This window comes from Miscanthus floridulus, chromosome 9 (assembly GCF_019320115.1).
Source record: "Miscanthus floridulus cultivar M001 chromosome 9, ASM1932011v1, whole genome shotgun sequence".
NCBI lineage: Eukaryota > Viridiplantae > Streptophyta > Magnoliopsida > Poales > Poaceae > Miscanthus > Miscanthus floridulus.
This window is the reverse complement of record NC_089588.1, coordinates 27,098,899-27,243,077: the sequence shown is the minus strand read 5'-3', so window position 1 is coordinate 27,243,077 and position 144,179 is coordinate 27,098,899. Positions and strand designations below refer to the sequence as shown.

General features: G+C 45.2%; 2 protein-coding genes and 4 pseudogenes across 2 annotated transcripts; 4 read left to right on the top strand and 2 right to left on the bottom strand.

The window, feature by feature from the left end:
- The window catches only part of LOC136484380 (uncharacterized), a 7,834-nt pseudogene extending 1,141 nt beyond the window's left edge, over positions 1 to 6,693 (top strand).
- Positions 6,694 to 34,763: 28,070 nt separating this feature from the next.
- On the top strand, positions 34,764 to 39,979 carry LOC136483572 (coatomer subunit beta-1-like; annotated as a pseudogene).
- A 137-nt stretch (positions 39,980 to 40,116) lies between these two features.
- LOC136483571 (putative receptor-like protein kinase At3g47110) lies at positions 40,117 to 43,773 on the bottom strand. Its single transcript, XM_066480686.1, has 2 exons — positions 40,754 to 43,773; positions 40,117 to 40,643 (listed from the first exon to the last, which is right to left on the bottom strand). The coding sequence occupies exons 1-2, from the start codon at positions 43,554 to 43,556 to the stop codon at positions 40,276 to 40,278; spliced, it is 3,171 nt and encodes a 1,056-aa protein (XP_066336783.1). The 5' UTR covers positions 43,557 to 43,773; the 3' UTR covers positions 40,117 to 40,275.
- Positions 43,774 to 74,634: 30,861 nt separating this feature from the next.
- On the top strand, positions 74,635 to 75,367 carry LOC136479539 (putative receptor-like protein kinase At3g47110; annotated as a pseudogene).
- An 8,797-nt stretch (positions 75,368 to 84,164) lies between these two features.
- Positions 84,165 to 88,521, bottom strand: LOC136481611 (receptor kinase-like protein Xa21; annotated as a pseudogene).
- Positions 88,522 to 90,073: 1,552 nt separating this feature from the next.
- On the top strand, positions 90,074 to 102,564 carry LOC136479538 (uncharacterized). The gene is made up of 7 exons (XM_066477376.1): positions 90,074 to 90,159; positions 98,606 to 99,870; positions 100,086 to 100,328; positions 100,700 to 100,751; positions 101,261 to 101,373; positions 101,506 to 101,602; positions 102,159 to 102,564. The coding sequence occupies exons 1-7, from the start codon at positions 90,074 to 90,076 to the stop codon at positions 102,562 to 102,564; spliced, it is 2,262 nt and encodes a 753-aa protein (XP_066333473.1).
- Positions 102,565 to 144,179: the final 41,615 nt, after the last annotated feature.

Here is a 144,179-nt window from a genome sequence, read left to right as displayed (position 1 = left end):
TACTTTACTTTGGGCCTTCTTTTGTCCAGAAATTATAGGCTTTCCCTTAAACCCATGCCGACTACATGTTCTCTGAACACGTTGGGTGGTAAGCCTTTTGTTAGCGGATCCGTGAGCATCTTTTCGATACTTATATGCTCAAGACTTATGACATGATCCTGGACTTTATCTTTCACAACATAATACTTTATGTCAATGTGTTTGGCAGCACCACTTGACTTATTGTTGTGAGCATATTGTACTGCCGGATTATTATCGCAGTATAACTTAAGTGGTCTATAGATGTCGTCAACCACCTTCAAACCGGGTATGAACTTCTTTAGCCAGTTCGCCTGCCATGTTGCCTCATAACACGCCACAAACTCGGCATACATTGTGGATGATGTAGTGATGGTTTGCTTTGAGCTTTTCCATAAAATAGCTCCCCCTGCGAGAGTGAATACATATCCAGACGTGGATTTTCTATCATCTCCCGCATAATCAGAATCTGAATATCCCACTATATGGAGTGAATCAGATCTTCTATACGTCATCATGAGGCATTTCGTTCCTTGCAAATAACGCAAGACTTTCTTTACTAATTTCCAGTGTTCTGTTCCAGGATTGCTCTGGAATCTGCCAAGTAACCCGATAACAAATGCCAAGTCAGGGCGCGTACATACTTGAGCATATTGCAAGCTTTCGATAGCTAAAGCATATGGAACCGCTTTCATTTGATCGATCTCATATTGATTCATGGGGCATTGAAAATCCCCATATATGTCGCCCTTGACTATAGGAGCAGGTAAGAGACTACATTTGTGCATACTGAATTTCTTTAAGATTCTTTCTATGTATGCCTTTTATGACAGTCCTAATACCCCTTCACTTCTATCTCGGTGAATCTCGATCCCTAGAACGAACGAGGCTTCACCAAGATCTTTCATATCAAATTTTTAGGACAAAAACTTCTTTGTCTCCAGTAGTAGACTGACATCACAACTAGCAAGTAAGATATCATCCACATACAGGACAAGGAAGATAAACTTCCCATTCTTAAACTTTGCATAGATACAATTGTCCTCTATATTTTCTTTAAACCCAAAATTCCTTATTGTCTAATCAAACTTCAAGTACCACTGTCTTGAAGCTTGTTTTAATCTATAAATGGATTTCTTTAGGCGGCATCACATCCGTTCTTTTCCTTCCATGACAAACCTTTTGGTTGTGCCATGTAAACATTTCCCTCCAAGTCTCCGTTGAGAAATGCCATCTTTACATCCATCTGATGTAATTCTAAATCATAATGTGCCACTAATGCCATTATGATTCTGAAGGAATCCTTACATGAGACTGGAGAAAAGGTCTCATTGTAATCAATCCCTTCTCTTTGCGTAAAGCCTTTTGCCACAAGTCGCGCTTTGTATCTCTCTATATTCCCTTGAGAGTCAAGTTTTGTTTTGTAGACCCATTTACAACCTACTGTTTTAGCTCCTTTAGGAATTATTTTCAAGTCCCAAACTTTATTGGCATTCATTGATTTTATTTCATCTTCCATGGCCTCAAACCACTTTGATGAATGATCACTTCTCATGGCTTCTTCAAATGAGGTGGGATCATCCTCCATTTGAAATTCCTCAGTGTTGTAAACTTCATAGTCAGCAGGAATAGCTGATTTTCTAACTCTTTGAGACCTTCTAGGGGCCTCGACATTTGGCACATCTTCTGTTTGAGACTGTTGTTGCTCCCCCTCATGTGTGGCAATAGATTCTACAGGATCCTGAAGAACAGGTTCCTCATCGTCATTCATTGTTGCCACAGGCGGAATAACAACAGGTACTGGCACTATAGTATCTTGCACTGTCGATGCAGCGATAGCAGGTAGTGAGAAAAATGGCTCATGAATTATCGGAGTGGGCGCATACACCCGCTTCTCTTCAACGTCAATTTCTCGAGCTACCATGCTCCCCCTCATCATTTCATCTTCTAGGAAGACAGCGTGTCTCATTTCCACAAACTTTGTATGTCTGTCTGGATAGTAGAAACGAAAACCTTTTGACTTTTTCTGGGTAGCCAATGAAATGGCAACTTTCTATTTTTGGATCTAGTTTCCCAATGTTTGGGTTAAATACTTTAGCCTCAGCAGGACTCCCCCACACACGTAAGTGGTTTAGTGAGGGTACTCTTCCTGTCCACAACTCATACGGTGTTTTGGGCACCGACTTACTTGGTACTCTATTGAGAATATGAATGGCGGTTTTTAACGCCTCCATCCACAGGTTCAACGGTAAGGTGGAGTAACTTATCATACTACGCACCATATCCATCAGGGTACGATTGCGTCTTTCAGCTACTCCATTCTGCTGAGGTTCGCCTGGTGTAGAATACTAGGCTACTATGCCATTCTCCTATAAGAACCTTACAAAAGGTCCAGAAACTTGGCCATATGAGGTATGCCGACCGTAGTACTCCCCCCCACGGTCGGACCTGACTATCTTAATCTTTAAATTGTGTTGGTTTTCAACTTCTGCCTTAAATATCTTAAATTTATCTAATGCTTCTGTTCTTTCTTTGATTGGATAAATATAGCCATAACGGGAGTAATCATCTATGAATGTTATGAACGAATCATAACCATCCACTCTTTATAGGAAACAGACCACAAATATTTGTGTGAATAATCTATAAAATTCCTACGCTTCGTTTGGCATCTTTCTTAATTTTCTTCACATACTTTCCTTTTATGCATTCTCTGCATTGTTCTAAATCTGAGAACTCTAGTGGAGGAAAAATATTATTCTTAACTAGTCTTTCTATTCCCCCCATCGAAATATGGCCTAAACGATAGTGCCATAATTTCGACAACGCATCATGAGCTCTCTTTCGTTTTCTGTTTACATCCGCAGACAAGGATACATTCTCATTATCGCACGCAATGTTCCCATCATCGCATACAACATTCACATCATCACGTAGTGATAACAAATAAAGCTCATTTTGCAAGATAGCAAGACCAACATATGCATTATTAAATGTTATCTTACATTTGCCATTTCTAAAATGGCAATCATATCCATCATTGTCCAAGCATGTAACACTAATCAAGTCCTCATCGAACGGAATCCCTGTAAGGAATTAGCAACATGAACAGTTGCACCTGAGTCAATCTACCAAGTAGATTTTGAATACTGTACATACAGGGATTCATTTATGAACGTAATAATATTCTCACCTTTCTTTGCCATGATCATCTTTAAGTAATCGGGACAATCTTTCTTATAATGTCCCGTCTTCTTACAATAGAGACACTGATCTTTCTCTACTGTGAACTTGTTCTGCTGAGGCTGATGCAGCATGGGACCCTTTCCCTTTAACTTTGAGAAGTTAGCATTAGTATTCTTTTTCTTATTGTCTTTCAAATAATTGATAGAGCCACCATTGGCAGCTTTCATTCTCTCCTCCTCTTGCACACACATGGCCATGAGCCTCTCCATGTCCCACTTCTCGGGCTGTATGTTGTAGTTGACAACAAAAGTGTCAAACTCTTTTGGCAAGGAAGCAAAAATCAGATGGATAAGGAACTCTTCCTTGAGAGCCAGATCCATTGGTTTTAGCTTGGATGCCAGATTGCTCATCCTTAGTATGTGCTCTCTTATTCTACCATTAGCTGAGTACCTCTCTGTCACCAGCTGCTTTATCAGCTGGGTAGCATATGTCTTTAAAGAGCCAGTGAATTGACTCTTTATTCTTTTGAGGTACTCGGTGACGGTGTCACACTCTGGGATTGAGCCCACAATTGCAGGCTCAATCGTGTTCTTTATCACAGCCAAACACTTCTTGTTGGCAGTGACCCACTTCCTATGCTCAAGGTCATAGGACATCTTTTGGGATGCAAAATCCCTCTCTTTGGTTGCCCAAGCGGCATCAGCCTCGTTTGTCTCCCTCATCGGTGCCACAGGCTCTGTGGGACATGGTGAGGTGACTACCCAGTCCACCTCAGCCAAGATGAAGGCCAGGTCAATCTTTTTCTTCCACTCCGTGTAGTTATCACCTTTGAGAGTGGGGATCTCTTTGATACAACCCATCAAGTTGTATCCGCCTGAAAACACAATTCATATAGAGTGAGAACAAATTTAATAATAACAATTGCATGCCTTAGTTCCAACGTTGGTCAAAATTAAAACATATAATTGTCCTCTACACTAATTCTATATCACCATTGAGCAGAAATAGAATTAATGCATGACAAAACTCATCATAATATTGTCATTAATCAATGTTGGTCAGAATAATAACAGTATTATAATAAGCTAAAAACATATCCTTTTTTTCAAAATTAAATTCTCTCATTGGTTCAAATTTAATAATGAAAATAACAACTTTAAATACGTAGCGGAAAAATAATCTCAATTTAGTGAATTTTACCCACAGAAAAATTCTCTTTTCTATTTTCTTTAAGCCATTTATCCATTTTCCAGGAAATAAAAATTTTACTGGAAAAAGAAAAACAAAAAATGACTCAAATCTTTACTGTTCCTTCAGCCCGAGCAAGAATTCGGCCCGGCCTGCCTCCCTTGCTCGCGTGCTGCCTGCACCCAGGCCGCAACCTAGGCCTGGGCCGGCAAAGTCACGCGGCCGCGTGCGCCCACCTGGGCCGGCCGGTGGTCCAGTCAATCTTGGCCGCTCGTCTGCATCGGACGGCTGCGTGCGCGCGTCGGTCGAACAAAAACACGACGACAGCGGCCCCCTGAAAACCCTAACCCCATTCTCTTCCTTCCTCTCTCTCTCTTCGCCGCACACTTGTCTCTCCTCAGCACAGCAGCACCGAGCAGCAGAGCAAAGAGCAAACGACAATGAGAGTGAGCAGAGAGCCCCGGTGCCATCGCCAGCCCCCTCGCCGGCGTGCGCTTCTTTGGCCAGAGCCCGGCGAGGAGCGCCCCCAGCTCAGCCTTCTTCTCCCCGCGCGCCGGCGAGGCAACAGCGCTGCACAGCAGCGAGGTAGACCTCCCTTTCCCCAACGTCGCCCTCATATTTGCTTCTCTATTTCTGTTCTCGGATTCAACCGATTGGGGATAGGGATCGAAAATTAGGGTTAGGGTTTTGGGATGGGCACTATTCTTCTTCCCCAGAGGGACTCTTTGGATTTTAGGGTTCGGCATCGCGTGCCGAGCCCTCCTTGTCTTCTTTCTTTCACCCAATTAGGGTTAGGATTACACCGAACCCTCTGTTCTTCTTAGATCCGAAGGGATCTAATTCGATTCTTTTCTTTTCTAGTCTGATTCTAGACCCTGCCGTGATCTACACCTAGCAAAATGACTCTGATACCATTGTTGAACTTATAGGATCTCTAGGAGCGTAGATCTAGCCATGTACTTCATGTAAATGGGTAGCATGTCCTAGTACATGTTCTAGACAGAGATTATAGGGAGGAGTGGAGGGATGTGTCGAACCTGACACCATAGAGGAGGATCCGCTCGTGTCCGCCATGGAGTCAGTGTCTGCGCTAGGGCAGCGACGGTTGGGGAAGAGGACGGTGATGAGCAGTGGCGATCGGCGGTGAAGACTGGTGGCGGCGTAGTGTAGTCCGACATCGTGGGAGCCCTTTGGTGTAGATGTAGAGGCGGCGCGGCTGGTGGTTTCCCGTCACTGGTTGTGCCCCTCTAGATCGGAGTAGGGTTTAGGGATTTTGGTGGGGAGCTCGGCTCAGACGAACCTCGTGACTTGAGCCGCCGGCCCCCACCTCTATTTATTGCGCAGTGTGACAGGGGGCCTCCAGCCATAATGGGCTAGGCGCCCCCAATCAGGGCGTGGATCAAAGGCCCAACTGGGCCATTGGGCCCAGTTTGGAATTGAGATCAATCTAACACCACCCACGTTTGATCATTTCGTGTACAGGGCAGGCACCGGCACGAGGCCGCTGTTGCTGACTCTAGTCCTACGACGAGGACACTGGCATCTTGCGACAAGGAGAGGACGACCTCCTAGTGGCTCAGCTTGACACCAGGCACCATGACGACCATCCGGACATGGCCAACCTCTGTGTTCTTCGTTTTGGGAGGAGCGAGTGGGAGCTCAAGCGTGCAGTGCCCATCCTTCATGAAGAAGGCGATGAGCAGATGGGGTCCCGACATGACCATCCCTGTGGGTGACAGGTTCCTATGCTGGGTTAGCTTTTATAAAGGCCTCATCCTGTGTAACATGGCAGAAGAGGCGAGACCCAAGCTACGACACGCACGTCTCCCTGTTTACTATGATCCAAGCTACTACACCAATGACCTGCCTCCCCTTAGTGATACGAAGGGCATGGGCGCTACTGGCCCGGGCTCTGTGAGGTTCGTCGCCATCGAGCCCCGCTGCCGCAGCGGATGCCTTGGGAGGAGCTCGTGCATGCGCTCCCGCTTTGCCTTCACAGTGACCATGTGGACACTGACCCTGACCATGGACGAGCCGATGGCTTGGGTGAAGGATGGTGTGTTCGATTGTGAGGAGCTCTGGGCGATGCTGGGGTACGAGGGCCTCCCTCGCGGGCACCTACAATCCCCCGTCGTGAGCTTGGACAACCCCAACGTTGTGTGCTTTAAAGTAACCAAGGCCCACGGGGACCACGACATATGGATGATCCAGGTCGACATGAGGAGGAAGGCGTTGCTGGTAGCCGTGCAGTGGACCTCCAACACATGGAGATCACACCTTCATTTACCAGCAAAACTTTAGTGCTTACTAGTACATCAAAAAGGAACCAGCAACAAGACATGTTTCAGTATAGGCACTGCTTACATTTTCTTTTGGAACTTATTAAGCTTACTATCACCGGTGGTTTAGGGCCTGTTTGAATCCGATAGTCTAAAATATAGTTGGCTAAAGTTTAAGTCCTTAACTTTAGCCAAATAAACTTTAGACCATGGGGCTGTTTGTTTATGGGCTAAACAATAAATCTAATCCAAATAAATTTTGAAGACCAAGGTCAGGATCAAACTTGTGAGCAATGCAAGTATAGCCTATAGTTTCCTTGTTACCCAACAACTTTAATCACTTTTATTCATATGCATGTGTCTAAATTTGGTATACCATAAGGACATGCCTAGATATACTTGATCTATATATCCTTGTTACCCATGTGGGTTTTTGCATAATAGAAGGATAGTTTTGCTACACTCAACAAATGCTTAATTGCAAAATTGACTAATGGATATATGAAACAATGAATAAAAGATGTTTTTAGCAAGGGGCTAGAGCATGGGGTCTTTTATGCTCCAATTACTCTCTGTAAGGACCGTCACTTAAAGCGGCAACCTAGGATACCCGTACAACCTTGAGGATAATATAGGCTCCGGTCTTAGTCGTGTAACTAGTTGTCTCTAACTTGTTTGTGTTTACCGAAAGGCGCAAGAGGGGGTGCCATGTTGGATATGGCTCTTGTCCTACCCAAGTGAGTATAGGGTTGTGGTCATGTGTGCCACTTGGGAGGAGAGCATCCATATACACTTGCTATTGAAACCTCGCGGCTACTAACTTGTTAGGGTAATTAGCTAGTGAAAGGCTATGTACTGAAACCCTGTCGCACTTCCTTGGAAGAGGTGATGTGGGCCTTGCAAACCCTGGCATTTGGGAATCACGACTCGGGGGTAATGTTGTCCAAACTCTATAGAGTTCTCTAATCTGTTATAACAGCCATGCTCACGGACATGAGCGACGTGGATCCTTTTTGTATAGCCAAATATGTGGATCGATGGGAAATATCTTTAATACTGATGTTATAATTACTTGTCACATGGGAACGGGTTTTCTCACTAAGTTAGCAACTTAGGTATAAAATAAAATATGATCAACTAAAATGATGACCGAAGTAACCCATGTCAAGCCTCTAAGCCTTGCATCCCCATAGTTATACTTGCTGAGTATGTGCTCACACTTGTCGTTGTTCAACAAAATCTCGGATGGGTGTCCGATAGTGGAGCATATGAGGAGTTTCCAAAGATCTAGGTTGAGGGTGCCACCAGTCAAAGTCCTAGTGGAGTGGAGCCCAGAGATAGAGACGCTTCCGCTATGTTAAGGTTTTGAGCTACAATAATGTAATGTAATAAAGCTGTAAACGTTGCACTTGTGTTGATATTAATACAATTTGTAAGTATATGTGGTTTTGAGACTTCCTGGGCCCGCATATACTCATTCCTTGGTTTTATTTATAAAACTTGGTGTTACATTGTGGCTAATTTTTAGCCATTTGGGATCTAGTGGAGGGACTAAAACTGTAGCTAATTTTTAGCTAGCAGCGGGACTAATTGTTTTAGATCGTTAGTCAATGGGGGAGGAGGATCTATAAAAGGGGCTAACACATGTTGAAGTTGAAGACCAACCCGCCCTCCACTTTATTCTCTCTCCTACCCCTTTGACCTCATACACGGCACCATACTCGCTCAGGACTTCAAACCGGCTGCCGCGCGCTGCCTTCGATCTAGCTGCCCCGACATTATGGCCATACCCTAGCCCGTTGAGGAGCCTAGCGCCACTAATGAAAGCAACTCGAAGCCAGTGACCTAGGCACCGGAGGCACAAGAGCCGTCGAAGATGGTGTGAATGTGAGCACCTTCATCGTGTGCACGCTCTAAGGGGTGTTTGGATCAGGAACATAATAATTAGTCCATGTTTTTTATATACCAATTAAAAATCCTAAATATGGGCTAATTCTGGGCTGATAAGAGTTGATGAGGGCTAATTGGTGGTTAGAGCCCATTAGCCTTTATTAGCCTATAATTAGCTCATGCTTAATCCATTTTCATAAGTTGGGCTAATTTTAGACCTAGGATCAAAACAGGCCCTAAACCATGCAAGCCATCATTGGCTTAGTCTACACCATCCATGAATGCCAGGTCATCGCCTCCACCCCTAGTGTTGTGCTCCTTTGGGGCGAGAGAGCGCTTGCTGCCATAGTGTCGGGGACCAATAATAGGGTACCCAAAGAGGAGGAGCTAATGACTGTCAACTTTGATTCATCCGCACGGCTAGGAGCGCGATTACACTATTTGTTAGGCCACTTCTCGTCCGGTCACCAAGACTGTGGGCCCTGCCTCATCCAAACCCTTGAGGGTTGGCTCTGCCTCGCCCGACGTATTAGGGAAGACTCCGTCTTGCCCAACCACGAGAGCCGGCTCCGCCTCGCCCGACGTTCGAGGGCAGACTCCGTCTCGCTCGACCCCTGAGAGTCGGCTCCGCCTCGCCCGCTGTCCGGAGGCTGGCTCCGCCTCGCCCGACGTCTCAGGGCAGACTCCATCTCGCCAGACCCCCAAAAGCTGGCTCCACCTTGCCCGATGTCCGAGGGCAAACTCCGCCTCGCCCGACGTACGGGGGCTGGCTTCGCCTCGCTCGACGTTCGAGGGCAGACTCCACCTCGTCCGATGTCTTGGGATTGGCTCCATCTCGGACGATGTCTGGGGGCTGGCTCTGCCTCGCCCAATGTCCGAGGGCTGGCTCCACCTCGCCCAACGTCCAGGGACTGACTCCACCTCACCCAACCCCCGAGAGCTGGCTCTGCCTCGCCCAATGTCTGAGGGCAGACCTCACCTTGCCCGACATCCGGGGGCTGGCTCCATCTCGCTCGACATCCGAGGGTAGACTCCGCCTCGCCCGATGTTCGGGGGCTAGCTCCGCCTCGCTCGATGTTCGAGGGCAGACTCTGCCTCGCCCGACGTCTTGGGATTGGCTCCACCTCGCCCAACGTCCGGGGGCTGGCTTCGCCTCACCCGATGTCCGGGGGCTAGCTCCGCCTCACCCAATGTCTACACACTGCTCCTTCATACTAATGCACGCAGATAAGACAGGACACTCAAGTCAACCGCAGTACCGAAGACCATACCCTGCACGCCTGCAGGAAAGTACCGTCAGGATATGATAGGGCGGACGCTTTAAGCCCTTCTAGGCATGTTAGAGTCCAAACAGTGTTGTAGGCGCCGACATTTGTCTTACAGTGTTGTGGGCGCTGCCATCAGCCCTCGGGCGTGGATCCTGACATAAGCATATGACAACTACAATGATCCAGGAGGAAACTCACATCATCTACAGTAACGGACGTACGGTCACTACCCCGTCTGCTCCCCATAGGGTCATGGATCAACACCCTAGTCCGTCGCGCCGCCTGCCGGGGCAGGATGGGATGTGACCACTTGCTGAGAAAGCCAGAACAGGGCATCATCAGCAGATAGGCACCTAGCATGGGGCTCTCCCTAGCACCATTTGTCGTGTCAGGGAGGCTCACTCAGAGGAAAAGGAAGACCCAGCATCTATGACGGACCTCCTTAGCCTCTGGTTTTTCTTCTTTCTCCCATCTGTAATCCCTGCTCCCCCTTGGTCTATAAAAGGGAAGGCAGGGTACCCAACTAAAGGGACCGATCGATTCAACACTCCACACATCACATCACACATAGCAGAGCAGCAACCAAGCATTCTGCATCCATTTGACCTTTCCATCAGAGACTTGCGTCCCTACCCTCTCTCGCTAGTTTGTACTTGAACCAGTATCAACCTTGTGTCTTTTTAGCACACCATCCGGGCCAAACATGTAATAATACAAATTTACTCGTTGGTGTTTACTCGAAACACCGACAGTTGGCGTGCTAGATAGGGGACCTTTGCACGTTTTGACATTAACACTAGGCCATAGATGGCTAGCCACGGTATCAGCTGGGTCCCGGGCACACACGTTCGCTTCGGGGACCTGGACTTCATCATCACGGAGGGAGGAGAGTTGGCATTGGCACATGCCACCATCCAACCTCTCCTCAACATCGGCCTTGACTATGAGAGGCTTGGGCGTCGGCTCGGCATCTCCCTAGGCCCCCAGACATCTAGGGAGGGTCCGCACCACATCACCTTCTCTGACGCCAACGACATGGCATGGCTCGCAGGAGGGGAACCCCTCTCTCTAGAACATCCCATGCGGAGCGCCCCGATAGCGCTTCCGTTCGGTCTCCGCAACACCGCGACGACCATTGGCCACCTTGTGGCCCAGTGCATGATCCCATCCCCCATGAATAACGAGTTCGTGGGGGTGATCGAACATGTCATGGAATCTCTCCACAACCTCCTCGTAGAGGAGCCGGGGTCGCCCTCTGGCTCTGACTCCAGTAGGGGGAGCCATCACCCCTCTCGGGAATGCTTCATGACAGGTACCCCCGAGGGACACGTCAAAAGCGTCTCCAAGGAGGAGGCAACCCCGGCGAACAACCTCGGCAATAAGGCTGAGGGGGAGACAGCAGCCCCACCTCGCATGGGGGTGGAGCAGCTGAAAGCCCGACACCGGGAGATCGAGGAAGTGCAACTCTAGCTTGAGCACGAATGCGCAGAGCTCGATCGGGAGATCGAACACCATGGAGACGGTGGGCGCGCACGCGCCATGGCCCACGACATAAATCGGAGGATCATCACCGATGATGAAGCCCTCCCTCACTTTGCCCGGGCAAGCTGGAACATCGCCGCTGCAGTGCCCTGCTCCATGGCCTTCTAGAGGTTGTGATGCCCGAGGATCATTGGGCCCACCATGAGATTCGCATGCTGCTCGAGCGTGCGGCAGCGCAGTAGGCTGAGAGCTCATTGTCTCGACAACGTGAGTTCGATGCCAGCCATCGTACACCCTCAGAGCGCCTCGGTAGGGACGCATCGGTCCACCAGGTGCTGCAAGATGGTAGGCAGCTCACCGCGGTCCTAGTGCACCAGCGTCTCGGCCGCAACCGAGACACACTCGGCACCATCGACGCCCACAGACGTACCTACAGTCACCCGAGAGAGGCAGTCAGCCATGGCTATCATCCTCGTCACAGCAGACGCTATGACAGTGGCGAGGACCGAAGCCCGAGCCCCGGCTTGCCGGGCTCTCAGGCCTACGGCCAACACATCCTCAACGCTACCTTCTCACCAAGGTACCGGCCACCAACCAACATCCTGAAGTACTCTGGGGAGACAAACCCCGGACTATGGCTCGAAGATTACTGACTTGCCTGCCAAGCCGGTGGTGCAGATAATGACGACTTTATTATCCACAACCTTCCACTCTTCTTAGCCGATTCGGCACGGACGTGGTTGGAACACCAGCCGTCCAACAGGATCTAGAGTTGGGCGGACCTGAAGGAGATCTTCATGAGAAATTTCTAGGGCACATACAAGCGCCCTAGAAACCCGTGGGACCTCAAAAACTACCGGCAGAAGGCCGGAGAAACCCTCCGTGGGTACATCTGACGCTTCTCCCGACAATGCAATGAGCTACCTAATGTTGCCGACACCGACGTCATAGGAGCTTTCCTATCCGGGACCACCTGTGACTCCCTGGTTCACAAGCTTGGACACAAGGGCCCGCATACCACGAAGGAACTCCTTGACATCGCCACTAGCCACGCCTCGGGCAAAGAAGCAGTCAGAGTGATCTTTGATCGTCTCGGTGGCAAGGCGAGGTGGGACGAGGACACGGGCGAAGGTGCCTCCAATCGTCTCGCCAAAAAGAAGAACAAAAAGCAATGACGTGAGGGCCCGCTCATGGCCGCCGCTGACCGGAAGGGTGGTCGGAAGCCCACAGAGGGCACTCTGAACCATTTCGAGAAACTACTCAAGGGGCCATGCCCAAACCATGCTTTCTTGGTCAAGCATCTGTACATGGACTGCAGCCTCATGCGGCAGTTCTTGTCTGGAGGCTCCAATAAAGGGGAGCACGGAAAGGACCCTGCCCCCACCATTGATGACGCCGAGGAGAAGGACGACGACTTTCCAACACAGGATGGCTGCCTCATGATCTTTGGAGGATCAGAGGCCTATGACTCCAAGCGCCACCAGAAGATCACCCGTCGTGAGGTCTATGCGACCGAACCGGCCACACCCGCCTTCCTCTGGTGGTCAGAATCCGCCATAACCTTCGATCAGACCGACCACCCAGATAGCGTCCTATAATCGGGGAGATATCCGCTCATGGTCGACTCGATCATTGGTACAAAGTGCCTCACCAAGGTACTGATGGATGGGGATAGCGGCCTCAACATCCTGTACACTGAGATGCTCGATACCATGGGCATCAACCGAGCTCGTGTCCAGCCAACCGGAGCACCTTTTCATGGCATTGTGCCTCAAAAGCAGGTCATGCCATTCGGACAGATTGATCTTCCCATCACCTTTGGGGTCCATCCAACTATAGGACCGAGGTCCTCACCTTCGAAGTGGTTGGGTTCCACGGAACTTACCACGCCATCTTGGGGGCGACCATGTTACGTGAAGTTCATTGCTGTCCCCAACTACACCTACCTTAAACTAAAGATACCGGGCCCAGGTGGGGTCATCACCATTGGCACCTCCTTTCAGCGCATCTACAAGTGCGAAGTTGAGTGCTACGATCACGCTGCAGTGATCGTAGCCTACGGAGAGCTCGTGAACATCAGAAAAGAGGTCACCGAAGAAGCGTCTGGCCCCAAGAGGTCAACTGGGTCCTTTGAGCTAGTGGAAGGCTCTAAGTCCTCATAGACCCCGGACCACCGAGGGAAAAACGGTGCACATTGGTACCATGCTTTCCTTCGAATAGGAAAGCGCGCTCGTCGACTTCCTCCATGACAACAAAGACATCTTTGCATAGAAACCCTCGGATATGCCAGGCATTCCACGGGAGGTCGCCGAGCATACCTTGAAGATCCACCTAGGCTCCAAGCCAGTGAAACAACACCTACATCACTTCGACGAGGGGAAAGGCAGGACCATCAACGAAGAGATAGCAAAACTTTTGGCGGCCGGATTCATCAAGGAAGTATACCACCTAGAGTGGTTAGCCAATCCTGTTCTTGTATGAAAGAAGAGTGGGAAATGGAGGATGTGTGTTGACTATATGGGTCTCAACAAGGTGTGCCCTAAGGATCCATTTCCTTTGCCATGCATAGACCAAATAGTTGACTCTACCTCAGGGTGCAAAACCCTCTGCTTCCTTGATGCATACTCTGGGTACCATCAAATTGTGATGAAAGAGTCTGACCAGCTCATGACCTCTTTCATCACCCCCTTCAGATCGTTCTGCTACGTCTCAATGCCATTCGATCTAAAGAATGCTAGGGCTACATACCAGCGTTGTATGCTCAAGTGTTTTGGGGACCTCATTGGGCAGACTATTGAGACCTACGTTGATGACATCGTGGTCAAGTCCAAATGGGCTGACCACCTCGTTGCCGATCTTGAGTAGACCTTTGCAAAACTCCGAGCAAATGGCATCAAGCTCAATCCCGAGAAGTGTGTTTTCGGGGTCCCGAGGGGCATGCTGCTTGGTTTCATCATCTCCGAGCATGGCATCGAAGCCAACCTGGAGAAGATCTTAGCCATCACAAGGATGGGCCCGATTCAAAACATAAAGGGGGTACAACAGGTTGTAGGGTGCCTCACTGCACTCAGCCGCTTCATCTCACGCCTCGGCGAATGAGGTCTCCCCCTTTATCGACTTCTGAAGAAGGCTGACCACTTCGAATGGACATCCGAGGCCCAGGAGGCACTTAACATGGTCAAATAGCTTCTGAAGAAGGTCCCGATCCTGGTTCCTCCTACCGATGGAGAATCCCTCTAGCTCTACATCGCGGCCACCACGCAAGTGGACAGCGCCGCCCTGGTAGTAGAGCGAGAGGAAGAGGGGCATGCCCTCAAAGTACAATGCCCCATATACTTCATAAGTGAGGTCCTATCCGACTCTAAGACTCGCTACCCCCAAATCCAAAAGCTCCTGTACGCCGTCCTCATCACCAAGAGAAAGCTACGCCACTACTTTGAGTCACATCCGGTGATAGTCGTGACGTCCTTTCCCCTCGGCCAGATCATCCAAAGCCAGGACGCTACGGGAAGAACGGCGAAGTGGGCACTCGAGCTAATGGGTCAGGGCATTGTGTATGCCTCCCGGATAGCCATCAAGTCCTAGGTGCTGGCTGATTTCATCACGGAATGGACCGAGGTCCAAATGCCACCAGCGGTCGTCAATCAAGAGTATTGGACGATGTACTTTGACGGATCGCTGATGAAGAAGGGCACCGGCACGGGGCTAGTCTTCGTGTCACCCCTTAGGGTATGCATGAGGTATATGGTCCATCTCCATTTCCCCTCCTCCAACAATGTGGCCGAATATGAGGCGCTCATCAATGGCCTATGCATCGCCATCGAGTTGGACGTCCGACCTCTTGATGTCCGAGGAGTTTCCCAGCTAGTCATCAACCAAGTCATGAAGGAGTCAAGCTGCCATGATGCCAAGATGGCTGCATACTGCCGAGAAGTCCACCGATTGGAGGACAAGTTTAACAACCTCAAGCTTAATCATATCCCTAGGCGCCTCAACGAGGCAGTCGACGCACTTGCGAAGGCGGCATCCTGCTGAGAGCCAGTGCCAACAGGTGTCTTCACCAACGACCAACACAAACCCTCAGTTCGCTATGAGGGGTCAGAACAGGCCAATGACGGTCCGCCCGATCCAAGCTCGGGAACTGACCAACCGTCAGCTCCGTCCAGCCCCGAGGTCATGGAGCTTGAAGAAAACCCAACGATAGAGCCCGACCCTTTGGTCGACTGGAGAATGCTCTACCTCAACTACCTACTCCATGGTGTGCTGCCGACGGACAAGGTGGAGGCTCGACGGCTCGCACGCCATGCTAAGACCTTTGTCCTTGTGGAGGGCGAACTCTACAAGCAAAGCCACACCGGGATCCTACAACACTGTATCCCCATCAAACAGGGGAAGTGTTTGCTGAGCGATATCCATAGTGGGGTCTGCGGTCACCAAGCCGCACCTAGAACCTTGGTCAAAAATGCGTTCTGATAGGGCTTCTACTAGCCCACTGTAGTAGCCGACACCAAGCGGATCATACGCACCTACGAAGGGTGTTAGTACTATGCCCGGCAAACTCACCTCCCGGCCCAAGCGCTCTAGATGATCCCCATCATGTGGTCGTTCATGGTCTGGGGGCTCGATCTGGTTGGACCTCTCAAGAAGGTGCCTGAAGGTTAGATCCACTTGCTCATCACCATAGATAAGTTCATGAAGTGGATTGAAGCTCGGCCAATCTCCGCGATTAAGTCCGAGCAAGCCGTGCTGTTCTTCTATGACATCATCCATCGCTTTGGAGTCCTAAACTCCATCATCACAGACAACAGCACGCAATTCAGCGAAAAGAAGTTCCTCTAATTCTACGATGAACACCACATCTAGGTTGATTGGGCCTCCGTCGCGCACCCCTGAATGAGCGGGCAGGTCGAGCGCGCAAATGGCATGGTCCTACAAGGCCTTGAGCCTAGGATCTTCAACCGGCTAAACAAGTTTGGTGCGCGATGGGTCGCCGAGCTCCCCATGGTACTCTGGAGCCTGAGGACAACCCCTAGTCAAGCCACTAGCTACACGCCCTTATTCATGGTCTATGGTGCCGAGGCTGTCCTCCCAACCAATCTTGACGATGGAGCGCTAAGAATCAGGGCATACAACGAACAGGGAGCCAAGGCGACCCTCAAAGATGCCATGGACAAGCTAGACAAAGCGCGCGACATTGCCCTCCTCCGCTCGGCCAAGTACCAGCAGGCGTTGTGATGGTACCACAGCCGACAAGCTCTCCCCGCCATGGGAGGGACCATACGTAGTTGCGGAGGTGCTCCATCCAGGTGCCTACAAGCTCAAAACCATCAACGGCGAAATCTTCACCAATGCTTGAAACATTGAGCAACTACGTCGCTTTTACCCCTAAATAAACGAATACTTTCTCTTATCAGTTCTGTTATCGAAATCCTCGATCTTTTATGACATCCGACCCCTACAACAGGGAGGGGTCAGGTCTCACCCAGGGGCTGATATGAGTATATTTACCCAGCAAACATTCTCTGTGCCTGCCCTTTTTTCTCACGGTAAATCCTAAGAGCTAGGATTTCAGGAACAAGCTCTGAGAAAAACTAGGGGAACTGTGAGGCACCTATGCCCCAGCGGCTATAGCGTCTTTGCTCACCAGCGTGATCAGAGCTAGCTCACCCGCACTCCAAGCTTTTATGACCTTAACTATGGGAAGGGTCGGAATGCACTAAACCTCTTTTGCAAAAAGAGGGAGAAGAGTTAAAAGGTTGTTTGCTATAACAAAGAGCTCGTCCATTTTGCACAAATTCGACCCTTGGCTTATCTGCTTAACCAAATTCTTGTGCGGGATACTCTCGTCCTCTATTTTCACAAGAAAATCTTGTCTCAACAGGAAACACAAGTCTACCGGACGGCTTGGCCACTGTCGAGAAACGGGTTGATCAAACGGCTCAAAGCCGCCGCCGAGAGATAAGCACCCTTACTTACTTTACATATTAAATTCGCTACCAAGCCTTCGACCCCAGCAATGGCAGGGGATTGGACATCGCTCGAGGGCTGGCAAAAATGTCTACCCGCTAGACATTCTCTTTGCCCAACCCCTCCTTATGTTTAAAAACTAGAGGCACGATGTGTAGGCATAAACTTTGAGTAAAATTGGTCGAACCGCTAGGACACTACGCCCTAGTAGCTACAACATTTTTGTTCACCAGCGTGATTGAAGTCTTTGTCCCCGTACTCTGCGCTTTAGCATCCACCTTCTCAAGAAGGGTTTGGAGGGGCCTACCTGTGGAATCTCCATCAAGGAGAAGCTGTCAGGTCACCCGAGTCGATCGAATGGCTCAGATCACTGCCGAGAGATAGAAATGGAAAACTGGGATGCTCATGTAGGTTACACCAGCCCCGTCGCAAACGTCGGACCCAAAAACCCCGCACAGACATATCTGATAAAAAGCTCCCAGAACCCATCACTCGTACCATCAAGGTAACGTCACCAACCCCCATTTTTTCTTAACTATGATCATTCATGTACTCGTTCATTCAATCATCCCATACATTCAAGCATTGCACGTGCGATTGCCGCATCACAACGCTTCGCGTCGTGTCATGAAGTGGTAGTCGTCTCATTCGATATGAATGGCGATCGACCGAGGTTCGAAGGCCGGACCACGACGGGCTCGAGGCCGCCTCACGTCAAATAGAGCCAGGGGAGAAAAAACCAAGATGAGCCCCAGCAGCCTTGCCCGATCCCGCTTAGAAGCAGACAGGGACATCTTGACCATTCTTGTTTGATTCTAACCTCGAGCCAAGCCCACAGAATCTCCATCAAGGAGAGGCCAACGGGCCACTCGAGCCTATCGAATGGCTCGGGCATTTGCCGGGAGGCGGGTTAAGAAGTAGTGGAATGCCACATGAGGGCTCTACCGACCCTGTCAGCGGATGATGGACCCAGATTCCACTCGAATGCGCCCATTAGCGAGCTCACCGAGCATGACACTCGAGCCATCGAGCCAAGTGTCGTTAGCTCAGCCCCTCTAGTTGCAGAAACCGAGGATGGGGTGACGCATGAAACACGGCCGACCCCTACCGAACCCTATGAGGCTCAGGGGCTTGAGCTGCTTGATCCTAGATCGAGAGACCGAGGTTCGAAGGCCGGCCCGTGGATGTCCCAAGGCCGCCTCGTGTTGAACAAGAGTCAGGGGAGAAAACGCAGATGAGCCTCAGTAGCCTTCGCCCAACCTACATAGAGGCGGATAGGGTCATCTCAACCTTCTCATTTGATCCAGCCTCTAGCCGAGCCCATAGAATCCACATTGAGGGGGAATCTGTTGGAAGGCGGGTCAAAGAGTAACGGAATGCCACCCGAGGGCTTTGCCGATGCCATTCGAACACACCCGTTAGCAAGCTCACCAAGTGCATCACTCGAGCCATCGAGGCAAGTGACATCGCCTCAACCCCTCTGGTTGTAAAAACCATGGACGGGGCAACAGTCACAAAAGCGAGCCGACCCTTGACCGAATCCCCACCACCTACGGGGGCTCGAGGAAGGATGGACTTACAAGGAGACCTAACGCACGGTCATAGAATGATAGCTAAGATCCTAGGGGGAGGGTATGTGCGAATACAAGAGATACATTCCCCTAAGTCTCCACTATTCTCCCCTCGATTTTCAGTAACATCCGACCCCAGCGATGGCAAGGGGTCAGATCTCACTCGAGGGCTGATAAAGGTATAAGTACACCTTTTCTAAAATAGTCACTACGTTGAACCTCTTCTTCATGCTAAGCCTAGTGGCAAGGTTTGTGGAAACGAATAATTGATCATGTCTGGTTGGACTACAAAACACCTACGCCTCGGCGGCTATGGTGTCTTTGCTCACCAGTGCGATCAAAGTTCTCCCCTTATACCTCGGGCCCTATGGTCTTAACGAATGGAAGGGTTGGAATACATGAGCCTTCTCTTTTCATACAAAAAGGGAAGGAAACAAACTCAAGCAAACAAAACAAAATAACGAAGTTACGAATTCGTTCTTGTGATACATAAGGATCGGCAATTGCCCACGAAGTACAATGACGTTCATCCGAATTCACCCAACCTATTTGACTAACTACCCCCTCCGGGGGAGAACTATGTCTTCAACTTTGCTCGCCAAGGTTTCCGCAAGAGGAGCCACCGTCGCTTCTATTTCATCCAGCTCAAAGGCTTCGTAGCCAGGCGCAAAACTGAGGCTCATCACCTCCAAGTCTATGCTTTCATCATAATGCGAGCGGGCGATGGCGAAGGCTTGGGTGATCCCTGAGCGAAGAGCTTCCTTCTCCAACTGGCGCACCCATGCCGTGATATCTACGGCATAGGCCGCGAGCGAGCTGGTCCCCTCTGCCTGCACCACCTGCAGGTCGTCGTAGACTATGCCAAGGGCAACCTTCAGGACATCAAGCTTGTCGCTCTCCGCCTGAAGAAGACTCCTCACCTCGGCAAGATCCATGGCTAGTCTGGCAGCGGCACCCTCGACCTCCAGCTTCTGGGCTTTTGTGGTTCCAAGCTTGGCCTGGAGGGAGCTGATCCTTTGTTGCGCCTCGTCGCGCTCTTAGATGGCCTGGTCGTGCTCCCCGTGGGCCGCACCACACTCCGAACGGAGCCTCTCTGCAATCTGGCATAGCTCGTCTCACTCCTTGCGCAGCCAGGCAACCGCCTCGGTGTCTAGTTTCGCCCTTTGCTCTAGGGCCGTGGACCTCTCCTCGGCTCCTAGCCTGAGCTCCCGCTCCTTCTTGGCCTCGGCTAGGAGGTCAAAGATCCGCTGGCGAGTCTCGGCATTCCACTAGAGCAGCTCGTCCTGCTCCTTCCGTACTCTGGTGGCCTCCTCCTCATCCCGCCATGCCCTCTCCAATAGTTCCTCAAAAGACTTCTCGGTGTCCTCCATGTCCTAGCGGGCCTCGGCCTCCCACCGTCAAAGATTGTCCGCCTCCACAGCAAGGGGAGTAAACTCAGCCACCCTTTGTTGGAGCTGGACGGTCATATCCCTATGCAGCCATGCCTCATCGATGAGGCAGTCCTAGTCCTTCTTATGTTCGCGAAGGAACCGGGATTTCTCCCGGCTGCGAGCAATAAGAGACTGAAAAAAGACGGTGGTCAGAACACAAAAATAGATGAAGAAAGAAGAGGGCGAGAGGCAAGATTAAGTGAATACCTAGCTGGTGGGAATGATGATGTCTTGTAGGGCACCCCTGGCCAGGTTCAGAGCTTCCAGCACAACCATGATCCCCTCGTTGAGACTCTCCCACTCCATGCCCTCAGCGGCATCGTCGAGGGTGAAGAGTTTCGACGATAGGTCCTGCAGACTCACCCACCGGAGCAGGGGCTCATCCCACGTGGGTGGGTGGCTCCCCCTCCGATGTCAAGACCAGGGACAACTCCCTGCCAGTCTCCTCGGCAACCACCATGGTGTCCGGGGGTCCCTTGGTCACGACCCCCTCTGTCCTGCCCATGACGGGCGTCGTCTCTTGGGCCATCGGTAGCACAGGACGCGCCACTGCCTCAGGCGCCACCACTGCAGCTTCTGGCTATGACCCATCCGTCATAGCCACCATCACTTACACCTCCATCGGTGGGACCTCGTCCGACTGCACCACACCCACCATGGTCGACGCAATGAGTGCGGTCGACAGCTCTTCCTGCTCCGACATCGGCAGCGGAATCGCTTCCGTCGCCGGTTGCTCGGCAACCCCCAAGGATGCCCCCTCAGCCTCACCGACCGCTTGACCTGCCGAGGTCACAGGGACCACCGAGGGCAGCACCTGACCGCCCGATGAGGCTATGACACTGGCTCCGCTCTCGCCCAAAACGGGAGCAACGTCAGGCGACAGCCCCCACCTTGCCTAAATGGCGACGCTCTTCTTGGGGCCAAGCGCTAAAGAGGTGCCCCATCTAACCTCTCTCGTGATGCTATAGAAGAAACAAAAGGCGTGAGTCACGATGAAAACAGGAGAAAACAGAGAAGCTGGTGACTTACGTTGGCACTGTTGTGCGGTGGAGACATTTAGGGGACAAATCCCTGGGCCCCTGCTCTGCCTCGTTGGGGCGGGACCATTTTGAGACCGCTCCCTACTCCTAGGCAGAGGGGCCCACCTCCCTTGCATCCGGGGGTGCGGCAGCGGAGCTGCCCCCTCCACCGACACCTCGGGAGCGACGATAGATCCACCCGCCCCTGATAGCTCTTGAGGTGCGACGGCAGGGCCAACCCCCTACGCCGGCACCTCAGGCGCAGCGGTAGACCCACCCACTCCTGCTATCTCCTAGGGTAGGCCGATGGTTCGGCCCGTCTCCGCCGGCCCCACAGACATGCTTTCCCCTGCATGGAACGGGAAAGGCCCCTGCATGGACGAGTGTATACCTATTAGCGTATCCTCGCTCGCCAGGTCATCCCACTCAGTGTTGGCAACTACCTCGTCATCCTCCTCCTCCTCATCGTCATCATCATCATCACTGTCTATCTCCTCTCTTCACTCCTATGCCCGCAACTTCTGTTGCTTCTTCCTCCTCTCGTCCTCCTTGGCCTTCTTCTGCCACTCGGCCACGGTGCGATTCGCTGTTGCCACTAATGGGTCCTTCGGCAGCGGAGCCGGGTGGTCTTGGAAGACGAGTTTCTTCAGCTGGTCCCCCTATTTCAATATCAACATCAAAGGGTCAGGAGTTCAATTAAAAAGAAGGCACGAGGAAAGAAAACTTATGAAGTCAATGTACCCTGGTTCCGGCTACATTGGGGGGTGCCCCAGCATCGGATACACAAACTCGAGGATGGCATCAGCGTCATCCCGCGGAGGCTCCATCGCCTCCTTGATGCGCTGCACCACTTCGGAGGGGGAGAATGCTCCCTCAGCGAGCGTTGTCCCATTGAGGGACACCCTCGGCGCCATCATGTGCAGGGGAAGCAAGCACCTCATCAGCGGCGCCACTCTCCACATGTGGTAGGCGCCGATGATCCCAAACCCCTTCACGCCCCTCTCCTTCAGGATCCAAATGGTGGTGAGATGGTCCTAGATTCTCTTCTTGTCCTTCTCCGAGACTCCCCACTTCCTCCAAGATTCTAGGACATCCTCGATGAGGCGCCCAGTGAACTCTGGCAAAGGGGCGGCTGCATCGTTCCTAATGTAGAACCAGTGCGAATGCCGCCCCTTGTTAGAGGTTGATAGACGCATCGGTGGGTACTCATTGACCCGGTTGTTGCAGAGCTGGATGCCAGCGCATCCCATCGGCACATTCAGCTCTTGCCTCTTCTCCCGCTTCTTCAAGAGGGTGACGGTGAAGAAATACCACCACAAGTCAAAGTGGGGACTAATCCCTAGGAACCCCTTACACAGGGCGACAAACACCACAATGTGTTGGATCCCATTGGGATTAAGGTGCTACAACTCCACCTTGTAGTAATGCAGCAACCCCCGAAGGAACTTGTGGGTGGGGGTGGTGAATCCCCGCTCATGGAAGTAAGCGAAGGACACGACATAGCCATCGGGCAGCGATGGAGCATCCTCATTGCCGGGTAGCCACCACTCCTCAGTGGCGGTCTACGCGTAAAGAAGACTACAGTGGATGAGGCCCTCCAGGCGCTGGAGGGTGATATCAGATCTGCCCCACGGCTCCATTGAATGATTTGGGTGGGTGGATGCGAACTTGACGACGGCTAGGATGCGAAAGCAGAAGAACTAGGTGATTGGTGGCGGATGTTGTAGATGCAAAGGCAAGGAGGCAAAGTACAAAACCCTGGGGGCGAACCCTTTGGTTTTATAGGGGAGAGGATGCGAGGAAAGCAATCGTTCGCCTGGATCTCTGCGCCCGCCATGATCCACCACCACGTCACGTCGCGGGATATGCACCTGCAATCCCTATCCTTTCCCTCCATGGATGCACCGGACGTTTCGCCTCCCCAGGCAGACCAGGACTCTTTACCAGCGAAGGTATATGGGACAAAAAGGATTTCTCTAGCCCACTTGGGCCTAGGAGTTCGAGGGCTGGCCTATCAACGGTTTCGACGACCATCCCTAGGGCACCCCTATGACAAAGGGTGGGTCCCACAAACGGCCAGCACCCAGGCACATGAGTGCCACAAGTATCTTGGCCCACGATTGAGTCTCAGCTAGGCTGACCCTTGCTAGATCCCCACGAACGAGATACCGGGACTCCAATCGAGCTATCTAGTTAGCAAACCATCAAATCTCACAGCCATACCCGCTGGCAAGATGAATCACCCCTAGGAGATTCTGTCCGAATCACCTAGGGGCTCGGGGGCTACACCCGATGGGTGTGCTCGTGCGCACCCTCTGGCAAGACGAATCACCCCCAGGCGATTCTGTCCGAATCACCCAGAGGCTTAGGGGCTACACCCGATGGGTGTGCTCGCGCGCACCCTCTAGCAAGATGAATCACCCCAGGCAATTATGTCTGAATCGTCCAGGGGCTACTGTCAGGGACCAATATTGGGGTACCCAAAGAGGAGGAGCTAATGACTATCAACTTTGATTCATCCACACAGCTAGGAGCACGATTACACTGTTTGTCGGGCCACTTCTCGTCCGGTCACTACGACTGTGGGCCCTGCCTCATCCAAACCCTCGAGGGTTGGCTCCGCCTCGCTCGACGTCTAAGGGCAGACTCCGTCTCGCCCGACCCCCAAGAGCTGGCTCTACCTTGCTCGACGTCCAAGGGTAGACTCCGTCTTGCCCGACCCCCGAGAGCCGGCTCTACCTCACCTGAAGTCTAGGGGCTGGCTCCATCTCGCCCGACGTCTGAGGGTAGACTCTATCTTGCCCGACCCCCGAGAGCTGGCTCCGCCTCGCCTGATGTTCGAGGGTAGACTCCGCCTTGCCCGATGTTTGGGGGCCAGCTCTTCCTCGCCCACGTCCGAGGGCAGACTTTGCCTCGCTCGACGTCTTGGGACTAGCTCTGCCTCGCCCGACGTTCGGGGGCTGGCTCCACCTCGGCCGACGTCCGGGGGCTATCTCCACCTCGCTTGATGTCTGGGGGCTAGCTCCGCTTCGCCCGACATCCGGGGACTGACTCCGCCTCGCCCGATGTTAGAGGGCAGACTCTGTCTCGCCCGACCCCCGAGAGCCGACTTTCGGGGGCTAGCTCTGTCTCACCCAACATTCGAGGGCAGACTCTGCCTCGCCCGACATCTAGGGGCTGGCTCCACCTCACCCAACGTCTAGGGGCTGGCTTCACCTCGCCCGACATCTGGGGGCTGGCTCCACCTCGCCTGACATCTGCACACTGCTCCTTCATAATGATGCGTGTGGATAAGGCAGGACACTCAAGTCAACCGTAGTACCAAGGACCATATCTTGCACGCCTGCAGGAAAGTACTATCAGGATATGACAGGACAGGCACTTTAAGCCCTTCTAGGCATGTCAGAGCCCGAACAGTGTTGTAGGCGCCGATATTTGTCTTACAGTGTTGTGGGCGCCACCATCAGCCCTCGGGCGTGGATCCTGACATAAGGATACGACAACCACTATGATCTAGGAGGAAACTCACATCATCTACAGTAATGGATGTACGGTCATAACCCCGTCTGATCCCCGTAGGGTCACGGATCAACACCCTAGTCTATCACGCCACCCACCGGGGCAGGATGGGACGTGACCACTTGCTGATAAAGCCAGAATAGGGCATCATCAGTGGATAGGCACCCAGCATGGGGCTCTCCCTGGCACCGTCTGCCATGTCAGGCAGGCTTGCTCAGAGGAAAAGAAAGACACGGCATCTATGAAGGACCTCCTTGGCCTCTGGTTTTTCTTCTTTCTCCCATCTGTAATCTCTGCTCCCCCTTGGTCTATAAAAGAGAAGGTAGGGTACCCCACTAAAGGGACTGATCGATTCAACATTCCACACATCACATCACACATAACAGAGCAGCAACCAAGCGTTCTGCATCCATTCAACCTTTCCATCAGAGACTTGGGTCCCTACCCTCTCTCGCCAGTTTGTACCCCCTACTACGAACTTTTTAGTGCAAATAATACAAGCAGCAGCCATGAACTGGACATAGGGACATTCTGCCCGAACCAGTATAAACCTTGTGTCTTTTTAGCACACCATCCGGGCCAAACGCGCAACAATACAAATTTACTCGTTGGTGTTTACTAGAAACACTGACACATAGCCTCCTACTTCAGCGCCACACTGCCTCCTCCAACTACCTCCATCCTCACCACCATGCAACCTCTAGCCTCGAGACTAGTATGGGCTAATTCTTAGATGACTAATTTTTAGCCAGGACTAACAACTAGTGCTAATCCATCTGAACAGGCCCATAGCCCATAGACAAAGATAGGTAGGGGGCTTAGGCCCATAACCCTCTATACCGAATAAAATCTACTCCATCTATTCTTAAAAAATTAGTTTCTTAGGTTGTCTTAAGTTAAAAAAAACTTGAGCTTTTTACCTGTATGGCCCTAAAAATGGCTCTTCCTTGTATGGCCCTTTTTTGAACTTACTTTTATGGCCCTGAAACAAACTTTCATTCCTTTTATGGCCTTCTGTCAAGTCTGTTAGGGTAGTCTATTAGTTTGACCACTGGTTGAGACACGAAAGGTCTAAAGTACCCTTCTATTATTTCCCCATACCTCTACATCCCGCCCCGCATCGGGTAGAGACCGAGACCGAGCGGAACCTCGACACCGAGTGAGAAAAAAACCAATGGGGGAGGGCGGCCAGGGCACCACCGCCGTTGCAGCAGGCAAGGGCGCCGCCACCGCCGGCTAGGGGACGCCGACTGGACCTCTGGCCCTAGATCCACCGGATCCACCTCGTCCCACCCTCAATCGTAGCGTTGGTCGTCGTGGAGGGAGCGTCGCCGCTAGTCTAGTGGAGCGCGTGTGGCCATGGGTGGTGGCCGGCGTAGCACCAGGCGTTCCATCCAACGCCTAGCCAGGCGTGGCTGGGTCCTCCCGCGGCGTAGGACCAGGCATGGCTGGGCCATTCGGCGCTCAGTCAGGCGCGGCAGACAGCCCCAGTGGCCAGCGCAACCAGCATGGGGAGGCCGGGCGGGGCCATCCCAAGCAGGGCACCGTCACCTCCAACCAAGATGCCATCGACTCCGACCAAGAAGACTGGCTACAAGAGTGAGTTCCCAATTTTTTCTGCTCCTACAAGTAGCTATAGATGTACCAAAACCCTAAACCCTATTTTGATTTTGAATAACAGCATGGATCCAAATTCCAGTTTCAAGCTGAAAATTAAATTATTGGGCAACCGTAAGAAGTGTAGACAAGATATGAAATGTTTTAGCTTTGACATGGTTGTCGATTCAAACAAAATAAATTATGAGGACCATGTTGAATCAGTGGTAGAGAAGTACCTGCCTGGTTATTTAGAAGTAGCTCATATTCAGTATTATGATGAAGGTCTAAAATCTTTCCCAGAAGTAAAAACCAACCAAGAGTTGATGTCTATGTTTGATAAACATTTGAAGAGAAAGGTTGTCATCTTGTTTGTCGTATATCGAGGTCATTCTGATCCATATGAGCCTATCATAGAGTGGGATTTTGGTGTGGGTACCCAACCTAAGGATAACATAGACAATGACAACATAGACAATGATGATGCAGATGAGGATGATTACCTTAGGAATCCTGAACCATAGAATGAACATATAGGTGTTGATGAGGAAACTATGTACTATGATATTGTAGCACCCAATGCTGTACAGGTGGTTCAGAGCCCTATTAAAAAAGACACATCCTATGTTGTTGATGATAATGAGGATGATAGTGAAGGTGGAGATGAGTCACAGGATGAGGAAGAGATGCCATGCAATGAGCAAAACTATGCTCCAAATATGGAACATGATTTAGAAGATCCACCAATGGTAGTAGGCTCCACTTATGCTAATATGGAGACACTCAAATTGGCGATTTCTCGGCATGCAATCAAAAATCGAGTTCAATGCTGCAAAGAGTGCACTAAATAGGTTCAGGGCATATTGTTCAAGGAGAGACAAAGACAACTGTCCATGGTGGATATTTGCTTCTACCACTGAAGGGTCGAGATGGCGGACTAGAGGGGGGGGTGAATAGTCTTTTCTAAAATTAATCGCGTCGGCTAACCGATACAAATGCGGAATTAAAACTATCGGTCTAGCCAAGACTATACCCCACTATATATGTTCACTAGCACCTTGCAAAGATAACAATTATGCAACAAAGGTGCCGGGCTAGTTAGAGCTCTCCTAAATAATTCTAGGAGCAAGGTTACACAAACCTATGCCACTAGTATTTTAAGCAACAAGGGAGCTCCTACACATGCTAGTAAGCAAAAGCACAAAGCTAACAAAGCTCACTAGCAATGCTCAATAACAAGGCAACCAATGCCTAATTAGTGAGCGCAAATACTTAGCTACACAAACTAAGCAATGTGACTAACAAGGTTACTAAAACCAAATTAGCCACGCAAGGGAGCTACTTCTATGCTACACAAGCAAGAAGGTAATTAGCAAGCTACACAAGCTATCTAATTACAAGAGCAACTACACAAGCTTAATATGTATAAAAGTAATTGCAAGCTTGTGTAACGGGGATGCAAACCAACGGGAAGAATAAGGTTGACACGATGATTTTTCTCCCAAGGTTCACGTGTTTGCCAACATGCTAGTCCCCGTTGTGTCGACCGCTCACTTGGTGGTTCGGCGGCTAATTAGCATCACCTGCTAAGCCCGCACGTCGGGCGCCGCAAGAACCTACCCCGGAAGTGAGGGTAGCTCAATGACACGCTTTACTAGAGTTGCTCTTCGCGGCTCCCGCGGGGTGAGCACAATGCCCCTCACAAGCACTTCTCCGGAGTGCCGCACAAGCTTCTTGCGGGCTTCGACGGAGACCACCACCAAGCCGTCTAGGAGGTGGCAACCTCCAAGAGTAACAAGCACCACCGGCACGCAACTCGATCACCTAGTGCCACTCGATGCAACCTCATGATACAATCGCACTAGAATCTCTCACTCACACAATCGGATGATCGCTATCAAGTATGTGTGAGATGGAGGGCTCCTAAGCACTCTCAAGCATGGACACAAAGTCCCCCAAGGTGCTCCACACTAGCCATGGCCGAAGGCCACTTCTATTTATAGCCCCAAGGGCTAAACTAGCCGTTACCCCTTCACTGGGGAAAAATCGGGCCGACCGGACGTTGGACCTCAGCGTCCGGTCGCCCGCAGACGGCCACATGTCCCGATTCCAACGGTCACTTGACCTGACCGGACGCAGCAGCTACAACTGACCGGACGCTGAACCCCCAGTGTCCGGTCGTTTCTAGTAAGGTACCGACCTCGACCGGACGCGTCCGGTCACACTTGATCGGATGCAGCCAGCGTCCGGTCACACTCCAGCTTCTGCGTCATCGTACGTCAGCCTGACCGGACGCAGCCTGCCAGCGTCCGGTGCTTTCAGACCCAGCGTCCGGTCAGTTGACCGACGCCAGCGTCTTCGCGACCAACACGTTTTCACTTCTAACTTCTTCACCCTTGCTCCAATGAACCAACCACAAGAATTTGCATCCGGCGCAATAGAAAATAGGCATTCCATTTTTCCGAAAGCGCTGAATGTGCCAACACCACCAAGTGTACACCACCATGTGTATGTGTGTTAGCATTTTCACAATCATTTCCCAAAGGATGTTAGCCACTCAACTTGCCACGCCACTCGATCCTAGCGACAATGCAAAGTTAGATCACTCGAGTGGCACTAGATGACCGATATGCAAACAAGTTTGCCCCTCTTGATAGTACGGCCATCTATCCTAAACCCGGTCATAAACTTCTCTACACACCTATGACCGGTGAAATGAAATGCCCTAGGTTATACCTTTGCCTTGCGCATTCCATTCCATCTCCTTCAATGTCGATGCAACACATGCACCAACACGATCAACAATGATATGATCCACTTCATATCATCACATGATCATATTGGTTCATCGATCTTGACTCTACTTGCTCTTCACTGTTGCCATCGTCCATCGGCGCCAAGTCTTGCTCAAGCTTCACCGCCACGCGGTCCATCACTCCAAAGCCTTCGACTTGCCCTTCACGCTTGCAACCGGTCCATCAAGCCAAGTCTTGTCTTGATCTTCTCCACCTTGATCACATGACTCAATGTCATGTCTCATGTGCATTTAAGCTCCTTCATCATCACATGTGTGAGCTTTGCAACATCTCCAAGCCATTTTCACCTCCATGGCATATGTTGCTCACACACATGTACCTGTGGACTAATCACCTGTGTATCTCACATAAACACAATTAGTCCACCTAAGTTGTCACTTAATTACCAAAACCAAACAAGGACCTTTCAACCACCAAGGACAATTGCACTGTTATGGTAAGGCTATCTTTGTCCTTATATTATTTGAGATTGCATATTATTTGGAGCTTTATTAGTGATCTTTGTAACTAATTGTTTCTCATCTTATAGGTGAAAAGGAACCCTTGTGCTCATGCCTGCTCTAGTACAAGGAGGAAAAAGAGGGTGAAGAATGCAACCAAATTTTGGATATGTGAAAAGGTGAAGGACTTCCTCATAGTTGATGCAACGTTGGGTGCAGCGACATTGGTGGACAAATTGCAAGAAAACCATAAGGTAAATATCAACTACAAGAGAGTGTATGATGGTAAGGAGCTAGCATTGAAACAACTTTATGGTGACTAGAGTTCCAGCTTTGATATCTGTTCAAGTTTAAAACACAAGTTGAGAGTTGTTTCCCTGTTAGCTTAGTCATTATTGACCATCACATGGTAGATGACAAGATCAGATTTAGAAGATTCTTTTTTGCATTAAAACCATGCATAGATGGGTTCCTTGCTGGTTGTAGGCCATACCTTGCAATAGACAGCACATTCTTGACATGCAAGTACAAGGGGCAATTGGCTAGTGCATGTGCTGTTGATGGGCATAAGTGGTTGTATCATGTTTGCTTTAGAGTTTTTGATTCAAAAACTACTGAGAACTAGATTTGGTTCATGAGTCACCTTAGAGAGGCTATAGGATCACCAAGGGGCTTAACCATATGTACTGATGTAGGACAGGTTGTGATGGCAGGGGTGGGTGAAGTATTTCCAGTGGCTAAACATAGAGAATGCATGTTTCATTTAGTGACCAACTTTAATAAAAGGTATCATGGTAAGGTGTTTGATGACCACTTATGGGCAGTAGCTTACTCATGGAACCCATATTTGTTTGAAAAACATTGGCTTGCTATGGAGAATGCAAAGCCAGCTGCAACAAATTGGCTAAGAAAAACCCACAAAAGGTTGTGGACAAGGAGCCAATTCAAAACCATTTGCAAGGTAGACTATGTGACTAACAACCTTGCAGAAAGCTTCAACAACTGGATTAAGCCTCACAAGTCCATGAACTTGGATGATTTCATGGACAAGCTCAGGCAAATGCTCATGTCCAAGTGGAACAAAAGAAGGAAAATAGGGAGGAAACTTTAGGGCTTGATTCTACCCCACATCATCAAGGAATTGAATGAGCAGAGTAGAGAAGTAAACTTGGAAGTTGAAGAATGCTCAGAAGAGGTAGCTGAAGTTACTGCTATAGGAGGAAGTGGATTTTGGTTTATTGTTAACCGACAAGAGAGGACTTGTTCTTGCAGACAATGGCAGGTTTCTGGGATTCCTTGCAAGCATGCACTAGCATTCATCACACCCCTTAGCGATGCACCAATAGAGAAGTATGTTCACTTGTACTACTCAGTTGAGAAATTTAGTGTTGCATACAGTCAGCTGATTCCTGCTATGCTAGACAAGTCTTAGTGGCCTAAATCTAACCATAAATTTTTCATGCACCCACCTTTATTGACATCAGTTGCTGGTAGGCCTAAAATTGAAAGGCACAAAGGTACTGGTGATAAGAAAAAGAGAAAAGGACAACACTAGTGCCCTATTTGTATAGACTATGACATCATTGGCATAATTGCAAGAGAGGTAGACCAGAAGACATTGAAGATATGAAAGCAATTGGGTAATAACTTGTCTAGTCTTCTCTACCATTTATGTATTTTCTTTGTAAAGTACGTGATATTGATTCTATTCTTATTTCAGGGGAGAACCAAAGAAAAGGGCAAGGAACCCCAAATCAGCCCAAAGTTCCATTGTGCCTTTAGAGGAAGATGCACCAGCGGCATCCATGTCTTTTCCTCCAAGGTTTGGTATTTCTTCTTTTCTCACATGGTTATTTCGCACTTCTGATGAATTCTAAGTACCAACTAATTTGTCACCATAGTCAAAACTTGGAAACAGCATCTTCTAAAAAGAGGAAAAGTGATGATTGTACACCTGAAGCCTCTAAAAAGTAATTTACATATTGTTGAAATCTCTCTATATCATCACATCTTACTTTGAAAACTTCATTATTTGACTACCATGACAGCCACAACTTGGAGGTTTCAAGTAAGAAAAAGGGAAACCGCATTAACTCCAACTCTGGACGTTCAAAATTGTATGTTTTCTAATTCTGAATTTCAGTTACATGAATTCAATTTTTTCCTCTTATCTAAACCATTGTCAATGTATAACATTTGTAGGTCAAGAAGTGGGTCAAATCAGCCCGAAGCACTTTCTATTGCTTCACGTGAAGATCGACCTGCTCAAGTTAAAAGGAAGCGGTCACCCATCAAGAAGAAGCTAGGGATTCCAAAGAAAAAAGTCGTAGACATTCCGAAGGTGCCACTTGATAGCCCATCGATGGGTACAAGAAGCAAGGCAGTACTTCCTAGCAGCTCTGCCATGAGCATACAAAGCAAAAGAAGGCTCAGTCTTTGATTTGTGATATGCCTATTGCATTTGTTGGTTGTATGTAAGACCAATGTATGTTTGAATTTGCACTCTTGTGTGACCTTATTTATGTGAAACATTATTTATGTGTGATTGAAACTATGGTGGATTTATGTGAGACTTGGTTAATTACAATGCATGTGTGAAAAATTTTAGAGCACATAATGTACCGTTATGTGTCCTATTTGCTTAATATTACTCCAAATATGTACCGTTATGTGTATTACATACTCTAAATATGCCCTACTATTATGTGTGATTTATTTGCTTAATATTACTCTAAATATACAACAAACAAACAAAGCTGCAATTTATTTTTTTACGCCAAGGGCAAAACAGTCTTTTTACCCTTGACTTAACACCGTCAAGTGGCAAAAACGGACAGAAGGCCATAGAAGGAATAAAAGTTCGTTTCAAGGCCATACAAGTAAGTTAAAAAAAAGAGCCATTTTTTCTAGGGCCATACAGGTAAAAAACTCAATTTTTTTAGGTTTCACAAGGAAAGAGAAAATGACTCCTGTATGGATAGTGCTACTTTAGTAGCCGGTCTAGGAGGAGCCGGAGCCATGAGAAGGCCTGCAAAACAGGGCCTTAGACTCAATCCTCCTAGTACATGGTTTCTTATAGCAGTTTCTATGTAGAAAGGAATTGTCAGATCTTGTATAATATACCAAACACAGAGAACAATTAGGTGCCCGTTTGCATGGGCGGATTCAAGGGTATTCCCTTGTATTCCCGGGAATACCCAACTATTTTGGGACATCTTAATGTATATATGAGTATATACTTATATGTATAATACAACATTATGTATAGCATTTCCACTCAATTTAGCCCAAAAAAGCAAAAAAAAAATCAGCCTTTCAGCCTTGCTTCCCAAAATTTTTAAGCCTATGGATTCGATTTTTTTATGAGATGGAAGTGGGAATACCCAAGTTTCAAATCCTGGCTCCGCCACTGCCCGTTTGGTAGGGCAGCTAGACCAGCTCCAAGAGCAGTTTTGGGTCCTAACCAACCAAACAACATCGAAGCTCGTTGCTCAGCTCCGCTCCTCCCGCAGTTTGCGCTCTTAGAGAGCTGAATGAGACTGAGGAGCATATATAAAAAAAGGAGCTTCGACCGGATCCTCGACTGTGCGTAGGGGTCTCCTCCGAAATGCCCCTATGGGCGAGATGCTGGGCCACCGAGCGTCGGAGGAGCAGATCAGGTGTGCAACCGCTATCCATTGGGCTTGGAGGCACCGCGAAGAAACCGCCTATGGGCCACGGAGATGCCAAGCTATCGAGCCACTGCCCGTCGGGGATTCAGATCGGAGATTTGGGATTTCGAAGGTGGACATGACGCGAGGAGGCCGAAGCCCGAAGGCACCTTGGGGTCGCTTTTGGAGCCTAGAGGATAAGGATAAGAAAAAAGAGTGAAGGGAAAAAAGAAGAAAAGAAAAAAAGAATTATAGACATTTTATCCTTTTCGAGCCGTTCGATTAAGCTAAAAGCAGCTGCTGCAGACTGCAACTAGGCTTTTTTTCTCTCTATGAAACATTGTACATGCAGCTGCAAACTACTGCAGCCGAACATGCTTCACTGGTGAAGCAGACCTCTACCAAACAGGTCCAAGCCCCCCTCAGCCCCCTTCCCTCGCCACTGGTTCTCGGTCGTGCGGTGGTGCCTGGCCTCACCTAGCTCTGCTGGCACAAGCACGAAGAAGCTTGCCCAGCCAAGCAGGTTGTTTTTGCTCTCCTACACTAGCAAGCCAAAGCTTGCCATCACGGGCTCTAAGACACACAAACAAGGCAACCAAATTCACAAGATCGCTTAGGGACCTCGTTTGGTAAACAATACAATGTTAGGCGAACAAACCAAACGTTCTTTTCCTCTAGTGGAGAAATCGTTTCTTCTTTGTTCTCCTTCTCTCTTGGTTAAATCTCTTGCCTAGCAGTGCAATTAATGCACATAAAAACTATTATTGTTGTAGTGTTGAGAGTGCCTTTAGCGGTTAAATAAACAAATTCTGATTGCTCATTGAGAACGACTAGAGGAATTATGTTTTTTTTCATTGGAAAGAAAATATGCATCCAAAATTATGGAATCGGGACGGTTGGATGAACCCCTACAACTACATGCTTAGATACTCCTCCAATGTCTCAAGATTGTATACGATCATCTTTTCTCCCTCAAGGTGGGGCATCGTGTTTCTTTGTCTAAACATTTATTTTTCTTAGCAAGGATGATTACAAATTTGGCCATTTTTTGTCAAAAGAAAATTCCATGACAAATAAATAGCTTTTATGCATATTTAATTTCTGAAGAAATTTATAGAACAGTTGTGAGGATTTTTTCGGGATGTTTTAGATGCTCCTTTTAAAAGAAAATATGGCATTGTTTTTGGAATCATATCTTCGCATGGAAACCAGGATTAAGGATTAGGCAACTAATGTCCACCACTTCATTTTACGAAACAGTTTCATTTCAACCGAAATTGTCACGTTCTCTCTCTGTTTTTTTTTTTTTTTTATGAGAGGATGCCACGTTCTCGTAGAGGTTCAAAAATTGTTAATTGTGGCCCATTTTCTGTACTGGGCCCTTTCTGAGCCCATATGACTAGACGAAGCAACCCGTTCAACTCCCCCCGATAAATCTTACGCATTCGTCTTCCTCCTCCGCCGCAGATCCGATCCCCCTCCCCTTCCCTTCCCTCCCTCGAGGAGGTCAGGCCAGATCCGCGGGCCTCGCAGATCTGGCGGCCATGGAGAAGCCGTGCACATTCCTAGTGCACTTCGACAAGGGCTCGCCGTCAATGGCGAACGAGATCAAGGCAGAGCTCGAGTCCGGCGACGGGCCCACCAAGGCCAACGCCATGCGCCGCGCCATCTCGCTCCTCCTCAACGGCGAGTCCCTCCCGCACCTCTTCATCACCGTCGTCCGCTACGTGCAGTCCTGCGACGACCACGCCGTCCAGAAGCTGCTCCTCCTCTACCTCGAGACCGTCGACAAGCGCGACGCCGCCACGGGGAAGGCCCTCGCGGAGATGATCCTCATCTGCCAGAACCTCCGCAACAGCCTGCAGAGCCCCAACGAGTACATCCGCGGCGTCACGCTGCGGTTCCTCTGCCGCCTCACCGAGCCCCAGCTGCTGGAGCCGCTCGTCCCCTCCGTCCTCGCCAACCTCGAGCACCGCCACCACTTCGTTCGCCGCCACGCGCTCTCTGCGGTCTCCGCCATCTACAGCCTCCAGCACGGGGACCAGCTCATCCCCGACGCGCCGGATCTCGTCGAGCGCGCGCTCGCCTCCGAGCAGGACCCCGCCGCGCGCAGGAACGCCTTCCTCATGCTCCTGGCGGCCGGGCAGGACCGCGCCGTCGCCTACCTCTTCAGCAACGCCGACCGCGTCGCGGAGTGGCCCGATCTGCTGCAGATGGCCGCCGTTGACCTCATCCGCAAGGTCTGCCGCTCCAAGGGCCGTGCCGACAAGGGCAGGTACATCACGGTCATCATCTCCCTCCTCTCGGCGTCCAGCGCGGCTGTCGTGTACGAGTGCGCGGGGGCGCTCGTGTCCCTCTCTTCGGCGCCCACGGCTGTGCGCGCCGCCGCCAATACATACTGCCAGCTGCTATCCTCGCAGAGCGACAATAATGTGAAGCTCATCATCCTGGACTGCCTGCACGAGCTGCGCTCCTCTCACAGGGAGGTGATGGTGGATATGGTCATGGATGTGCTGCGCGCGCTGGCTAGCCCCAATGTGGATGTCAGGAGGAAGGTGCTGGATTTGGTCCTGGATCTACTCACCCCGAGAAATGTTGAGGAGGTGGTGCTCTACCTCAAGAAGGAGGTGGTTAAGACACAGGCCGCTGAGGTGGAGAAGGGTGGTGAATACCGCCAGATGCTAGTGCAGGCCATCCATAACTGTGCCAAGAAGTACCCGGAGGTGGCTGCATTGGTTGTACACCTTCTCATGGACTTCCTTGGGGATCCTAATGTTGCTGCAGCACTTGACGTCGTTCTATTTGTGCGTGAGATTATAGAGACTAATCCCAAGCTCCGTGTGTCCATGATCCAGAGGCTGATCGACATATTCTATCAGATCCGGGCATCCCGTGTCTGCTCCTGTGCTCTCTGGATCCTTGGAGAGTATTCCCTGTCTCTGTCTGAGGTTGAGAGTGCCACTTCCACCATCAAGCAATGCCTTGGGGATCTTCCATTCTACACTGTCTCTGAGGAAGGTGAGACAACTGATTCCTCTAAGCCATCCCAGCCAGTGGTGAACTCTGTCACCGTGTCTTCGAGGAGGCCTGCTGTTCTTGCAGATGGAACTTATGCCACACAGAGTGCTGCAACTGAGACTGCTATTTCTGCTCCTGCTTCAGCTCTTGGGTCGTTGGCTTCCAGCCAGAATCTCAGATCTCTCATTCTGTCTGGTGATTTCTTCTTGGCTGCTGTCGTTGCCTGTAACCTGACCAAGCTTGTGTTGAGGCTGGCGGAGATTCAGCCAGCAAAGGTTGAAGTAAACAAGGCTAGTACTGAAGCCTTGTTGATCATGGTGTCCATCTTGCAGTTGGGACAGTCATCTTACCTCCCGCACCCTATTGACAATGATTCGTATGATCGGATTGTTCTCTGTGTGAGGCTGCTTTGCAACACTGGTGATGATGTGGCCAGAGCTTTGTCAACGTGCTTGCTGAGAAGCAATTTAGGGAGACTGAGGAGATGAAGGCCAAGGCACAGATAAGTTATGCCCAACCAGATGATCTTATTGATTTCTATCACCTAAAGAGCAGGAAGGTGAGGCTGATCTACTTTTCTCTTATTTTTTTTCTCTGAAACAATATTTGTTCTCTATGAGTACTCATTGCTAGTTCATATTTTTCTCCTATTCCATTATTAGTTCTTAAATTGACAGTCTCACTTAGTGATATCATGGAGAGTCATGATTATAGAAGTATTGTGTTTGCTCTGTTTTTCTGGTTCATATGTTCTCTAGCCTAATGTTGAAACATATTTCTGTTGTATGAAGGTAGTAAAGCTAAAAAAATTGTCTTTATTGGGTCAAGGAATAACAAGATGTTCATATTTGAAGAGAGTCTATAGAGAAACTGAAGTCAATCAACATTTTTTCCTTGCAATGGTCCATAGTGTGTAAAAGTTTTTTTATTAATTCATAAAGAAAAGTGTCAGTCTTAATTCGAGGCTAATTATTGGTAACATTTTCTTAAGGATAGCAAAGCTATATTTTTCTAAATCATAGTTATATTGTTTTGTGTCTGTTGTTCAAAACTGCATTTTTATCATAGAAAATGAACCAACTTGTGATGACATAAAGAATTGAACTTCATCAATGTTTAATTGACCATCTTTTTGAAAGCATGATAATTTTCTGTTTTTTGTTTCTTCCATACTAGTTCGCTTCCTTACATCCAATCTTGCATGGGAGCTTTCAGCATTGGGCATGCCCTTTTTCTTTGTGTTTCTTTCATACACTGCTAAATTTGGCATTTTTCTCACAGGGAATGAGCCAGCTTGAGCTGGAAGATGCAGTTCAAGATGATTTGAAGGCTGCAACCGGTCAATTTACTAAGGATGCAGATGATACCAACAAGCTAAATCGTATTCTTCAATTGACAGGATTCAGTGATCCTGTGTATGCCGAAGCATTTGTAACTGTTCATCATTATGATATTGTACTTGATGTTACAGTCATAAACCGAACAAAAGAAACACTCCAGAACTTATGCTTGGAGTTAGCAACAATGGGCGACCTGAAACTTGTTGACCGCCCTCAAAACTATACATTGGCTCCTGAGTCAAGCAAGCAAATTCGAGCCAATATCAAGGTCTCATCAACAGAGACTGGAGTCATATTTGGTAACATAGTTTATGAAACTTCAAATGTGATGGAACGATCTGTGGTGGTCCTAAATGACATTCACATTGATATCATGGATTACATCTCACCTGCTACATGTACTGATGTTGCATTCCGGAACATGTGGGCAGAATTTGAGTGGGAAAATAAGGTAATAGACCTCTATTCTGATTTTTTGTTTGTTTTTTAAGGCGGTTTCTGTAGTTTATGCTTCTATCATATAGTTGTAACCTATGCTGAAATTGTGCCATATATAGGTTTCCACAAATGAGTAAATATCCTACATAACTTTTTTGTTCTTTTTAGAAGTTCTTGATTCTTGATTAATGACAAGCATCTACATGGTAACAACTTCTGGGTGTTTGGGTGAGGGACTAAAGAAATTTTAGGACAAGGAACTTCCCAATCATCTTCCCTCTTCAGAAATATCATCGATGTTCAAGGCTTCAAGCTGACCAATTTCAGTGGTAGCTTTACTCTGTTTACTTCTGTTATATTGGTTTGGCCCTAATATTATGGCATTTGATTGTTTAAACATGGTTGACATCAAACAATGCACACGTGTAGTCCTGCGTTTTTATGACTCCTTTGTCTTATTGATTAATTAGACAATTGTTTCATTGTTTATCAGGTGGCGGTGAATACTGTGATTCAGGATGAGAAGGAATTCTTGAATCATATTATTAAGTCCACGAATATGAAGTGTCTAACACCACCGTAAGTTCCGACAAATCCAGACCATACTCATTTATCTGCATACTGGAATTGTGCCTGCCTTTTTATATTAATGCAAGAGATATCTGTAGTGTCATTAGTCATTCAGACACATGTAAAGTACAAAACATTGAAATACAGGCATAAATTTCTCTCAATAGTATAGGCAGGAGGCATGAGGCATGTGTGGAAATTTATGGCCTTGTTACTGTCTCTGTATTCAAAATAAACTAGTGTAATGTTTATTTGTTCACATGTCTGTTCTACAGCAGGAGTGATCTATTTAGGTCAATATGGTTTTTACTCAGTTTCCTAGGTTGCAAGGCCAGTCATGTTTGCTTGATTATATGATTAAGATCAGATTACCTATCTTTGTTACAAGAGCTGAGCAAAAATTGCATAAAGTAGAAGAAATGTACCATAGTCCTTTACCAAGCCAACCATGCATGGACAGAGATCCAAATACCCCTTAATATTGATCATTCTACATATGATTTACTCCTTGTAGTGGAAGTACATGGTTTCTTAATTTGGTGTAGCAAAACCGAGAACCCTCCCATTTGTTCACTTAGAAAAGCTGTTTAGTTATTAAATTGGTTGGAAAACTGGGAAATTGTTACACTGCCCATCGCTAATTGTTGAATGAGTGCTGGTATGTGGGATATTTGAAGTTCTATTAGGCTAGAAAGATGATAAACTTTGCGCTGTGCATTTGAATGCTTTGTTTGCTAACGCATTGCTCATTTTCTACTTACATCAGATCTGTGCTCGATGGAGAATGTGGGTTCCTTGCTGCAAATCTCTATGCCAAGAGTGTGTTTGGCGAGGATGCTCTGGTGAATCTTAGTGTTGAGAAGCAAGCTGATGGCAAGTTGAGTGGCTACATCAGGATAAGAAGCAAGACCCAAGGAATTGCGCTCAGCTTAGGAGATAAGATCACCCTAAAACAGAAGGGAGGCAACAGCTAGCTCAGCCATGAGTCGTTGATCTCTGTGGCTGGCACATGTCACCCCTGTTGCCATAATGGCCTCACTGGAACTCAAAATTTGTTAGTTGTTCACCAATTTTCAGGATAGCCAATTGTTTTGGATGCGCTGGAGTCGTTTGGCAGGTGGTTGTAGAGATTTTCATCCTGTGTACAGGATTGTGTAGCCTTGTTGTTCTAGCTTACAGAATGAAGAATTTTGGTATACTTATACTATCGGATACTGACTTTATGAATCCTTGTACTGAACTCAATGTCTTCCAAATTCAAATGTCATAATGCAAATAATAAAATTATCATAGATTCGTTTATCTCGTCCAAGCACTACATTCTGTGGCAAGGTATACACTCAGATGTGTTCCTTGCTTTACCTGTATCAGTTGACGACTGACAGTATATCAGGATACTGTTACTTACTGTGAGTCTGACCCTGTCTTTGCTCAAGTATAGTAGAAATAATGCCTTAAATTTTGTGAATCATACATCAAACATGTCCATTTTTAAAGACCAACAGAACTAGACATTGTACATGAGAATTGACAAATGAAAATTCATTTATTGAGTTGTTCGGTCAGAACCTATGCTTCTGAGATCGTCCTTCAGTTTCCGCTAAGACATGCATTCCTGATCCCGTGCAGCTTGGCAGCCACTTCCTGCATGCTGATGCGCCCGTTGGGGGAAGTCTTGGTGCAGCAGAGTCCAATGTTGATAACAGACTGCAGGATCTGTGCTTCACTGTCCCTGATGGCCATTGGCGTCTCCATGCTGAGGTCCAGCTCTTGCAGCAGCTGTGGGTCAACAATTTGCAACACGTTATCAGGGAAGTTGTTCTCTGTGAACTTTACAATGCTTATCCCATCCTTGAACATATCGTCTGTTGGCCGCCTCCGGATGAATATCTCTAGGAGAATGACTCCGAAGCTGTAGACATCCGAGGAAGTTGAAACCTGACCACCCCCTGCGCATTCTACACATCACATGCAGGAAGATTTTAGCCAAAACAAATATAGGCATTATGGAATGAACCAGTGTCAGGTTACCTATAGTGAGGAAATACAAGGTGAAAACAGACAGTACCTGGAGCAACGTATCCAATGGTTCCCTTGATGGCAACTGAAGAGGTCGAATTTGTGTCACTGGTAGAAGCTGATGTCACGGAATCAAATTTGAACCTTGCTAGACCAAAGTCTCCAACATGAGCTACCATGTCACCATCCAGAAGAATGTTGCTCGGTTTCAGATCACAGTGCACAATGGTTCCTTGGTGCTCATGGTGTAGATACGCCAAAGCGTCTGATACATCTGCAATGATGCTTAACCTCTGAGCCAGTGAAACATTGTTCAAAACTTGAGAGTTCTCATCCCCACCGTCTTGAGCTGAGTACAGTAAGTGATGCAGATCTCCTCGTGGCATGAACTCATATACTAGGGCCTTGAAATCATTTCCAGTAGAATCGATGGTTGAGCATGCAGTTAAGATAGGCACCAGATTGCGGTGCCGGACATTTCTCAAAGAAGTACATTCTGCAATAAAGCTCTTTTGTGCTCCTCTCGTCTCCAGACTGAAGACCTTGATGGCAACCACATTTGCGTCACGAAACAACTGTCCTTTATAAACAGAACCGTATCTTCCCTGACCAATTAGATTGGATGCTGCAAAACCCCCTGTTGCTCTGACAATATCACTGTACGAAATTTTCTGGAATTCTCTCCCGATAGAGGGTAAAGAAATGGATTCTGTCTTCTGTTTTTGCCTCCGGATGAAGAACACAACAGAAATGACTACAGAAAGTAGCACCACTATGGCCACTGGGATCACTACTTTCTGTATAACTGATATCCTGTGCTTAGATGAATCCAAAGGCATGGAACGACATGCAACCAGGTGTAGCTCCAGTGGTCCACCACAAAGCTCCTGATTTCCTTCAATCCGTATAGCAGTTGCATTCTTGAAGATTCCTTCTGGTGGCACCTCTCCGTCAAGATTATTGAATGATAGATCAAGTTGCTGAAGAAGTTGTAGGCTGCCGAGAGACACTGGTATTGGACCAGTCAAGTTATTGTGAGACATGTTGAGAATCTGTAGGCTTGTTATATTGCCTAGTGAAGTGGGGATACATCCGCTGAAAGCATTATGTCCCATCTCGATATCTTCTAAACTTTCACAATTACCAAGAGTGCTAGGAATGTTTCCAGATAGGTTATTTGATGAAATATCCAAATATGTGAGTTGTTTGGCATTGCCGATGTCGGCATGAAGTGGTCCCTGTAGGTTGTTGAAAGATAAGGTAATCTCCCTTAATGTTGGAATTCTGAAGAGCTCCTTTGGTATGTTGCCTTGAAGATTGTTGTTGGAAATGTTCAGTGATCCAAGTGTTTGGAGGTTTCCTAGGATCGGAGGTATGTTTCCATCGAACTGGTTTGAGTCTATATAGAGTTGTTCTAACTGAGACATGTTTGAAAAGGATGATGGAATGGCCCCGGTAAAGAAATTATCACTTAGTGATACTGCCTGTAGATTTGTAAGATTTCCAATCCAATCTGGAACTACACCTATAAATTTATTCGCGTTCAGTGCTAGACTAATCAGTTTGTGAAGGTTTGCTATACCAGACGGAAACTCCCCTGACAGTTGATTATATGCCAAGTATAGAAACAGGAGTTGACCAGAAAGGTTGCCTACTGAATTTGGTACATTGCCTTGTAGCTGATTAGACGATATTGACAACACTTGTAGCTCAGTGCAATTTGCTAAACTATTCATGAACTCCCAGTCTTGCTTGTTACTTGCTTGTAGTTTGTTCTTCTCGAGATTTAACTGAGTTAATTTAGAAAGTTTGCCGATGGAGCTAGGCACCACCCCAGTGAGGTTATTGCTCGATATACCGCAAACTAACAGCTTGGAGACATTTGTGAGAGAAGGTGGGATAAGACCAAGAAAAAAGTTGCTGCCTAGGTCAAGCACTTCAAGGTTGGGGAGAGAGTTGCCAATATTTGGCGGTAAACCTCCGCTTAGATCATTCTCAGCAGCAGCCAACATAATTAGGCTAGAAAGATTCAGGATGGGTTGTGGAAAACTGCCTGAAAACTTGTTTTCACCCATGAACAGATATTGCAGCCCTGGCAACTTTGCAAACTCACTTGGGATGCTCCCCTCAATTCTGTTGCCTGCAAAGCTAATCTCATACAGTGCTGTGATGTTGGCAAGAGAACCAGGAATAGCTCCAGCAAGACTATTAAACCGAAGCATCAGCAGTTGAAGGCCATGAGGCAAATCTGCAGGTATCTGTCCAGCTAGTTGATTATGGGACAGCACCAAATCTTTGAGTCTGGAACAGTTTGCAAGACTGGGTATCGTACCTTGTAGCGTATTATTACTCAATATGAGCACTTGGAGGCGATGCAGATGACCAATGGATGGGGGAATCTCTCCAGTGAATGAATTAGCCGATAGGATCAGGATTCTCAGGAATGTTAAGTTTCCTAGCGAAGGGGAGATCGGCCCAGCTAAGCCTTGATTCTGAAGACGAAGAGAAGTGACACGATTTGGGTGCTTGGCACTACACTGGACACCTTTCCAGCTGCAGAAATGGGTGGTGTCATTCCAGGACACCAATGCTTGCTGTGGATCACTGGCGATGGCCTTCTTGAACTCCAATAGCCACAGCCTATCTGTGCTGTTTCCGTCCGAGGAACAGATGGCAACACGTACACAGCATGCCACGACCAGCTGGAGAAACAGTGGGTGTGGGATTGCACTATGCTTCTTCATGGCTAGGCTTGATATCTTCAGTAAATCTGAACCCGCCTTGGCGCCGAGGTGGCTAACGCAGCGTCCTATGTGGACATTACTGGCACGAGTGAGGGTGCTATAGTGCATGTTGTAACTTGTAATGGATTGGTATGGTAGGTCGCCATCAGATATTCTTGCACTTTGAGGAGTCAATAAGTCTTATGTTTAACTAAATTTAAAAAAATAATATTAATATTTGTATCTCTAAATATATTTACTATGAAAATATATAATACAATTAACCTAATGATATCTGCTTGGTATCATAAACATTAATACGTTTTATGTATATTTGCTCAAATATAAGATTGATTTATCGAGGTACGAGATAAACACTTATTTTGAGATGGATGGTGTATTTGTTTTTGGACGGAGTAGAAATTTATTGGATTTAAAGTTGGTCCAAGGCAAATTAAATTCAATAAAGTAGCTAGCTCATTATTGTTTTTAACCAAAGTGAGATGTTTGCTACCACCCGCAATAAATTATAGGGCCAGCCTATGTTTGCTAATACTCTCTTCAGTCCAGTCTATAAGATGTTTTTTGTATGTCAATAGTTAAACTGTGGGTGTTGGATTGCACTATGCTTCTTCGTGGCTAGGCTTGATATCTTCGGTAAATCTGAACCCTTGAGTACATGTATAGATACGTTCAAAAGGATGGCAAATTAGATTTCACATAATTAAACTTGAGACAGTTAGAGCATCTTCGACAACACTACCCAAATGACTACCTATCCTCAATTTGGGTAGTGGAGGTAAAAAAATCCTACTCCAGCAAACCCCCTACTAGACCTCTTAGATTTGTTGGCCTCCTATTTTCCCTCTCCCACCACCCATTCCTCTTGGACCCTACTCAACTACCCAAAATTTCCTTCGCTCTTTCTTCCCCACGCGAGCCTGCGAGTTCTCTTCTCCGGTCCACTACCTTCCCTTCCCGGCGCATCCTGCTCCGCGCGTGGCTAGCCTACTCCAGTGCGGCGGCGACCCCTCCCATCCCCGCCTCGCCGCCGCCGCCTCTCACCGTAGCCGCCGCGGCGAGCTTGCCCTGGGGCAGGTGGCGGCCTTGCCTCCCTACCGCTGATGCCTCGCGCCCCCACGCACCGCGTCTCACCCTGGATAGCGCGGCGAGCCCACCCCGGCACGGCGGCCATGCCTCCCCGCCGCTGACGCCCCATCGCCTCTCACCCTGGCCTCGGCTCCGTCCGTCTATGGGAAGAAGAACATGCATTCTCTGCTAGGATGGGTTTGGGAGGCCTGTTTTAGGTGTTGCTGGAGCAAACAACAAAAAAATGAGTAGTGTTAAAATAGGTGGCTACCCAAACAGACAAGTAGGGGTCTGTTTTGGGTAGCATTGCTGGAGATGCTCTTATGGAAGTCATCTCGGTGCTGGTGCACCCTTAACTTGTTACTATAATTAGGTTTTAGCCCAAATAAATCTACCGGCAAATAGATCATTGTTGCAGGTGTCGATTTCATCAGTAGGCGGCCAATTTGTGGCCATTATCTGCAATAGGAGGGGTGCTCCTGGGCACTCCCAACGAGGACAATTACTCGAGTCATCGATCTCATCGTTGATGGACGCGGAGAGGAAGTTAAGGATTCGAGGTAATGAATATGCATCCCATGTTGTATCCGACGATGCAACTGATGATATTTTTTCGATTCAGATGCATTTTGTACTGGTTCCCGAAACATTGGATCTTACGGCATATCCAATGTTTTGGGGTTGATCGTTGGATTTGGACATAAGGATTGCACTTTGGTGCCGGCATTCAACAAGGCTTTGTTCATCTAAAGCATCGGTTGTATCAAGGAAAGCCACTGGAAAAAAGACGATGGAAGAATCTAGATAGAATCTTATGTATTTTTTATTGCAGTTTCATGCGTAATTAGGGGATGTACTGTGTCGAATCTTTAATACAAACCCCCTTCCCTTCGTAAAAAAAACTTGTTACTATAATTTGTTAGCATGTGGTTGGTTCAGGGGTTGGAGTGGGTTTGGTTGGTTGAACCCATTTTTGGGAGTCTTTGGTTTGAGATTGAGGACTAGAGGGTTGGGTTTATTCCACAAAGTGAATATGCGGGTTTCTTCTGTTCCTTTGATTCGAGCGGACAGATGGAACCCACTTCGGCAAACGCATGGGCGAATGGAGTAGTAGGCGAGCGTTGGCGGCAGCGTAGGCCAAGCCCGGGCAACGTGCGTAGGCTGAGCACGAGGTAGCGGTGCGGGCGAGCTTGAGGTGGCATGCGAGTTCGGACGGGTCTGCGGGCGGGCGCAGTTAGCGGTGCAGGCGAGCTCGAGGAGGCGGCGCAGGCTAGCACGGATGGTGGCTTGGGCAGGCACGAGGAGGTGGCCCTGGCGAGCTCGAACAGGGCCGCGCCCGGGCTAGCTCGAGGAGGCGGCGCAAGCTAGCCTGGATGGCAGCATGAGCGAGCACAAGGAGGCGACGTAGGCAAGCTTGGATGGGGCCGCAGGCAGCGCGGATGGTTGCGCAGGCAAGCACAGACAGGGCCGCAGGCAGAACGTGATTTGGTTCGTGTAGGGACAAAGGCACACACTACTAGAGAACAGACTTTAGAACGATGTCCCAATTTGGCATTAGCCTCGGCATTTTTTACCCCCGGGACTAAAGGACCCTTTAGTCCCGGTTGGTAATACCAACCGGGACTAAAGGTCCCTGCCCAACGGTCGTCCGCGGGGCAGGGATCTTTAGTCCCGGCTGGTATTACCAACCGGGACTAAAGGTTTACCTTTAGTCCCGGTTGGGGACTAAAGCTTTTAGTCCCGGTTTGGGTGATGCCCCGGGAATAAAGATTAATCTTTAGTCCCGGTTTGGACCCCTAACCGGGACTAATTATCCCGGCCTATAATTCAGCTCATTTCTTCCTCCCCGAGCCTGAGACATTCCATTCAAACTCACTGCCTCTGTTCTTCAGCTTGCTGTTGTTCTTGCTCTCTCCCCCTCCATTGGTGTTGCTCTTCGATTTTGGAGGTAAGAAACTTAATCCTCTTATGTTTTGTGAGTAGCTTATCTCATTTTGCGATGTAGATGCATGTGTAACTTTATATGTTGGACTTTATTATGATTTTATATGTCATTTTTAGCTCAAAATCACATGATGATTTGCATATATGTTTGGATAAACAAAAGTTAAATTAGTTCATCAAAATCATGCCTCGCTCGTCCTCGCTGGAGCACGCGCCATCCTCGTCCCCGGTGGCTTACGTGATCTTAGAATTAATTTTTCCATGAAATGAAAAACTTAGAAAATTGTTAGAAAATTGTAGAAAATCCGTACTAGTTGAACTTGCGGACCGTGTTCATCTCGGCGAGCATGTTTTCTACCGAGCGGTAACGGACGTCAAGGAGGAGCTTTGATTCTACGAGGGAGAGTGGCAACGGTCGTGGAAGACCGTGTTCCCTTTCTCGTAGAATCGGAGCTCTTCCTTGGCCAAGTACGGTGCCGTCTGGTGGAGAAATGCTTGCGAGATGATCACGTAAGCAAGGTCAACTAGTACGGATGGTTATTTATTGAAACATGTTTTTGAGCTATAATTTGATGGATATTTGATAACTTCAGACCTACAAATGTCATCTACAAATGTTACTATCCTCGGAAACCTAAACGCCCACGAGCTCGCCGATATCGAGCAGGTCACTTTCAATTATTTTTTCCATGAAATGAAATACTTAGAAATCATGCCTTTTATTTTTTAGAATTAAATTTTCCATGAAATGAAAAACTTAGAAAATGGTTAGAAAATTGTAGAAAATCCGTACTAGTTGAACTTGCGGACCGTGTTCAGGTCGGCGAGCATGTTCTCTACCGAGCGGTAACGGACGTCAAGGAGGAGCTTTGATTCTACGAGGGGGAGCGGCAACGGTCGTGGAAGACCGTGTTCCCTTTCTCGTAGAATCGGAGCTCTTCCTTGGCCAAGTATGGTGCCGTCCGGTGGAGAAATACTCGCCGATTTGATCACGTAAGCAAGGTCAACTAGTACGGATGGTTATTTATTGAAACATGTTTTTGAGCTATAATTTGATGGATATTTTGATAACTTCAGACCTACAAATGTCATCTACAAATGTTACTATCCTCGGCAACCTAAACGTTCGCGAGCTCGCCGATATCGAGCAGGTCACTTAGAATTATTTTTTCCATGAAATGAACTACTTAGAAATCATGCCTTTTTTTAGAATTAAATTTTCCATGAAATGAAAAACTTAGTAAATAGTTAGAAAATTATAGAAAATCCGTACTAGTTGAACTTGCGGACCGTGTTCAGCTCGGCCAACATGTTCTCTGCCGAGCGGTAACGGACATCATGGAAGAACTTTGATTCTACGAGGGAGAGCGACAACGGTCGTGAAAGACCGTGTTCCCTTTCTCGTAGAATCGGAGCTCTTCCTTGGCCAAGTACGGTGCCGTCCGGTGGAGAAATGCTGGCCGAGATGATCACGTAAGCAAGGTCAACTAGTACGAATGGTTATTTATTGAAACATGTGAAATCCGTACTAGTTTAGGTTAAATATATCATTTTAGAAAATATGAAATTTACACTAGTTTGCAAAAATAAGTATAGAAAGTAGATGACAACTGGTACCGGATCCTCGGCCTCTCGTTCGGTTGCGAAACGACTGAGGCCAGAACTCCCTCTCATTATCTGCGGCAAGTGTAAGCAGAAGATTGTGATGGAGTACCGAGTCAAGAGACAGGGACCCAACAAGGGTCGTGTTTTCTACAAGTGCCCGGATTGCGATGTGAGTTTCTTACACATTTTTTATTTATGGCTAATTGACCTGCTTTTCTTGAATATTTTTGACTAAATATTTTTTGGCTTTAATTTCAGTGGGAGGGCAATGGATGCGATGGTTGGTACTAGGAGGAAGATTATGCTACATACGTGCAGAATTTGGGTGCGCTTGAGGTAGCGGCTGCTGCTGATGAGTCAGTGAGCCAGCAGGAGAAGCTTATTGATATTCAACAGAAGAATGCTTTGTCTGTTTTAGTTGCGTACGATCACAAAATAATTATGTTACTGAAGTGCATTGTAGTTTTAGTTTGTTTAGTGATAGTTGGGATTGCTTACGTTGTAGCCAGGCTTAGTTAATTAATCAACCGTGTGTGTGTCATTTATGTTGTGTAATAAAATACTTAATTATGTTCAAGGTTTTCATAATTTATCGTGTAATACAGATTATGTCACGCCATTGGATGTACAATGCCGATCGCCGCTCCCAAGACTTTATTGAGGGCTTGCACTATTTCTTAGGTGTGGCCGAGGCAAATAAGCGGGATGGTTTCATGTGCTGTCCATGTGCCCTATGTAAGAATTTAAAGGAATATTCAAGCTCAATGAGTCTTCATTCACATTTGCTTAAGTCAGGTTTCATGTCAAACTATATATGTTGGACTAAGCATGGAGAAAGCGGGGTAATGATGGAAGAAGGTGAAGGAGAAGATTTAGACATTGATGACATTATTGCTCCGTATGGTGCCTTTGATGATACTACAATGGGGGGAGATGAAGAAGAGGTAGCGGTAGAAGATGATATCGGTGATGCTCTTGGCGATGCCATTCGTGATGCACAACAAGAATTAGAAAGTGAAAAAGAGGAAGTTAAGTTCGAGCGCATGCTTGAGGATCATAGGAAGTTGCTATACCCGACGGCCGAAGAGGGGCAAAAAAAGCTGGGTACAACACTGGAATTGCTACAGTGGAAGGCAAAGAATGGTATATCCGACAAGGCATTTGGGAATTTATTGAACCTCATAAAGAAGATGCTTCCGAAGCCAAATGAATTGCCCACCATTACGTATGAAGCAAAAAAGGTTGTCTGCCCATTGGGATTAAAAATCCAGAAGATACATGCATGTCCTAATGACTACATCCTCTACCATGGCAATGAATACGAGAATTTGGATGAATGCCCGGTATGTAAAGCATCGCGGTATAAGATCAGGTGCGATGATCCTGGTGACGTCGAGGGTGAACAACGTCCTAGAAAGAAAATCCCTGCCAAGGTTATGTGGTATGCTCCTATAATACCACGCTTAAAACGTTTGTTCAGAAATAAAGACCATGCAAAGTTGTTGCGGTGGCATAAAGAAGACCATAAGGTAGACAATATGCTGAGACACCCAGTTGATGGGTCCCAGTAGAGAGCGATAGACAGGGAATTTCCAGAGTTTGCAAATGAGGCTAGAAACTTAAGGTTCGCCTTAAGTACAGATGGTATGAATCCTTTTGGGGAGCAGAGCACTAGTCATAGCACTTGGCCAGTTACTCTATGTATCTACAACCTTCCTCCATGGTTATGCATGAAGCGGAAGTTCATTATGATGCCGATCCTCATCTAAGGTCCGAGGCAACCTAGCAACGACATTGATGTCTATCTGAAGCCATTAGTTGAAGAACTTCTAGTTTTATGGAACAAACCAGGTGTACGTGTCTGGGATGAGTACAAACAAGAACACTTTGACCTACGAGCAATGTTGTTCGTAACAATCAATGATTGGCCTGCTTTAAGTAATCTTTTAGGTCAGACAAACAAAGGATATAATGCATGCACACATTGTTTTGATGACCTTGACAGTATATATTTGAAAAGATGTCGAAAGGTTGTGTACCTTGGCCATCGTCGATTCCTTCCTTTGAATCACCAAGTAAGAAAGAAAGGTAAGCATTTTAAAGGTAAGCCAGACCACCGGAAGAAGCCTCATAACCGAACCGGGGAAGATGTACTCGCAATGGTCAAGGATGTGAAAGTAGTATTTGGAAAGGGACAAGGCAGCGAATCTGTTCCCAAAGATGCTAAGGGGCACGCACCCATGTGGAAGAAGAAGTCCATCTTTTGGGAGCTACCCTATTGGCAAGTCCTAGAGATCCGCAACGCAATCGACGTGATGCACCTGACAAAGAATCTTTGTGTGAACCTGTTAGGATTCATGGGTGTGTATGGGAAGCCAAAGGATTCACTTGAAGCACGTCAGGACTTGCAGGGCATGAAAGAACGAGACAACCTTCATCCAGAGAAGACAGATGATGGACGTCATTACTTAAGTCCTGCTAGCTACACGCTTAGCAAAGAAGAGAGGGACAGCATGTTCGAATGTCTAAGCAGCATCAAGGTCCCATCGGGATTCTCCTCCAATATAAAGGGTATAATAAATGTGCCAGATAAGAAATTCCTAAACTTAAAGTCCCACGATTGCCACGTGCTTATGACGCAATTGCTTCCAGTTGCTTTAAGAGGAATTCTACCTCCACATGTACGTCTAGCCACCGTGAAGCTATGTGCATTCCTCAATGCAATTTCTCAGAAGGCAATCAATACAGTGGAACTAGCTACTCTACAGAATGATGTGGTTCAATGTCTTGTCAGCTTTGAGTTGGTGTTCCCTCCATCCTTCTTTAATATCATGACACACCTCCTAGTTCATTTGGTGAAGGAGATTAGTATTCTTGGACCTGTGTTCTTACATAACATGTTCCCCTTCGAGAGGTTTATGGGAGTCTTGAAGAAATATGTGAAAGTCCGTTCTAAGCCTGAAGGAAGCATCGCCCAGGGCTATGGAACAGAGGAGGTCATTGAGTTCTGTGTTGACTTTATTCCTGACCTTGCCCCGATTGGCGTTCCCGAATCGCGACACGAGGGGAGACTCAGTGGTAAAGGAACTTTAGGGAAGAAAACATATATTGGCATGGAAGACGATTATTTCAATAAAGCACACTACACAGTTCTTCAGAACTCATCATTGGTGCATCCGTACATCGAGATACATAAGGAGTTCTTACGATCCAAGTTTCTAGGGAAGACTGAAGCTTGGATTAGGCATCAGCACATGGAAAGTTTCGGTGGTTGGTTGCGAAAAGAATATCAAGGCGATGACAATATTGATGAGCAACTATATTTATTGGCTAGGCAACCATCATGGCATATCCTCATGTACCAAGGGTACGAGATAAATGGGAATACATTTTACACAGTTGCCCAAGATAAAAGGAGCACCAATCAAAATAGTGGTGTTCGCATAGATGGCACAGATCCAAATGGGAATATACAAACATATTATGGCCGCATAGAAGATATATGGGAACTAGACTACGCACCTAATTTTAAAGTCCCTTTGTTCCGGTGCCAATGGGTGAAGCTGACCGGAGGAGGGGTAACAGTCGACAAAGAGTATGGAATGACAACAGTGGACCTCAACAATATTGGGTACAAAGACGAACCATTCGTCCTTGCTGCCGATGTGAGTCAGGTGTTCTATGTGAAAGACATGTCTACAAAATCAAAGAGAGGAAAAAACGATGACATCAACTCAATGATCAATGAGCCAAAGCGCCACATAGTTCTTTCTGGGAAAATAAATATAGTGGGAATTGAAGACAAGTCAGACATGTCAGAAGATTACGAAAGAAATGTCCGAATTCCACCCTTCATAGTGAAGAAAGATCCAAGCATCATGTTAAATGATGAAGACACTCCATGGTTACGACAAGATCATAACCAAGGGTCATACGTCAAGAAGAAATTCACTGTTGTGCCCGCATGATACAATGATGCATGTTTAATATATTATGTTTTAGAGACGGATATTATGTAATATGTTATGACTTCACAATTGTTTTTTCATCTGAGGTCATTTAGTGTCTCATTTGAGCAAGTTTGACCAAGTTTGTTAAACTCAAAAAGATCTACAATTGTTGTTTTGGTCAACTTTCCATTTGAGAAAGTTTGGACGGTTCAAATTTATGATTTTTAAATTTCAACGCCTACAAACTAGTTTTCGGGACCCTAGATTGTCTCAAATTGAAAAGTTTTGAATACCAAGTTTGTTAAGCTCATCAATATCTACAATCCTTATATAGGCCATTTTTTCATTTGAGAAAGCTTCAACAAAATGTAGTTCAAATTTCACAAGTGTGTAACATAGTTTTAGAAAGTCTATATGAGATTCAAGAAGTTGTGACTAGTGTTTGATAAAAATTTCTCAAATGGGAAAATGAGATATGTAACAATTGTAGATCTTGCTGAGATGATCAAACTTGGTATTCGGAGTTTTTTCATCTGAGGCCATTTAGTGTCTCATTTGAGCAAGTTTGACCAAGTCAAATTTGGTCAAATGAAAAAACAACACTTTGACTCTAGTATTATGAACTCTAAATGACTTCAAATTGAAAAGTTTTGAATACCAAGTTTGTTAAACTCATCAAGATTTACAATTGTTGTTTTGGTCAACTTTCCATTTGAGAAAGTTTAGACGGTTCAAATTTGTGATTTTTAATTTTCGACGCCTACAAACTAATTTTTGGAATGCTAGATTGTCTCAAAGTGAAAAGTTTTGAATACCAAGTTTGTTCAGATCATCAAGATATACAATTGTTGTTTTGGTCAACTTTCCATTTGAGAAAGTTTAGACGGTTCAAATTTGTGATTTTTAAATTTCGACACCTACAAACTAGTTTTCGGAACCCTAGATTGTCTCAAATTGAAAAGTTTTGAATACCAAGTTTGTTCATATCATCAATATTTACAATCCTTATATAGGTCATTTTTTCATTTGAGAAAGTTTGAACCAAAATGTAGTTCAAATTTCACAAGTGTGTGACATAGTTTTAGAAAGTCTATATGAGATTCAAGAAGTTGTGACTAGTGTTTGATAAAAATTTCACAAATGGGAAAATGAGCTATGTAACAATTGTAGATCTTGCTGAGATAATCAAACTTGGTATTCAGAGTTTTTTCATCTGAGGTCATTTAGTGTCTCATTTGAGCAAGTTTGACCAAGTCAAATTTGGTCAAATGAAAAAACAACACTTTGACTCTAGTATTATGAACTCTAAATGACTTCAAATTGAAAAGTTTTGAATACCAAGTTTGTTAAACTCAAAAATATCTACAATTGTTGTTTTGGTCAACTTTCCATTTGAGAAAGTTTGGACGGTTCAAATTTGTGATTTTTAAATTTCAACGCCTACAAACTAGTTTTCGGGACCCTAAATTGTCTCAAATTGAAAAGTTTTGAATACCAAGTTTGTTAAGCTCATCAATATCTACAATCCTTATATAGGCCATTTTTTTCATTTGAGAAAGCTGTAAAACAAAAAATACTATATTTTCTTTATTTTTATAGGTTCAACAAAAATTTCCTGTCAATTTTGGTCAAAAACCGAGACAAAATTGAAACATTGACGTTACAATAATGTGATAACAAATTTCCTATCGAATAATATTAGTTTTATTAATTTTAAGTTACAAATATATTTTTGCATTAACAAAATACTTAGTATTAGTAACATTTATATTCTATATTCATAAAAGAAATTAAAAACTTTGGGTTACAAAATTTTCCTATTTACAATAAATAATTAGTTAATCAATAGTATTTTTTAAAATAAATATTGTAAAGTATTGAAGTTGCTATGGAATTAATTGATTAACCTAGTATTAAACAAAATCAAAATCCCAGGCCTTTCCAATTACGCTGGCGGGTTGCTAAAATTTTCAGGCCTTCAGTCCCGGCCCAGACCAAGAACCGGGACTAAAGGGTTGGCGGCAATTTCGGTGCCCGCCCAAAAATACCTTTAGTCCCGGCTGGTAACACCAGCCGGGACTAAAGGGTCCCGGCCTATATATATCGAACGTCTGTTCTGTTCATCTTCGATCTCGCCTCCGTCGCTCAGCCCCGCCCGGCCGCGCCATCCACCGTCGTCGAGCTCGTCTGTGCCGCGCTGCCATCGTCTACCCCCGCCCGGCCGCGCCATTCTCCCGGCCCGCAACGCCGCATCCCGTCTCCGCCGCCGCACCCGACCACACCCTCCGTCGCCGACGCTTCCCGCGCGCCCATCGTACGGCCTCCGTCGAGTACTCTGCTTGATCTGCTGCATGCTCTCGATCGGCCATGCTTTTTAGATTTTTTTTACAAAGTCTCGGCTGTATGTTAGATTAAAATGTATTAAATTTTAATTAGTAGTTTATTATTGTTAGTTTTTTAGTTATTTCTTAGGTAGTTTTTGATATATTAGATTAAATGTATTAAAATTTAATTAGTATTTTATTTAGATAGTTTTTTAGATAGTTTTTTATTATAGTTTTTGATATATGTTAGATTAAAATGTATTATCTATTACTAGTTTATCTAATTTTATGTTAGATTTATTTAATTGGATTTAGTAATTATATATTCTATATATCTCTCTATATATATTATATCTAGAGAGAGATTCTATATGTATACATACGTACTTAATTGTTTCTATATGTATATATACATGTACTTATTTTCATGTGTTGAGAGAGAGAGAAAATTGTATCTAGAGAGACATTCTATGTGTATCACATGCATATCTAGAGATATAGACATATGCACTTATTTCTATGTGTTGAGAGAGAGAGAAAATATATTGTATCATTATATGTGTATATATATACATGTACTTATTTCCATGTTTTTGGATCGAAAGTATTTTTGATTCAATTCCAAAGCCTATACCTTATTATTGTTTATCCTTATGAAATATTATGTGTTATTATATTTAATTGGATTTAGTAATTCTATATGTGTTATCACATGTACTTATGTTATGTACCATAGTAATTCTATCTATGTGTTATCTTGAAGATACAAATGGCTGCTCCGGATGATAACTTGAGTGATGACATAATGGCGGATATTATCAATGCCGGCACCAATGTGGATGTAGATGACACGAGTCAGTACTTTGCTGATTATGAGGATATCCTGAATATGCCGATGGTTGAAGATCAACAAATTGTCGCACAAGAAAATACTAGCGAGGTATATTCGATTATCTATCATCTCTTATAGATGCATGCGTACGTATATTTGTTGTTAATCCTTGTGTTTCTACTCATGTAGCCGGTCTCTGGATCTACATCAACCACCGACAAAAGTAGGAAAGTCCGAGGGCCAAAAAAGCCATTAGAGGGTCGTTTCATAATATCAGAATTCGACACCGACACCGGCAAACCATTGGGACCACATGCTCAGACATATGTCAATCAATGTGGGTTCATTGTAAGGGATAGGATCCCAGTTAGTGCTCGTGAATGGAAGCAGAAGATATCCGCTCCTAATGTTAGTTTTGTATCTGATCGTGACAAGAACCTAGCTTGGAGAGATATCACTCAGCATTTCACATTACAAGCAGATGATGCTTTGAAGGAGCTAGTGAGGGATTGGACAATGAAGAAGATGGCAACATTGTTCTAGAGTTGGAAGAAGACATTGTATAAAAAGTTTATCTTGAAGAATGCTACGCCGAATTTCAATGCTAAGGCGTTTGTCAAGTTGGAGTCCCATTGGGATGCCTTCGTAGAATACAAGACATCTCAAGACAGTGAAGAACGTGTGATGAGGAATCGGCAGAATGCCCGACAGAAGCAATACCATCATCACACGGGATCAGGTGGTTATAGGAGTGCTATTCCCAAGTGGCGGAACCTAGAAGCAGAGATTACTGCCAAGGGAATCATACCTGAAACAATAGAGAAGAACTGGCCTCAACGCGCGAAGAATTGGTTCTACGCTCATGGGGAAGCCTAGACCCAGACACTGGCAAGCTAATTTTCAGCCAAAAAATTGAGAGAGCAACACAGAGACTAGCTCGTGCTAGGGAAGAAGCTGATAGTGGTGTTTTCAAGCCCAACAGAGAGAAGGATGAATTGACATATGCCCTAGAGAATCCCGAACATGGTGGTCGAACAAGAGGCTATGGGGCGGTTCCGTGGCTACACGCATTCCCAGCAGACAAGGATACCTACAGAAGCCGCCAGAGAAAGAAGGATGAGGAGGCAGAACGAATCCGTGCATTGGAGCAATTTGTTGATGAGTCACGACAAGCATTGCTTGAATCACGTGAACGAGAAAAATCTCTTGAGGCAAGAATGCAGGAGGAGATCAAGAGGCAAGTGCAGCTAGCAATGAGTCAAATGCAATCGCAATCAACGCCGGGAGTCACCATTAGCCCCGTTGGTCAGATGAAAAGCAGTTGTGCTTCTACGGAGCTGCCAGTTATTCAAGACGACACTGGGTTGCGCTTCCCTGTTGATGACATTACCAAGCCTCTAACAACATGTGAGCTGCACATTCCAGATAGTAATAATGCATCAATCATGGTGGCTGTCGGGGTTGTATCTCCAATAGACCGAACGAAGACACCAAGAATCCATGGGTCAGTTATTCAACCTGAATATGCTAGCGTCTCGGTCGATAGAGTGCTCAAAGGTTACAGCAATGTTCCTCTTGACATTGAAGGCGGTGATGGGGAGAAGACACTAGGAGAAGCAGAGAAGACATTTATTCAATGGCGCAAACGCTTCATCATCATTCCTGGGGCGCCACCGCTTCCCCTACCTCACCCTAGGTACAAATGAAAGTGAATGAAATATTATTTTCCATTAATTTTCTATTGGCTTCAAAAATAATTGACACACAACTTGTTTTTGTTGCAGGGTCTCCCCCTAGCCTAGCCTAATCATTCATTCCCCATCTCATCACAGCATCGCGGGGGGCAAGACGACTTCATCCCCACGGCGATCGCCAACTCCTACACCGGCCCCATCGCCTCCACAACGATCTCAAACTCCTACACCGGCCCCACCGCCTCCACAACGATCTCCAACGCCTCCACTCCGATCTCCACCAACACCGTCCACATCGCCTCCACGCCGGTCTCCAACACCGCCCCCACCCCCTCCACAGCGACGCACTACAAAGACGTCTAAGGTCCCGGCGGTAAAGAAGACCCCGAGAAAAAGAGTTATTTCTCAAGAAATACTTCCTGAAAAGACTGATGAGCAAATAGCAGCTGAAGAAGACAAAAAAGTGAAAGATTTTTTTATAGATACCAAAAACAAGAGTCAAGCGAAGCTTAAGGAGAAGCCGTATTTTTACCTACCACGAGAGGTGCTGAGGCAGAAGGTCGATGCTCACAAGAAAAAGATGATTGAACTTCATAAGCCTTCGCCACTACCAGACTATGACCGCTCCCTCGTGAAGTCATATGATGCAGGTAAGAAAAGGAAAAGAGCATTAGGGAAGGATGTCCCACAGCTCGGACAACAGAAGCAACCAATGCAAAATCTTGTTGTTGCTAATGAATATGGTTCCAACATAGAAGTCTATCGACCAGACAACTCTGGAGAAGTGTCGGTTCAAGCCCTTAATGCTTTTTTTTGAACAAACTGGTTTAACCTTGGATCAAGTGACGGGCAAAGCTCCAATCCAGAACCTGGAAGTTGATACCTAGAAGACTTATAAATTTGGCAAAAATCTGTACAACCCTGCGGCTCTGAATGAATTGGGTACGCAAATGTACTTGCTCAACAAGTGGTACATGCAGGCGTGTGGCAGGGGTGAGCAGTGGATCTTTGTCAGATTTAGAGACCATCATTACTTCCGTGGAGATGACATCTTACATATTAGTTTCGAAGAATTGCATCAACTATTCCACTTGGACACTCTGGACAAATCAATCATTAGCTCCTTTTGTTTGTAAGTGATTCTTACTTTTATTTAATAAAGTCACTTCCATGCGTATGTGTATATAATTATCCTCACATGTAACTTATATTTATATACAGATTCCAGATGTCAGAGCTCCAAAGAATACAAGATACCAGTGTTGGCTTCATTGATCCTTATATCGTATTCAAAACCGATATTATTGTCAAGGACCACTGGGTATCTGAAGCACAGACGAATATCATGAAGTTCTTCGTGAAGCAGCACGACAAGACAACAATACTTTTCCCGTACAACTTTGAGTAAGTGTTAATAATAATGTAGTCTACACATTTTTTGTAATATCAATACAACTTATATGCATGTACGTGTGTGTATAAACCAATGCAGGTTTCACTGGATACTCATTGTCATTGAATTAAACTCAAGTCAGTTAGTAATCTTGGACTCATTGAGAAAAGAGCGAGCACTATACCAAGATATGATAGACATTATCCAGGGGTAATTTCGATCTCTCGCGCACAACTATTATTGAATAGACTTTGCCATAATTTATTAATGATCGTACATTATTGGTCGCACAGGGTTTGGAAAGAGTTTATTCGGCAACACCGCAAGGATTGCAAGGCACCACTTAATGTAGTTGAAATACCAGTAAGTAGTACTATATATACTTCCCCATGTGTTTAATTACTATATCGTACTTCAATTTACGTGTGAGATGATGAGAATAATCTTCTTCTCGTACAGTGGTGTTTGCGGAAAGAACCAGGTAATAACTTGTGTGGATACTACGTTTGTGAATTTATCACTGCATACATAAGAAGAACTCCTGAAGATGTCCTCAGAGTACGTATATATCAATTTTTTATTTATTTTTAAATGAATATATATATATATATATATATATTAACACTTTTCCTTTTATTTCAAATGCAAGACTGAATGGTTGAAACGAAGGGTCATGCAAAAAGACCATCTGAAAGCAGTTCAAGAGTCAATAGCAGGATATCTTCTAGAAAAAGTGCTAAATCCCAACGGCGAGTTCTACTTTGATCTAAGGAACTAATGATGTAAATTAAATGTTTATTGATATCGTTATTTTCGAGAACAAGATTATGAAAGTGTTGTATATATACATATATATCTATAATATATATAGTTTCATACTTTATTCTAATATAATAATGCTCGAGATTAGAATTAGATGTAATTATATGCGTGCGTGTATTTATATTAGCAACGTAGAATACGTACATAAAAACATATTATATATTAAACAAATACGTGTAACTGAACTGAAAACAAATTAAAAAAAAGAAAAAGAAAAGGAACCTTTAGTCCCGGTTGGGGTTACCAACCGGGACTAAAGGGTGCGGCCACGTTTGCTCGGCTGGAGGGCCTTTAGTCCCGGTTGATAACACCAACCGGGACTAAAGGTCCCTCTTTAGTCCCGGCTCGATGACCCGGGACTAAAGGTGGCACCTTTAGTCCCGGGATCGTTGTCCCGGCGCGGTAACCGGGACTAAAGGCCGTTACCGCCCGGGACAACAAGTCCATTCTGTAGCAGTGATAGAGAGGAAGAAAGGAAAATAGAGAATGACATGTGGGCTCTAGTTGTAAGGTACCTAATCCACTGCTACAAAATCTATTTGTAGCAATAGGAGGCCTTTTACTGTAGAGGCAACTGGAAATTGAGTCACCTCCGTAGTGTCCTATTTTTAGAAACGGTTCTATTTCCAGCCGCCTCTAGATTTTGATTTTTAGAGGCAGCTCTATCTCTAGCCGCCTCAAAAAAATAAGAGTTGCATAGTAAATTTAAAATTTTCAAATGATCTTCGATGGAGAAACAATAAAAACGAAAGTTGTATATCTTGAAAATTTATACAACTTTGTAGTTGACAACTTTTTTATTTGAAATTATCTATGCATAGAAAATTATGTTTGAATTTATCATATTTGAAATTTGATTTTTTTTCAAATGACCTCGGATGGAGAAACGTTGAAAGAAAAAATTATAGATCTCAAAAAGTTATGCAACTTTGTAGTTGATAACTTTTTTATTTGAAATCATTTGTGCAAGGAAAATTATGTTTGAATTTCCTCACATTTAAAATTTGAATTTTTCAAACAACCTCGGATGGAGAAACGACCAAAACGAAAGTTGTAGATCTCAAAAAGTTATGAAACATTGTAGTTAACAACTTTTTTGTTTGAATTCATCTATATATGGAAAATTTCGTGTGAATTCTCATGTTTGAAATAAAATTTTTTCAATGATATCGGATGGAGAAACAACCAAACCCATAATTGTAGATCACAAAAAGTTATAAAACTTTGTAGTCGATAACTTTTTTATTTAAAATCATTTAGGGTATCAAATACTAATTTCAAAACCGGACAAACATAAAATAAGGAGGACGAATATCTTAATTGGACACAAGTGTTATATGGGTGGAGTGATTATGGGACAAAAGTGTGAAGCCATATGTCGCTGGTTCGAGCGCTGGCAGCGGCGCACAGCACGATTAATAGTGTGTCTTGTGCCAGTGTGCACGTGTCACTCCCTAGTGGGGTCTCCTGATATATATATATTTTTTTGCTATTTTTCGATCCAAATTTGTTATTTCTGGACACCGATTTATAGAGGCGGCTCAAAGTGCAGCCGCCTCGATAAATCAATTTCTAGAGGTGGCTTTTGTTTCCAGCCACCTCTAGAAATCTGATTTTTAGAGGCGACTGGAGAACCGCCTTTACAAATCGCTGATTTATAGAGACGGAATAGAACCTCTACAAATCAAAACTGTAGTAGTGATCCACCTCTAAACCAAACAAGAAACAGGGATAGATCTAACCCATACAACCAAACAAGAAACAAGTTCACTCCATCTAAAAAATCAGGGATGGATCCACAAAGTTCCTGAACCAAACACACGCTTAGCTCTGCATCTGCAGTTTGTTTGGCGAAACTAGAGTTGCTAGACAGATGGAGGAATTGGTCGAAGGACTCAAACTCAAAGCAGAGACAGAGAGATACTGAGAGACACACCTGCCTGTGGCAGCCAGCGGCCATCCAACGATATGTAGCTTGCTGATGAGTCACTTGCTTAGTACCTCCAAGTTTCATCCTTCGTTGCTGGCCTCACGAGTTGCACGAACCCTCCGGCAGGAACATATATGGGGAAAGGTGAAGCAGAGTTCTTATTCTTAACATTTGCCCGCTGGTATAGGAGTCTTCAGAGACGCCACTACTGGTTCTTGCAGCACGCGGGCAAAGTAGAGCAGGCCGGGCCATGACTAATGACCATGGAGGTTGACTGGGGAGGACCAGCTAGTAAAGCAAACATGTCAGTGAGCGTTCCACTAATTTTCCGTATGGACGTAGGAATCCATTACGTGTGTCATGGACACATTGATTTGTTCTTTATCACCAACCCTCCCACTTTGTAGCGCGGAGGGCGGAAGCTAAGCGCGGAAGTCCGCGGGTGGATTCAACTCTCTAAGTGCCAGTGCCACAAGTTGGTTGGCTTCTTTCGAAGGAGCGGAATTCCAGAGTATCTAAGAAGATGTCACGAAGCCCAACTGATCATGATACAGCAATAGTCCAGGAAGGGAATGCTTGGATAAGTGCAAGGAACTCACGCTAGTACAAAATCGGTTTCTGCTGATGCTTGTGATTTTTTACTAGCGGTTAATAATGTATAGGCGCCAGTAAAAAGTAAATTGTGGGGCCATGCTATCAACCACCAATGAAATTTTCTTTCCTCAAACTCTTCATAGAGAGGATCCAAAAAGTTTCAGGTTAGTCAATCCCCTCCATTTCCTAATTTCCTGGCGCCAGTAAAAGGTAAATTGTGGGCCCATGCTATGAACCGCCAATGAAAATTTCTTTTTACTACCTGTTTTTTTTAAATCTACTGCTAGTAGAAATCATATTTTTTTATTGGGGGTAGCCTTAAAAAAACAGCCAATAAAAATGCATTTGTACTAGCAATTTTCTTAACCTAGCGTCACTGCAAATAATTTGAAATTAATTCTTTTAATTTTTTCAAATGATCGCAGATGGAGAAATGGTCTAAATGAAACTTTTAGTATTCGAACATATCTACAACTTTGTAGTTGACTACTTTTCATTTGAAATCCTTTAGGGCTTAGAATTTACGTTTTAAGATTAATGATTGTTGACGGTCCTTAACTCATATTTCTAACCGCCAATTCTCACATAAAATTTTCACAAACGGAACCAATTCTATAAGTTTTGGTGATTGCTCATTTGCAGGAGGACATGTCGGGATTATATAGGACAATAGCCTAAAGTATACAAGAAATACAATATTATAGACATCCGACATGAGCCCAAGGGGAGATGGCCCACTTATCAGCAGAATTAGGGCCCAAAGGAATGGAGAACAAGGCTAAAATCCAACCAAACCACCTTATCTTCGTAGAACACCACCGTGAGCCAAGTCCAGGAGAACCCAGGAGGCAGCCCGACGAAGATGGCCTAAAATGGAGCAGTCCAGGGTGCGGTTGCACCCCCACTGGCCCCGTTTGGCCCGAAACTTGGTTGGTTGATGCTCACCGCCTTGCCCAACGTCGGTAAGGTGGTGTCGTCCAGGTTCAATGTACTTGGAGGTCAGTTTGATACCTTCCATATGAGGATGGAGCATTTTCCAAATGCCCCCTTCTTCTCCACCTATAAAAGGAGGCTCCCTCCTCCTCATTTGAACAACACACAAGAGCATCACAAAGCAAGAGCAAGAGCATCTCCATTCTATGGGCTTAGGCCCTAGCTAGCTCTAGCAACTTAGTAGGGAGAGATGTGAGGGAGAGTTTGAGGAAGAAGTGTTGGGCTTGTCGGCAACCTTCCCCCGCTTGTACCTCGGTGAACACCAACTTTCTACCTCAACGGGTATCCTAGTAAGTGTTCGTGATTCTTTTGGTTATAAAGTCTTGGAATAGTTAAGTTATACATTTACTTGCTTGTGGGTTCGTCGTCCGTCTCCGTGATGGATGCTCTAGTAGAAGGGCCCTAATAAAGACGGATAACCCTTGTTGACACACTAGACTAGTAGTCAACAGCGTAGACGTGGTGTCTAGGCTAGAGGCTACCTTCGTTTGCCTCGTATCCCACGGTTTAGAGGTAGGCGGCAAGTGGTGATAGACCTGTCTGTCCCTTGTAATCCCCCACGTTCGGATACGGCGTAGAGCTATAGGCCAGTATCGTTTGGCAGACCTGGTGTACGCCGGTGCCCGACGTGAACAAGTAGAAGTAGAGTTTATCTATCCTTAGACCCTAAGCCATAGTAATCCTTTTCTACCCTCATCAGCTATCATTGTGTTGTCCTTGGACGAATTAGCTAGAAGAAATACCTCCATTCCCTATGGAAAATACGATACCTTGAATACTTCCGGGTGAAAGCTACAATGGTAATTCCGTACGCTTGTAGATTCTTTCGGTAAACGTTAAGAAATACCAACAAGCTTTCTGGCGCCATTGCCGAGGAACGGTTGCTATTTTCTTCAAACCTAGTTCGTCCTCGTATATGTATCTTTTATCTTTATTTCTCTTATAAAAAAACATAGCACTTATCATGAAGCCAACCCATTTTGAAAACCCTTCTGCTTCAAAGGGGGAGTTTCCTGAGCCACCACGAAAATCCAATTATTCATCTGGTGGTGAACTCTACCTTAGCTTAAAAGCTATGGTTCGGGCACAACCCTTCTCAGGGTATAATGATGAAAACCCTTGCCATCACCTACGAGACTTCGAGGAAATGTGTTTGTGCTTGAGTATCTCGAGCATGGCACAAGAAACTTTAAGGTGGAAATTGTTTCCCTTCTCTCTCACGGGAAAGGCAAAACAATGGTACACATTTGCCGTATAAAGTAAGAATGGGGACTGGGATGAACTTAAAGACAAGTTTTGTCTTGCATTTTTCCCCATGTTCCGTATCGGCTCTCTACCAAGGATGATCCTCGATTTCGAGCAACACGAGAAGGAGTCTATAGGTGCAGCTTGGGCTAGGTTCTCAATGTTACTACATGCTGGCCCATACATGTCATTACCTGATAGCATGATTTTGCATCTCTTTTGTACGGGTCTTGACATAGATGCTGACCTATGCCTAGACATGACGGTCGGAGGTCGTTTCACACACAAACCTATGATGAAACAAGTAGAATTCCTTGAGAATTTCATAGCCTTTCACACTTCTTCTGTCATAAGAACCAAACCCCTCTAGCCAAAAGACATGTCGAGTGTGGGGAAGTCCTCGTTAGTCAAATCCAAGCACGAGCCACCCCTAGGTTCGACTTATGAACCCCCACCCGAACCATGAGCACCGAAGGAACAAGTTATTCATCCTTCGGAGTTCCCAATCGAATTTGAGGATTATGGCAATACCTCGAAACTCTTAAGGCACGAAAAGCTTACACATCCTCCTAAAGAAGTTTCCCCCAGGGTAAATCTATCAAAGGAATGGTTAATAGAAGTGAAATGTTCTTCTAAAGCCATTCAAATTCTTTCACCTTCCACTACCATGACTTGTTTATTAAGGGGAACAAATATAGAAGCCCTGTACAACCCCACGGTTGAGACGAATATCATGTCAGAATATCTTGCGGAAACCCTTTTGGGCAACATGCCGCTAGTCTCGACCAACAAACTCTTCAAAAGTCTATCAGGACTCATTTTCGAGTGTTGTGGGATTGCCAAGGACGTGCCGATCATAATTGACAAAATCAAGGATTTCATAGACTTCCATATCTATGCCATCCTTGAGTTCGATATTCTTATAGGCCACCCTTTGGAAAATCTTATTCAAGAAAAACCTTCCTTTGGAGGCCTTGATGAAAAGTTAGAAACAACTGCTTCCACCAATCCTATTCCTTGTCCCGAAGGTCCAATGGCGAAGCAGCAATCTAACCATAATCTGTTCAAGCAAGTGAAGTTTATATCTCCATTCGTTTCACCTAAGCTTGCTTGTGAAACTGAACGTGCATCATCACCTTCGCTCGAACCCGAACCATATCCCTCTAGCTACCTTAACATCATTCTTGAAAAAGAAAACTTCTCTTTTGAGATCCCTCACGTTTCATGCTCACCTTTGAAGTCTCTAGAGATCTTTGTGCTTAGTGTTGATTGCTGCTACGAGGGAGACAACCAACCATCACTCCTCGTTTCCAAACTTTTTAGGACGATGGTTGTAGATGTCTTTGTTTATCACAAATATTGCAGATCTCGTAAGTAGCACTGTGGTACTAACCTTGTAGCGTGAACAAAAATGCTAACTGCTTGGTGGTGAAGCGGGGAACTAAACCACCATTGTCAGCTGCAAGATGAGTTCCCTCGGTCAATCTTAAGACCATAAATTAAGTACTACCGGGAGATACCCCAGATTATCATAAAAAAGAAAAGATTATCACTAAAAAAATCAATTAGTAATAATAATAATAATAATAATAATAATAATAATAATAATAATAATAATAATAATAATAACAACAACAACAACAACAACAACAACAATAATAAAAACTTTCCTTTTTAATAAAAGTAAGAACGTGTTTTCATGTTAGTATTCACCTTTCGGGTATTCTTGGTTGCTAACCATTCCAGGTCAAGATCAAGAAGAATAAGGGACATACAATGCTTGAGAACATGAGGAGATGCATCAATTATATTCAGTGGTGTTCTTTGGTGCTGGAACATGCTCAAAAAGGAGACCCTGACTCAGCACACTTACTTTTACATAAAAGTCTAAGTGTGGGGGAGGATGGTCACACTAGTTATGTATGTGACCTAGCCTTGGTGATATCCTGAGATGGGCCATATACAAGCCGTCGCCGCAGCAGCTTCAAGCCTCTATCCATACATGTGGGCAGTAAGAACACTCATGTATGCAAAGGTAAATAAAAGTTCACCGACTCCTTTACTCATGCTTTATCTCCATATGAAAATAACTTGATCTTACAAATTCATGCCTTTCTTGTTTATATCGTATGCTCTGGTTTGGGTGTACTCAATATAGGTACACCCATAGGCCTTTTTAAATTAAGCATGGTGCTTAGATTAAAATGGCCTTCTTTAATCAAACTTAGACATGGTGTTTAACTTTGGTTAATGAACTTGAAGTATAACTTTCATAAACAATGGAGGTAATTGATGTTGGAGATGAATCAAGGCTAGGATTATTTTGCAAACTCTACATTGGCCTTGTTTGAGTATACAAAGTTTGGTGAACAAATAAAAAAACAAAAAAATAAATTAATTAATAGATAATAATGATTTAATAATAATAACAATAAATAAGTTTTAGACTCCCCGATGTTTAAGCCGGTAGAACCATTGCTTGTTTCTATTTCTTTTGTTTTTGTTTCTTTATTAAATAAGCAGGTACAAGAATAAGTGTGGGGGAGATCTCTCAGGCATGGCATCCACACACTCGAGATTTCCCCAACACGTTGCACAACACCAAATGATCCAACTCGCAGAAGGACATTCATCTTCAACGGTGGTTTGTGCAACTCTACCTTCAACTCTCCCAAAATTTTAAAGTTTAAAACTGTGAACAAAATGAAAATGCAAAAACAAATGTCGTTCCATGCAAATTTATAAACCACACTTCATTCAGAATTCCAAATTGACATGTTCATAACATTCTGAGATAGAAGCTTGCACAAAGTTTGTTCCATATACATGTATTTATGCTAGTGGGAAAATACTCTAATAGGACAACCATGTTAACCAAGTTGTTGTGAGGTGTGATATAGTTCTGACTTAGAAATCCTACCGTTTCTACTCCAAGTGCTTGGATAATTTGTTTTGATAAAAAAGATATAAAACCATAGTATCACATACTCCTCAATTGGTGAGCAAATTCCTACCAATGCCAAATATAATATCTAGCAAGTTTCAAACCTTCCACATATGCTACTTGTTTTTGTATTGAGTTTGGTCAAGACTTTTGACCCTTGTTGAGAGATTTATCATGCTCCCAAGATCAAGATCACGTACACCCACATACACTTGCTGCTCCTACACTGGGAGTATGCAAAAACATGCCTCTGTCCACCAAAATTTTGCTCCTACACTGGGAGTAAGAAAAAAAAATGTTTGTTAGGAAATTACTCTATGTTCTAAACAGATAATGATCTCTCCAAACATGTGGTTTAAGAGACATGGGCTATGCAAAAGTATATAAAAAATATATATTTGGACATGTGAAGGTCCAAGAAAAAAAAATATAGGGACACATGAAGGTCCCAAGGTATTGAAAAAAAGAAAGATGAGCACATGAAGGCTTATATAAAAAATGAATGATGATAGCCATGTCTCAAAATAAATAGTTAGATCATATCTACAAAAGGAGTATAATTTTAGTTCACCTTATAGTTCACCTCTTTCCACACACATGCACATCTTGATCTAAGAGTGGCACTTCTCTCCTTGGATCCTCGATTTGACTTTACAATATATGCAATACAAGTATGCTACTTTGTTTATCCCTACCTAAAGCTCCACATAAACGTTTTTAGAAGTAGGAGAAAACAAATGAGGGCAAAACTTTGTTATGCCTTGGTGAGGAAATATACACCATTGAGTGATTTGAGAGTGCTATTTGAGGAGTATAAAGTGAACTATGCTTTTGTTTGAGAAAAACTTTCAAAAACTCCAAGTGCAAAGATGTGAAACTGGGAAGATGACTTTGTTTCGAGAACTATTCCACTTTTCAACAACCCAAGAAAACATGTTAGCTAACGCCACATATCCCACTTGTGTAAAGAATGTGTTGGAATAGCTTTCTTGTATAGCTGTATATCTTGGGATGTTATATTCATGATTACCTTTATCTCTAAGCTTTGCTCGAGGACGAGCAAAGAGTTAAGTGTGAGGGCTTGTTGGCGGTCCTTAACTCATATTTCTAACCACCAATTCTCACATAAAATCTTCACAGACGGTCACCAAACTTAGAATTAGCGCTTATAACTAATCAATTCCACAAGTTTTGGTGATTGTTCATTTGCAGGAGGACATATCAGGATTATATAGGAAAATAGCCTAAAGTATACAAGAAATACAGCATTATAGGCATCCGACATGAGCCCAAGTAGAGATGGCCCACTTATCAGCAGAATCAAGGCCCAAAGGAATGGAGAACAAGGCTAAAATCCAACCAAACCACCTTATCTTCGCAGAACACCACCATGGGCCAAGTCCAGGAGAACCCAGGAGGCAACTCGACAAAGATGGGCCAAAGTGGAGCTGTCCAAGGTGCGGTCGCGCCCCCATTGGCCCTGTTTGGCCCAAAACTTGGTCAGTTGATGCTCACCGTCTTGCCCAACATCGGTATGGTGGTGTCGTCTAGGTTCAATGTACTTGTAGGTTGGTTTGGTACCTTCTATATAAGGATGGAGCATTTTCTAGATGCCCCCTTCTTCTCCACCTATAAAAGGAGGCTCCCTCCTCCTCATTTGAACAACACACAGTAGCACAAGAGCATCACAAAGCAAGAGCAAGAGCGTCTCCATTACATGGGCTTAGGCCCTAGCTAGCTCTAGCAACTTAGTAGGGAGAGATGTGAGGGAGAGTTCGGGGAAAAAGTGTCGGGCTTGTCGGCAACCTTTCCCCGCTTGTACCCTGGCGAACACCGACTTTGTACTTCAACGGGTATCCTAGTAAGTGTTCGTGATTCTTTTGGTTGTAAAGTCTTTGAATAGTTAAGTTATACTTTTACTTGCTTGTGGGTTCGTAGTCCGTCCCCGTGACAGATGCTCTAGTAGAAGGGCCCTGATAAAGACGGATAACCCTTGTCGACACACTAGAGTAGTCAACAGCGTAGACGAGGTGTCTAGGCTAGAGGCTACCTTCGTTTTCCTCATATCCCACGGTTGAGGGGTAGGCGGCAGGTGGTGACAGCCCTGTCCGTCTCTTGTAATCCCCCACGTTCGGATGCGGCGTAGAGCTACAGGCCAGTATCGCTTGACAGACCAGGTGTACGCCGGTGCCCGAAGTGTGCAAGTAGAAGTAGAGTTTATTTATCCTTAGACCCTAAGCCATAGGAATCCTTTTCTACCCTCATCAACTATCCTTGTGTTGTCCTTGGACGAATTAGCTAGAAGAAATGTCTCCGTTCTCTGTGAAAAATACGATACCCTGAATACTTCCGGGTGAAAGCTACAACGGTCCGTACGCTTGTAGATTCTTTCTGTAAACGTTAAGAAATACCTACAAGCTTTCTGACGCCGTTGCCAGAGAACGGTTGCTATTTTCTTCAAACCTAGTTCATCATCTTATCTGTATCTTTAATCTTTCTTTCTCTTATAAAAAAAATAATGTGTTCGCGAGAAGATCCCTCCCATTTTCCTGTCTATCCCTTCTTTTTATTTCTCCCCTCCCAACAGGATCTTCGCTTAGTCTGGTCACTGCCACGATCGTCAAAGCAACTACAACCCCCCCCCCCCCCCCCCCCCCCCCCCACACACACACACACACACCCACCCACCCACCACAATACACACAAAATCTCTAGGGCAACTTTAGTGTTTAGTTTTATCATAAAAAATGTCATGGAGGCCATATGTCATACAATTCTGATATAGTAAAAACTGCTCCAACATGAAGCTCCCTCTCATGCTGCCTATGTGGGACCCACATCACATTTTTTTTTGGAAAAATTCCCACATCACATTTAAATACTTGAAAATAACCCCATCTTCAACTTTGCCCACCCTTTGATTGGCTTGTCCGCAGCACAAATATATCTGGCACAAGGCTCAGTCACTTTTTTTATATTCCTTTTGCACCGGGTGCTCAGGCTAGCTATAGGTGCTTGATAGCAACACTTGTATGTTTTGCTCTAGTGTATAGCACCTAGAAGGTTCCTTTCTCTCTCTCACGCTAGCGCCACCTAAAATTATACAATGGAGCTGCCCTTAGGCTATTCTCAATTGGAGTTCCATAAGTGTTTCATTTGTATTTAGCAAGCTACCACACATAGTCATTTTCAATAATGTGGCAACATTTTAAAAAACAGAGAGAAGAAATGCGTTTTATGACAATGAAACTCCTTTAACACGATTACCAACTCTTTATGAACCATGAAATTTAATGTCTATAAAACCATAGAATAAAACTTTTCATTGGGGCAGTCCCAACTCTGAAACCAGTGTAGTTTCCATAGCATTAAATACCTTGCCACATAAGAAAAAATCTGACGTGGCAGTAGATTTAACGAAGAAAGAAAAGGAAACTCGAAGAAATCGTTTCTCAGGAGAGATACAGTGTCGGCTCAACGTCCAAAGCACAAAGAAACCAGCGGAATTGCGTTGTGGCCACGAGTCTCGTTTCCATCCATGGGTCCTGCGCTCGCCGCTGCCGTCATGACCTGCGCCCGAAGCCACACCGCCGGTCGCTCGCCTCGCCGCCTGCGTGTCCTCGCGCGCCGCTCGCGTCCGGCTGCACTCACCACGAGCGCGCGCGCCTGGCTTCCCTCGTGGCCTCGCCATCTGCTCTCGCCGTGTGGCCTCATCTCTTCCCGCGCCGCTGGCCTGATCCGAGTGCAGAGAGAGCTGAGAGGACAGGAGGGAAAAAATCGAGAGAGAAGACGGTGGTGGAGACCAGTGGCGGATGCACGATGCGGGATAAGGGGGGGCTAAAACAATGGAGATGTTGATTTGCATGAAGATTTAATGGTGAAATCAAGCTTTTGCTACAGTGATTAGGCTTGAAATCAAGAAATTAGGGGGGGCTGGAGCCCCCCAGCCCCCCCTGTGGATCCGCCGCTGGTGGAGACAGGAAATTTACTGTGGCCCCACGAATAGAAACGCAGGGTGAGAGCAGTAGTTTCTACTTTTTAGACCGAGTTTCTAGATGACTGTTAGCTATGGAAACTACTGCTACGTAGTTTTTGAGTTCAAACTATCCTGACAATATTTGTTTTATTCATATTTCATTTTATTCTATGTGATGGTAGCTTTGATAACCACACCATACAACTCCTCTGAGAAAGGCCTTGTAGGGCATGCATGCGCTGCCTGCTTCTCAACGCGTAAGGGCACTCCCAACCCAGACTCTACCCATAGAGTCTTAACGTCCAAGACTCTATCACAAGAAACCATGATCCCCAATGCAGAACTTGTAATAGTAGTTTCTATAGATAAAAACATTTATTACTCAACACAAAGAAAGATGATCAGCTGTGGCATAAACTGTGTGATCCACCCTACACCTCTCAACAATATCACCATCCGCATTCATGATATATGTATGGCAAGGTGCAGCAACGATTGAAACATTATACAAAAAATGTCTGATATAATCACATAGTTATATACTGGAACATTCTTCACCAAATTAAAAAGTAACTCACGGCTAAGCAAGAAAGACATGCCCATCAACATATTGAACTAGGTAGCTTTCACATGCATACAAATTTAGAAAACAAGACATTCTGTTCTCAATATTCCCAAATAAATAAAATATTCCCATCGTCCTAGCAGCGCTGAAGAATGGATCAATGTGGCCATCATCCCAGCAATGCCGAAGAACAGATCAATGTGAAAGAAGTTGAACTCAAACCACTTGGACTTGGACTTGCACTTTCACTTCTATTCCTGCAAGCAAGTCTTTATACTTTTAGACATTGGTGAGCCAACAAGGCAAGAATACTTCTGAGATACCACAAACAAGTGATAAATAAATACTTAGCCAGCAGACCTAGATGTATGTCTAGCTAGTGTGGTACAGTAAGCACTAGCCGACTTGCCTCCGGTACTGCGTATCTCAAATTCTCAGTGTATGCTCGTCGATCGAATGATCGATCCATCAGCAAATTATTTAATTTACAAGGCTGGCAGATGACATATTTACGGTACTAATTGTAACTATCAGAGTGGTGGCGGGCAGCAACATATTTCTGCATTATTGCAAAAGACCAGAGAACATGGAGAAACTAGTTCTGCTTACCTAAACGGCAAAATAAGAATTACACTGAGCATATAAAAAATCCAAGTGCTAAATTTCTGAAGCTTCTCGGATGTTTTTCCCTGAGATCTTTACTCAATGACAGCCACAGCAATGACCACCCACACCCAGTTCCCATCTCGCATTAATTACTTAAAACTGAAATATACATCAGGCATAAAAAAGGTGATCATGCTCTGCATCATGGATACCAAAGATGTACTGAAACTGACCAAATAAACAGATAGACATGTTGGACAGATGGGAGAAGGAACCAGAATAAAGCTAAACCTCCTATTGTCATCCCTTACTGCCAAACGAAAACTGAACCATTATATGGTGATCCTATGCACTGAAACATAAAGGACAAAATGGCACTCACAATGTGCAGATTTCACGCTAGAGAATGCATTACAGGAATTAAAATAGCATTGATCATAGGAAATAAAAGGATTTCAGTTACCTTGCATAAATTCCATGGAAATTAGAAGACCATTAGTTACCATTCAGCTACTGCATAATCAATTCTACAAAATTACAAATCCACAGTTAACACTTCGAAGCAATTAATATATATGCAAATTAAACAAGGATTGACTGCAGTTACCTTGTTTACCTTGTTTAATTTGCTTCGAAGTGTTAACTGATGGATTTGTATATATATTAATTTGCATAGTTATATTAATTTACCTTGTTTACCTTGTTTAATTTGCATATATATTAATTGCTTCGAAGTGTTAACTGATGGATTTGTAATTTTGTAGAATTGATTATGCAGTAGCTGAATGGTAACTAATGGTCTTCTAATTTCCATGGAATTTATGCAAGGTAACTGAAATCCTTTTATTTCCTATGATCAATGCTATTTTAATTCCTGTAATGCGTTCTCTAGCGTGAAATCTGCACATTGTGAGTGTCATTTTGTCCTTTATGTTTCAGTGCATAGGATCACCATATAATGGTTCAGTTTTCGTTTGGCAGTAAGGGATGACAATAGGAGGTTTAGCTTTGTTCTGGTTCCTTCTCCCATCTGTCCAACATGTCTATCTGTTTATTTGGTCAGTTTCAGTACATCTTTGATATCCATGATGCAGAGCATGATCACCTTTTTTATGCCTGATGTATATTTCAGTTTTAAGTAATTAATGCGAGATGGGAACTGGGTGTGGGTGGTCATTGCTGTGGCTGTCATTGAGTAAAGATCTCAGGGAAAAACATCCGAGAAGCTTCAGAAATTTAGCACTTGGATTTTTTATATACTCAGTGTAATTCTTATTTTGCCGTTTAGGTAAGCAGAACTAGTTTCTCCATGTTCTCTGGTCTTTTGCAATAATGCAGAAATATGTTGCTGCCCGCCACCACTCTGATAGTTACAATTAGTACCGTAAATATGTCATCTGCCAGCCTTGTAAATTAAATAATTTGCTGATGGATCGATCATTCGATCGACGAGCATACACTGAGAATTTGAGATACGCAGTACCGGAGGCAAGTCGGCTAGTGCTTACTGTACCACACTAGCTAGACATACATCTAGGTCTGCTGGCTAAGTATTTATTTATCACTTGTTTGTGGTATCTCAGAAGTATTCTTGCCTTGTTGGCTCACCAATGTCTAAAAGTATAAAGACTTGCTTGCAGGAATAGAAGTGAAAGTGCAAGTCCAAGTCCAAGTGGTTTGAGTTCAACTTCTTTCACATTGATCTGTTCTTCGGCATTGCTGGGATGATGGCCACATTGATCCATTCTTCAGCGCTGCTAGGACGATGGGAATATTTTATTTATTTGGGAATATTGAGAACAGAATGTCTTGTTTTCTAAATTTGTATGCATGTGAAAGCTACCTAGTTCAATATGTTGATGGGCATGTCTTTCTTGCTTAGCCGTGAGTTACTTTTTAATTTGGTGAAGAATGTTCCAGTATATAACTATGTGATTATATCAGACATTTTTTTGTATAATGTTTCAATCGTTGCTGCACCTTGCCATACATATATCATGAATGCGGATGGTGATATTGTTGAGAGGTGTAGGGTGGATCACACAGTTTATGCCACAGCTGATCATCTTTCTTTGTGTTGAGTAATAAATGTTTTTATCTATAGAAACTACTATTACAAGTTCTGCATTGGGATCATGGTTTCTTGTGATAGAGTCTTGGACGTTAAGACTCTATGGGTAGAGTCTGGGTTGGGAGTGCCCTTACAGGACAAAGTTTGAAATGTGCTTTGGAACATGGAATGCAAAGTTTTTATATGTGATTATCAGTTCTGGATCTAAAAAGCACAAAGTTTTAAATGTATTAGTAAAAAGCTCTAAAACTTAGAGTGCAAAGTTTTGGGTTATAAATTTTTGTAATTATGTGTACAAAGTTCATAGCATGTAGTAAAAGTTTAAAATGTGTTTCTCATTGTCAAAGAAATATCCTCTCCATCCTCTTCCTTTTCCTTATTCTGCTGCCCACAAACACTTTAATCGGCGCTAGGAACACTTTAATTAGGACGGTTTCCCAAAATTGCCTCCCTTTAATTGACCTTCGTTTCACGGTTCTCCAAATTTAGGTGTGGGCTACTGAAATGAAACATGGTCCCCTATGCATATTTAATTTCACACTTTTATATACTTATCAACAGTGGCGGAGGACGAAAAAAATATTATAGTATGGCGAGGTGCACTCGCACTGTTTTTGCATGGTTGACAAGATGCAACCATTGTTTACACTGGCTCAAAGGATAAACATTGTGGTGGATGTAGCAGATGCATTGGAGTTGGAGAGTACCTACACCATAACAACCAAGGTACTGTTGTTCACTGTGATCTGAAGCCTAGCAACATTCTTCTTGATGAAAACATGACAGCTCATATTGGTGACTTTGTTCTTGCAAGATTCAGAGTTGATGAAACAATACTATCTCACAATGATTCAGTATCTACATCTTCAGGGCAATAAAGGGAACGATTGGATATGTTGCTCCTGGTCCTGGTAATGACCAATTTTACCTTGTCTGGTGGCGCTCAGTATCTTGATGATCTACTTTAAAATTTGTATCCGAACTGAACTCTTCTTGTATACCACATACAGAATATGCAGGGGGCGGTGAAGTATCGACAGCAGCAGATGTATACAGCTTTGGAGTTGTTCTCCTAAAGAGACCTACGGATGACATGTTTGACGATGGATTGAGCATTGTAAGGTTTGCAGAGATCAACATTCCTGATAGGGTACTGGAGATTGTTGATCCTCAGCTGCGACAAGAATTGGAACTCAGTCAAGAAACCGCAACAGCCGGCAAGGAAAAAGGTATGCGCTGTCTGATTTCTGCGCTAAACGTTGGGCTGAGCTGCACAGAGCCATCCCCGAGTGAACGCATCAGCATGCAGGAAGTGGCGGCAAAGCTGCATCGTAGCAAGGATGCGTATGTCAGGGAAAACTGAATGAAGAAACAGTTCAGATAATTTTAGTCGCTTCTGAATAAGATGCTGAAGACTTATCAATAACTCACTGTCAATCAGATGATATAACAAGTGCCGACGAGGCCGAGCCCAATGGTGTCCACTCTCTGCTGGGCCTGAGAAAGAAAAGGCCTAATGGGCATGAATGAAGCCGCCGCGCGCCCGCCACCACCAGTCACCTCTTGTAGCCGTGTTTGCGAGCATGTTCAAATGCGGCAGTAATGCCCATGCGTTCAAATGCCGTGTCTGGTTGTTAGAGCCGTCGAGTGGCATTTGTAAATCTTATTATTTAGTCACCTAGTTTTTTAGACGTTTTCTACAACAACAAAAAAAACTCTCGTGTAGCCGTGTTTGTGAGCGCGTTCAACGGCTAGGTCTCGCCCCTACTTTTCGGATGATTATTTACTGGGCATGGACACTGCCGTAAAGATCCTGCAGTCCGTGCGGAGCATTGGGCTGTGCTGCACCAACACAAGACGTTTTGGATGAAGAACTCAGTTACATTTTTAAAGCTTTTCACTTCTTCACCATGTCATCAGGTCTGATGCACATGTGCTTGTAAGTCATCACCTAATGGCACTAGAGAACTATAATCCACCTTGGCCGGCAACAGAACTAGGGCTCTCAACCATTCCATCATTCTTTTCTATGGAAAGTCACAAGTCACATAATTTTCTCTGCAAAATACGATAGCATGCAGCCGCAGGGATCGAACTCACGACCCAGACTAGGTTGCTTTCTTAACCAATGCTTCTTAAAGTCACTTGTGACTAAGTAGTTAATATTTTTCTTTTGCATTCACTGTGAATTTTGTAATTCATATTCAAGACCTTATACGAATTTAACTTAAAAAAAATTGAACAAGAAAGTTTTAGATTTCTTCAATTATTACAACTTGAATTTAGGTCAATTCTCCGTCCAAGGTCATTTGAAAAATAAAAAAATTAAAATCATTAATCTTAAAATAGACTTTTTGAGCCATAAATGATTTCAAGTGAAAATTCATCAACTATAAAGTTGTGTATCTCTTCGACTACTATAATTTTGGTTTAGGTTGATTTTCCATCTGAGATAATTTAATAAATTAAAAAAATGAATTTCAAAATCTAAAAACTTGAAAAAGAATTTCTAGACACTTAATGATTTTGAAATGAAATCGTGGTCAAAGTCAACTACAAAGTTGCAGATTCCTTCTGGTACTACAACTTTAATTTAGGTCGTTTGTACATCCGAGGTTATTTGGAAATTGTTAAAATATTGAATTTCAAATTATCAAAATTTTAAACAAAATTTCTCCTAAATCAACTACAAAGTTGTAGATATTTATATACTACAACTTTAATATAAAATTTGTCTTCATACATCTTAATTTACAAAAGTTATAAATTTTATTGGGCTCTATCTATTTTTAGAGATGAGCCAAATTGTCAATCACCTCTTATAAATGCCTCCAGTTCTAGAGGCGTCTGCAAGCAGAATCGCCTCTAAAAATTTCTATATACAGACCAGCCCAGAAACCACTTTAAAAGCGGATTTTGATGGAGACTTCTCTATCACAATTAGAGTTGTTGCTAAAAATAGTATTGTAGTAGTGCTAAATATAGCATTCTATTACATCTTTCACCGAAAACTTTTTTTTTTATCCATAGGACACAATATAACAAGACATGAAATGACCTTTATACCCTTTAGGCTCAAGAAAAAATCACCTTATATTCATCCTTATCCTACACTCGATTCTTCTTTTTGGTTGTGCTGCTTCCCCATGAACCCACGCACCCCCACTGGACCATGGCATCTGTAGACGGCCACGTGGGCTCTGTTTGGCAGGACTTATTTTTGGCTCCGGCTGATTTGTTACGAGAGAAAAACACTGTTTTTTAGCTGGCTGATTCTAGCTGATAAGCTCAAGCGAACAGAGCCGATGCTATCGATCAGCATCGAGTGGGCCAAAGCACGCGGACCGCGCCCTGAACGAGGCCACGGACGACAATTCCCCCTTTACGAGGAGCTTCATCGGTGCCGTCGATGGCGGGATCCTCACGAAGCCAGCTCCTTCTTAGTTGTAGCCTTGGTTTTTATCATCTTTCGGAGCTATGAAACCAAAATTTCTTACTTTTGAAATGGGAGCAGCGAAACGTAGCTCTCTTCTTGTCCATCATGCCACTGAAATTGCGTGTATGTGTGTGAAACTGAAACCTCAGTATGCATGAAAATGCCGACCGTAGTCCTGTGTCCACTTTGTGACGAACGACAGTTTTGTCATGTATCGGCATGTGTTCTTTTTAAGCCTCTCGTGAGGTTACAGCTGTAGTGTCTGTTCAGACGTGCCTTTCTTATATATGGCGGCCGCGCGGACTAAAACTACCGAGTAGTAGTACACTAGGTATATGGGTGGTCCTCGCGAATAATCTACGTACGTCGGTTCTAATCGCGTCGTCCACGGCTCCATGCATGAAGACTGCCTTCCATGTCACTGTCATTATTATATATATCTACAAATATATATTCCTCCGTCCTAAAAAAAAAATCCTGTTGGGGAGCTAAGGCTTGACTCGTTGCTTCTCTGACTAACGTAAACCTAGGGCCGTCCCAACAATTTCTAGGGCCCTTGGGCAAGCAAGACAATGAAGTTCCGGTAATCTAATATTTTAATATCACGAGATTGAACTATATAGTACTACGGGTAATAAGAGTTAACTCGCAAAATATAGTTCGTTAAAAAACGACAATACATCAAAGAAGCTTAAAGAACGGTGAAATCACAGTAACATGAAATGACTTAAAATTTAAAACAAATTATGGGCAGCCTGCTGCCTGTGGCATGTCCATAAGTTCCTTGATGAATTAAATAATTAAACTAATAGATCAACAATTCGCTGCACTATCGCTTGATGCCTGTATGTATTGGATTGCAAGGTAAAAAAGAAACTGAAGTTTTCAGATCGAACAAACAATAAATATTGATGAACTGAAACCATAATCACTTACCGCAGAGAGTCGGGGACAGGGATGAAGGGACTGCAGCGTAGCTGGGTTAGTGGGCGCCTGCTGGGATCCCGGGATTCCAGATTACGGAAATCGGGATTTTAGGATTTGGGAACGCCGGAACAGCCGCCGCGGCGCAACAGCACGCATGCTTTGACGCGGAGTCGCGAATAGGAAAGGGTTGCCGCGCAGAGCCGCAGACTGAACTGGACGTGACCGTATGGAGCCAAATACATGTACTACATATACGTATACTCATGGGCCCCTAGTGCCATGGGCCCCCGGGCGTCGCACTGCCTGCCCTCCCCCATGAGACGGGCCTGCGTAAACCCCCCCCCCCCCCCCCCCCCCCCCCCCCCCCCCCCCCAACAAAATCTTTCACGATCACAGGAACCTTGGCGGCGCCCTCACAGCATGATACCTCGGCGAAGGCCAAGGTCGACGATGAAGCACCAGACAACCAAAGGCTCGACTGTGGCGGCGAAGGCCGGGCATGCTGTGGCCTTCGAGGAGGCCACCCAACTCCCCCGGTGAGCCCCGAAGGTAGATTCGGTATGCCGCTGCCAAAGAAGAGAGCTCCCGAGCATCATGAGGGGACTCCATAAGGCTCGAGTAAGGCCCATGAACAGAGGTGGTTTCCGCGAAGAGAACGTCTCCATTGGCCCTGTGGGGGAATCATGTAAATAGAGAATATTCTAGAATATGTCTCAGTTGGCAAAGGGTACAATTGTACATGAAAATGTATGTAACCGTACCCTATAAAACGCGGACTCGAATTCCAATAATCGGAGATCATTTTTTTGGCTCGAAACCTTAGAAGCTCTAGCCCCGATAATCACGTCTCATCCTGTCGAAGGCCCCCGGCCCGACTCAGGAACCTTCGACGCCGTAGGTAGGGCAGACTCGCGTCCAACCTCCCTCCTGTCGAGAACTACTTTGCCAACACTTTCTCCATTTTTTCAAAATTATAGGAAGTTTTGGTTTTTCTCGATACATAACTTTTGCTATAGACATAATATATCTAGAAAAGTTAAAACGTCTTATAATTTAGAACGAAGAGAACGATAAAGTCTCTGTTTTTGAGGAATCAAACATCTTAAATTTATTTATTTTTAGATAAAAGGATTTTATTTTTTATTAAGTAAATGAAAAAGGTCCCGGCCTCTACATCGGACTATGTATGTGACCCAAATTATTACAAAAGGTACTCTGGGGTAGACTCCGTGGCCCGCAAAGTAAGCACGCCGAAAACCAGACAAAATGGCTGAGATAAAGCAAAAAATTTCTCGTAGACTTAGGCCCCGTTCAGTTGCCAAAAATTTTTGCATAGTAACTGTCACATCGAATCTTGCGGCACATGCATGGAGTACTAAATGTAGATGAAAAAAAAACTAATTACACAGTTGGTCGAGAAATCGCGAGACGAAACTTTTGAACCTAATTAGTCCATAATTAGACACTAATTACCAAATACAAACGAAATGCTACAGTGAGCCAAAATTCAAAATTTTTTGGATCTAAACGCACCCTTAACGTATTGGTAAACCTCCAACCATGCTTGGCGAAGATTTCCACTGTTAAGGCTTCCAAAAGACGGCAAGCATTTCGCAGAGCTCCGCCCCTCCTCCTTTTGGGACAGCGACCGCTGCCTGGTCTAGTGAGTGCCCCTGTAGATGAGCTGCATTAAAGAACAAATTGGTGTTTTATCTTTAATTTGATTGAATCTATAAAAGATGTTATCTACATTTTCTGATCTTTAATTAGATATTTTATAGAAATAGATTCCATTATTAATCTGGTGATATTTATTGTACATCATAAATATTAATATTATTTATATATCTATTTAGTTCAAATTTAGATTTTTTTATTCTGGAAAGCGAGACTTCCATTTCTTTCTTTCTTTTTTTCTTTTTTTTTTTTTAGAGACGGAGGGTTGTAGGAAATACTCTAAGTACGGTGGGCTCAATGATATGCATGCATCCCGACGGAGATGCGGTCGCCGCGAAGACTTTTTACTACTCGACATCCTCTTCTTTCGGTGAAGACATTGACGGGCGCCGGCCGCCAGAATTGCCCACAAAATGCTGAGCACCCATTCGAGCTGGTGTGCGCATCAAGTAAGCAGGACTCGGAGTCAGGCAGCAATAATAAGCTAGTCCTATTTAAGCTGGAGTTGATCGATCCGCTACTGATGCTTCACCGGCGATAGCTTCTACTGAATAATCAGCTCACTGTAAGAGTCGCATCTTCTTCACAAACTCTTTTCTCTCCATCTCTCTCATTCGTCTAGCTTCATTCAGGCCACTCGCTGAGGCTTCAATGCTTGGTTTGGTTCCATTCCATCCGTAGCTTGCTTAAAAGAACGGCTTGCGTCTTGCGTCTTGGAATGGAGGGTGGTTCTGAGGAAATCGTTTCCCATTTCTTAAAGAAAAAAAATTTGAAACCAAGATCGATGTTTCCATTTCTTATCAAGTCTGCTCTGAATGTTGTTTTCATAGATAAAGGCAGAAACAAATCAGGAAGCAAGTGCTGCTGTGCTGAGACTGAGAGCGAGAGGACCAACCCTGTTGAAAATTCACTCAGGTCAGGTTTCTCAAGCTATCAGAAATTTCCTCTGTCGCTGATGTGAACGCATGTACGTCCTGCACTGCTTAGTACAGTAACAAATGCATGTCTTACCAAATTCAGGAGTTTTTTTTTCTTTTTCTTTTTTGAATTGGAATTCAGGAGCTAATTATTGTGGCCATGAAGGCAACTGCAGTTGGGCAGTTTCTGCTGTTGGTTATGACCTGCAGTGCCATCATCACCACCTCCTCTGGTTCCGGAAACGAAACAGAGACAGAAACAGACCGGCTGTCACTGCTTGACTTGAAGAAGTTTATCACTCTGGATTAGCCTCGCAGGCGGGCTCGTTCGCGGCTGGCCGCTAATCCGCATCGCTTGCCGCAAAAGTTTATTAGCGGGTTTGCGGCTAGCCACTAAGCTGCGGACCTTATGGACAAATGCTCCGCGGACACAACAAACTTGACTGCAAAACCCGCAAGATCCGCAACAGCTCTCTGCAAATACGTTCTTCCTGGGTAAACAAGAATTTTTTAGCCACTGTAAAATTAGACAAGACTAATTGAGTGTTCTTAACTTCTGTTTTGCCCTTGCCAATTGGCCGTGCCCACGCAGGCACCGCGGCAGGCTGCTGCTGTCTGCCGTTAGTGTAGTTTATGTTTCTCCCACACAAAAAAAAACTGTTTCTCCCACTTGGTCCTCGTCCTGTCTGAAATGAACACAAGGATAGCGGTCTGAAGCAGAGTTCCGAGTGTCATGCCCAACCAAATCCCCTCCAGATTTCATTTGATCAGAATGTCATGTAATTATGTACAGAGGTTACACACATTGATCAGAATGAACTTTGGACTTCCATTTCTTTTTTTGTTTTTATCATTGCATCCATGCTTACTAGCTTGAAGCCGAAGAGCGCTGCCAGCGGGATGCCGACGAAGTAGTAGCTGCCTATGTTAACGAAGGCGACGAGCGCCTGCCAGCTGGCTCCGATGGCCACGCCTGAGAGCACCGGCTGGATGCTGTTGAGGAAGATAGAGCCGGCAAGGAGGCAGCCTAGCCTGCAGGCCTCCCTCAGCACGTCGTCGTCAGTAACGACAGGTTTCAGGAGAGGAGCATGACATCGATAGCAGCGGAGACGGTACTTGCAGGTTTTAGCGGGTCTGTAGCAGGCTTTCGCTTTGGTTGCGGGCTCGGCAGGCTCAAAGGATAATAGTCCACGAACAATTAGCAGCTTAACCGCAACAACCACAAACAATTCTTTTGCGGGGCGAGCAGGCGGGTAATGTTAAGAACCCGCCCCGCCTGCATTTCTACTCTGGATCCACAGCAAGCCTTGGCCTCGTGGAACGAAAGCACCCACTTCTGCAGCTGGGAGGGCATCATTGCACAGCAACCATCCCGCGCCGCCACCGTGTCGCTTCCATTCGCCTCGACGGGCGAAGCCTTGTCGGCCAAATCTCTCCTTCACTCGGAAACCTGACCTTCCTTCCTGGCAAGCAACCGGTTCTCCGGGGAAATCCCTCCATCCCTTGGCCACCTCCAGCGACTCCAGTACCTGTTCCTGAGCACGAACACGCTGCAGGGGAGGATACCGAGCTTCAGGGTGCTGTGGCTGCACCGGAACGGTCTTGTTGGGCCGTTCCCAACACAACTGCCGCCTGACCTTCGCCACCTGCAGGTTTCAATTAACAGTCTCAGCGGAGCCATCCCTGCATCCCTCTCCAACATCACAGCGCTCACCGTGATCAGCTGTGTGACGGAGCCCGCGTCCTCGGGTTCGGGTGACACGAAGCCTATACCTTCGGGGTTGGGTGAGACTAAAATACGTTTTTGACCATCTAAGCGAGTTAGCGTCCGCGGCCATTAACTTCCTTTTTTTCGGTATTCCTAATACTGATACCCGACAGAATTAATTTCATAATCTATTCTATAACGCTCAATTTGGTCTGAAACAATTTGTCAATGTACCTTTATGTAATACTAGTTCATGCTATTTTTCCCATAATTCTTGGGTGAATGTTTTAACCCTAATAAAGTAAATAATAGATTCTGCAAAATAACCTTTGTAGGGAACATATAGGGCTTCTATGGTGATTTATTATTTTTATGTGGTAGAGAACACCATAACAAGATTAATAAAATTATATTTGCTATTACTAAATATTATACAAATAGTTATGAAATTTCAAGTTTTGCAGCACCTTTAAATGTTTTCCGCAAAAATCAATCAATATCTCACCAAAATTCCGAATAAGGGCCTGCAAAAAAAAAAAAAAAACGATTCTGAGAACGGTTGGGACGACGACGTGTACCCGGTTGTGACGACGTGTAGCATCTGACATGTGGGGCCCTGGGTCCACCTCAGGGTGGTCGGTCAATACCATACAGAAGTCGACCTTGACCGTGCGGGACGGCAACGACTCGGCAGTCGATCTCGCCGGTGGCGGGTTTTCCGGCGACGAGGGCCGCACCTGCAGCCTCATCTGGGCGAGGCGCTTCACTTGTTCTGGTTCTCGACGAGTCGGAAGGCACAGACGTCGGAAGGCGGCATGGGCGGCGACGGCCCAGCTCGTACTCGTCGGCGCGCGAGGGGAAACAGCGGGCCGGTGTCCGATTCAGCCACTTGAGTGTCCTGTGAGCTTCAGGGGGCAATCTAGGACCCTGTGCTCTCGTCGAATCGTCCTGAGAAGGTGTGAGTGGGGCTGACCTCGGTGAGGGTGCCAGTGGCGGCTCGGTGAGCATGGCGGCGCAGCACGCGGCAAAAGCAGGGGTTGCAGCCTTGCAGGTTCTGGTTCGATCTTTCCTTGGTTCGAGGGTGCAAAGGTGAGATTGAGGGAGGCTCGTGTTTGGGTAATTGAAAGATGGTGGCGCGAAACGGGCGAATTTGGCCGAAGAATCCTGGGCGGCCATGGCGGAGCAGTCCGCGGTTTGCCAGAGGAGAAGGACCTCCGGTCAGGTGGAAATTTCTCAGCTTGATCTAGGAGGTGAAGGTTCAAGGTCTCAACGTGAGTTATCTGGAGTTCGGAATTGGAGAGCAGTGGCGTGGTGACGGAGAATTTGGCCAGCAGCTGCTCCAGATTGTGCTGCGCTGGAGCGAATAAGCTGGTGCCAAGCAGCTGCGTGTTAGTCGAGCTGCTGCTGATACTCTGTTCAGTGTTGCAAGTTTGCAACCAGTGCTGAACCAACTCTGGAGTTCAAAGATTTTCTCGCAAATTTATGGGTAAGTGATTTGACTTCCTGAACAAAGATTGTTCCTGATACAATGTTATACTATATTGATTTAAGGACCAATGCGAACTTTCAATGTTGTGAAAGATATAAGTTCCTAACTTTTGGTACATGAGAATTGAGAAATGAAAATTCATTTAGCGAGTTATTCGTTCAGAACCTATGCTGCTGAGCTGGTCCTTCGGTTTCGGCTAAGATATGTATCCATGATTCCATGCAGCTTGGCAGCCACCTCCTGCATGCTGGATGCGCTCGTTGGGGGACGTCTTGGTGCAGCAGAGTCCAATGTTGATTACACACTGCAGGATCTGAGCTTCACTGTCCTTGATGGCCATTGGCGTCTCCATGCTGAGGTCCAGTTCTTGCAGCAGCTGTGGGTCAACAATCTGCAACACGTTGTCAGGGAAGTTGATCTCTGCGAACTTTACAATGCTCATCCCATCCTTGAACATGTCATCCGTTGGCCTCCTCCGGATGCATATCTCTAGGAGAACGACTCCGAAGCTGTAGACATCCGAGGAAGTTGAAACCTGATCACCCCCTGCACATTCTGTAGAAAGGACTAAGCTAGCCAAACTATTTAGTTAGGAAACACAATGTGAAAAAAAAGGATTGATACCTGGAGCAACATATCCAATGGTTCCCTTGATTGCCATTGAGGAAGTGGAATTTGAGGCCACAAAAGAAGATGCTGAGGAACCAAATTTCAACTTAGCTAGCCCAAAGTCTCCAACATGGGCTACCATATCATCATCCAAGAGAATGTTACTAGGTTTGAGATCACAATGTACAATGGTTCCGTGGTGGCTGTGGTGTAGATATGCGAGAGCATCCGATACATCCACAAGGATGCTTAACCTCTGATCTAGTGAAATATAGTTCAAGCATGAAGAGTCTTCACCATCTCGAGGCGAGTACAATAAATTATTCAAGTCGCCTCGTGGCATGAACTTGTATACTAAGGCTTTGAAATCATTTCCAGTTGAGTCTATAGTTGAGCATGCAGTTAGGATAGGAACTAGACTGCGGTGCCGCATATTTCTCAAAGCATTACATTCTGCGGTGAAACTCTTTTGTGCTCCTCTTGTATCCAGACTGAAGACCTTGATGGCAACCACATTTCCATCTTGAAACAGTCTACCTTGATAAACAGAACCATACCTTCCCCGTCCAACTAGATTGGACGCTGCAAATCCATCTGTTGCTCTGAAAAGATCTCTGTAAGAAATTTTTGCCATTTCTCTTCCAAACGAGGGTAAAGAAATAGATCTGGCTGTCTGTTTTCGCCTTTGGAACAGCAGCAAGATAGAAATGATGACCACAGCAAGTAACACCGCTATGGCTACTGGGATCACTACTTTTAGTGTAACTGATAGCTCATGCTTATCTGAACCCAAAGGCACGGCAGGGCATGCCGGCAGGTGCAACTCTGGCAGCCTGCTACAGAGCTCCTGATTTCCATCAATCCGTGTAGCTGATGTATTCTTGAATATCCCTTTTGTTGGTACCTCACCCATAAGATTGTTGAATGACAGATCTAGTTTCTCAATAAGTTGTAGATTTCCAAGAGATGCTGGTATTGACCCAATTAAGCTGTTATGTGACAAGTTGAGAACCTTCAGGGTCCTTATGCTGCCTAATGAAACAGGAATGCTTCCAGTGAAAGCATTGTGGTCAAGCTCGATGTCTTCCAAACTCTCACAATTGCCCAAGGTGCTAGGGATTGGTCCAGACAGATTGTTTGACGAAAGCTGCAAATATGTGAGCTGTCTGGCATTGCCAATGGTTGGATGGAGTGCCCCGTGTAGGTTGTTTACATATAAGCTAATCTGCGTAATCGTTGGGATTTGGAACAGTTCCTTTGGTATGCTGCCGTGAAGATTGTTGTTAGAAATGTTGAGTACTTGAAGGATCGAAAGGTTTGCAAAGCTTCTGGGTATTTGGCTGACCAACCGATTCGACTCTAGATACAGTTCTGCTAATTGGGACAGATTTGAAAAGGATGATGGAATGGCCCCGCTAAAGTAATTGCTGCCTAGTAATACCTTCTGCAGATTTTGTAGAGACCCAAGCCATTCAGGAAGCGCACCTGAAAACTGGTTCACATCCAGTGATACGATGAACAAGTTGCCAAGGTTTGCTATGCCAGGAGGAAACTCTCCTGACAATTGATTCTCTGACATGTATAGATACTGGAGCTGACTGGTAAGGTTGCCTAATGAAGCTGGTACATGCCCCCGCAGGCGATTCCTGGTCACAGAGAAATCGATCAGCTCGGTGCAGTTAGCCAAGCTGTTAAGAAACTCCCAGTCTTGTTTGCTCTCAGCCTGCAGCTGATTGTATTCAAGGTTCAGCATTTCCAGCCTTTTCAGTCTGCCAATTGTGCTCGGCACCACCCCACTGAAACTGTTCCTGGACATCTCGATGTAGTACAGACCGGAAGCATTTGTCAAAGACGCCGGAATATGCCCATGAAAGAAGTTGACGGGCAGCTCAAGCAGCAGGAGGTTGCGCAGCGCACTACCGAGGTCAGCTGGCACCTCTCCACTCAGCAGATTCAGACCAAGGCTGAGGTCAGTGAGGGCAGAAAGATTCATGACGGCCAGTGGAAACCTGCCCGACAACTGATTGGCGCCCACGTAGAGCTGCTGCATACTGGACAGTCTGGCAAACTCATCTGGGATATTTCCCGCCAAGTTATTGAATGCGCAGCTGACCACAGTGAGCGCTGTGATGTTAGAGAGAGATGCAGGGATGGCTCCGCTGAGATTGTTAACTGAAACCTGCAGCTGGCGAAGGCCAGGCGGCAGTTCTGTTGGAAACGGCCCGACAAGACCGTTCCGGTGCAGCCACAGCACCCTGAGGCTGGAACAGTTTGTGAAACTCGGTATCCTCCCCTGCAGCGTGTTGTTGCTCAGGAACAGGTACTTGAGTCGCTGGAGGTGGCCAAGGGATGGAGGTATTTCCCCGGAGAAGCGGTTGGTTGCGAGGGAGAGGTTTCGTAAGAAGGTCAGGTTTCCGAGTGAAGGAGAGATTTGCCCGACAAGGCCTCGCCTCTCGAGGCGAATGGATGCGACGCGGCGCGGGATGGTTGCTGTGCACATGACGCCCTCCCAGCTGCAGAAGTGGGTGCTTTCGTTCCATGAGGCCAAGGCTTGTTGTGGATCGATAGTGGTGGACTTCTTCAAGTCAAGCAGTGACAGCCGGTCTGTTTCTGTCTCTGTTTCGTTTCCGGACGCAGAGGAGGTGGTGATGGTGCTGAAGGACATAACCAACAGCAGAAAATGTCCAACTGCAGTAGCCTTCATGCCCATAATACGGTCCTGAATTCCAATTCAAAAAAACAAAAAGCTCCTGAATTTGGTAAGACATGCATTTGTTACTGTACGAAGCAGGGCAGGACGTACATGCGTGCACATCAGCGACAGAGGAAATTTCTGATAGCTTGAGATACCTGACCTGATGAGTGACGAGTGAATTTTTTCAACAGGGTTGGTCCTCTCGCTGTCAGCACGGCAGCACTTGCTTTCTGATTTGTTTCTTCTGCCTCTTATCTATGAAAACAACATTAACAGCAGACGTGTTAAGAAATGGAAACATCTTGGTTCCATTTTTTTCTTTCTCTAAGAAATGGGAAAAGTTTTCCTTAGAACCCTCCATTCCAAGACGCAAGACGCAAAGCGGTTCTTTTAAGCAAGCTATGGATGGAATGGAAGCAAACCAAACCAAGCATTGAAGCCTCAGCGAGTGGCCTGAAGCTAGACGAATGAGAGAGATGAACAGGAAAGAGTTTGTGAAGAAGATGCGACTAACTCTTACAGTGAGCTGATCAGTAGAGCAGAGCAGTAGCGGAACCTATCGTCGCCGGTGAAGCATCAGTAGCGGATCGCTCAACTCCTGCTTGACTAGCACTAGCTAGCTTATTATTAGTGCTGCGTACTTGATGCGCACGTCAGCTGGAATGCATGCTCAGCATTTTCTGGGCAATTCTGAGCACGCGGCCGGTGCCGGTCAATGTCTTCGCCGAAGGAAGAGGATGTCGATTAGCAAAAAGTCTTCGCGGCGACCACATCTCCGTCGGGATGATGCATATCCTGGTGACCTATTGTTTATCTGCACTTCCCGATTTCCTACAACACTCCCTCAAATATTAGAGTAAGAGCACAGCCGACAGGCCAGTGTAAGACTTCCAGTCTTCTTTCAGCCTACTTATATAGCAATCAGCTCTTCACTGTTAATATATGGCTTATTTGTGTCTCTCACAAAGTTTTTTTGGTTTTATGTCTGAGACGGCTGAAAGCTTACAGTCCGTTTCTCTTCTCTCTCCTCTCATCTCTTCTTCACCTCAACATTTAGCCGGCTTAGAGCCTACTATTATACTCGCTCTAAAAAGAGATCTAACTTTAACTAAATAAATATATAAAAAAATTATGAATATTTAAGATTTATAATAAGTATCACCAGATTAATCATAAAATCTACTTCTTCAATTTATCTAACTAAAGATATAAAAATGCAGCAATATCTTTTATAGATACAATAAAATTTAAGATTGTTTGATTTTTTTTTTCAAAAAACGACACTTTCATTATTCCAATTATATGACGTTTTGACTATTCTAGATATATTACTCTGACTACGTATTTAGGCATAGTGTATATCTAATTATATACAAAGCTATGTACGTAGAAAAATCAAAACTTTTTATAATTTTATTTTATAATGGAGGAAGTATTTTTTTAGACGGAGGAAGTATGTGTTTATATATATATAATAATGACAGTGACATGGAAGCAGGCAGCCGTGGACGACGCGACTCTGCTACAGATTATTTTTTAGGCAAGCTTTAGTGCAGTGTCTAGTCTTAGAGCTGATCCTTATATAAAAAAAAAATCTTAGAGCTGACGTACGTAGATTATTGGCGAGGGCCACCCATATACGTAGTGTTCTACTCCGTGGTTTTAATTAGTCCGGCCGCCGTATATAAGAAAGGCACGTTCGAACAGACACTACAGTGTAACCTGACGAGAGGCTTAATAATAAAAAGAAAAACATATGCCGATACATGACAAAACGGTCGCTCGTCACAAAATGGGCACAAGGGCTAAGGTCGGCATTCACATGCATACTGAGGTAAATACAGTTTCACACAAATACACGCAATTTCATTGGCATGATGGACAAGAACAAGAAGAGAGCTAGGTCTCGCCGCTCCCAATTTCATTGACTATTGGATTAACAATTAGTCCGCTTGTTTTGATGTTTAGAGGCTAAAAATTAGTCAACTAGTTGTTAGTCCTATAAATCCAAACATGGCCTAACACTACTAGAAATATCCATGACGGGAAAAAATAATACGGCCCATAACCATGAGCCATTACGGCGCCAAAAGGCCTCGGTGTGGGCCGGGGGCGGGCCGAGCCACATCCCGAAACTATCCCAGTACAGGATCGCCGCTTGGGCCGGCCCAACAGGAGAATTATTTTGCTCCAGTTGTCCATCACCATTTCTATCTACCCGCTTGAAAAAATAATCAATTGTCCTTTTAGGGGGCATTATTTCCTACCTGAACATGCATACAATGATACAAAATTAAAAATTTGCACGGATGATCATTCAAATTATCAATTAAAAAATAGAAAGCGCACCATTAAATTATACTTACTTTGCGGCTGCTTGCACAGTTGCATTTGCGTTTGCGTATGGTATGCAGACTTGCTCCTTGAATCCTTGCGCTCACACGTCGCAGTAATGAATTGATAATCGTTGATCGGCTGCTGCCTGCTGCTCCTCTGCGCTGCCGGCCTGCCGCTCGGCCGATCGGCAGCAGGCTGCTCGGCTGCTCTCTGATGGGCGAACTGCGGAACTGGCGAAGGGCGATCAGGCGATCCGCGATCTGCGCATCTGGCGATGGCCGATGGGGAACTGGAGCGACGCGAGTGGCAACTGGCGGCGACACGCGACGCGAGGCGCGAGCGGCGAGTCTTCGACTCTTCGTACGTGACATTTCTCCTTCCGTTGTTGGGCTGGGCCGTCATCGCTGAGGGGGGGTCTAAATTTTTTTTGCGGCATAGGGGGGGGACATGGCCCCTGCTGCCCCCCCAGTTCCGTCTCTGTTGATCGCTATCTTGGAGGGTCTTCGGCGGGTCGAAGACCACGGGCAGAGGCTAGATCCTGCAAACTCCTGCGAATCACGTTTCTTATAATCTTGTTAATATTAGCCTCTTTTGTTAGAGCGGGAGACAGCCTTCGCGGCTTGTATATCTATGTCCCAACAATATGAATAAGGACGAAGACAACCTTTATATTAAATTTGTAGCCTTCGACGTGATCTACACCTTTGAAGTTGAAAAGTTATTGATTTGATACTATTTAGAGTCCAAAAATGTTGTTTTATGTTTACAGTTTTGAAATTTAAATTTTTAAATAACCTCGTATGTTTACATGGTCTTTACCAATCTACAACTTTGTTGCTAATAAGTTTGGATTTGTAGTCATTTAGAGTCCCAAATATATGTTTCAAGTTCACAAATTTCGAAATTCAAAATATATAGTTTCTAAAATATCTTGAATGTTTGCATAGTTAATAACAAAGTTGTAGTGGCCGACCTGATCTAACTTTTTTTAGTGATAAGTTTTTGAGTTGAAGTTGTTTATTGTCTCAAATATTTGTTTTAAATTCACATATCTTGATATTCAAATTTTTGAATTTTTCCAATAATGTCGGATGGAGACACATCATATACCAGAGTTTTAGTGTTTCACAAGATTTAAAATTTGTAGTTGGAACTTTTTCATTTGAGTTCATTTAGTAGGCAAAATATTCAGTACAAAATTACAAAATATTCTGTGGTATAGTGGTACACCTCTAAAAATAAAAAGATACCTTCCAACTGTCGAAACCATAAGAATTTGGTCTTTTAGCTGAAATCAAAAGGGTTTCTATTTTCTAAAGATAAAAACATGTTTGTTCTCCAAAATTTCATAACTAATTCATTTTAAATCCTAAAAATGTAAACACTACGGCGGTCAGTTTTAGTTAATCGAGGCAGGCAAAGGCGTCCGCCGCGGTTGAAAGGTCACCATTAATGGTGGTTTAACCGCGGCGGTTGCCTGTGCCCGCCATGGTTAATTGATTAACCGTGGCGGGCAAGTAAGGAAGACCGCCACGGTTAATAGAAATTAACCGAGGTAGTCGCCCTTACGCGCCCGCCTTGGTTAACCTTTTAACCGTGGCGGCTACATTAAGGCGACTGCCTCGGTTAAAGTTGTTAACCGCGGCGGCTATTATTACTTGCCCACCTCGGTTAACATTTTTTTTAAAATAAATAAAATACAGCAGTGAGCAGATATCTAAAACGAATTCAGTTTTCACAAATCAATCAGACACATATATAAGACATTCATACAGACACATATATAAGACATGACACATTCATACATTCATTTAGGTGTTCTCGTTCTTATCCATACATGAAACCGACGAAATCGTTAAAGTTTTTACACATACATGTCTTGATGAAACTAATTAAGATGTCCTCTAGCTACTTCAATTTGTCTAATCCAAACAAATCTGGATAAGTGTAACCAGGACACGTAGCATGGTGCTCCAGTTTCTGATCTTCTCGTACTCGGGAAACTGCCCTAACGGACTGTCCTCGTTGAAGAAGAGTCGTCTTTCATGCACGCATTGGTCTGTGACAAACTTACATATGTCTGCTACTGTTCTCTTGAAGCAGTGTTGGTTGACCTGTTCCCTGCACCACCAGTCCAGTCCTTTCTTGAGCTGCGGCCAGCTGTGGCTGTATTCCTTGCACGCCCTCAGGTACTCGCAGACGTAGTACCCACATAAAAGTGATCCTTCCGGCTGTTTGGCGCACTGCACGATACACAAGCATTAGAACATTATATATAGAGAGAGAATGCTAGGTGTAATAGCACAAACGACTTTTGATATATGTACCGGGAACTCACGCCCTGAGTTTCAGTTTATTCCCATGCTTCTTCTTAAACTTCTCAGATCTTCGATCATAGAAATCTGGATCTTTCAAGTACTCCTTATAAGCGTTGTATGAAAAGCACTAGTGTTAACAACAATTTCAATATGTATGATAACCGTAAATGAATAAGAAGTTCCGGCACTTACTATCTCAAGCAGCTTTCAAAGTGCTTGTACCCTGCTTTGTTTGAATTCTGCAATGCGTCAAATATGCAGGCCCTGCCATCCTAAGGATAGACCATAAAAGCAATCCTAGTGACCCGTGAGGCCCGAGCTGCACCATTCAAACAAAATACAGATCATGATGAGAAGTGGTGATCCTAGCCAGTAGCTACATATATATATATATATATATATATATATATATATATATATTTGTTCTAGACATGTTTTCGACTTACCCGAAGTGGTGGGCAGCCAAGATACACCCATTTCCCTTGTTAGGAGTTGGGTACGTGGTAGCAAGGAGATTTAAGAGCCCATTGAAGCTAGTGTCAGACCAGCCATGCCGAGCCTTCAACATCAACAACTGGAGGTTAAAACGCAGCGCCGTGCACTCCTTCGGACTATCCTTATAGAAAGGATCAACTGCCGCCTGCTTCATCTCTCTGAAATTCTCCAGCCACCTCGGGCAACCAAACAGAACGTCGTCTTCATCGAGGTGGTTAACTAAACCCTCAAAAAGATGCACATCCTCGAGTTGCATCACAGTAGCCTCCTCACCATCCCCCACCACCGCCGTTGTCGTTAGCCATGTCTTGGAATAAGTCCTCTATCATGATGTAATCACGACCACCATCATCGTTGCCGGCTGCTACCGCTGATGATGATGAGATGGGTTCTCGTATAGGATCTGCATTCACCGGTACCGCTATCATCGTCGACGAGTTCCCTCCAGATGCACCGCCACTCGCATCTACTTTTTCGCCGTGAAAAGTCCAAACCGTGTAATCCTTGACAAAACCAAACCTAACCAAGGGAGATTGCACCGTGCCGTCTTCATGGGCTCTCATGTTCTTGCAGTGAGAACACGGACATATGGTTGTCGTCCGATTCAGACTCTCACAGGTGAGTTTTCGCAGCGGCAACAAACTTCCTCACTTGATCCAGGTACCGCGGATCATCCACTCTCGACCACCGATACATCCATTCGGACCTGTTGACCATACCAGCGAACCTTATACACAAGCAGCAAATAAGTAGAATTAGAAAGACATAGTGCCGCAGAGAAGAATACATCTAGATCTAAAGAAATAGAATTTTTCCTCTCTCCTCCATGAAAATGCATCTAGATCTAGATCAAGAGCACCCAAAATGATGAAGAAGAGAGAGGAATGAGGATGGGAGAGCCTTTATCTAGAATAGATCTAGATCTAAACAAATAAAAGTTTTCTCTCTCCTCCATGAAAATGGATCTAGATATAAATCTAGAGCACCCAAAATGATGAAAAAGAGAGAGGAAGGAGGATGGGAGAGCCTTTATGCACCTCTTGCGGTGTCTTCCTCCCCCAAATCCAAGGGATAAACCACTGCCTCAAAGATTTAGTCAATTTTTATGGCAAAACCTCACCCCCTACAACAAGATGGAAGGAAGACCCATGGAGAAGAAGGGGGTTGGCGGCTGTGCATTTATGGAAGCGAGAATAGCGGAGGCGGGCACGTTGTAGTTGCCCGCCTCAGTTAATAGATATTAACGGAGACGTGCGGCTTAAAGCGTCCGCCTCCATTAATCTATTAACTGAGGCGGCTGCGTTACAAAAACCGCCTCAGGTTAATGGCGGTTAACCGAGGCAGCTAGCTTAAGGCGCCCGCCGCCATTAAATCTTAACCGAGGCGGACAGTTGGGAGGTCGGCCGGCCTGGGCCGGCCAGGGTACCGAGGCAGGCAAAAGGGGCGCACGCCTCGGTTAAGTTTCGGGGGGTGTCACGCATAATCAATCCTATAGTAGTGAAAAGTAGTACAAATTTTCTCTAACAATGATAACTATCTGTTGGTGATCTGTTTAGCAATATTTGGAACCATACTACAGATAGGAGAAAACTTTATATGTCAAACACATATGGGACTAGCAACTTTTTTTAATATTTTATACAAACAAATAGGTATATAAAAAAGTATCATAGCTAGGGAAGTATATATGTAGATAATGTTCTTTCCAACTTCCACATATAACCTTTCGTAGTCCTCTTCATGATTTTGTTGATTGTTCAATCAATTTGGTCTAGAGAAACAAAATGATTACAGCTTTGGATGGTTCAGGTTGGACTAAGCATTCATGGCTGATAGCAGACGGGGCCGAAGTCACCGAACCTAGATGGAGAGAGAAGTCTTTTACTTGGTTGATAGACTCAAAAATGACCAACGAAGGTGTGTGATCACACTCTCACTGCTTTTTTTTTGTAAACTCTGCCTGATGAAGCAATGATATAGGGCAACGTATCAGGTGCAAACCAACCAACCTGTGCAAACTTGGAAACTACCAATCAGGACCACTAGACGTTGATCCAATGGATGTGGTGAGAGGTGGGATTTTTTTACGCTTAAGCCCCCCACCCGCCGGCCTTTTTTTGCGCTTAAGCCCCCTCACCCTATTCATTGGATCAACATCAAGTAGTCATGATTGGTAGTTTCCAAGTTTGCACAGGTTGGTTGGTTTGCACCTGATATGTTGCCATGATATAGAGGTTGTTTGGATTATGGCCTATAGGCAATGCCTGGCTAGGCAAGTGATCCAAACCTAGGCATTCCAAATCAGTTGCCCAGGGGTAGATTCTGCCTAGCTGAGGCAGCCTGACATGGCCGCCAACCAAATAGCCCCATAATGCTTGCAAGGATTGCTCCTCAAAACATGGCCACACAAAGTTAGAGTAGACACCTCAAATACCTAGAAACAAAACATGCATGAAGACATTAAGTACCTATGTGCCACTACTAGTCCATAATGAAGATATTCATTAACAAAACATTAAGAATTCTTGAAAAAAAATAATTGTCAACAATTAATATTCAACCCAATTCATTAAATAAATTATTGTAACCCTGTCTAACTCCCGGCCGATGCATATACCTAGATCCAACTTAATCCACATACAAAAACTTGTAGATAAAAATCAAGACACAGGGGCAAAATAAGTTAAGAATCTTGTTCCCCTACTCAAGTTACTCTAGGAACTCCAAAGATTCATCTAATTTCCTTTATAATTGTGACAACCATGCAAGAAGAGAGAGAAAGCAAGAAGCCTAATTAATCAAGTAATATAGCACTAAACTTCAAAAGGATGTTTGTTTAGAATGACATTAACATAGCTTCTAGAGTCACCTCCTTGGAAATCAAGAGCGAAACCTCCCCCTTAGACGTAAATTTTAGGGTTACTCTTGGAGCTCCCCCTTCTTCCTCCTCAGGCTACAGTTCTGTCTTGAGAAGGAAGAAGGAGGGTCTTTATATTATGGGACCCATTTACGGAGCTGGCTAGTATTCCTAGCCACCTCCAAAAATAACCTCCATTTTACAAGAGGCTCTTGTTTCCGGTAGCCTCTGAAAATGGCTATTCAGAAGATGTCACGATTTCCAACCAACTCTAAAAATGGAGGCCATATTTACAAGAGGTTGGCAGTCCTACTAGTTGCCTCCAGAGACCAGTAGCCTCCATTTCTTGATGAAGTGGTTCACGCCCAGTAGCGTCAAGACACTCTATGTGTTCTTCAATTTGGTGAATTTGTTCCCCCAAACCTTAGAGGATTAGATCTTGGTGGTTACGCTCTTGTTTAATGTTGTGGTTGCTGGAGTTCACTCGACGACATTGACGGCAAGTCATAACATGAAGCTCTGATTACTAAATGATAAGAACTGACTGACGGAAGGGTATGTGGTGGTGGATTGTATAAAAACTAGAATCACTTGAAAATCACTCAACAAGATCAACTACCAATGGAGATTACTCTATGGGTTTCTCAAAGAAGAGACATTCTCAATTCCATAATGCATCAATATCAAGTACCCTAAAATGATGGATTACATGGATCCTTTGTACTAGAAATTATCCCTCCTAGTTGGGTTCCATTATCTAATAAAGAAAGTAACATGCCTCCTAGTTGGGTGTGAACATAAATATAAATGCAAGTAGATGGAGGGACATCTTAGTGGAGTATTTGAGGACTCTGGTGCAGCCAACAACATCCTATGCAGCTTCCACTAAAATAGTCACAATTCCTAGCTCGGAAATTTAGTACGCACCATTTGTTGTGTTGGAAACTAGAATTACATATCTTCCCAATAATATAGTATATGATTGTTGAAACCATCGACAATACTAGTCAGCATGCCACAAAATATGGCCAGCAATAATTTTTGAGAAAATTACCTATATGGCCCCGTGAAACTCGCACAATTCTAACATGGCCTTGAAAACTTCAAAGTTCCTTCGATGGCCCTGTATTCGAATTTAGTCACACTACCATCACTTCTGTTAGAGGTCATCGTAAAAAATGTGGGCCTGAAAGTGACCAAAATACCCCTGTCACTACAATCATTGACTCTCTCCCGAGCCTTTCTGCATCCATCTGCTGGAACACTAGATCACGACCACCAGGGGAGAGGGAGAGGGGAGAGGGGAGAGGGGCGTGGCGCGGCTAGAGCGGTGGGGTACGCTGGCTGTGTGGCTGGCTACAGGGAGTGCGGCTAGCTCTAGGGCAGGGCGCTACCAGGGGCGCCAGGCTAGGGGTGCCACCTCCAGTGGTGGGTTTGGCTGATGATCTCCACCCCCTGCTTGCCTCGAAGAGGAACCTCTAGTACCAACCATCCTGTCCAAGACACATCTCCAATTAGATATGTGTTAGACAAAATGAGGCAAACCAGGGTTAGAATAATGCATTCGCACTAGGAACAAATTTCAACATGATTAAATTGGATCATCATATTCCACACATAATGCATCATGACAAGGGTAGACAAAGGCCATAATTAAACACCAGCTTAACACTACCATCCCAGTCTCAACTTAACAACGCACAACAAAGATACATGATATGAGTGCATTTGCATATGCTTGTACGCGCACTAGGGACAAGCGATCGAAGCACAAACAGTTTTAGTTTGCAAAATATGCACTCTACTCAAGCCTACTAACAGTACAACACACCAACATTACATAAAAGTTTTGAAACTAAAGCAAGTCGAACTCGCAGTTACATATTATCATAGTGTTTACACTCCACTCTTGGAATCGGAAGTGACTTGAAATGTCGGGTCCAAGGGCTCATAGGGTGGCCTCCGAAAATAGACTAGAAAGTGATTCATCGGAAAGCAGATACGTCATCGGCTAACCGTCATATCCTGGAGCTTTGGGGTGAGTGAGAGATACCGATTGGATACCAAGCAAGTCTTCCAGTGTCCAGGTAGTAGGAGCAAAGCGTCTGACTTGAAGTCCGGCAATGCAGGGTAGCCAAGCAGCGCATCAGCCCCGTGTTTAATTGTGGATCAATTATAATGCTTAAATAATGCATATTAGCATAACAAAATTATGTGCAAACTTTAACAATATTAATATAATGTGGACGAATTTTAATGTCAAAATAAAACTTACAAAAAGGCAATGTCATAGAGGTAACGAGTATATTTTGTAACATCTCATGAAATAGTCATATAAGGAATCAGTTCATTTTCATAACAGAGGTATTCTGGTCTTTTCACATGGCACTTAACGGTGTCCAAAAGTGACGGTAGTGTCATGTAGGGAACTGAAATTCGAATACAGGGCCATAGAAGGAATTTTGAAGTTTTTTGGGCCACGGAAGAATTATGTGAGTTTCACACGGCCATACAAGTAATTTTCTCATAATTTTTGCATGCTTCCCAAGGCCTTATTAGAGTGCATATGAGATATAGAGGTCTTGTCCTCAAGGACCGAGCTAGGACTAGGTTAGTTTGCTTTAATAGGGGGTCTCAGGCAGTGCACCCATGTTCTAGCATTGGCTGGTGCGGGTGTCTCTCATCATTTTTCTTAAATGATGGGCCAGACCTATGGCACCATAAAAGAAGATTTTGTTCCCATCTTCCCTTTTTAGAGCACGTGGTAGACACATGTCTCTTTCGGTTCCACAATGAGCTCTCAGCCAAGCTCACAGATCAATACAATTCAAGTCAAGTGCTCTCAACCAAAATCAATGGCATGTCGATTGCAAGTATTAACAGTTCCAGAAAAACATTTTTCAAGTACATCCCATAGTGGAAGCAACTTACTAATATTTTGTGTGCTGTTGGTAAACATAGCAAGATTAATTTCTCTGTCAGAAAAATAAATTGAAGTACTAGAAATTTAGTTATGTTAATTTGATCACCAGACATAAACTTTCACCAAAATTTCGCATTTCTATTTACAACCAGACGATCTTGAGCACTGACCAGGCCTATACGTTTGTGCCCCCTTTTTTTTCCTTTTCTGAAGGTGGGGTGAAGTCATATTCTCTGAGAGGCTTGGGTATTATACTCGATGGGCTGAAGTGCCAGCATTGGAAGAGATGGTGGAGGAGTGGAGCAAGGAGCACCCGCTGCTATGGAACGTCGGAATTGGACCTGGAGCTTCATTCGTGCGGACCTTCACTAGGCTCTTGTTCAATCGCACAAAGGACCTATATGGGCCCTATGACCTAATTGCACATGTGAGGCTCCCAACTGCCGAAGCACCAAGCAGCAGGATAGTCCAGCAGCACTGGTTAGCATTTGAGTTCTTCATGGAAATGGCAAGAACCCTCAAGATACAGCAACGACCTGACCACATCAAGGAGCTTCAGGAGCTCAAGCAACTTGCTGCAGAAGAAAGCTACTTCGGCTATGGCACAATCTCCAACAACCTGATGCTCCAGGCTTTAGGGACAGAGTACATTTACTACTTTGGATCAGATTCGTCCCTACGGTCGGACCCGAGCTATGACCATCAACCTTATAGTTCTCCAATACTAGAGTTGATCAAAAAAGCAATGCAAGGGAAGAGGCAATTGCTGCTCGTAGAGACCCTGCATGTTCCCGTCTCATTAGACGTGTTGGTTCTCACAACGGGCAGACAACGGCCGTCACCGTTTCATAGCCGGAGGTGGCTCATCTCAACCACTTCCAAGGATGTCTACGAGAAAAGCAGAGGCGCCAGAGGTCTTGATGATCTCCGTGGCCTTCATTTACCTCCAGAGTACTACTATGCCCCGCCGTATGACGATCTCCGTCTGCGAGATTGGGTCATGTTGATAAAAGAGGCCTTATGGGATGCAGCTGGCTCCATCCATAGCACACTCCACAAGCAAGGAGACAAGGACTTCTGGCTCCATGTAGCTCAGCACTGCTTATACTATGCTATCCTCTACCATCCGCTGCAAGGAGCTGCAAGCTATACCTCCTTTGATACATCTGATGAGCTGGTCCGCTGTTGGGTGGCTGAAGACCTTATTTCCTCAACAGCAAGGCCCACTAAGATACCAGAATCCACCACCCAGAAACAGTGTAACTACTTCAGGTCTGCATATGAAGCTGGAATGGTGGTCTATCGAGCATTGCAAGAATATTCATTACTATCAAACTATTCTTCTGAATCAACCTCCCTGCAACCTGTCATTGGCTTGTCAAAGTTAGCCGAGGGTGTACCCCAACTAAAAAAACATGAACTAATTCATCTTGAGAAGAGCAGCCAACTAAGATGGGTCTCATTTATGAATGACGATGGTAGGCATGTAAGCTGGAATTGGGAGCCGAGGGAAACAGGGGAGATACAACGATGACAAGCCTTATTTTGCGAGGTTGCTCAAATCTGTCAGAATTTCCTTTGGATAAATTGCTCACCCCACACCTCCGTGTCCTTGATTTGTCCTACACTCCTATAAATTCACTTCCTCCTTCCTTTTCCTGCCTACTGAATCTCTACTTGCTTTCGCTCAGAGGCTGCTCTCAGCTAGACAACTTGTCTACACCACCACGTACTTCTGACAAAGAAACATCACCACTTGCTCATCTGGAATACCTTGTAGTCCTTGATATGAATGGGGTTCCCTTGCTTGAGCTATCGAGACAAGATGGCAGCAATAAGAGCAATCTGCACTACCTTGATCTATCTGGCTCAAAGTTCACCACCCTACCTACTGAATTCTTCTGTGAAATGGCAAGCCTTGAGGAGCTCATTCTCGGTAATTGCACAAATCTCAAAGAGTTGCCTCCTTCCATGGCTGAACTGTCAAATCTGTTGGTTCTTCATGTTGAGGGGACTCAAATTACCTCATTTCCAGAGGACATGTTCCAAGCAATGCAACATGAACGAGACTATTCAACACTTGTTCATTGACTGTCCTTTGGCCAAAACAATCTGGAGAGTAATTTCTTTGCTACTAACCTATCCCCACCTAAGTCTATCTCACACATGTTCGGTACTTGGTTAATGAATCAAAACAAGGACCTGAAAGGGCTGATATGGGTTGGGGTAGCAGCCGTCTGTTGGGCTATTTGGAGATGCCGGAATGATGTTATTTTTAACAAACTCAAAACTAATTCGCTTATGCAGATGATTTTCAGAGGCGCATTCTGGCTTCGCTCCTGGGCGCAACTGCAGCGGGGTGAACATGCTAAAGACATCCTCTCAGGAATCAGCAAGAAATTAGAAATGATTGCTTTAGAAATTTCGAATAAAGGATGGAAACACTTATACTATTTGCTTTAGCATGTTTTGTTTGTTTTTTGGACTTTCCTGGAGATTTTTTACTCCAGCACTTTGTAACAATTGGCTGTGTACATCTTCGGATGTAGAGGCCGGATTTTATATCCTTTATCTAAAAAAAATGTTCCAAGCAATGCAAAAACTGCATACACTCAAGTTAACCAACAACGTTCTGTTGATGTCACTCCCAAGGTCACTGTTTGAAGCCAAAGGCCTCAAAGGGCTACATCTTTCTAACTGTATCAGCTTAAGGCTTGAGTTTATCTGGGAACTAGTACCATGCCTTGAAGATCTTTACATAGAAACATGGAAGTCCGTTGAAGGTATCAAAATTCATGGGCATCCAAATCTGAGAATGTTCTCACTGTCTGGAAAGTGGATTAGGTGCCTATCCTTGTGTGGGTGCAGCAAACTCAAAATTGTCAACTTCAGTGATGATCTTACAGACTTGAAGGATATTGATCTTTCTGGAACAGCTCTTGAGGAGGTTCCTCACAACCTCCCCAACTTACCACAGCTCAGTACATTACTTCTTTTGAACGTCCCTTGCTTCAAGAGATTTCCATGGCATCAGTTGGTCCGGTTTCCCAAGGTTTTCCATTTGGATAATTGGGCAGATTATGATAATCAATGCCAACAATTTTTTTCTGCAGATGGAAATCAGCAAAGGAAGAAAACTAGCAATGCTGCTCAAATCACTGTAAATGACTCTAGAATGTTTCATAGCTTCAGCTCAGATGCTGCTAACAAGTTAGTCATGGAAGGACAATTTCTTCAGTCATTCAATGTGCAAGTTAAACAATGCAGTGTGAGAGATGTCCAGTACTCTGAGGTTGAACTATGTACCTAGTATCCGGAGGCACTCAACTTATCAGCATCTCCAGTACTATTCTGAGGTAGCTAACATTATCCCAATGATGAAACTTCAGCCAAGGCAACGTCATGTCGAGATATCAACAAAGGACCAGTACCCAAATGGCTTAAGGCATCTTCTCTCTGTCACAAACTCCATAATCATTACAGATGACAATTTCGTGAGATGCCTTACTGACCTCAATTATAGTCTCATGTCACTGGAAGAATGCCAGCTCCATCGCTGCAATCAAATGGCAGCAGTATTTATAATGCGTTCACGTGGCTCACAGGCTTTACCATACTTGCATATACTACAAATCACCTGTCTTAAGAAGTTACTAAGCTTGATCGAGCCTAGTGACCTTTCACATTCTAGATTGCTCACTTTGAAGCTACTAAAACACATCCACATTGAGGACTGTCCCCGGCTGGAGAAACTTTTCCCATGTAGCTTATCATTACCTGCCCTGGAGACACTGGTGATCCTCTTCTGCTACAACATCAAGACAATTTTCTACAAACAACCTAATTATGAGGTAGCACTTTCTCCACTCCCAAGCATAAAAAATATCAACCTCCAGGAACTGCCACAGCTGCATCACATCCTCGACGATGTCAAATTTCAGTTTGAAACGCCAAAGTGGGAGAAGCTCTTTGTCCAGGGCTGCCGATCCTTTCAACATCTCCCACTCCTGAAGAAGGAATATCTAGAGTCAAAGGTGGAAGTCAGTGGAGAGCGTGAGTGGTGGGATAGGCTGCAGTTGAAGCTGCCAGAGCAGAGTGATTACTACTTGCATGTCCCGCCACCAGAGTTTGTATCAAGAAAGAAACATATCATCCAAAGCTACCTTAAGTGAGTATCTTTTCGTATCCACACAAGTGCCTTCTCCATTCCTTTCATCTCTGTGAGTAAGTGAGTTGTATCCTGCTTTGTGTTTCAGTGTGTTCTGTTTCTTGTAACAATGTTTGGCATGGACATGCCATACTTGTGCTGTTTTGCTGGGTCTGTTTTTGGGTCTCGTACGTGTGATAATAATTGGTAATTTCAGATTGCCACATAAAACCAAGTTATATGTGTATGGATTGGTGTGCTGGGAGCGAACTCGAACTCTTTGTAATTTACAGTGGTTAATGTGCTCCGTTATGATATTTTATTTGTGTTGTGAGCTACTTAATTTCTCCTGAGGTGTCTACTATTATTTTCTTGACTGCATTCTTCTTTGATTAGTTGGGAAATCGGAACCCTAGTATGGACTGATAGTTGGGATCCCGTGAGATTTCCCTCTGACTTGTTTTCGATAATCTTGCAACTATTTTTGTACACTCCTCTATTAATATATGCACCGCGAATCTCTGTCCGTAAAAGAAAAATATAGTTGACACCTTTTAAACACTACCCCAAATCTGGACATCACTGCCGGTTCAAAAACCCACTTCACTACCGGATTTTGAACCGACAGTGGCATAACGACAGTGATGTGGGGTTGACATTACTGCCGGTTCTTAAAAATCAACACTGATCTACAGGAAAACAGTGTCGGTTCCTGGCTCCACCCAGCAGTGTCCAGCTGAACAACACTGCCAGTTTGTAGTGCCACCCGACAGTGACGGTTGCTTCAAGAGTGTCGGTTCTTGGCTCAAGCCAGCAATGTTGTGTAAGACTACACTGTCGGTTCGTGGATCAAACCGGCAGTGTTGTCGTAACCATCTGTGTAGGTTGATGGATCAAATTGGCAGTGTTGTCGTAACTATCAGTGTTGGTTCATGGTTGAAGCCGGCAGTGTTGACCAAACCTACACTGTCGGTTCATGGGTCAAACCGGCAGTGTTGTTATAACCATCAGTGTCGGTTGATGGATCAAACCGGCAGTGTTGTCGTAACCATCAGTGTCGGTTGATGGTTCAAGCCGGTAGTGTTGAGCAAGCCAACACTGTCGGTTTGTTGCTAACCGGGGGTGATGGACCGTTCGTATTTTATTATTTTATAATTTATTTCAATTTGTATTTTTTCATGGAATCAGGTTTCGCTTTATATACGCTACGTAGACGACATGTCCATCAATATTAAACATTACCAATGTTACAGTTACTATTCAAATGTTCTTATCCAGATCTCGATCCCTCAAAATAAAAAAAGAAATGTTCTCAGGACTTCACAGATTGTGCAATGCTTCTCGGACTTCTTACAATAATCTGGCGAGCTGCTCTGGGCCATACTGGTCCTTGTACTTCACGGATTGTGCAATGGAAAATAGTCTATCTTTTTTCAATACCTCGGCTAAGATGAATTTTGCCAGCTCCGATTGTAGTGCGACGATCTCCATGTCTAGCAGCCTTTCGTGCTTAAATTTTTTGCGCTGTCATTCAAAAAATATGATATCAAAGAGGAACAGTAAATCATTTTGTTGAATTATTAATAGATATAAATGAAATGGGGATTATACACACCAACTTATCGGCTTCTTCCGATTTCCCGCCGATGTAGCGAAGCATTGCCCACATTACATAAAACCCGCATTCATCGTTTCCCGTCGGCTGTGATAGGTACTTCCCCTCCATTTCGACAACCTTGAATGGGACCGACTTCCCACCGATATGTCTTCTTTAGACACTGAGCAACATTAAAAGGAGAAACATTAGAAAGCGGTATGTGTGATTAGAAAATAATATGTTATTAGGATCGCTTACTAATTCAGCACTGACACCAGTGCATCCAGATGATGAAATGGTTTTTTCTTCGAGTCCCACACCTCGAGCAGATTTTTGACAAGATTAACACAAATGAAGATGAAATGGTTGCTGCAATCACAGAATCCTAATTATCGAATAATGTTAACGAAAAAAGAAGCATAAAATTAAAAGCCAAGAACACATACTCACAGTTGTAGGCTAGAAGTATGTGCGTTTTCTTCTTCATCGTGAATTCGTCGAAAATAGCAATCAATCTCTGTTTCAGGTCTTCCACATCACATCCATAGAGGCCTAGACATGTCCTCTCATTGACTCGCATGGGGTCCAAGAAGCCTATGTAATTAACCCCATTTGCTTTTTAGAATGCAAAATTTTGCTATACACCTACATAAAATCATGGAAAGTGCTCAAAAGTTAACAATTTGTGTGTCGATAGAGTAGTTAATTGTAAAATCGTGCGTGTAGGGTATTTACATTGTCCACAGCGTCAACAGTTGAACATCGAGATTGCATTTCTGGTATAGCTGGAACAAGCACTCCCACTCGACATCGAACTTCTCTTTTTTAGGATAATTGAAAACATGTGGCGAACGGATAATAACATCAAAACCAAAGCTGTCCGTCTCTGTTGCTTGAGCCATGTAATATTCATATAAATGGCGCATATATGTTGTTAGATTTTTATACTCATGACCGGGAACCAAAATATTGCCCCTTACATACTTCATTGCTAGTGTTGCCGTCCCTTGTACATCAAAATAGATGGTCGCGGCCTCTTCCATGGTTAATCCTGGGTTGTCTTCGACGTACTTCTGTATGTCCCTTAAATCTTTATTGTGTATTTCTTTGTCTCTTGTTGTAACGTATTTATTCTATGTTTGCCTTTTGAATTCGGACTTCAACATAAACAAAGACAGTGAGGCACAGAGATTGAAGAAACTAACACAATCTTCCTTCGAGACGTGTGCTGCAAATTTTTTTTCCATCAAGGAGGTAACGCTGCCACTGAACGACCTTTTTCTTTTCTGTTGGTCCACTTTGGGAGCATTAGCGACTGAATCCAAGGACCATTTCTGCGACTGTGAGGATGTTCTTGATCTTGTTTTGGGCTAAGGTGGAGGAGAAGGATGACGACGAGAATTCTGTTTTCCTGGCGCTGATGAAGATGGAGTCGGATGAGGAGGAGGAGGGGGAGGAGGAGGAGTCTCTTTTCTTGGGGCTGATGAAGATGGAGTCGGACGAGGAGGAATAGAAAGAGACCTCTATCTTCTCGGGGGTGATGGCTCCGGATGAGGGGGGGAGTGATCTCTGTTGGGAGATGGTGAGTTATCATCGTGGGTGGGCGAAGACTCGCAGCCGTCCTCATCATCAGATGAGAATTGGTGGTCAAGCTTAATGAAGCGCTTGCGCCAGGCCACTTGAGAGCCCTTGTTATGACCAAGTTTCGGCCTGTCTTCCGCTATGGGGTACTCAATGGGTATCTTGTTATACTTCTTATCAAGTATTATGTCAATAGTGACGCGAGCGTACCCCAGTGGAATTGGGCGGCCATTAATTGTCTGGTCTCCCACAGGCCAGGCCTGCCCGAGCGCCACCTTGTCCTTTGTCCATTCCTGATGGATGTACAACCTGACATTGATGGGTTCAGTGATGTCGTCCACTAGATGAGGCACATTCGCCTCTTCTTCGTCGAGCGGGGTCGATCCGCAGCTGCTATGACCCCTAAACTGTGGGCTAAAGGCAGTAGGAGTAGGATTTTGTGGTATTGCTGACCCCTTGGATACCAAAATTTGCTCGACTCGTGCTTCAACAGTCGCCTCAATTCGTGCTTCCATTCTGTCTTCCATCTCTTTTAGTCTCCTCAAATACTCTGCCTCATGTTCCTCTCTACCCCTCGAGCGGCTCCGGTAAGTGTTAGATTCTTGGAGGAATGCTAGTTTCCAAGGAACAACACCGGTTCCTCTAGTGCGACCAGGGTGCTCCTTGGTTCCGAGTGCTTGGGTCAGCACGTCTTTCTCCCTATTAGAAGTGCGAGTCCCTTGCCTCACCTCCTTAGTTACCTAGGAGATCCTTTGGATGAGTTCGCTCATGGGTTGATTTGAGGAGCTAAAGCTCTAGTCCTCGGTGTGCCGTATATTCCTCCCCATACAGTATATTACCAATCTAGGCTCCCAATCGGTGGTCTCAACCTGAACGCCTTCCTCAGCAAGGCAATCCATCTTTTGAAGTTCTGCTTCAAATTCTAGCATCTTTTTGGCGTAGCCACGAGAGCCGAGATGATGAGGATTCGTTGCTTTCTGTGAATTCTCCTTATTCTTCCTGCTCAGTTCTAAGTACTCCTCGGATAACCTGTATTCCTTGAAAGCCTGCCAGAAGTCCTTCTGCTTGCTAAACTGTTCACCATCAAAATTTGGCTCTTTATTTTGGAGGACAAAATTCTTGTACAATGTCCCCTTGAAATTCTTGAAGCATGTCCCCATGATTTCTTTTGCTTTTTTCTTGACTAACTCCGTATCAAACTTGGCTGGGAAAGTGAAATACTCTGGGATCTTGACATCCCATATGTAATCCTTCTCGCTTTTGGGAACCCTCCACCGGTCATCATCTTTCCTAATCCACTTCCCGTACTTAATCGGGATGAAGTCCCTAACAAGTAACCCAAGGATAGTCTTGTATTTGGTCAAAGCTATAGGTGGTGAGAGTGGATCCCCGAATTCAGCGAACTCAGTAATGTGCCAGTGTGCATTCCTACCAATAGGAATCTTTGACACGCCTCGCTTGGATCTGGCCTTCCTGCTACTCGAACCCTCTGGCTCCTCGGCCGGCGGAGGCTCCTGCTAGAGACACTAAGTAAGTTATGACCCTCTCAATTGATTAGCGTGTGTGGCTACATAGTGACATGATACGAAAGTTACCTGGCCATCTTGGTCATTTGGACCTAGATCGAGCAGGCCGAACGGGGTCCATGGCTGCTCGTTCTCACCGACCTTATTGACACCGTTACCGTTTGTCGGATCATGCGGCTCTCCTGTCCTAGCGATATCAGCTGCTTCTTGTTGCCGATCAGTTCTTCGGTGACGGTGTAACAGGCGACGATGAGTCATGGCTGTGACACGATCGTGGTTAGTTTTGGCCGCGGACAACTACTAATAGCATATGTTCATATATATATAATATGTTTAATGCAAAGTCTAATAATAAGTCCACATACAACAAAGTCAAACACATAGAACAAATTCATTGTTTGATTGACCACATACAACAAAGTTCTACGAAACTAAGCCTACATCAACTTCCAAATAAGAAAAGCGATGACCATGGCCATAAATAAAAGCATGACACCTTTCCAAGACCAAGGAGCAATTCTCCTAATCTTCACATCTCCGGCGGGTGGCTTCTCTTCGATCTCCAGTGCCAGCGGATGGCCATGGTTTGCATTCATTGGACCATAGTAGGATGGTTGCCCATGGTTTGCAAGGTAGGCCAGATGACTATAGTAGGCCCTCAAAGCTTCAGCTTCCGTGTTGTATTTTTTGTGCAAATTACCAGGGTAGCGATTGACTTTAGCATAGCAATCTTCCCAGGTTCGATAAATCCCAGGCATGTGACCAACATGCACTACAAACTGTGCCATGGTTGCCTATACATTTAAGTAAATTAGGTTGTCATTCAAACATGATGTATTCACTATAAATCCCCCAACCATCGGCGCGAGGTTCTTTCACAAGTATCAGTGCAGGCAAGCATCTTTCCAAATTAGTGATACTTTGATTTGAAACTTACATGGTTGGTAGGGGCAAATATGCATCTCATACTATCCCAGGAAACTGACATGCAAAAACTCATAATAAGATAGGATTGTTGGAAAATATTTCCAGTTTAATGCACAAGGCTACATAACTATGTATTACTTGTAATCTTGCATAAGTTAATAATTATGGATCTTTATGCTGATAGCATGGAGAATTCCATGACAAGTTTGGACATATATTAGTTCTATAGGTCTAAAGTATATATATACTCCATCCTCACATCCAAAAACATTGAGCATCGGTGGCACAGTTCCAAAAACATTGAGTACCTGTCTGATGGGAGCGTAGTTGCAATTGCAAGCTACGAGGTGAGGCTAGCCATTGGTTTCATATATGTATTCGGCCAAGCTCCAATGATGCACAAGATGGTTTCACAGAGAAAATGTAAGTTTGTTTCATAGAGAAAATGCAAGTACTCCGAAAACAAACTACCATTAACATTCAGAGAGCAATTTCTGTCAAGTATTACGAGTCCCTGCTATGTTTATCCTGGTAACCAAAAATAAATTACGCTTTTGTTCTTATCAGTATACTGATGAATAGAGCTGAGCAACGTGCTACTAAGTAACAATGTACTACTTACTAGCAATGCTTCCAGAAACACAAAGAAACAGATATCACACACTGTGTGGCAAACCTAGGTTCTAGAATTCACAGCTGCATGATCAAACTGTATGACAGCACACACTGCATGATCAAACTGATTCAAGTAAGCAGTTGTGGGACATTTCATCAGACACGTAGCGGGCAGTGAGCCATGCACTCACCGTGGGGGTGGGAAAGCAGCTGTCTACGCGCTCCTGAAGGCCTCGGTGGTGGGACGGACGGCGCGGTGCTTCGGATGGCGCGGTTCTCTGGCTTGGCATGGACGGCGCGGTGCTCCGGCTTGGGGCGGTGTCTGGCGTGGGGAGGTGCTCCGGCGTGGGGCGGTGCTCCGGTGTGGGGCGGTGCTCCGGCGTGGGGCGCTACTCCGATGTGGGGCGGTGCTCCGGCATGGGGTGGTGCTCCGGCGTGGGGCGGTGGATGGCGTGGGGCGGTGCTCCGGCGCGGGGTGGTGCTCCGGCGGCGCGGGGGGAGGGGTTGGCGCAGGGTTGAAATGAATTGGGATAATTTCAACCCACGCCACTTTTATAGCAGTAGCTCATCACTGCCGGTTTTGCTTGTAATCCGACAGTGATGGGGCACATTACTGCCGTGTCACTCCCCAAACTGGCAGTGATGTTGTGTAGCAGTTAGGTTTAACTTAGGTGTTACGTAGGATAAGTTTCCATTTTCTTTCGAACTCCTCCTACTGGCACAACGGTTAAGACCCCTCAACTTAGCCCCCGAGACCCGTGTTCGAGTCCTAGGTAGCCCAATTTTTTTGGTTTAATTTTATAATTTATTAAGCGGTCTAAAGGTCAAAAAGATAAAATAAATGTGTTGCATCCCTAAATCGAACCGAAGCCTACAAGTTCCAGAGCAGCGGACAAACCATTGAGCTATCACCTGATTTCGGAAAGATTGAAGGAATTTATTCCTTTAAGTGATTATCTGTCCCTGCTTTGTGCGTAGGCCCTTCAACTCCCCGGCCACGCTGGTCGCGCGGTTCCCATATGAAGAGCCGCTGTTTTAATTACCCGGTCCATGAAGCGCGGTTCCCACGAAGAGCCCTTCAGTTCCCCATGAAGAGATGCCATGTTTACCCGTCCAATGGCTGCTTGCGCCGGTTCCCAATTAAATGTAGGCGCGCTCTGTCTTCCCAACGCAGGCGCACTCCGTCTTCCCAATGCAGGCGCAATGGCGGTTCAACTGCGGTTCCCAACGCATGCAGGCACGCTCCGTCTTCCGAGGGGTGCGAGTTATTGCACCGTGATCAGTTCCACCACCAACACGCCTATATAAGCCAGGCCCCGGCCCAACCCCCATGCACACAGTCGGCCGCCACACCACCACACGTCAAGAAAGCGAAGCACCGACCTTCTCCCACACACACCTCGCAGAGACCCTCAACCTGCCGACACGCACAATGCCTCACTGCTTCAGGACAACATGGGCGAAGCTGAACCCATCGTCCTCACGTCGCCCCCCGATGCCTCCACCGATGCCATCGTCTGAATCGGACCTCGAGGTGAACCTCGAGGACTATCCAGACCGTGAGACCGCTCGGAGAAGGAACCGGAACCTCTTCCGGTGGAGGAGGTCATCTTCAACTCGTTGGAGACGGCTAGGAAGGAGGAGGACCGGCACCTCCGTGCCATCACACAGAAGGAGACCGACGACTGCATCCTGAAGCGCGTCGTCGAGATCTCCAAGGAGGAGGAGTGCCGCCGTGAGGAGGAGGAGAAGCACCGCCGCGAGGAGGAGGAGCGCCACCGCCAGGAGGAGGAGGAGCGCCACTGCCAGGAGGAGACCGAGCGGCGTATCACGATGGACGCGGAATGGCGCTAGCGCAGGGCTGAGTGAAAGAAGCGTGAGGAGCACCGGCAGCAGGGGGACGATGCATGCGACAACACTGGCAGTAATTAGTAGCACTAGTGATTAATCAATGCCTTAGGTCGATGTAATAATTTACTGGTGCTGAAAAAAACCGTGTCGTCGAATCCTTAATTTCTTTGATCATCATCACCTTGGGTTGATACTTTGCATTGCATATGACCTCTCATTTTATTTGCTTACTTATTGGATGTTGCATTTTGTATGACCTCGTTTTGCTTACCTCATTGTCACAAAGACCGTAGTATATGATATGCTACGTACCGAAGATCGAGGGGGCCAACAGGACTGTTGCTCTTCTAGATAATACCATATTGCAGCATGTCTGTCATCTGTCACATCACTGCCGGGCCATTCTTTAAACCGGTAGTGATTTCTGTGTAGTGGTTACAACATAAGTAACTTATCTTTTCCACATCTTTCGAACACCTCCTACTAGCTCAACGGTTAAGACCCCACAACTTAGCCCCCGATACCCGTGTTCGAATCCTGGGTGGCCCAATTTTTTTGGTTTAATTTTATAATTTATTAAGCGGTCTAAAGGTCAAAATGATAAAATAAATAAACCATGGCACACATCCTATACTAGCGCAGCGGTTAAGTGTCTGAACTCTGTAGCCCGAGACCCGAGCTCCAACCCGAGGGCTGGCACAATTTTTTTTAAATTTTTACATATCACTGCCGGTTTTCAAAATAAACCGACAGTGCTACAAGCATCACTGTCGGTTTCTTCTCATCACAGCCGGTTTCTTGAAACCGACAGTGATGTTTATATATATTAAAAAATTCTTTTATATACTGAATAAATAGAAGCATATGTATTCCTATGTCGAAATAGCTTGAATTTTTTTGGCCAGCGTGTACACCCAAATTAAAATCCTAAACAGGATCTTAGGTTTTTCTAAACATTTTATATTTTTCTATGTGCTGAATGAGACAAAAGAGGGTGAATTTCATCTTCGACCCAATAGATTTTTTCATCCACCTCCACAAAATTCTTATCCCTAGGACACATTAGAGCCTATGTAAAAGTTTGGCACCATTCCGGATCTTTTTGTGGGTAGACTCAGTTCAACCTATAATTAAACGGTGTCGTCGCGTGAAAATTCAATTAAACCTCAGAAAGTAGCAAACCTTCTTCGGAAAATCCCAAGCTTGGTGTTTCCTTCACACGTGGCATGTGCAAGCCTAAGAAAACGTTTGAGACCAATACGACACCAGAATGCCTATGAACCACAGAAACCTTGATAACCTATGTGTATAGTCATGGTTCGATGAAAGGGCACATGTATCTTTGTGAAGCATGTATACTCCGCCTTTGTCGAAATGGCTTTAAATTTTTTTTGGCAAGCATGTACACTCAAATTAGGACCCGACACAGGATCTTAGGTTTTTCTGTTCATTTTTTATTTATTATATTTTTCTCTATGCCAAATGATACAAAAGAGGGTGAATTTCATCTTGGACCCAATAGATTTTTTCATCCACCTCCACAAAATTCTTATCCCTAGGGCACATTAGAGCTTGTGTAAAAGTTTGGCACCATTCCAGATCTTTTTGTGGGTACACTCAGTTCAACCTATAATTAAACGGTGTCGTCGCGCGGAAATTCAATTAAACCTTAGAAAGTAGCAAACCATCTCCGGAAAATCCCAAACTTGGTGTTTCCTTCACACGTGGCACGTGCAAGCCTAAGAATAATTTTGAGAGAAATACAACATCGGAATGTTACACGAATTACATGTATGACAATAATTAAACACACAAAGCCATACATATTAAAATTAGAACCCAATTAAACTACGACCTTGAAAACCTAGCTAAATAAACATTAATTACTATCAGAATCACTGCCGGGATCGATCGGGCCATGCATACTAACATGCCTCTGTAGCCATATATGGTAATTGATGTCACGGATTATGTATCCGCTTGTATCGATGAAGTCCAATGCCCGTATGAGTGCACTCTCTCGTGCCGCACAATACCGAACGAATGGTCGGCCATAGATGTAACCTACTGAATGACCACTGCCCCTGTTAGTAATCCTTATGTAGTACTGGCGTCCTTCTATAGTGAGCTAGCCAAGGTTTCCATTGCAGAAGTCCCAATCGTACCCGAGTTGCTCCGTAGCTTGGTCTAGAACGGTCCACAAGCCACATGCAGCATAGGTAAGGTCCTGTAGCGCAATCTGCATATGGAGAGAAAGAAAAAAAATTAGAGATTGTTATTACAATATTAAACAATAAATAACCACGACTCAGGTATAAGTGACCATTTTACCACATCCGGATGGTTGTAGCTCGCAAACCATTCGCTTGCTTGCGGGACGGGGATATCACCAGCATTCAAAGCAACTGCCTTGAAGTGCGAGAAATCAGGCACATCATAGCAAATACGTTGAAGTGCCTCTAAACAAATGTGCACGACACTTAATTGGGCGCTTGGCTCTGTATTCCCGTCCCGTGGATTTGGTTCCGATGATTTGAACCCCTCATAGGGATGAAAAAACTGAGTTCACACGTCCATAGCCGACCACTTGCATTAGATGCTGTGTTCTCGATGATGTCCGAGATAAAGAACCAGCTAAGTGCTGTTCGCAACCAATCTATTGGGGATATAGTCTGCGACATATATGCATGCAACAATGATATTAAACTAATTACAGTTATTTGTTAGCATCAAAAAATAAAAGATGTTGGAAAATATTTCATACAATAGCTGGAACAGGGAACCATGGAATAGCCACATTAGGAGCGAATGGCTCATCGCCAGGGTGGAAACCTAGTTCTTGTGGTGGGGGAGGTCCGTTGTTCATACCACCTGATCGATAAAATGCAAAAAAAAATATGAACATAAAATATATGCACAAAAAATTCTTTCAAGTAAAATGTGGCAGCATAATTAAATATAGATCGAATGCAAGGAATAAGAATATATATAAATGTAGAATGCAAAGAAACATGAATATAAATATAGATCAAATGAATATAGATAGAATATTGGAGAAGACAACATATCAATACCATTGAAAAATGCAGGAGCCATGACCAAATCACGTAGAGAGAGTGGATGTCTTGAGAAGTGAGAGTGAAATGTGAGAAATGAGACTGAGAGAGTTCGTGGGTGGGTTGGGATCGATGTATGTGGCCGGCAGTTTGTTTTATATAGGGGGGCTTGGACATCACTGCCGGTTTTTAAATAGAACCGACAGTGAAAGTTACTATCACTGCCGGTTTTTAAATAGAACCGAGAGTGAAGGTGACTGTCACTGCCGGTTTCTAAATAGAACCGACAGTGAAGGTGCATATATGTAAAGGATATATTTATTTAGATACTATAGTGGAAAAGTTTTTACAACAATGATATATTTATTTAGATAGTAATGAAATACATCAAAAAATTACAAAAAAATTAGAAATAAATAACATATACGATAACAAAGACCTTACACTAAAATTCCATATACGATAACAAAGACCTATTTGCGTACATGTCAATGTTACCATCAATGTGTATAACACATTATAATTTAACCACCTCAGTAGCATTCTTCTAGCACCAACTAGGGTCAAACAACAGCACCGAGGTTGTCTACGAGCTATACCGATTGGAGATGACAAGGTGGCATCGATGAACCCATGCCTCTGTAGTACATGGCCTTTTTCTCGGTACAGTCTAGAGCACATCGGATTCAGCTCGGCACCGCACCGATGAACCAATGCTGCTCTAGGGCAGGAAATTGCCCAGAGCACACCAGGTCTCTCTGGACATATAGTCCAGAGCGCACCACAGCGGATGGCTCTATGAACCTCGTGGCATCTCCAATCTTCGGTGTTGCTCTATCTTTAGTAGCATTCTTCTAGTACCTCATGTGTGCACCATTTTGGTGGACTACGATGCATAACGATATCTATGGTTTGTTGTGAGAGGAAAACATTGTATCATGGCTGATAAGGCCTGGCTGAAACCAACATGCATGGAGAGGCTTGCTCCTGGCCGAGTGCCATTTTATAGGGGCTAGCAGTCGTGGTACATTTTTATTTCTAAACTAAAGTTGTCGGGGTAGGTGGAAGCAGTGTTCTAACTGTTGTGGTCATGGGAGCACTGTTGGCATATGAGGAGCATCTACACATCACTGTCGGTTTTAGTTTAAAAACCGACAGTGAATTAGGCCTTCTGTGTCGGTTTGAGCAACCGACTGTGATAGAAGCTATCACTGCCGGTTTTAAAACCAAAACCGGCAGTGAAGGGCCCTGCACCGATCTTTTAGTAAAAAAATATATAAAAAAACACTGTCGGTTTGGAGCTTGCCATCGTAGCCTTTTTGAAAAATATAAAAAAGTTTGGCCCGCTGAGTTAGGATAGGGAGTTCAGTTAGAATGGTTTTATTTTTTTTATTTATCCCATTGTAATGCACTACTAAATAATAAATGCAAAATCAATAAAAGTTTGGCCCGCCTAGGATTCGAGCGTGGGTCTCAGAGTACAGAGTGCGCGGCCTTAACCGCTGAGCTAGGATGGGGAGTTCGCTAAGATTGCTTGTCTTTATTTATTTATTAATATAAATAATGCAGTTAGTTTATATTCTAAAATAACACAAAAATTTATGTCTTGATTATTTAATTCTATAATAATTAATTAATGGCCTATAATTATCAAATAATAGTGTCTATGAACATCATCTTAATATTTGATTACATAGTCAATAATTAAATTGTAGAGATGCGCACAAAATATAAATTACATATTCAGTGCGAATTACTGATACAACGTCTGCATAATGATTACATAGTTAACAATATCTAACTATCTTTAGGTGCATCAACAATTAGGGCCTCATTGTGATCAATTCGTACGTAAGCAGGTTCGTCACCCTCTTGAAGGATAAGTAGGGGTACATTCGCCCTGAATGGAGGCATTTCCTGATAGCCCCTGTAGTCTTCTTCGTCCGTCACTCCATTGACACCGACAATCTTCCTTTTCCCTTCTAGGACTACTTTTAGCCTTCCTTTTGTCTTGTTGTCCCTTGCATAGAAGACTTGCTTAACATCTCTTGCAAGGACGAATGGGTCATCTCTGTATGCGGTCTTAGTGAGATCAACGGTAGTGAACCCTTCGCTGTCAGTGTTGATTTCCTCAAGCCGGACCCACTGGCAGCGAAAAAGAGCTGCCTTCAATGGACCATAGGCTAGCTCCCATACCTCCTCTATGAAACCATAGTATGTCGCCTGCACGTTGTCATTTTCGTCGTGAGCATCAAAACTAACACCACAATTTTGGTATGTGTTCTTTCCATCTTGCTTTTTTGTGTAAAATGTGAATCCATTGATCTCATACCCTTGGTACTTAAGATATGTACTAAAGCTCCCTTGGCTAAGGCATCTAGTTGATTACCTAACTTTATTCCAAGCAAGCGACGTCACAACCAGCAAACAAATTCCTCATGTTTTTTATCCAGCCAAGCCTGTGACTTGCTCGGATACAGAGTTTGCAGCGATTGCCTATGCTCATCAATGTATGGCATCACACCCTTGGCTTGCTGGAGAACAGCGAACTGTGCTTGTCTAAAAGAAACAAGGTCGTCTACTGTAACAGATTTCTCCCCGGTCGTTCCTTTGCCACGTAGTCTTCCCTCGTGACGAGATTCTGGAACTCCGACCCTTTTGATGTCCAGATAATATGTGCAGAACTCAATGGCCTCCTCCGTTGACCATCGTTCAACCATGTCCCCTTCTAGCCTAAATCTGTTCCTAACATACATTCTAAAAACTTTCATCAATCTTTCAAAAGGGAACATCTGATGCAGGTACATTGGGCCAAGGGCTCTAATTTGGTCAACAAGATGAATGAGCAGATGCAATGAGATATCAAAGTAAGTCGGCGGAAAATGCATCTCAAGCCTAACGAGAGTTTTGGCTATGTCCTGCTGCAGCTGCTCTAGCATGGACACACCAATGACCTTTTTTGAGATCGCGTTGAAGAATAAGCAAAGCGTTATGATTGGGGCGCGGACCATTAGGGGGAGGATACCACGCAGGGCAACAGGGAGCAGCTGAGTCATAATGACATGACAGTCATGGGCCTTCATAGGGCCATAGTTGAACTTGAGTTCTCTCATGTTCACTAGCCTCTTTGGATTCGCACAGTTGCCCGTTGGGACTTTGAGTTCATTGAAGAAAGAAATAAGCGCATGCTTTTCTTCCTTCTTCAACGTCCATGACGCAACCGGAAGTTCGAACTAGCCATTCTCTAGCTCCACGGGATGCAGCTCCTTCCTGATTCCCAAGTGTTGCATGTCTAGGCGTGTGGCTAGTGAATCCTTCGATGTCCCCCCAGTGTCCATCAAGGTGTTAAGAGTGTTAGCGCACACATTTTTAGTGATGTGCATGGGATCAAGACAGTGGCATACACTCAGAAATGGTTAGTAAGGTAGTTTCCAGAAAACCAATTTTTTCTTCCAAATGCTCCCATCAGGCGCTGCTACTGCATTGTCCCCCTTTCCAAGGACAACCTCCAGTTTGTTGAGTTCTCGAAGTATTGTAGGCCCGTCTTGATATTTTAGAGCTAAGCGTTTCTCAATAGTACCGTTGAAATCTTTTCTGTTCCTGCGGTAAGGGTGATCCTTAGGTAGGAACCTATGGTGTCCCATATAAACTATCTTTGAGTTATTTGGCAGATTTACCACATCGGTGTCATCCAAGCACTCGACACACCCAGTATAGCCTTTTATCTTCTCTCCGGACAATGAACCTCGACCTGGCAGGTCAGTGATTGTAGCGATAAGTACTCCCTTGATCGTGACATGTTCCTTTTTATACTCGTCCCAAACATCCGGCACACCCTTTTCAAACATCTCCACTAGTTCATCGATCACTGGTTCCAGAAACACATCGATGTCATTCCCAGGTTGTCTTGGCCCTTGGATCAGTAGTGGCATCTGGATGTACGACCGCTTCATACAGACCCAAGGTGGAAGGTTGTATATACAGAGCATCACTGGCCAGGTGCTATCATTGCTTCTAACCTAGTCGAAATGATTCATCCCATCTATGCTCAAAGCAAACCAAAGGTGCCTTACCTCTCCACCGATGTCCTTATAGAACATAGTATTGACAGTCCTCCAGTTATGTCCATCAGCGGGGTGCCTCATCATTGTATCTTTCTTACGCTCTTCGCCACGCCAGCGCAACAGCTTGGCTGACTTTGCACATGCAAACAGCCTATGCACCCGGGGAGCTATAGGGAAATACCAAACGACCTTTACGGGACCTCCTCTGGTCTTGGTACCCTCATCTAACAGCCCTTCCTTGTACCGTGGAGCTTCACACTTGGGGCACTTGTCCAAGTCTTTGTATTTTTCTCCACGGTACAATATGAATCATTGGAACACACGTGGATTTTTTCAACCTCGAGGCCGATGGGGCAAATCATTTGCTTGGCCATGTATGTCTTTTCTAGCAACTCATTTTTTTTCTAGGAGCATTTTCCTTATTATACCTAACAACTGATCGAAGCCTTTATCACTCAATCCGTTTGTCGATTTGAACTCTAACAGCATGATGCCGGCTTCTAGCTTGCTCATTGGACAATTCCTATACAATGGTGTTTTGCCATCTTGTCTCATTTTCTCTAGCTTTCTCAGCTGTCTTTCACTAAGACATCCGGTCTCTACATTACGTAGCAGCTGAGAAATGCCATCGTTATCCTCGGTGTCATCAGCTAGCGTGTTCCTAAACACATTATTAACTGTGGCCATAGGTTCCGTGTTGACACCAGGTTCCTCGTCAGCATTGTGGATGGCTATGTTAGGCATGTCCACATCTTCATTGTTTTCCTGTAGAACATTCTCACCAACCTCGCCATGCATAGTCCATATCGTATAGTTTGGCATGAACCCCTTAGTAATCAAGTGTGATCGTATAGACTCAATTTGACGAAAGTTCCTATGATTCTTGCAATCTTTGCATGGGCAGAAGACAGGGTTCCCATTCCCAGCATGGGCTTTGGCATCGGTGATAAACTGGCTGATGCCATGCATGTACCGCTTGTCCATTCGGGACAGATGCATCCACTCTTGATCCATCTCTGCACAAAAAAATACTGAGACAATAATTACAAAGAATTAATAAAAAATCGAGCTTCATGAACAACAATTGTAGCTCGAAAGTACCATTTTTGGAAAACATTATTGTACACTAATTATTGGAAAATTAAAATTGGTTGCCCTGGCCCTGTAACTTGAAAATCGTAGTAAAAACAATTATTGCACAATATTGAAGAACAACTATTCTACTCTACTTCTAAGAACTAATTATAGCATCACATACTAACAATGATGATCTTGACCACCATGGAATAATTAGCAAGGAATTTAAATGTGTTCATAGACACCAACCGTTTGGATGATGGATTCACCACAATTTGAGCCTTGCACAAATGTCCAATTGGAAAAGTGCTCTCTAGAATGGAGAAAAAACTTGAATAAGAATCAACCAATGTAGCCATCAAAACGAAGCTAATTAAGCAACAAAATCAAATGAGTGGATGTTTGTTACTAACCTTAAAGCAAAAAGATCAAGCCATTCTTCAAAATCCAAGCGCTAGCTTCATGGTGAAGAGCAGCCGCAACAATGGAGGGAAGGGCCCAAACACGTGCCTCTGTTCTCAGGATGGAAGAGAGGAGGAAGGAGAGGACGGCTGTAGCCTTTTTGTAGGCTTATCACCGTCGGTTCTTGGCTAGAACCGACAGTGATAGAGCCCAATCACTGTCGGCTCTTAGCTTAAACCGACAGTGATGAGTGCCCGCCAAAACACTGTCAGTTCAAGCCACAAATCGGCAGTGATGTGGTCCTTCACTGTCGGTTTTAGCCCAGCCCCAATCATTTTCTCATTTTCAAGCTCATAACCGACAGTGAAAGTACATCACTACCGGTTCTCACAAATCCGGCAGTGATGTGGCCGGCAGTGATGTGCAAATCTGGCATAGTGAAATTTGATTCGGATGGTCTACGAGAAATTGGTTGATCAAAACTTCATAAACTGATCAAAGTGCAAGGCCAGCTACGTGGCCGCATGGACCATATATGTCGGCATATCTGCAATCACTACTGGAAACAGTAAAATTGCCGAGTGCATTCCATCGGACATTCGGCAAATATCCTTGTTACTGAGTGTTTTTAATTCAATACTCGGCAAACAACTAGCACTCGGTAAAACCCAATTTTGCCGAGTGCCTAATAAAAAACACTTGGCAACCTACAACAAAACACTCGGCAAAGTATAGGCACGTGCGCTGGGCGTGCGGCGGCCATGTGATGGCCGTTAGGTGCGCCGCCCTACCGTTAGAACTTTGCCGAGTGTCCGTTTGAGACACTCAGTAAAGACAGGGTTTGCCGAGTGTTTTTATTGACACTCAGCAAAATAATGTTGTTGTCGAGTGTTTTTTATTGGCACTCAACAAAATAATAATTTTTTTCCTCTCCTGCCCACCAAACTTTTTCTACTCTCCACATACAACATGTGGTACTACATGTTAAAATTTGGTATATTTCTCGATCTGTTTGCTATATTTAATTAATTTACTGCACTTAGAGGAATTTTTTGGTTTTACGTCAAATTTGAACCGCAAGTGATTCAAATAATGGAATAAATTGAGTGGAAAAATCATATTCATGTTATTGATTCCATTTTGGGGCCTTACTCGGGAAATGAAAAGAAATTTCGAACATTTTGTTCAGGAAACACGACCATGAAGTTGCTCGTACATACTAATAATATAATGAACCACCCTGTTTGAACTTATAGGGCCAAACTGATGCGTCTATGAGTGCCGAGTTGAGATAGGTTGCCGATGTCTGTGCCTATAGGGTCAGGTCGTTTACCGGTTATGACGTGAATGGCTATCGCTTTCACACAACAAGCCACGAGCAGAGTCGGCCCAATCGAAGAACCACAAATACCAGAGTCTTTATGCCAGGCATTGATGGGGTCGAGTACTACGGAAGAATTGAAGAAATATATGAACTCATGTTTCATGGTTGCAAACCTCTTAATTTAGTCATATTCAAATACCATTGGTTTGATCCATCAGTAGTGAGACGGACCCCTAATCTTGGGCTAGTCGAAATTTGACAATCATCTGTCTTACCAGGAGACGATGTCTATATTGTGGCTCAACAGGCTACGCAAGTTTATTATCTCTCATACCCGTGCCAAACCGACGACCGTCTTATGGGTTAGGATGTTGTATACAAGGTATCGCCACACGGTAAACTACCTGTACCAAACAATGAAGATTACAACATAGACCCCAACACATATGATGGAGAGTTCTTCCAAGAAGATGGGCTCGAAGGGAGTTTTGAGATAGACTTAACCAAAGCGGTCGGAATGGAAGTAGACAATGAAAGCGTTGCTGACGAGGATGTTGGAGATGAGGTTCAGAATGTGAAGGACTTAGAATTACTTCAGCGATTACATTTAGGCAATGACAGTGATGACGACATTCCTCCTTCGAAGCACGGGCATGATTATATCGACACGCGTGATAGTGATGATGAGACTTATGATCCAGCTAATTCCGACCATGATGATTATTTCTAATACATGTATGAGCCGTACTAATTTATTTATTATTTATCATACCATGTTATTTTTGAAATATGTTTAGTTTATTTTGTATATCTTTCTAAGTATTATCTATGCTGATTGGTTTACTCTTTTTAATTGCAGGTAATTGAACAATGGTGGGTGGTACGAGGAAGATCATGGCGCTTTACAAAAAATTCAAAGCTGCAGCTTCAGGGTCAGCTTCAAGGAATGGTCAAGGGAGGGGTCGAGGCAGGGGTCGAGGGAAGGGTAAAGGGGCGAGGCCCCCGTCGCCTATAGCTCCCTTGTCGTCGTCTGAGGAGGAGGAGATACCTTCTGCGCATGCCTCTAGTGACAAGGAGGAGGTACCTTCCGCGCACGCCTCTGGTGACAAGGAGGAGGTACAGGAGAAGCAGGAGCAGGTGGAGGAGGAGGCAGTTGGTTCATAGGTCTGGTTGCGAGGTCCCTGGACCCTCCCGAGGCGACCGATACCTCTTGAGCGACGCCCCATGATTCAACCCTCTAGGAAAAAGTAAATAATTTTAGATGTTCTCAATAATTTTTCATTTGATATGTTGAAAATTACAATGCAAACTAATAATTTATCTTAATCACTTGTGCAGGTGTTGGATTAAGGTCAGTGGGAGTGATCACAACCGCAAGGCCAACGGCATCCTTGGCCTTTTGTGTAGGCTACACTTCCCTGGCTTAGTGCAGTTTGGTGAAGAGCAGGTGCCGGCCTACACGTGGGACCACTACGTCGCCGCCCACGACGCCGCTGATCGTGACGGCAGGGTATTCCCCAACAAGGCGGAGCGGGTGAAGGGCGCGCTGTGGGTAAGTATTCCTCGCACTACATTGCTCAATATATCACATTCACTGGACATTCTTGAAGTAATGATTGTATACATCGCATCTATATGCAGGACTTCTACAGATGCCAGGAGGGGTATGAGGCCAAGGCGGCCTCCATCTCCGAAGAAGCCGCCAAGAAGCCCATGAAGGACATGCACTACGAGGCACGCATCCAGGCCATCATCGACTACTATGCTCAATACAGAGGGATGAAGGTTAAAAAAGAAGAGGCAAGAACAATGAACCTGACTCGAGAACAATTCTTGAAGGTAAATATAGAACATTAATACTTACTTTTTATGAGATTTATTATGCTTAATTTCATTTTTCTCATATGTCATACACTTGATGACGTAGGTGCCTCCGTACTGGTGTGCCCAACATACCGGGTGCTGGGAATACATGGTCGACAAGTGGTTGGAGCCTAGGTGGGTGGAGACGCACAACGCTTGCCGGGGCCGCGTTTGCTGATGCCACGTGGATCACACCATCAAGGCAGCCTGAGCCTCGACGAATATAGGGAAAAATGGGTACGCGAATTCATTTCTTTATTCTAATGCTCAATTCTGCATAATTTCTAATCATTTTGCATTTTTGTCGCAGTCGTCATCACATGATGGCCAGCCTTGCTCCCAGTTCAAGGCATGGGTTCTGTCCAAAAAGGGCAAGGCGACGGCAAACATCGACTTCAACCCGAAGGACCTGCCCGAGGCGTACAGCTATCCCAGCATCCATAGCCACGTCACTGAGTACACAACGATGGCAAGGGTGGTTCATGGGTCAGAGTTCGATCCGAGCACCTAGGATTTTGATGGAGAAATCGCGATGAGGGTGGGAGGAGGCAAGAAGCATGGTCGGTACTGGATTGACGACAGTACAATCGACACGGCCTCTACTCCCACTCTCTCCCAGATCCGAGCAAGGAGCACGAGCTTGAGCCGGGCGATACGCCCACGGGTTCTAGATGGAGGCTCTTCAGGTTATTTCTGTTTTATTTATCGTTCATTGATTGTTACGTACTTTAGCTTTGCATTGTAACATTGGGATGAAATATTATAGGCCCGGGTGGAAGCAGAAACGAAGCAACAACAGGAGATGGAGGCGAGGATGGAGGAGATGATTTAGCAGAGGGTGGCAGCCGAGCGGCAGAACATGGAGGAAGAACAACGGCAGACGATGCAGAGGATAGAGGAAGAAAATCAGTTGAGGATGGACCAAATGTTCGAATACATGCAGAATTTTGCATCGAGTATGGGTCAAGCTTTGCCACCGCCACCGATGCTATTCCCTCCACCTTAGCCACCCACAACTACTCCTGTGAGTCACATGACACCTTATACTGCAGATTGAATATTTTGACTTAGAGAACTTTAGATGTTAGCTCAAAATGACTTAGAGAGCTTTAGATGTGAGAACTTTCGATGGCAGGGGTGTTTTATAGCGAGACTTGGTCGTTAATGGCCAATGCGATGCATGCAGACTGTGTTTCCTTGGGACTTGCACTTTTTATTGCCTTTCTTTCAGTAAGTCAAGTAGCCATGGGATAGGAGGTCTGAAAGAGAACAAGCGCGTGCACCATGATAGGATTCAAGCTTCTTACCGAGTCTAAGAACACCTTTGCAGCAGCAAGGAAGTCCTCAGTTATTGCTTCGCTTTTATGGGAAAATCAACAAAAGATGAAGATTGCAAAATACTACATCAACAAACCTTGGCAACTACTGGCTCCAGTTTTGTTACATCAAAACGGTAGTCACTAAAAAATCTGGGGAAAAAGGCAATCAAATAAAATAAGCAATAAATCATGTGCATGCTATATCGGATGGTCACACAGAGACTACAGAGTCAAATGTCTGGAAGGAAAGAATTAGACAACAAATTATATTTCTTGTATGTGCATAACATAATCAACTTTTAAAGACGAGATAAGAGAACATGGAAAAACTAGTGGTGTATCTTTTATCCATTTACTTTCAAAGTTCGATTTTGTCTAACAAGGACTCGTGAAAACATGCACATAGATGCATACATAACATGAGCTAAAGGTCAAGAAAACACTACTGGAAACCGGCAATTTGCCGAGTGCCTGCGGCACTCGGCAAAGCCCGAAATACACTCGGTAAAGGCTTTGCTGAGTGCCGCACTCGGCAAAGAGCACTCGGCAAAGAACCCGTCGGCAAAGGTTTCTTTGCCGAGTGCCACATATCGGGCACTCGGTAAAGCCTTTGCCGAGTGTCACGTCAGCACTCGGCAAAAAAAAAACCGACGTCAACTCTGACGGCCTCTTTGCCGAGTGCCACCTCAGCGGCACTCAGCAAAGAATTTTTTCTTCTTTTTTTTGAAAATTCTTTGCCGAGTGCCATACTCTTGCACTCGGCAAAGAAATTTTTTCTTTTTTAAAAAAAAATCTTTGCCGAGTGCCATGGCTCTAGCACTCGGCAAAGCTGGGAAATTGGGTGTCTGCTTCCCAGCTTTGCCGAGTGTCATGGTCACGGCACTCGGCAAAGCCCTCTTTGCCGAGTGTGGCACTCGGCAAAGAGGAGAAAAATGCTTTTTTTTTGTTTTTTGCTTTCCATCAGCGCAAACAAAGAAATCACATATATATCAACACACAGCACAGGATATATCACATACACATCCATATTCCATCACATACACATCCATAACCCATCACATACACATCCACCATCCATAATACATCACATACAAATCCATTGTCCATAATCCATCATACATTCGCATCATCCATGATAATATCCATCACAATATATATATGTCTCTAGTAGTAGTCCAACATAAGGCTAAGTGTAACACAAGTCTATGCAACATGAAAAGAAACAAATAAACGGTACCTACTGCCAGCCTCCCCACCCGGAGTGTGAACTGCCACCTTGAGGAGGGCTAGTTGTCCACCCGGCCTATGGAGAAGGGCCACCTTGAGGAGTCGGGTTCGAACCCACCGACTATTGCTGCACAAAGGAGAAGCAAATTCATGAGTATCTACAGGAGGACCGCACAAGCTAAAGGAATAAACAACCATATATACTCACCGGAGTCCCTACAGGAGGAGGAGGAGCCACAACTGGAGCGAGCAGTGACTGGGGCACGACCACACCTGGCAAGGTCTAAAGGATTGCCATGAAGCTGAACATGTCATGTAGCCTCTGCGTCTCAACCGCCCTCTGGGCTTGTACAGCCTCCATCTCCAACCGATGGGCCTCCGCCTGGGCCGCCTGCTGGGCCTCCAACCTCCGCAAGTCGGCCTGCAACATTCCACCCGCAATGTTTAAACAATCCAAAGGCAAGGTAGATGTGTAAAAGCAATGAACGACGAATAAAACAGTACTAACCTGGAGTTCCGCCATCTGCTGCTGTGAGCTCTGCTGCCAAGAGCGTATGGGGAGGGAGGAGCTCGTGCTCCTTGCTCGAATCTCGGCGAGGTTGGGAACAGAGGTGGAGTCGACTGTGCTGTCCGCCATCTAGTACCGGCCGTGCTGCTTCCCTCCTCCCAGCCTCATCAGGAGGTCTGTGTCCAGGGGCTGGGTGGCCGGATCGAAGTCCTCCCCATGGTGCTCGTGGGCCGCCGAGGTGTACTCGCTAAGCTTGTTGTGGACGCTCGTGCTGGTGTACGCCTCGGGCCTGTCCGCCGGGTTGTAGGTGACTTTCGGGGCCGTCGCCTTGCCCTTGTGTGCCAGGGCATACGCCATGAACTCGTTGCATTCCTAGCCTTGGTGTGCCTAGGACTGCGAGGAAAACACAAAGATGATTACAAGTAATGAGAATTGAGCGTTAGAATAAATAAATAAAGATGAAAACACAAAGAAGATTACCCATGTCCGGGCGTACGTGCTGAGGCTCCGGTTGCCTTGGTGGTGTGGCGCCCCACCCATCTGCAGGTGGCTGTCCCGACGGATGTTGTGCTTCTCCGCCCACTCCTCCGAGAGCCACCTGTCCACAATGGCCTCCCAGCAGAGGCGGTGCCTAGCGCTCCAATCAGGACATTGCTGCATGCCATCAAGTTATTGATATGTCAGAAGATGAAATGAAGCCTACCTATTCTTCATGGAAGGAGTCAGTATTAATGTTTCGTACTTACCAAGAGGTACTGCTCCTTGGTGAGCATCCTAGTCCTGGCATCGGCCTTCCTCACCACCTGACCAAGGACGTCGGCGCTGTAGTTGATGATGCACTGGAGCCGCGTCTCGTGGTACCGGTCCGAGAGTCGGGACCTATAGACCTTGTCCTGCACTCGCGCCGCCCGGTCCTCAAACCCTTCGTCGCACCTGAAGAAGTCCTGCATACAGACATCATGTATCGTTTCATTATTTCAAGAACGACCAATGAATGCGTAGTATTGACCAATTTAGTGCGATGAAGACTCACCCAGAACTCGGCCTTGATCCGCGCCGCAACGGTGCCAAACTCGCTGTCCTCGGCGGCGTAGAAGTGGTCCCACGTCTAGGGCGGCGAAGTCATCGAGGCGTAGGTGACCATGCTAGGGTAGTGCTGCCGAATCAGAAGGCCCAGGGTGCCATTGATGTGCCGGCCCGTTCCGGACACAACTTCCCAGTTGCTGCAAGAGTCATTAAGAAGAATTGTTAGTCTCCAGTTTAATTTTCAACATGTCATATGAAATAGTAGTGAAATAATACTTACTTGTCGCCACTGGGTCGAATCACCGGGCACCGGTGAAGTGGGATCGGCCGCGCCGGGAGCTGCGAGGGCCCGCGCAAGTAGACTCCCGTCGAGGTAGAGCCAGAGGCAGTGCTAGTGGAACCCCCTGGTGTCGCTATCGCCGCCTCCCCGTGGTCCGACGAGTCAGAGGAAGTGCCACCCCCTCCTATGTGTAGGCCCACCGCCTGGTCGTCCTTGTCCACCGACGGGGTGGCAGCCGGCTGCACGCTCGTCCTCGGACGGCCGCGGGGGCGGCCGCTCCTCATCCTCCTCGTCGGCGGCTCCGGCAAGGGGTCCTCCTCAGCGTGGGGTGGTGAGCGCTCCCTCATGTAGAGGGAGTTGACCCCCCGACGGGCCTACCTTCCGCCCGGCATTTTGTCGAGTGCCTGCAATTTCAAAGAGTAAACCAATTAGCACAGTTAAATTACAAGTACTTATAAAGAGATGCAAAATGAACAAAACATAATTGCAATAATAATAATAATAATAATATAGTATTACATGAATTAGAAATATTCTTCACGATCGGCAGCGGATGGGTCATAGGTGTCGTCATCACTATCAATATTGTCGAGTAAATCGGGCTCATCTCCATCGTTGTCATCATTGTCATCGCCTAACTGTAATCGCTCAAGCATTTGTAAGTCCTTAGCATTTTGCACCTCTTCTCTGTCGTCCTCATCTCCATCGTCCTGATCAATGTCATTGTCTACTTCCATGCCCATCAGCGAAAACATGTCTATGTCAAACCTCCCTTCGAGCCCCTCTGATTGATAGAACTCCCGTGTGTTTGGGTCAAAGTTGTAATCCTCATCGTTTGGGATAGGTAGTTTACCATGCGGTGATACCAACTGCACAAGGTACCAACCGATAAGATTGGGGTCTTTTTGGCACGCCCATGGGAGATAATAAACTTGCGTGGCCTGGTGAGCCACAATATAGACATCCTCTCCTTGATAGACAGAATCCTGTCGAATTTCGACTTGTCCAATCTCAGAGGCTGTTCTCGTGACATTACGATCGAACCAATGGCATTTGAATACGACTTGATTAGGAGCTTTGTGACACTCAAAATTGAGCTCGTATATTTCTTCTACTATGCCGTAGTAGTCGCGCTCATCGGTGCTGGGCGTACGAACTCTGGTATTTGTGGTTTTCTGATTGGGCCGACTCTGCTCGTAGTTTCTTGTGTGAAAGCGATAGCCATCACATCATAAACGGTGAATGACTTGACCTTGTAGGCGAAACCTTTGGCGAGCCCTTTCAACTCAGCATCCATTTCCGCATCCTTGTGGGCCTGCAAGGTGAGGCCGGATAGATCGTTACATTACTCGCTCGTAGGAGCAAAGTGGGATGTCAAAGATTGAATGAGGTAAATTGGACGGTACCTTCGTATCGAACCAGGATATGAAATTGGGCACACCATCTTTGAGAAGACTATCTTCTTCTTGAGGGGAAGGAGCCCTATTCCCTCTCTAGTATTTTTTTTAGAAATTCCCTAAAAAAACAAGAGATAAGGGGGTTCGATAGATGGAGGATAGTGACAAGGGCGTATGTAACAAGCTCATTGAGAACTTACTGCACATAAGGCTTCACTTCGTCAAGGTTCAACAACACATACAACATGATAGTGCGCCACTCATCATGCTGCAAGGTCTTGGTGCTCGATGCGCTTGCCTTTTCGAGTTGCCCTTTGAAAAGGCTGAGGTTCGATGAACTCTCATCCGTGTTGTAACAAGGGGGACGATTGTGCACGCTGGGAAGGCCATCCTTATAGTATGCTGTTGTGAAGTTTGACACCTCCTCCAGAATGAATGCCGCTGCCACAGAAGCCTCAATTTTGGCTTTATTTCTACACTTTTTCCAAAGAATCTTTAGACATCTCTCAATTGTATAGCACCAACGGGCCTGCATGGGCCCCCCCATTCGTGCCTCGTACAGTAGGTGCAAAATCTGATGCTGCATCGCCAGGAAGAAGCCGGGTGGGAAGATCTTCTCCAACTTGCAGAGCAACACATGTGCCACTTTCTCCAAGTCATCAATCACGCCCCGAGATAACTCCTTGGCACAAAGCTGGCAGAAGAAATAGCTCAACTCTGCCAGCACGCGCCACACATGCTCAGGGACGTATCCCCGGGTCATCACAGGAAGGAGCCGCTCAATCCATATGTGGTAGTCATGACTCTTCATCCCTAAGACTCGCATAGTGGACAAGTTCACTCCCCTACTCAAATTCGCCGCATGCCCATCAGGGAACATTAACGTCTGGATCCACTGCAGTACTTCCTTCCTTTAGTCCTTTTTCAAGACGAAATCGACCGGAGTCCTTCTCCATTTCTTGCTGGGCGCGGGAGGCTTCATCACTTGCTTTGGCCTATCGCACATCGTTGCCAGGTCCAGTCTAGCCTTAACGTTGTCCTTTGACTTATCAAGAATGTCCATGAGTGTTGCAAAAAGCGCCTCGGCGATATTCTTTTCTGTGTGCATTACATCAATGTTGTGTGGAACAAGAAGGTCATTGAAATAGGGGAGCATAGTCAAGCCCGATTTATGAGTCCACTGGTGTTCCTCACCATATCCAATAAAACCACCTTTCTCTTTATCATCTTTGAGAGCCTCTATCTCAGCACGGACCTCGGCACCGGTCATCATCTGAGGTGCAGGGTCGGTGACTTGAGCCTTTTTCCTGAAGTTCTTGACGTCTTGTCTGAATGGATGGTAAAGAGGGAGGAATTGACGATGTTGGTCAAACAAAGAAAACTTGCCACCCCTCTTCAGCCAAGTGAACCTCACAGCTATCTTGCATATTGGGCATGGGAACTTCCCGTGAACACACCACGCGCAGAATATGCCATACGCCAGGAAGTCATGCAGGGAGTAGTAGTACCACACATGCATTGTGAAGTTCTTCTTTGTAGCTCGGTCGTATGTCAATACCCCCTTTTCCCAAACAAGGATCAATTCATCAATGAGAGGCTCCATGAACAAACCCATCTTGTTCCCCGGGTGTCCAGGAATTATCAGTGACAAGAATACATTCTTGGGTTGAAACATGACACCGGGGGGGGGAGATTGAGGGGGATCACGAACACGGGCCAACAAGTGTACGGGGACACCAGCAATCCATAGGGGTTGAACCCATCTGTTGCCAGCGCTACACGTACATTCTGAGCCTCCTCAGCTTTACCATGATGTATGCCATCAAAATGGGTCCATGCATCGCCATCCGATGGGTGTACCATCTTGTCAGCATTGTATCTTTTGCCATGTTTGTGCCATGTCATCTGTTTCATGGACTCCTCTGTCATGTACAGCCGTTGGATCCTCGGTATGATAGGAAGGTACCGTAGGACCTTCGTGGGGATACCAAGTTGTTCCTCTTGCCATCACTAGTGTCGACCTCCAGATACCTAGAGGATTTCCACTTTGGACAGTGCATTGCTTTCTCGTGATTTTCCTAAATAGGACGCAACCATTCGGACAAGCATGGATGTGCTCATACGGCATCTTAAGGGCACGAAGAAGTTTCTATGACTCGTACAAGTTCTTCGGTAGAATGTGACCCTCCAGAAGCAGGGATCCAACAACTGCCAACATACCATCGAAGTTGTCTCGACTCATGCTACACTATGACTTGAACGCCATTAGGCGTCCAATGGCATCCAATTGCGAAACCATTGTCTTTTCGTGAAGGGGCTTCTGTGCCGAAGACAGCATATCGTAGTACGCCTTTGCGGATTCCTCTGGCTCGTCCTCTAATCCTTCACCGAACCGTGCCTCCTGAAAGTCATCCATCCAGTCTGCTACCCCCGCATCTCCATCAAAAGCCTCGAGGCGTGGTCTCACCACCTCCTCTCTAATACGATCGGCTTCACCATGGTGGATCCAGCAGGTATAGTTTGGCGTGAATCCATACTTGCAAAGATCTTCCCCCACGTTCTTCCTATTCTTTCTTACACGGTTGTCACATTTGCTACAGGGACACGGCATCCGACTCGACCCTCTAGCAGCCTCGCCAAATGAATGCTCCAAGAAAGCATTAGTCTTAGTCATCCATTCTGGGGTCATACTTGCGTGGCCCGTGTACATCCAATCACGGTTCTCCATCCTCTGGCATATACATATGTAAGCAAGTAATATAACCAGCAATTGCATCTGAACGGCGTTCCTACCATCTAATAGGTGAGGATAGGTCCTAATCCCACCCACGAATGTGTAGATGAGGTCAGTTTCAATGCTCCACACATATCCGAGATAGAATTTCGGCAGCACCTCCCCGCTATTCTCCCGATACATGTCCTGCAAGGGAGAGTGTGTATCCGGAGAACAACAGGGAGGTGATGCCGAAAGTCTGTCTCGGACCGGAGCGAACCATGGAAACTAACCTCATCTACGCATCCGCGGGCTGTCCAAAATACGTGGACAATCCGAAAGAGATACGGTCGCAGATATGCAAAGATCTGCATACCTCCGACCATATCTCTTTCGAACGGGAGACGCCAAACTGGGCTACGTGACCATATAAAACATGCATGCAAAGGAGGAGGGGGTTATACCTAGGGTGGCGGTGGAGTCAGGCTAGCGGGGCAGTGGCGTGTCGGTGCAGTGGCGAGGCGATGCGGTGCAGGCAGACCAGCAGCGCCGACGAAGACGATCGGGGTCGCCGAGTCCCTCCCACAGGTCCTTCTCCTACATAAAAAGGCAATAGGTTAGAATCCATTGAAAATTTTGGCAGTGCCTCCGTTGCACGGGGAGGTTTCCAAAACCTGCAAGAAATGTAGGCGCGATGGCCAACAACCACATATATACCAAACATAGGCACGAAGGCCAACAAACATATATATACCAAGACGAGCCATGTACTTTAGTTCTCTTTCCATGCAGATGAAAGTATCAAAGTAGTACAACAACAAGTACTACTACCACTATAACTACTACCAACACTAACACTACTACTACTAACACTACTACTATCACTACTTACTACTAACAATACTACTAACACTACTGACTACTAACTACTACTACTTACTAACTACTACTAACACTACTAAGTACTACTACTAACTACAACAGGTGTAGGGCATACCTTCGCGATGAGAATGGCAGCGACGATGGTCGTGGCGACGACGGCGGGGACGACCACAGCGGTGTGAGGGTCGACGGGCCTAGGCCGGCACCTTCCTTCCCCTCTCCTTCTCTTTCTCCTCCTCTCTTCTCCCCTCCTCCTCTCTTCTCCCCTTCTCCTCTCTTCTCCCCTGCCTCCTCCTCCTCTCTTCTGCAGTGGCGCGGTGGCCGGGGCGGGGAGGCGCGGTGGTCGGCGGCTGCGGCTGAGGGAGAGAGAGGTGAGAGGGAGAGAGAAATGAGAGAGCGAGACAGAGAGTGCGTCGGTCGGGCACGGTTGAAGGAAACGGCGGCTTTGCCGAGTGCCAGATCGGCGGCACTCGGCAAAGTTAATTTTCTTCGCCGAGTGTCGTGATCTGGCACTCGGTGAAGTTTTAAAAAAAATTCAGCAGCTCTTTGCCGAGTGCCAGCTGGGCAGCACTCGGCAAAGTTATTACTTTGCCGAGTGCCAACCCTAGGCACTCGGCAAATTATTTTTTTTGTTTTTGCCACCAATTTTTTTGAAGCTTTAGTACACTACCACAAACAACATGTTTAAATTTGGGACATTTTCATTGCCTTTTGGCATATTTCTATAGTTTATTTTGTTTTGTTGAATTTTTCCAGAAAATGTAAGTTTGAAGTGCAGGTGCATCGAATAATGGATTACATTCGTTCAAAAAATGTTATCCTTGTTTCTTAGTGTAAATTTAGGCTAAATCCAGGAACTGTCTTGAAATTTCGTTCAACGTGCTCACGGGGCAACGCCGCCAACTTGCGTGGGAGTGGTTTTTTAATTGTATAAAATGCGAACGAATTCTGAAAATCATGAAACTTGTCGAGTTGTCGCCGTATCGTATGCGTATGCCATGGAAAAAAATTGAAAAAGTTTCAAGCACGTTGTCACGTACGATGCTCACAAACCAGGAAAAAATTTGAAAAAGTTTCATGATTTTTGGAATTCGTTCGCATTTTATACAATTAAAAAACCACTCCCACGCAAGTTAGCGGCGTTGCCCCGTGAGCACGTTGATCGAAATTTCAAGACAGTTCCTGGATTTAGCCTAAATTTACACTAAGAAACAAGGATAACATTTTTTGAACGAATGTAATCCATTATTCGATGCCCTGCAGTTCAAACTTACATTTTTTGGAAAAATTCAACAAAACGAAATAAACTATAGAAATATGCCAAAAGGCAATGAAAATGTCCCAAATTTAAACATGTCGTTTGTGGTAGTGTACTAAAGCTTCAAAAAAAATTGGTGGCAAAAAACCAAAAAAAAATTATTTTACCGAGTGCCTAGGGTTGGCACTCGGCAAAGTAAATTCTTTACCGAGTGCCAAACGGGAGGCACTCGGCAAAGAGGACGCCGCTGGATGCCGTTAAGCCCTACCAATCTTTGCCTGAGTGTCTGTCTTTGCCGAGTGCCAGGCACGCGGCAAAGACAGCCTTTGCCGAATGCAGGTCTTTGCCGAGTGCCAGGCACTCTGCAAAGGCCTCTTTGTCGAGTGTCATATTTTGCCGAGTGCGGCGCTCGGCAAAGCAGGTCTTTGCCGAGTGCCCGAAATTTGGCACTCGACAAAGATTTTTACACTCAGCAAATCACGTGTTTCCCGTAGTGAAAGCAAGGACAGCCTAAAGTCACCTGGCCAGAGCATCACTGTAGACAGGTTCATAATCAACCGATGTCTTACCCTGCAGTATACCAGCACAACAACAACGATGTCAGAACCATCCTACAAACTAAACAGTAGAAGCTCATTTTTGCAAATTGTTCTGAGCACTCTCTATCTCAAAGTTACTGGAATGTTATGAGCACACCTTAGTACTAACTAAGTACTAACTTGTATTTTTTGTTTCAGTCAAGCTAACAATAGTTTAACTTTGGCTAAAATTTTAAGGTCTTTCTTTTTGGGGAAATGCACCTATTAGTTATATGTACTGATCTAGTTTTCAAGAGCTATGGAGGATAAACTGTTAGACGATGGAGGAGTTGATTTCGGTTCCTTTGGTACATGCTCGTGTATCACCTCTCACCAAATACCAAACGTGTCCTTAGTACTATATATACTTACGTGCAAGTACTTTTCGAAGACACTACTTATACTTTCTGATTGCAGTGAGTTTTTTATATCTGCAGCTTACACATGCAATCTCTTCTCTTTTGTGCAGAATCAATCGGCGGCATCAAATAATCAGTCTCAAGACCCAGATTTGTCGCAGTGGTTCCAAGGGCCTCTGCAGTGATTGCATTTGCATTTGTGGCTTATTGTGACTTGTGATGATGGTTTATTATGCCTGTGATGATGGTTTATTGTGAATTGTGATGATGGTTTGTTATGCCTGTGACATATAATTATGCCTGTGATGATGCTTTATTGTAAATTGTGATGTTTTATTGTGAATTGAAAGGGATCCGTTATACGTGACAGATTAGTAAAAAATGGGGTATTGGTCGCTTTGCCGAGTGTAACACTCAGCAAAGATAGGCGTTTACCTGGAGTCAAGCTAAAACACTCATCGAAGAGGCCAATTTCTATTATTCTGGGAACCTTCTTTGCCAAGTGTTTTGTCTTTGCCGAGTGTATTCTAATGGACACTCGGCAAAGTGACCATAAAATCTGCCCGTTGCGCGCTTTTTTGCTGAGTGTATTGGGAGTGACACTCGGCAAAGTGTGTAAACGTTGCCGAGTGCTTTGATCTTGACACTCGGCAAACTTTATAAACGTTACCGAGTGTTTTGGAATTGACACTCGGCAAAGTTTAAAAACTTTGCCGAGTGTTTTGGGCGTGACACTCGGCAAAGTTGAGAAACTTTGCCAAGTGTTTTTCTGTCGTGCACTCGGCAAAAGCGCCGTCACCGTGCCATCCCGTTAACATTTTTTTGCCGAGTGTTTATTGACACTCAGCAAACCATTTGCCGAGTGTGCGATAAAAAAACACTCGGCAAACTACTGTTTACCGACACTGTAGATATGGTGGGATGGGATGGACCCTAGCTATCTTTTTGGTTGACGAGATGACATTGTGCTTGTTTTCTGTTTGTTACGAGGGGTGAGAAAAGGAAACAGCAAGGCACCGTTTAGCTCCTGTTAACCAGCGTTAAAATGGACTCGCGTGTCAGCCTCTTTACTCCATTCTTCTTCCTCTACCACGAGCAGCACACAGAATCGGATGGCGTCTGGACGCATCATGCCCGTCCGTGCGCATCTGGTGGGCTCGACCGTGCCACCCCGGCCGGCCTCCGCGGCGCCTATATCTGGTGGGACGCGGACGCCTCCATGGCTGCTGCGGGGAAGACGAGGACGCCGCCGTTCGGCCCCCTACCCCACGAGCTCTCGCGGCAAGATTCCGGCACCGCAAGGCACGCTGCACTCGTCCTCGTGGCAGGCCTTCCTTGCGCGAGCCATGCCGCCCTGGTCCGGGCACCATCGCCGCAACAGAAGGAGCAGTGGAAGGAGTACCGCACCAAAGGCCCCGAACGAAGAGTTTATGTGACTTGCTGTCAATTAGGTTGCATCCATATACTCTGCGGACACAGCTTTAATCCGAAACCAGTGACGAAGGACAAACATCCTCCTGCTCACGTACATGCATGGAGGACACAGCAATACAAGTATACGTTCCATCGGTTAACTCCAACATCACAGATAAACTGAAATTTCGCTGAAAAATAGTTCATTGCTAGCGTCAGTCATTTTCCCGGCAATAGTTCACTGAAAAATAGTGCAGCGACCTGGTTTGAAATGACTGCTCTGCCATCTTTCATGCTTAGCGATGGGAAGTGTAGTAGCACGGCTAGGGATGAAAACAGTACGGATATTTTCCCACTGTATTCGAGACCAAATCCGTTTAGAGGGGTTATCCGTTCGTATCCGATCAGTTTTTATCCCTAGGCAGGGCCGATAAACCTGACTACTAGGAGGAGGTTCAATTTTTTCTTTTTTGAATCTAGGAGGAGGTTCCTCTTCAATACATAAAGATTAAGAAGAAAAACTAGTTTCTTTTCTATTCATTTTCATGGGCGGCTAGCGAGTACATCAGGTACCTCTGGAAGTCCATTTCCACGGAGTAGGCCATTTTTTGGCACCCAGACAACGATTTCAAAAGACAATTTTATTAGATTCAGCTGCCTCTCAAAAAATAGAGGTGCCTATAGAAATCGTTTGACACTAGGGGCACGCTCAACTCGACACCAAACCAAGAAACATGCTGATTAACTCAATCTGACGACGCTTTCTCTTTAGTTACATTAATGTTCTTAACCTTTACTTTATCTCCAAACCCTTTGCATCTTACCTGTGGAATCATAGCCTTTGGAAACTATAACACGTCGTGCTTTCTGAAAAGACATCGGAATGCATTCCTTGCTTGTCCATGCATCTTAGCTTTGAAAAGAAAAGGCATCCATGCATCTTGCATTGGGTCGGGTGCTTGTATATATAATTACTCTATATCTATGAGCGCGGACATATTTGTGCTGCATTAGCGCCGATCGTTCTCCGGCCGGTCTGTTCATTTTCTAATCTCTAAATTAATGTCATCATATCGTATTGCCAAGTGACTGCCTGCCCAGCTGAAAGTAACAAGAATGCTTGCTGGCTCGTCAAAATATAATCCAGGTACAAACGTACTCTGCTTCATCTTACGGCCAACTGCATGTGCGGTTAACACTACCCTAGATCTGGACATCACTGCCGGTTCAAAAACCCACTTCACTGCCGGATTTTAAACCGACAGTGGCATACCAGCAGTGATGTGGGATTGACATCACTGCCGGTCCTTAAAAACCGACACTGATCTACACGAAACAGTGTCGGTTCCTAGCTCGCCCCGGCACTGTCCAGTTGAACAACACTGCCGGTTTGTAGTGCCAACCGACAGTGATGGTTGCTTCAAGAGTGTCGGTTCTTGGATCAAGCCAGTAATGTTGTGCAAGCCTACACTCTCGGTTCGTGGATCAAATCGGCAGTGTTGTCGTAACCATCGGTGTCGGTTGATGGATCAAATCGGCAGTGTTGTCGTAACCATCAGTGTCGGTTCATGGTTCAAGCCAGCAGTGTTCCCCAAACCTACACTGTCGGTTTATGGATCAAACCGGCAGTGTTGTTGTAGCCATCAGTGTCGGTTGCTGGATCAAACCAGTAGTGTTGTCGTAATCATCAGTGTCGGTTGATGGTTCAAGCCGACAATGTTGAGCAAGCCAACACTGTCGGTTTGTTGCTAACCGGCGGTGATGGTCCGTTCGTATTTTAATGTTTTATAATTTACTTCAATTTGTATTTTTTCGTCGAATCGGGTTTCGCTTTATATACGCTACGTAGACGACATGTCCATCAATATTAAACATTACAAATGTTACGGTTACAATTCAAATGTTCTTATCCAGATCTCGATCCCTCAAAATAAAAAAAAAATATTCTCGGACTTCACAGATTGTGCAATGCTTCTCGGACTTCTTACAATAATCTGGCGAGCCGCTCTGGGCCATACTGGTCCTTGTACTTCATGGATTGTGCAATGGAAAATAGTCCATCTTTTTCCAATACCTCGGCTAAGATGAATTTTGCCAGCTTCGATTGTAGTACGACGATCTCCATGTCTAGCAGCCTTTCGTGCTTAAATTTCTAGCGCTGTCGTTCAAAAAAGATGATATCCAAAGAGGAACAGTAAATCATTTTGTTAAATTATTAACAGACATAAATAAAGCATTGCCCATATTACATAAAACCCGCATTCATTGTTTTCCACCGGCTGTGATAGGTACTTTCCCTCCATTTCGACAACCTTGAATGGGACCGGCTTCCCACCAATATGTCTTCTTCGGACACTGAGCAACATTAAAAGGAGAAACATTAGAAAGCGGTATGTGTGATTAGAAAATAATATGTTATTAGGATCGCTTACTAATTCAGCACTGACACTAGTGCATCCAGATGATGAAATGGTTTTTTCTTCGAGTCCCACACCTCGAGCAGATTTTTGGCAAGATTAACACAAATAAAGACAAAATGGTTGCTGCAATCATAAAATCCTAATTATCGAATAATCTTAACGAAAAAAGAAGCATAAAATTAAAAGCCGAGAACACATACTCGCAGTTGTAGGCTAGAAGTATGTGGATTTTCTTCTTCATCGTGAATTCGTCGAAAACAGCAATCAATCTCTGTTTCAGGTCTTTCACATCACATCCATAGAGGCCTAGACATGTCCTCTCATTGACTCGCATGGGGTCCAAGAAGCCTATGTAATCCCATTTGCTTTTTAGAATGCAAAATTTTGCTTTACACCTACATAAAATCATGGAAAGTGCTCAACAGTTAACAATTTATGTCTCGAGAGAGTAGTTAATTGTAATATCGTGCGTGTAGGGTACTTACATAGTCCACAGCGTCAACAGTTGAACATCGAGATCGCATTTCTGTTATAGCTGTAATAAGCACTCCCACTCGACATCGAACTTCTCTTCTTCAGGATAATTGAAAACATGTGGCGAATGGATAATAACCTCAAAACCAAAGCTGCCCGTCTCTATTGCTTGAGCCATGTAATATTCATGTAAATGACGCATATATGTTGTCAGATTTTTATACTCATGATGGAAACCAAAATATTGCCCCTTACATACTTCATTGCTGGTGTTGTCGTCCCTTGTACATCATAATAGATGGTCGTGGCCTCTTTCATGGTTAATCATGGGTTGTCTTCGACGTACTTCTGTGTGTTCCTTAAATCTTTGTTGTGTATTTCTTCGTCTCTTGTTGTAGCGTATTTATTCTGTGTTTGCCTTTCGAATTTGGACTTCAACATAAACGAAGGCAGTGAGGCACAGAGATTGTAGAAACTAATACAATCTTCCTTCTTGACGTGTGCTGTAAATTTTTCTTCCATCAAGGAGGTAACGCTGCCACTGAACGGCCTTTTTCTTTTCTATTGGTCCACTTTGGGAGTATTAGCAACCGAATCTAAGGACCTTTTCTACGACTGCGAGGATGTCCTTGATCTTGTTTTGGGCTGAGGTGGAGGAGGATGACGACGAGAATTCTATTTTCCCGGCGCTGATGAAGATGGAGTCGGATGAGGAGGAGGAGGAGGAGGAGGAGTCTCTTTTCTCGGGGCTGATGAAGATGGAGTCGGACGAGGAGGAATAGAAGGAGACCTCTGTCTTCTCGGGGGAGATGGCTCTAGAAGAGGAGGGGAGTGATCTCTGTTGGGTGATGGTGAGTTATCATCGCGGGTGGGCGAAGACTCGCAGTCGTCCTCATCATCAGAGGACAATTGGTGGTCAAGCTTAATGAAGCGCTTGCGCCAGGCCACTTGAGAGCCCATGTTATGACCAAGTTTCGGCCTGTCTTCCGCTACGGGATACTCAATGGGTATATTGTTATACTTCTTATCAAGTATTCTGTCAATGGTGACGCGAGCGTACCCCAATGGAATTGGGCAGCCATTAATTGTCCTGTCTCCCACAGGCCATGCCTGGCTGAGCGCGACCTTGTCCTTTGTCCATTCCTGACGGATGTACAACCTGACATTGATGGGTTCAGTGATGTCGTCCATCGGATGAGGCACATTCGCCTCTTCTTCGTCGAGCGGGGTCGATCCGCAGCTGCTACGACCCCTAAACTGTGGGCTAAAGGCAGTAGAAGTAGGGTTTTGTGGTACTGCTGACCCCTTGGATAGTAAAATTTGATCGACTCGCGCTTCAACGGTCGCCTCAATCCATGCTTTCATTCTGTCTTCCATCTCTTTTAGTCTCCTCAAATACTCTGCCTCATGTTCCTCTCTACCCCTCGAGCGGCTCTGGTAAGTGTTAGATTCTTGGAGGAATGCTAGTTTCCAAGGAATAACATCGGTTCCTCTAGTGCGACCAGGGTGCTCCTTGGTTCCGAGTGCTTGGGTGAGCACGTCTTTCTCCCTATTAGAAGTGTGAGTCCCTTGCCTCACCTCCTTAGTTACCTGGGAGATCCTCTGGATGAGTTCGCTCATGGGTTGATTTGAGGAGATAAAGCTCCCGTCCTCGGCGTGCCGTACATTCCTTCCCATACAGTATATTACCGATCTGGGCTCCCAATTGGCAGTCTCAACCTGAATGCCTTCCTCAGCAAGGCGATCCATCTTTTGAAGTTCTGCTTCAAATTCTGGCATCTTTTTGGCGTAGCCACGAGAGCCGAGATGATGAGGATTTGTCGCTTTCTGCGAATTCTCCTTATTCTTCCTGCTCAGTTCTAAGTACTCCTTGAATAACCTGTATTCCTTGAAAGCCTACCAGAAGTCCTTCTGCTTGCTAAACTGTCCACCATCGAAATCTGGCTCTTTATTTTGGAGGACAAAATTCTTGTACAATGTCCCCTTGAAATTCTTGAAGCATGTCCCCATGATTTCTTTTGCTTTTTTCTTGACTAACTCCCTATCATACTCGGCTGGGAAAGTGAAATACTCTAGGATCTTGACATCCCATATGTGATCCTTCTCGCTTTCGAGAACCCTCCACCGGTCATCATCTTTCCCAATGCACTTCCTGTACTTAATCGGGATGAGGTCCCTAACAAGTAACCCGAGGATAGTCTTGTATTTGGTCAAAACTATAGGTGGTGAGAGTGGATCCCCGAATTCATCGAACTCAGTAATGTGCTAGTGTGCATTCCTACCAACGGGAATCTTTGACATGCCTCGCTTGGATCTGGCCTTCCTGCTACCCGAACCCTCTGGCTCCTCGGCCGGTGGAGGCTCCTGCTAGAGACACTAAGTAAGCTATGACCCTCTCAATTGATATGCGTGTGTGGCTACATAGTGACATGATACCAAAGTTACCTGGCCATCTTGGTCATTTTGACCTAGATCGAGCAGGCTAGACGGGGTCCATGGCTGCTCGTTCTCACCGACCTGATTGACACCATCACAGTTTGTCGGTTCATGCGGCTCTCCCGTCCCAATAATATCAGCCGCTTCTTGTTGCTGATCAGTTCTTCGGCGACGGGGTAACAGGCGATGAGGAGTCATGGCTGTGACACGATCGTGGTTAGTTTTGGCCATGGACAACTACTAATAGCATATGTTCATATATATATAATATGTTTAATGCAAAGTCTAATAATAAGTCCACATACAACAAAGTCAAATAATAGCATATGTTCACCTAGAACAAATTCATTGTTTGATTGACCACATACAACAAAGTCCACCTACTCTTCTACGAAACTAAGACTACATCAACTTCCAAATAAGAAAAGCGATGACTATAGCCATAAATAAAAGCATGACATCTTTCCAAGACCAAGGAGCAGTTCTCCTAATCTTCACATCTCCGGTGGGTGGCTTCTCTTCGATCTCCAGTGCCAGCGGATGGCCATGGTTTGCATTCATTGGACCATAGTAGGACGGTTGCCCATGGTTTGCAAGGTAGGCCAGATGACTATAGTAGGCCCTCAAAGCTTCAGCTTCTGTGTTGTATTTTTTGTGCAAATTACCAGGGTACCGATTGACTTGAGCATAGCAATCTTCCCAGGTTCGATAAATCCCAGGCATGTGACCAACGTGCACTACATACCATGCCATGGTTGCCTATACATTTAAGTAAATCAGGTTGTCATTCAAACATGATGTATTCTTATACAATTTAATATATTTACGAATAACACACGCCCATTGCATAGATAGGAGTGTTTGGAAAATAGATATTCACGTGCCTTAGTAATAGTTGTTAGATGTAGGAAAGATATAAAGAATAGTTTTTATTTGTTAAAAACCAAATGATGATTTAGAGAGCCAGTTTAAGACTTTTGGATATACTCCTAGAGATGTCTAAGAGTCTTCAGTCTCTATAAATCCCCCAACCATCGGCGCGAGGTTCTTTCACAAGTATCAGTGGAGGTAAGCATCTTTCCAAATTAGTGATACTTTGATTTGAAACTTACATGGTTGGTAGGGGCAAATATGCATCTCATACTATCCTAGGAAAGTGACATGCAAAAACTCATAATAAGATAGGATTGTTGGAAAATATTCCCAGTTTAATGCACAAGGCTACATAACTATGTATTACTTGTAATCTTGCATAAGTTAATAATTATGCATCTTTATGCTGATAGCATGGAGAATTCCATGACAAGTTTGGACATATATTAGTTCTATAGGTCTAAAGTATATATACTCCATCCTCACATCCAAAAACATTGAGCATCGGTGGCACAGTTCCAAAAACATTGAGTACCCGCCTAATGGGAGCGTAGTTGCAATTGCAAACTACGAGGTGAGGCCAACCATTGGTTTCACATATGTATCCGGCCAAGCTCCAATGATGCACAAGATGGTTTCACAGAGAAAACGTAAGTTTGTTTCATAGAGAAAATGCAAGTACTCCGAAAATAAACTACCATTAACGTTCAGAGAGCAATTTCTGTCAAGTATTACGAGTCCCTGCTATGTTTATCCTAGTAACCAAAAATAAAATTACGCTTTTGTTCTTATCAGTATACTGATGAATAGAGCTGAGCAACGTGCTACTAAGTAACAATGTACTACTTACTAGAAATGCATCTAGAAACACAAAGAAATAGATAGCACACACTGTGTGGCAAACCTAGGTTCTAGCATTCACTGCTGCATGATCAAACTGTATGACAGCACACACTGCATGATCAAACTGATCCAAGTAAGTAGCTGTGGGACATTTCATCAGACACGTAGCGGGCAGTGAGCCATGCACTCACCGTGGGGGTGGAAAAGCAGCTGTCTGCCCGCTCCTAAAGGCCTCAGCGGTGGGACGGACAGCGTGGTGCTCCGGACGGCGCGATGCTCCGGCTTGGCACAGACGGCGCGGTGCTTTGGCTTGGGGCGGTGTCCGGCGTGGCGCGGTGCTTTGCCGTGGGGAGGTGCTCTGCCGTGGGGAGGTGCTCGGCGTGGGGCGGTGCTCCGGCATGGGGTGGTGCTCCGGCGTGGGGCGGTGGACGGCGTGGGGCGGTGCTCCGGTGCGGGGTGGTGCTCCGGCGGCGTGGGGGGAGGGGTTGGCGCGGGGTTGAAATGAATTGGGATAATTTCAACCCGCGCCACTTTTATAGCAGTGAGCTCATCACTGCCGGTTCTGCTTGTAAACCGACAGTGATGGGGCACATCACTGCAGGGTCACTCCCCAAACCGGCAGTGATGTGCTGTAGCAGTTAGTTGTTAAGTTAGGTGTTAAGTAGGATAAGTTTTCATTTTCTTTCGAACTCCTCCCGCTGGCGCAACGGTTAAGACCCCTCAACTTAGCCCCCGACACCCGTGTTCGAGTCCCAGGCGGCCCAAATTTTTTTGTTCTATTTTATAAATTATTAATTTATTTTGGGAAATAGCTCATCACTTCTGGTTCTGCTTGTAAACCGACAGTGATGGGGCACATCACTGCCGGGTCACTCCCCAAACCAGCAGTGATGTGCTGTAGCAGTTAGGTGTTAAGTAGGATAAGTTTTCGTTTTCTTTCGAACTCCTCCTACTGGCGCAACGGTTAAGACCCCTCAACTTAGCCCCCGAGACCCATGTTCGAGTCACAGGCGGCCCAAATTTTTTTGTTGTATTTTATAAATTATTAATTTATTTTGGGAAATAGCTCATCACTGCCGGTTCTACTTGTAAACTGACAGTGATGGGGCACATCACTGTCGGGTCACTCCCCAAACCGGCAGTGATGTGCTGTAGCAGTTAGGTGTTAACTTAGGTGTTATGTGGATAAGTTTCTGTTTTCTTTCGAACTCCTCCTACTGGCGCAACGGTTAAGACCCCTCAACTTAGCCCCCGAGACCCGTGTTCGAGTCCCAGGCAGCCCAATTTTTTTGGTTTAATTTTATAATTTATTAAGCGGTCTAAAGGTCAAAAAGGTAAAATAAATGTGTTGCATCCCTGAATCGAACCGAAGCCTACAAGTTCCAGAGCAGCGGACAAACCATTGAGCTATCACCTGATTTCGGAAAGATTGAAGGAATTTATTCTTTTGAGTGATTATATGTCCCTGCTATGCGCGTAGGCCCTTCAACTCCCCGGCCGCGCTGGTCGTGCGGTTCCCATATGAAGAGCCGCTATTTTAATTACCCGGTCCATGAAGCGCGGTTCCCATGAAGAGCCCTTCAGTTCCCCACGAAGAGACACCGCATTTACCCATCCATCGGCTGCTCACGCCGGTTCCCAATTAAACGCATGCAGGCATGCTCCATCTTCTCAATGTAGGCGCGCTCTGTCTTCCCAACGCAGGCGCGATGGCGGTTCAACTGCGGTTCCCAACGCATGTAGGCGTGCTC

Excerpts from the sequence above, each read along its gene's own strand:
- LOC136483571 (XM_066480686.1), bottom strand. The coding sequence starts at position 43,556 with ATGCACTATAGCACCCTCACTCGTGCCAGTAATGTCCACATAGGACGC. Across the intron at positions 40,644-40,753 it reads CATTGGATACGTTGCTCCAG|AATGCGCAGGGGGTGGTCAG; the intron begins GTACTGTCTGTT and ends TGTGATGTGTAG.
- LOC136479538 (XM_066477376.1), top strand. The coding sequence starts at position 90,074 with ATGGCCGATGGGGAACTGGAGCGACGCGAGTGGCAACTGGCGGCGACA. Across the intron at positions 90,160-98,605 it reads CGGCGAGTCTTCGACTCTTC|GTGGGGTGAAGTCATATTCT; the intron begins GTACGTGACATT and ends CCTTTTCTGAAG. Across the intron at positions 101,374-101,505 it reads CCCCAACTTACCACAGCTCA|ATGGAAATCAGCAAAGGAAG; the intron begins GTACATTACTTC and ends TTTTTTCTGCAG.